The sequence below is a fragment of the Equus asinus genome, chromosome 24, assembly GCF_041296235.1.
Source record: "Equus asinus isolate D_3611 breed Donkey chromosome 24, EquAss-T2T_v2, whole genome shotgun sequence".
Classification (NCBI taxonomy): Eukaryota; Metazoa; Chordata; class Mammalia; order Perissodactyla; family Equidae; genus Equus; species Equus asinus.
The window spans coordinates 7,783,902-7,928,080 of record NC_091813.1 but is presented as its reverse complement, the minus strand read 5'-3'; positions in this window follow the sequence as shown (position 1 = coordinate 7,928,080).

Sequence of the window (144,179 nt, the reverse complement as noted above, 5' to 3'; positions counted from 1 at the left end):
AGGGTTTTAGGGGAAGTGTAACAAGCCCCAGTGAGAAATTCAAATACCATAGAATCTCACTTACAAGGCGAAGAAAAAGCAAGCACTAACCAACAGGTGGCACTGAACATTTGTATGCGGGCTCCCAGAGGCAAAGAGGGGCGGTGACGGAGGGTGAAAGAGAAGATTAGGCACAAGTGTGTGGTGAGGGCCTGTGATTAGTCTTACACTGGTGAAGATGATGTAAGCTACACAGAAGTCTAAAGCAATGAGGATGTGAATCTGGAAGTTATAGTACGTTCTAATGCAGGGTCATGGCTATAAATTCACCTGAAATCAAAAATCCAAAACGGGGTCCAGAATGATGTCATAAAGCTTTGGGGGCGGAAAGAGTTTACGGAAGGTGAACTTCCAAGGATGGAAAATCACCTCCAAATGCTTACAGATGCTACAGAAAGGCAGACCATTCCAAATAGGTGAAGAGGAATACTACGAAGAGAACATGATCAGTCCTAAACCCATGAACGAACGGAAAATGTTACCGTCCATGATGTTATTACTAATCACCTTCACGAATAATCCAAACAGGCCCACGTCTTCCCAAGTTCAGGCAAAAGGTTGGTCCAAAAGTACAATTCAGGGCCGGCCCTGTGGTGGAGCAGGTAAGTGCTCACATTCCGCTTGGGCGGCCCGGGCCTCACTGTTTCACATTACGAGTGCATATCACATTAGTAGTGTTAGGAAATATAGATTTCATGGTATGGTGCGGGCAGAGATCATAAATAAGCAGCAATTGTGAGGATACGTTATCAATACGCACAAGAAAAGGAACCATAAGAATATTACAATCTATGGAAGTATCTGGTACACTTCCCAAAGGCAGAAGGAAGGAAGACTTGTGACCTGCCAAGGTGGAATTGGCAGAGTGCCACGAGATGACACCATCATTGTGCATCAGAACATTCCCTGGGCAACTTCAACTTGTGAGGGAGTCCAGGACTTTTTCTGGGTAAGGTCCACCCATTTTGCCATCTACCCAAGATATAAGAGATAAAACCCAGGATAATCTTACAGGAGTGAAACCAGTGTCTAGAGAGAATGTAGGAGCCCTATCGAAGTTCAAGGAGAATGATAGAAACTGACAACAATTGCAGAAAAAGGAAAACTATCCTACCTAGACAGGGTGAGGAGTCAGACTGGTCTGAGATGGCTGTGAAACTCTGTGTGCACGGAGGTTGTCAGGACAACTTCGAATTTTGAGGTCGCTTATGACATCATGGTGAACATGTCCCCCAGGGTGGCCGCATGGTTACAGTCTGAGGATTGGCCTAGGCTAGGCTATTAAAGGGACAGATACCCAGAAACAGGTTTGGCAAACAGAAAGCAGGCACAGAAACTAGAAGAGATAAAACAGAGTCTGATGCAAGGGATAAGAAAGGAACCCTAGGCCACAAGTGAGAATAGAGGGACAGGCACGGAGAGGAGAACATTGTCATCTATTCAAGTCTATGGGGAGGTCATGCTGATTCAAGCTTGCAACTTCATTGGAAACAAGTGGCCGGACTTGGCGTTCATCACACCTACAGTGCCCTTGTGCCTTAAGCATAATGCAAAGTCAAGAAAGATGTCTTGAGGACATTGAAGAGAAGAATCGATGCCTCCTTTCCAAGGCCCATAGCATTCTTTGCAGGTCAGTCTCTTTTTCCGAAGCTCTGGTGTCACGTGGGCCCACTGGGCACATGGTAATGTGTCCCAAGAGATGTCTTGGAAGCCTTGAAGGAATGGAGCCCTGTCACGCTTGGGGTATGTCTCTTTGTTTGGAAGTGCTCTACAAGGGTGCTGAAAAGCACCCTCTTCCACAGGGCTTCGTTCCTTCGTGAAGGCTGCCCTCCCAGGCTAGTGTGCTCTGTTTGCCTCCATCGAAATTCTCTCCCCCTACCTCTTGCCGTAGAAGGATTATTGATTATGTGTTTTGACACCATATGTAAGGAAGTTGCACGAAAATTAGAACTTTACAGTTGTGTTTCAAGAAAAATAAACAGGCCAGGGTAGAGGATGTAGGGCAAACAAATGGCACACCCTATAAAAATTAAGTAAGCCCGTATCTGGACGGAATCTAGGGGAACGTTCAAGGATCAGGGGTCAAGTTCGAAACTTCCCAAATCCGGAAAAGAGACAGAAAAATATCTTTCCTGGAGAGTGGAATTCATCCGATTTGTCTAAGTTGTCTTGGAAACATTGTGTCCGTGAAGGGGGTTGCCAGGACCACCTCGAATTTGGAGTTTCTGATCTCAGGATGTCAAACCAACCCACATGACCACGTGTTCTCAGTGCTTAGTTTGACCTAGGCTAGGGTAGCCAAGAGTCCTACAAGTGACCGGTGCAAATTCAAGGACAACAACCAAGAGTCACGAAAGCACTCACACCTCACCCTAGAGAACATACAGCGATTAAAGAAATACAAACTAATCCCTCGGAATGAAGGAGAACGGAATGATAAGCATGTCTAAGGGAGATAGCTGAGAAAGACCATGACGAGTATACTATGGAAAAGAAAAAGAGGACCCAGAAAATGGAAGGTGAACAGAAATCACACCTGAATTATCCACAATGAAAGATGATGTCCGTCTTTAGACAGACTCTGCTGGAACGTTTGAAAGTCAGAGAAATTCACAAGCCAAAAAACGGCAGCGAAGGTCAAGCATGGGCTAACTGGGAAGGGTGAGTTATGAGACTGCTCCAAGCAGGCTCTGAAACCTGTATCCAGGAAGCATGCTGGACCTCAGAGACACAATTATGACAAATCCTCTGACATCACAATGGACCCGAAAAACAACCTAGCCTCATCTACACAGTGCTAGAGTTGGGCTCACTAGTATATTTAACTCCCGTTGCACTCAACTGCACGTTGCCACTGAACATGTAAGTGGCCGGCCGGTGGTGCAGTGGTGAGGTCCGCACCTTCTGGGTCTGTGGCCCAGTATGGGCTGGGTGGAATCCTCGGTTTGGGCCTCCTCACCACTGCTTCAGTTGTTCTGGTGCAGGCGTCCGAGGTAGAGTAGAGGCAGATGGGAAGGGACGTTGGACAGGGCCAGACTTCCACAGCAAATACAGGAGCATTGCCAGCAGATGTGAGCACAGCAATGCACTTGTGCCAAAACAAAACCAATTAAAAGTTGCAAAGAATAGAAAAACTGAAGCTAAGGAAAAAAAAAACAAAAAAACAGGAGCTTGCCATTACGAAGAATAGGATCTCTGTGAATAACCTTAGCAAAACAGGTGAATTCTATGTTAATTCAAAAACTAGCAAACCTTTGGGGAAAGAAACTCAAGAAGACACAAGAAAAAAAAAGATACCGAGGGATCTAGGAATGGAAGGATTAACACACTTGAAAGGTTCATACCGCAGTAAGGAATCTCTGGATTCCATGCAATCCCAGTCAAAGTTGCAGCAGTATTTGCCACAGAGAAGAAGAGAGAATCCTAAAGTTTCTAGCCAGCAACACGAGACCCTGACTAGGCAAAGGAATCCTCAGGAAAACGAACAAAGCGGCACGTGTCACAATTTCTGATTTCAACATAGAGGACGAAGCGCTAGGTACCGAAACGGCACAGTCTGGGCCCCAAAACAGGCATGAAGACCCATGCAAAACAATTGAGAGCCCAGAGCCCAACTCAAACTTACATGGACAGCCCATTTTGGACCAGGGAGCCAAGTGGAGACAGCGGAGAAAGGAGAGTCTCTACAATAAACGGTGCTGGGAAGCCTGCACAGCCACATGGAACACAACGAGAGTACACCATGATGTTACACCTGGCACACACACCACCTGAAGTGGATTAAAGCCTTGAATGGCAGACTTGAAACCGTGAACCTTGTAGGAGAAGACCTAGGCAGAGTGCTCTTTGCCATCTGTCTGAGCCGCCTATTTGGAAGAAGCATGTCTGACTGGGCAAGGGCAACAAAGGAAACAAGAAACAAACGGGACCACATCAAATGCACACACTTCTGCCCACTCAAGGAAACCATCAACTGAATACTAAGACACCACAACAATTGGGAGAGGATGTTTGCAAACCACACATCGGACAAGGGGTGAAAAGCCCAAAGATACAATCAACTCGCACGTCTCCACAAAAAAAAAAACAAGCCAATGAAAACCTGGTCAAAAGATGGAAGCAGAGATTTCTCCGAAGAAGACAGAAAGAGGGCCAGTAGGTGCACGAAAACTTGTTCACCATCATTAAGTCTCAGGAAAATGCAAATCCAAACTGCAAGGCCATGGCAGCTCACTGTGGTCAGCATGGCTAGAAGGAAGCAGACAGGAAATAACAAGTGTCAGAGAGGAGGTGGAGAGAAGGGAAGCCTCCTGCACTGCTGGTGGGAGTGTAACCCGGTGCAGCCACGATGCCAAAGGTGTGGAACTGCCTCAGAAGTTTAAGTATCCATGTCCCGTATGACCCAGCTATTAATCTGCCGCTTGTTTATCCAAAAAAGTCAGAAAGACTACCGCATAAAGACATGTGCATGGCTGTGTTCACCACAGTCTTACTCCTGATATCCAAGACTTGGAAAGCACCCTGGTGTCCAGCAAGGGATGATTGGAGAAGGAAGATGGGCTATAGCCACAAAATGGCATACCACTCAGCCGGAACAAATGATGCAAGCCAGCCATTTGTGACCACCAGAATGGCTGTGAGGGTTTTAGGGGAAGTGTAACAAGCCCCAGTGAGAAATTCAAATACCATAGAATCTCACTTACAAGGAGAAGAAAAAGCAAGCACTAACCAACAGGTGGCACTGAACATTTGTATGTGGGCTCCCAGAGGCAAAGAGGGGCGGTGACGGAGGGTGAAAGAGAAGATTAGGCACAAGTGTGTGGTGAGGGCCTGTGATTAGTCTTACACTGGTGAAGATGATGTAAGCTACACAGAAGTCTAAAGCAATGAGGATGTGAATCTGGAAGTTATAGTACGTTCTAATGCAGGGTCATGGCTATAAATTCACCTCAAATCAAAAATCCAAAAAGGGGTCCAGAATGATGTCATAAAGCTTTGGGGGCGGAAAGAGTTTACAGAAGGTGAACTTCCAAGGATGGAAAATCACCTCCAAATGCTTACAGATGCTACAGAAAGGCAGACCATTCCAAATAGGTGAAGAGGAATACTACGAAGAGAACATGATCAGTCCTAAACCCATGAACGAACGGAAAATGTTACCGTCCATGATGTTATTACTAATCACCTTCACGAATAATCCAAACAGGCCCACGTCTTCCCAAGTTCAGGCAAAAGGTTGGTCCAAAAGTACAATTCAGGGCCGGCCCTGTGGTGGAGCAGGTAAGTGCCCACATTCCGCTTGGGCGGCCCGGGCCTCACTGTTTCACATTACGAGTGCATATCACATTAGTAGTGTTAGGAAATATAGATTTCATGGTATGGTGCGGGCAGAGATCATAAATAAGCAGCAATTGTGAGGATACGTTATCAATACGCACAAGAAAAGGAACCATAAGAATATTACAATCTATGGAAGTATCTGGTACACTTCCCAAAGGCAGAAGGAAGGAAAACTTGTGACCTGCCAAGGTGGAATTGGCAGAGTGCCACGAGATGACACCATCATTGTGCATCAGAACATTCCCTGGGCAACTTCAACTTGTGAGGGAGTCCAGGACTTTTTCTGGGTAAGGTCCACCCATTTTGCCATCTACCCAAGATATAAGAGATAAAACCCAGGATAATCTTACAGGAGTGACACCAGTGTCTAGAGAGAATGTAGGAGCCCTTTCGAAGTTCAAGGAGAAAGATAGAAACTGACAACAATTGCAGAAAAAGGAAAACTATCCTACCTAGACAGGGTGAGGAGTCAGACTGGTCTGAGATGGCTGTGAAACTCTGTGTGCACGGAGGTTGTCAGGACAACTTCGAATTTTGAGGTCGCTTATGACATCACGGTGAACATGTCCCCCAGGGTGGCCGCATGGTTACAGTCTGAGGATTGGCCTAGGCTAGGCTATTAAAGGGACAGATACCCAGAAACAGGTTTGGCAAACAGAAAGCAGGCACAGAAACTAGAAGAGATAAAACAGAGTCTGATGCAAGGGATAAGAAAGGAACCCTAGGCCACAAGTGAGAATAGAGGGACAGGCACGGAGAGGAGAACATTGTCATCTATTCAAGTCTATGGGGAGGTCATGCTGATTCAAGCTTGCAACTTCATTGGAAACAAGTGGCCGGACTTGGCGTTCATCACACCTACAGTGCCCTTGTGCCTTAAGCATAATGCAAAGTCAAGAAAGATGTCTTGAGGACATTGAAGAGAAGAATCGATGCCTCCTTTCCAAGGCCCATAGCATTCTTTGCAGGTCAGTCTCTTTTTCCGAAGCTCTGGTGTCACGTGGGCCCACTGGGCACATGGTAATGTGTCCCAAGAGATGTCTTGGAAGCCTTGAAGGAATGGAGCCCTGTCACGCTTGGGGTATGTCTCTTTGTTTGGAAGTGCTCTACAAGGGTGCTGAAAAGCACCCTCTTCCACAGGGCTTCGTTCCTTCGTGAAGGCTGCCCTCCCAGGCTAGTGTGCTCTGTTTGCCTCCATGGAAATTCTCTCCCCCTACCTCTTGCCGTAGAAGGATTATTGATTATGTGTTTTGACACCATATGTAAGGAAGTTGCACGAAAATTAGAACTTTACAGTTGTGTTTCAAGAAAAATAAACAGGCCAGGGTAGAGGATGTAGGGCAAACAAATGGCACACCCTATAAAAATTAAGTAAGCCCGTATCTGGACGGAATCTAGGGGAACGTTCAAGGATCAGGGGTCAAGTTCGAAACTTCCCAAATCCGGAAAAGAGACAGAAAAATATCTTTCCTGGAGAGTGGAATTCATCCGATTTGTCTAAGTTGTCTTGGAAACATTGTGTCCGTGAAGGGGGTTGCCAGGACCACCTCGAATTTGGAGTTTCTGATCTCAGGATGTCAAACCAACCCACATGACCACGTGTTCTCAGTGCTTAGTTTGACCTAGGCTAGGGTAGCCAAGAGTCCTACAAGTGACCGGTGCAAATTCAAGGACAACAACCAAGAGTCACGAAAGCACTCACACCTCACCCTAGAGAACATACAGCGATTAAAGAAATACAAACTAATCCCTCGGAATGAAGGAGAACGGAATGATAAGCATGTCTAAGGGAGATAGCTGAGAAAGACCATGACGAGTATACTATGGAAAAGAAAAAGAGGACCCAGAAAATGGAAGGTGAACAGAAATCACACCTGAATTATCCACAATGAAAGATGATGTCCGTCTTTAGACAGACTCTGCTGGAACGTTTGAAAGTCAGAGAAATTCACAAGCCAAAAAACGGCAGCGAAGGTCAAGCATGGGCTAACTGGGAAGGGTGAGTTATGAGACTGCTCCAAGCAGGCTCTGAAACCTGTATCCAGGAAGCATGCTGGACCTCAGAGACACAATTATGACAAATCCTCTGACATCACAATGGACCCGAAAAACAACCTAGCCTCATCTACACAGTGCTAGAGTTGGGCTCACTAGTATATTTAACTCCCGTTGCACTCAACTGCACGTTGCCACTGAACATGTAAGTGGCCGGCCGGTGGTGCAGTGGTGAGGTCCGCACCTTCTGGGTCTGTGGCCCAGTATGGGCTGGGTGGAATCCTCGGTTTGGGCCTCCTCACCACTGCTTCAGTTGTTCTGGTGCAGGCGTCCGAGGTAGAGTAGAGGCAGATGGGAAGGGACGTTGGACAGGGCCAGACTTCCACAGCAAATACAGGAGCATTGCCAGCAGATGTGAGCACAGCAATGCACTTGTGCCAAAACAAAACCAATTAAAAGTTGCAAAGAATAGAAAAACTGAAGCTAAGGAAAAAAAAAACAAAAAAACAGGAGCTTGCCATTACGAAGAATAGGATCTCTGTGAATAACCTTAGCAAAACAGGTGAATTCTATGTTAATTCAAAAACTAGCAAACCTTTGGGGAAAGAAACTCAAGAAGACACAAGAAAAAAAAAGATACCGAGGGATCTAGGAATGGAAGGATTAACACACTTGAAAGGTTCATACCGCAGTAAGGAATCTCTGGATTCCATGCAATCCCAGTCAAAGTTGCAGCAGTATTTGCCACAGAGAAGAAGAGAGAATCCTAAAGTTTCTAGCCAGCAACACGAGACCCTGACTAGGCAAAGGAATCCTCAGGAAAACGAACAAAGCGGCACGTGTCACAATTTCTGATTTCAACATAGAGGACGAAGCGCTAGGTACCGAAACGGCACAGTCTGGGCCCCAAAACAGGCATGAAGACCCATGCAAAACAATTGAGAGCCCAGAGCCCAACTCAAACTTACATGGACAGCCCATTTTGGACCAGGGAGCCAAGTGGAGACAGCGGAGAAAGGAGAGTCTCTACAATAAACGGTGCTGGGAAGCCTGCACAGCCACATGGAACACAACGAGAGTACACCATGATGTTACACCTGGCACACACACCACCTGAAGTGGATTAAAGCCTTGAATGGCAGACTTGAAACCGTGAACCTTGTAGGAGAAGACCTAGGCAGAGTGCTCTTTGCCATCTGTCTGAGCCGCCTATTTGGAAGAAGCATGTCTGACTGGGCAAGGGCAACAAAGGAAACAAGAAACAAACGGGACCACATCAAATGCACACACTTCTGCCCACTCAAGGAAACCATCAACTGAATACTAAGACACCACAACAATTGGGAGAGGATGTTTGCAAACCACACATCGGACAAGGGGTGAAAAGCCCAAAGATACAATCAACTCGCACGTCTCCACAAAAAAAAAAACAAGCCAATGAAAACCTGGTCAAAAGATGGAAGCAGAGATTTCTCCGAAGAAGACAGAAAGAGGGCCAGTAGGTGCACGAAAACTTGTTCACCATCATTAAGTCTCAGGAAAATGCAAATCCAAACTGCAAGGCCATGGCAGCTCACTGTGGTCAGCATGGCTAGAAGGAAGCAGACAGGAAATAACAAGTGTCAGAGAGGAGGTGGAGAGAAGGGAAGCCTCCTGCACTGCTGGTGGGAGTGTAACCCGGTGCAGCCACGATGCCAAAGGTGTGGAACTGCCTCAGAAGTTTAAGTATCCATGTCCCGTATGACCCAGCTATTAATCTGCCGCTTGTTTATCCAAAAAAGTCAGAAAGACTACCGCATAAAGACATGTGCATGGCTGTGTTCACCACAGTCTTACTCCTGATATCCAAGACTTGGAAAGCACCCTGGTGTCCAGCAAGGGATGATTGGAGAAGGAAGATGGGCTATAGCCACAAAATGGCATACCACTCAGCCGGAACAAATGATGCAAGCCAGCCATTTGTGACCACCAGAATGGCTGTGAGGGTTTTAGGGGAAGTGTAACAAGCCCCAGTGAGAAATTCAAATACCATAGAATCTCACTTACAAGGAGAAGAAAAAGCAAGCACTAACCAACAGGTGGCACTGAACATTTGTATGTGGGCTCCCAGAGGCAAAGAGGGGCGGTGACGGAGGGTGAAAGAGAAGATTAGGCACAAGTGTGTGGTGAGGGCCTGTGATTAGTCTTACACTGGTGAAGATGATGTAAGCTACACAGAAGTCTAAAGCAATGAGGATGTGAATCTGGAAGTTATAGTACGTTCTAATGCAGGGTCATGGCTATAAATTCACCTCAAATCAAAAATCCAAAAAGGGGTCCAGAATGATGTCATAAAGCTTTGGGGGCGGAAAGAGTTTACGGAAGGTGAACTTCCAAGGATGGAAAATCACCTCCAAATGCTTACAGATGCTACAGAAAGGCAGACCATTCCAAATAGGTGAAGAGGAATACTACGAAGAGAACATGATCAGTCCTAAACCCATGAACGAACGGAAAATGTTACCGTCCATGATGTTATTACTAATCACCTTCACGAATAATCCAAACAGGCCCACGTCTTCCCAAGTTCAGGCAAAAGGTTGGTCCAAAAGTACAATTCAGGGCCGGCCCTGTGGTGGAGCAGGTAAGTGCCCACATTCCGCTTGGGCGGCCCGGGCCTCACTGTTTCACATTACGAGTGCATATCACATTAGTAGTGTTAGGAAATATAGATTTCATGGTATGGTGCGGGCAGAGATCATAAATAAGCAGCAATTGTGAGGATACGTTATCAATACGCACAAGAAAAGGAACCATAAGAATATTACAATCTATGGAAGTATCTGGTACACTTCCCAAAGGCAGAAGGAAGGAAAACTTGTGACCTGCCAAGGTGGAATTGGCAGAGTGCCACGAGATGACACCATCATTGTGCATCAGAACATTCCCTGGGCAACTTCAACTTGTGAGGGAGTCCAGGACTTTTTCTGGGTAAGGTCCACCCATTTTGCCATCTACCCAAGATATAAGAGATAAAACCCAGGATAATCTTACAGGAGTGACACCAGTGTCTAGAGAGAATGTAGGAGCCCTTTCGAAGTTCAAGGAGAAAGATAGAAACTGACAACAATTGCAGAAAAAGGAAAACTATCCTACCTAGACAGGGTGAGGAGTCAGACTGGTCTGAGATGGCTGTGAAACTCTGTGTGCACGGAGGTTGTCAGGACAACTTCGAATTTTGAGGTCGCTTATGACATCACGGTGAACATGTCCCCCAGGGTGGCCGCATGGTTACAGTCTGAGGATTGGCCTAGGCTAGGCTATTAAAGGGACAGATACCCAGAAACAGGTTTGGCAAACAGAAAGCAGGCACAGAAACTAGAAGAGATAAAACAGAGTCTGATGCAAGGGATAAGAAAGGAACCCTAGGCCACAAGTGAGAATAGAGGGACAGGCACGGAGAGGAGAACATTGTCATCTATTCAAGTCTATGGGGAGGTCATGCTGATTCAAGCTTGCAACTTCATTGGAAACAAGTGGCCGGACTTGGCGTTCATCACACCTACAGTGCCCTTGTGCCTTAAGCATAATGCAAAGTCAAGAAAGATGTCTTGAGGACATTGAAGAGAAGAATCGATGCCTCCTTTCCAAGGCCCATAGCATTCTTTGAAGGTCAGTCTCTTTTTCCGAAGCTCTGGTGTCACGTGGGCCCACTGGGCACATGGTAATGTGTCCCAAGAGATGTCTTGGAAGCCTTGAAGGAATGGAGCCCTGTCACGCTTGGGGTATGTCTCTTTGTTTGGAAGTGCTCTACAAGGGTGATGAAAAGCACCCTCTTCCACAGGGCTTCGTTCCTTCGTGAAGGCTGCCCTCCCAGGCTAGTGTGCTCTGTTTGCCTCCATCGAAATTCTCTCCCCCTACCTCTTGCCGTAGAAGGATTATTGATTATGTGTTTTGACACCATATGTAAGGAAGTTGCACGAAAATTAGAACTTTACAGTTGTGTTTCAAGAAAAATAAACAGGCCAGGGTAGAGGATGTAGGGCAAACAAATGGCACACCCTATAAAAATTAAGTAAGCCCGTATCTGGACGGAATCTAGGGGAACGTTCAAGGATCAGGGGTCAAGTTCGAAACTTCCCAAATCCGGAAAAGAGACAGAAAAATATCTTTCCTGGAGAGTGGAATTCATCCGATTTGTCTAAGTTGTCTTGGAAACATTGTGTCCGTGAAGGGGGTTGCCAGGACCACCTCGAATTTGGAGTTTCTGATCTCAGGATGTCAAACCAACCCACATGACCACGTGTTCTCAGTGCTTAGTTTGACCTTGGCTAGGATAGCCAAGAGTCCTACAAGTGACCGGTGCAAATTCAAGGACAACAACCAAGAGTCACGAAAGCACTCACACCTCACCCTAGAGAACATACAGCGATTAAAGAAATACAAACTAATCCCTTGGAATGAAGGAGAACGGACTGATAAGCATGTCTAAGGGAGATAGCTGAGAAAGACCATGACGAGTATACTATGGAAAAGAAAAAGAGGACCCAGAAAATGGAAGGTGAACAGAAATCACACCTGAATTATCCACAATGAAAGATGATGTCCGTCTTTAGACAGACTCTGCTGGAACGTTTGAAAGTCAGAGAAATTCAGAAGCCAAAAAACGGCAGCGAAGGTCAAGCATGGGCTAACTGGGAAGGGTGAGTTATGAGACTGCTCCAAGCAGGCTCTGAAACCTGTATCCAGGAAGCATGCTGGACCTCAGAGACACAATTATGACAAATCCTCTGACATCACAATGGACCCGAAAAACAACCTAGCCTCATCTACACAGTGCTAGAGTTGGGCTCACTAGTATATTTAACTCCCATTGCACTCAACTGCACGTTGCCACTGAACATGTAAGTGGCCGGCCGGTGGTGCAGTGGTGAGGTCCGCACCTTCTGGGTCTGTGGCCCAGTATGAGCTGGGTGGAATCCTCGGTTTGGGCCTCCTCACCACTGCTTCAGTTGTTCTGGTGCAGGCGTCCGAGGTAGAGTAGAGGCAGATGGGAAGGGACGTTGGACAGGGCCAGACTTCCACAGCAAATACAGGAGCATTGCCAGCAGATGTGAGCACAGCAATGCACTTGTGCCAAAACAAAACCAATTAAAAGTTGCAAAGAATAGAAAAACTGAAGCTAAGGAAAAAAAAAAACAAAAACAGGAGCTTGCCATTACGAAGAATAGGATCTCTGTGAATAACCTTAGCAAAACAGGTGAATTCTATGTTAATTCAAAAACTAGCAAACCTTTGGGGAAAGAAACTCAAGAAGACACAAGAAAAAAAAAGATACCGAGGGATCTAGGAATGGAAGGATTAACACACTTGAAAGGTTCATACCGCAGTAAGGAATCTCTGGATTCCATGCAATCCCAGTCAAAGTTGCAGCAGTATTTGCCACAGAGAAGAAGAGAGAATCCTAAAGTTTCTAGCCAGCAACACGAGACCCTGACTAGGCAAAGGAATCCTCAGGAAAACGAACAAAGCGGCACGTGTCACAATTTCTGATTTCAACATAGAGGACGAAGCGCTAGGTACCGAAACGGCACAGTCTGGGCCCCAAAACAGGCATGAAGACCCATGCAAAACAATTGAGAGCCCAGAGCCCAACTCAAACTTACATGGACAGCCCATTTTGGACCAGGGAGCCAAGTGGAGACAGCGGAGAAAGGAGAGTCTCTACAATAAACGGTGCTGGGAAGCCTGCACAGCCACATGGAGCACAACGAGAGTACACCATGATGTTACACCTGGCACACACACCACCTGAAGTGGATTAAAGCCTTGAATGGCAGACTTGAAACCGTGAACCTTGTAGGAGAAGACCTAGGCAGAGTGCTCTTTGCCATCTGTCTGAGCCGCCTATTTGGAAGAAGCATGTCTGACTGGGCAAGGGCAACAAAGGAAACAAGAAACAAACGGGACCACATCAAATGCACACACTTCTGCCCACTCAAGGAAACCATCAACTGAATACTAAGACACCACAACAATTGGGAGAGGATGTTTGCAAACCACACATCGGACAAGGGGTGAAAAGCCCAAAGATACAATCAACTCGCACGTCTCCACAAGAAAAAAAACAAGCCAATGAAAACCTGGTCAAAAGATGGAAGCAGAGATTTCTCCGAAGAAGACAGAAAGAGGGCCAGTAGGTGCACGAAAACTTGTTCACCATCATGAAGTCTCAGGAAAATGCAAATCCAAACTGCAAGGCCATGGCAGCTCACTGTGGTCAGCATGGCTAGAAGGAAGCAGACAGGAAATAACAAGTGTCAGAGAGGAGGTGGAGAGAAGGGAAGCCTCCTGCACTGCTGGTGGGAGTGTAACCCGGTGCAGCCACGATGCCAAAGGTGTGGAACTGCCTCAGAAGTTTAAGTATCCATGTCCCGTATGACCCAGCTATTAATCTGCCGCTTGTTTATCCAAAAAAGTCAGAAAGACTACCGCATAAAGACATGTGCATGGCTGTGTTCACCACAGTCTTACTCCTGATATCCAAGACTTGGAAAGCACCCTGGTGTCCAGCAAGGGATGATTGGAGAAGGAAGATGGGCTATAGCCACACAATGGTATACCACTCAGCCGGAACAAATGATGCAATCCAGCCATTTGTGACCACCAGAATGGCTGTGAGGGTTTTAGGGGAAGTGTAACAAGCCCCAGTGAGAAATTCAAATACCATAGAATCTCACTTACAAGGAGAAGAAAAAGCAAGCACTAACCATCAGGTGGCACTGAACATTTGTATGCGGGCTCCCAGAGGCAAAGAGGGGCGGTGACGGAGGGTGAAAGAGAAGATTAGGCACAAGTGTGTGGTGAGGGCCTGTGATTAGTCTTACACTGGTGAAGATGATGTAAGCTACACAGAAGTCTAAAGCAATGAGGATGTGAATCTGGAAGTTATAGTACGTTCTAATGCAGGGTCATGGCTATAAATTCACCTGAAATCAAAAATCCAAAACGGGGTCCAGAATGATGTCATAAAGCTTTGGGGGCGGAAAGAGTTTACGGAAGGTGAACTTCCAAGGATGGAAAATCACCTCCAAATGCTTACAGATGCTACAGAAAGGCAGACCATTCCAAATAGGTGAAGAGGAATACTACGAAGAGAACATGATCAGTCCTAAACCCATGAACGAACGGAAAATGTTACCGTCCATGATGTTATTACTAATCACCTTCACGAATAATCCAAACAGGCCCACGTCTTCCCAAGTTCAGGCAAAAGGTTGGTCCAAAAGTACAATTCAGGGCCGGCCCTGTGGTGGAGCAGGTAAGTGCTCACATTCCGCTTGGGCGGCCCGGGCCTCACTGTTTCACATTACGAGTGCATATCACATTAGTAGTGTTAGGAAATATAGATTTCATGGTATGGTGCGGGCAGAGATCATAAATAAGCAGCAATTGTGAGGATACGTTATCAATACGCACAAGAAAAGGAACCATAAGAATATTACAATCTATGGAAGTATCTGGTACACTTCCCAAAGGCAGAAGGAAGGAAGACTTGTGACCTGCCAAGGTGGAATTGGCAGAGTGCCACGAGATGACACCATCATTGTGCATCAGAACATTCCCTGGGCAACTTCAACTTGTGAGGGAGTCCAGGACTTTTTCTGGGTAAGGTCCACCCATTTTGCCATCTACCCAAGATATAAGAGATAAAACCCAGGATAATCTTACAGGAGTGAAACCAGTGTCTAGAGAGAATGTAGGAGCCCTATCGAAGTTCAAGGAGAATGATAGAAACTGACAACAATTGCAGAAAAAGGAAAACTATCCTACCTAGACAGGGTGAGGAGTCAGACTGGTCTGAGATGGCTGTGAAACTCTGTGTGCACGGAGGTTGTCAGGACAACTTCGAATTTTGAGGTCGCTTATGACATCACGGTGAACATGTCCCCTAGGGTGGCCGCATGGTTACAGTCTGAGGATTGGCCTAGGCTAGGCTATTAAAGGGACAGATACCCAGAAACAGGTTTGGCAAACAGAAAGCAGGCACAGAAACTAGAAGAGATAAAACAGAGTCTGATGCAAGGGATAAGAAAGGAACCCTAGGCCACAAGTGAGAATAGAGGGACAGGCACGGAGAGGAGAACATTGTCATCTATTCAAGTCTATGGGGAGGTCATGCTGATTCAAGCTTGCAACTTCATTGGAAACAAGTGGCCGGACTTGGCGTTCATCACACCTACAGTGCCCTTGTGCCTTAAGCATAATGCAAAGTCAAGAAAGATGTCTTGAGGACATTGAAGAGAAGAATCGATGCCTCCTTTCCAAGGCCCATAGCATTCTTTGAAGGTCAGTCTCTTTTTCCGAAGCTCTGGTGTCACGTGGGCCCACTGGGCACATGGTAATGTGTCCCAAGAGATGTCTTGGAAGCCTTAAAGGAATGGAGCCCTGTCACGCTTGGGGTATGTCTCTTTGTTTGGAAGTGCTCTACAAGGGTGCTGAAAAGCACCCTCTTCCACAGGGCTTCGTTCCTTCGTGAAGGCTGCCCTCCCAGGCTAGTGTGCTCTGTTTGCCTCCATCGAAATTCTCTCCCCCTACCTCTTGCCGTAGAAGGATTATTGATTATGTGTTTTGACACCATATGTAAGGAAGTTGCACGAAAATTAGAACTTTACAGTTGTGTTTCAAGAAAAATAAACAGGCCAGGGTAGAGGATGTAGGGCAAACAAATGGCACACCCTATAAAAATTAAGTAAGCCCGTATCTGGACGGAATCTAGGGGAACGTTCAAGGATCAGGGGTCAAGTTCGAAACTTCCCAAATCCGGAAAAGAGACAGAAAAATATCTTTCCTGGAGAGTGGAATTCATCCGATTTGTCTAAGTTGTCTTGGAAACATTGTGTCCGTGAAGGGGGTTGCCAGGACCACCTCGAATTTGGAGTTTCTGATCTCAGGATGTCAAACCAACCCACATGACCACGTGTTCTCAGTGCTTAGTTTGACCTTGGCTAGGATAGCCAAGAGTCCTACAAGTGACCGGTGCAAATTCAAGGACAACAACCAAGAGTCACGAAAGCACTCACACCTCACCCTAGAGAACATACAGCGATTAAAGAAATACAAACTAATCCCTTGGAATGAAGGAGAACGGACTGATAAGCATGTCTAAGGGAGATAGCTGAGAAAGACCATGACGAGTATACTATGGAAAAGAAAAAGAGGACCCAGAAAATGGAAGGTGAACAGAAATCACACCTGAATTATCCACAATGAAAGATGATGTCCGTCTTTAGACAGACTCTGCTGGAACGTTTGAAAGTCAGAGAAATTCACAAGCCAAAAAACGGCAGCGAAGGTCAAGCATGGGCTAACTGGGAAGGGTGAGTTATGAGACTGCTCCAAGCAGGCTCTGAAACCTGTATCCAGGAAGCATGCTGGACCTCAGAGACACAATTATGACAAATCCTCTGACATCACAATGGACCCGAAAAACAACCTAGCCTCATCTACACAGTGCTAGAGTTGGGCTCACTAGTATATTTAACTCCCATTGCACTCAACTGCACGTTGCCACTGAACATGTAAGTGGCCGGCCGGTGGTGCAGTGGTGAGGTCCGCACCTTCTGGGTCTGTGGCCCAGTATGGGCTGGGTGGAATCCTCGGTTTGGGCCTCCTCACCACTGCTTCAGTTGTTCTGGTGCAGGCGTCCGAGGTAGAGTAGAGGCAGATGGGAAGGGACGTTGGACAGGGCCAGACTTCCACAGCAAATACAGGAGCATTGCCAGCAGATGTGAGCACAGCAATGCACTTGTGCCAAAACAAAACCAATTAAAAGTTGCAAAGAATAGAAAAACTGAAGCTAAGGAAAAAAAAAAAAAAAAAAACAGGAGCTTGCCATTACGAAGAATAGGATCTCTGTGAATAACCTTAGCAAAACAGGTGAATTCTATGTTAATTCAAAAACTAGCAAACCTTTGGGGAAAGAAACTCAAGAAGACACAAGAAAAAAAAAGATACCGAGGGATCTAGGAATGGAAGGATTAACACACTTGAAAGGTTCATACCGCAGTAAGGAATCTCTGGATTCCATGCAATCCCAGTCAAAGTTGCAGCAGTATTTGCCACAGAGAAGAAGAGAGAATCCTAAAGTTTCTAGCCAGCAACACGAGACCCTGACTAGGCAAAGGAATACTCAGGAAAACGAACAAAGCAGCACGTGTCACAATTTCTGATTTCAACATAGAGGACGAAGCGCTAGGTACCGAAACGGCACAGTCTGGGCCCCAAAACAGGCATGAAGACCCATGCAAAACAATTGAGAGCCCAGAGCCCAACTCAAACTTACATGGACAGCCCATTTTGGACCAGGGAGCCAAGTGGAGACAGCGGAGGAAGGAGAGTCTCTACAATAAACGGTGCTGGGAAGCCTGCACAGCCACATGGAACACAACGAGAGTACACCATGATGTTACACCTGGCACACACACCACCTGAAATGGATTAAAGCCTTGAATGGCAGACTTGAAACCGTGAACCTTGTAGGAGAAGACCTAGGCAGAGTGCTCTTTGCCATCTGTCTGAGCCGCCTATTTGGAAGAAGCATGTCTGACTGGGCAAGGGCAACAAAGGAAACAAGAAACAAACGGGACCACATCAAATGCACACACTTCTGCCCACTCAAGGAAACCATCAACTGAATACTAAGACACCACAACAATTGGGAGAGGATGTTTGCAAACCACACATCGGACAAGGGGTGAAAAGCCCAAAGATACAATCAACTCGCACGTCTCCACAAGAAAAAAAACAAGCCAATGAAAACCTGGTCAAAAGATGGAAGCAGAGATTTCTCCGAAGAAGACAGAAAGAGGGCCAGTAGGTGCACGAAAACTTGTTCACCATCATTAAGTCTCAGGAAAATGCAAATCCAAACTGCAAGGCCATGGCAGCTCACTGTGGTCAGCATGGCTAGAAGGAAGCAGACAGGAAATAACAAGTGTCAGAGAGGAGGTGGAGAGAAGGGAAGCCTCCTGCACTGCTGGTGGGAGTGTAACCCGGTGCAGCCACGATGCCAAAGGTGTGGAACTGCCTCAGAAGTTTAAGTATCCATGTCCCGTATGACCCAGCTATTAATCTGCCGCTTGTTTATCCAAAACAGTCAGAAAGACTACCGCATAAAGACATGTGCATGGCTGTGTTCACCACAGTCTTACTCCTGATATCCAAGACTTGGAAAGCACCCTGGTGTCCAGCAAGGGATGATTGGAGAAGGAAGATGGGCTATAGCCACACAATGGTATACCACTCAGCCGGAACAAATGATGCAATCCAGCCATTTGTGACCACCAGAATGGCTGTGAGGGTTTTAGGGGAAGTGTAACAAGCCCCAGTGAGAAATTCAAATACCATAGAATCTCACTTACAAGGAGAAGAAAAAGCAAGCACTAACCAACAGGTGGCACTGAACATTTGTATGCGGGCTCCCAGAGGCAAAGAGGGGCGGTGACGGAGGGTGAAAGAGAAGATTAGGCACAAGTGTGTGGTGAGGGCCTGTGATTAGTCTTACACTGGTGAAGATGATGTAAGCTACACAGAAGTCTAAAGCAATGAGGATGTGAATCTGGAAGTTATAGTACGTTCTAATGCAGGGTCATGGCTATAAATTCACCTCAAATCAAAAATCCAAAAAGGGGTCCAGAATGATGTCATAAAGCTTTGGGGGCGGAAAGAGTTTACAGCAGGTGAACTTCCAAGGATGGAAAATCACCTCCAAATGCTTACAGATGCTACAGAAAGGCAGACCATTCCAAATAGGTGAAGAGGAATACTACGAAGAGAACATGATCAGTCCTAAACCCATGAACGAACGGAAAATGTTACCGTCCATGATGTTATTACTAATCACCTTCACGAATAATCCAAACAGGCCCACGTCTTCCCAAGTTCAGGCAAAAGGTTGGTCCAAAAGTACAATTCAGGGCCGGCCCTGTGGTGGAGCAGGTAAGTGCCCACATTCCGCTTGGGCGGCCCGGGCCTCACTGTTTCACATTACGAGTGCATATCACATTAGTAGTGTTAGGAAATATAGATTTCATGGTATGGTGCGGGCAGAGATCATAAATAAGCAGCAATTGTGAGGATACGTTATCAATACGCACAAGAAAAGGAACCATAAGTATATTACAATCTATGGAAGTATCTGGTACACTTCCCAAAGGCAGAAGGAAGGAAGACTTGTGACCTGCCAAGGTGGAATTGGCAGAGTGCCACGAGATGACACCATCATTGTGCATCAGAACATTCCCTGGGCAACTTCAACTTGTGAGGGAGTCCAGGACTTTTTCTGGGTAAGGTCCACCCATTTTGCCATCTACCCAAGATATAAGAGATAAAACCCAGGATAATCTTACAGGAGTGACACCAGTGTCTAGAGAGAATGTAGGAGCCCTTTCGAAGTTCAAGGAGAAAGATAGAAACTGACAACAATTGCAGAAAAAGGAAAACTATCCTACCTAGACAGGGTGAGGAGTCAGACTGGTCTGAGATGGCTGTGAAACTCTGTGTGCACGGAGGTTGTCAGGACAACTTCGAATTTTGAGGTCGCTTATGACATCACTGTGAACATGTCCCCTAGGGTGGCCGCATGGTTACAGTCTGAGGATTGGCCTAGGCTAGGCTATTAAAGGGACAGATACCCAGAAACAGGTTTGGCAAACAGAAAGCAGGCACAGAAACTAGAAGAGATAAAACAGAGTCTGATGCAAGGGATAAGAAAGGAACCCTAGGCCACAAGTGAGAATAGAGGGACAGGCACGGAGAGGAGAACATTGTCATCTATTCAAGTCTATGGGGAGGTCATGCTGATTCAAGCTTGCAACTTCATTGGAAACAAGTGGCCGGACTTGGCGTTCATCACACCTACAGTGCCCTTGTGCCTTAAGCATAATGCAAAGTCAAGAAAGATGTCTTGAGGACATTGAAGAGAAGAATCGATGCCTCCTTTCCAAGGCCCATAGCATTCTTTGCAGGTCAGTCTCTTTTTCCGAAGCTCTGGTGTCACGTGGGCCCACTGGGCACATGGTAATGTGTCCCAAGAGATGTCTTGGAAGCCTTGAAGGAATGGAGCCCTGTCACGCTTGGGGTATGTCTCTTTGTTTGGAAGTGCTCTACAAGGGTGCTGAAAAGCACCCTCTTCCACAGGGCTTCGTTCCTTCGTGAAGGCTGCCCTCCCAGGCTAGTGTGCTCTGTTTGCCTCCATCGAAATTCTCTCGCCCTACCTCTTGCCGTAGAAGGATTATTGATTATGTGTTTTGACACCATATGTAAGGAAGTTGCACGAAAATTAGAACTTTACAGTTGTGTTTCAAGAAAAATAAACAGGCCAGGGTAGAGGATGTAGGGCAAACAAATGGCACACCCTATAAAAATTAAGTAAGCCCGTATCTGGACGGAATCTAGGGGAACGTTCAAGGATCAGGGGTCAAGTTCGAAACTTCCCAAATCCGGAAAAGAGACAGAAAAATATCTTTCCTGGAGAGTGGAATTCATCCGATTTGTCTAAGTTGTCTTGGAAACATTGTGTCCGTGAAGGGGGTTGCCAGGACCACCTCGAATTTGGAGTTTCTGATCTCAGGATGTCAAACCAACCCACATGACCACGTGTTCTCAGTGCTTAGTTTGACCTAGGCTAGGGTAGCCAAGAGTCCTACGAGTGACCGGTGCAAATTCAAGGACAACAACCAAGAGTCACGAAAGCACTCACACCTCACCCTAGAGAACATACAGCGATTAAAGAAATACAAACTAATCCCTTGGAATGAAGGAGAACGGACTGATAAGCATGTCTAAGGGAGATAGCTGAGAAAGACCATGACGAGTATACTATGGAAAAGAAAAAGAGGACCCAGAAAATGGAAGGTGAACAGAAATCACACCTGAATTATCCACAATGAAAGATGATGTCCGTCTTTAGACAGACTCTGCTGGAACGTTTGAAAGTCAGAGAAATTCACAAGCCAAAAAACGGCAGCGAAGGTCAAGCATGGGCTAACTGGGAAGGGTGAGTTATGAGACTGCTCCAAGCAGGCTCTGAAACCTGTATCCAGGAAGCATGCTGGACCTCAGAGACACAATTATGACAAATCCTCTGACATCACAATGGACCCGAAAAACAACCTAGCCTCATCTACACAGTGCTAGAGTTGGGCTCACTAGTATATTTAACTCCCATTGCACTCAAGTGCACGTTGCCACTGAACATGTAAGTGGCCGGCCGGTGGTGCAGTGGTGAGGTCCGCACCTTCTGGGTCTGTGGCCCAGTATGGGCTGGGTGGAATCCTCGGTTTGGGCCTCCTCACCACTGCTTCAGTTGTTCTGGTGCAGGCGTCCGAGGTAGAGTAGAGGCAGATGGGAAGGGACGTTGGACAGGGCCAGACTTCCACAGCAAATACAGGAGCATTGCCAGCAGATGTGAGCACAGCAATGCACTTGTGCCAAAACAAAACCAATTAAAAGTTGCAAAGAATAGAAAAACTGAAGCTAAGGAAAAAAAAAAAACAAAAAAACAGGAGCTTGCCATTACGAAGAATAGGATCTCTGTGAATAACCTTAGCAAAACAGGTGAATTCTATGTTAATTCAAAAACTAGCAAACCTTTGGGGAAAGAAACTCAAGAAGACACAAGAAAAAAAAAGATACCGAGGGATCTAGGAATGGAAGGATTAACACACTTGAAAGGTTCATACCGCAGTAAGGAATCTCTGGATTCCATGCAATCCCAGTCAAAGTTGCAGCAGTATTTGCCACAGAGAAGAAGAGAGAATCCTAAAGTTTCTAGCCAGCAACACGAGACCCTGACTAGGCAAAGGAATCCTCAGGAAAACGAACAAAGCGGCACGTGTCACAATTTCTGATTTCAACATAGAGGACGAAGCGCTAGGTACCGAAACGGCACAGTCTGGGCCCCAAAACAGGCATGAAGACCCATGCAAAACAATTGAGAGCCCAGAGCCCAACTCAAACTTACATGGACAGCCCATTTTGGACCAGGGAGCCAAGTGGAGACAGCGGAGGAAGGAGAGTCTCTACAATAAACGGTGCTGGGAAGCCTGCACAGCCACATGGAACACAACGAGAGTACACCATGATGTTACACCTGGCACACACACCACCTGAAGTGGATTAAAGCCTTGAATGGCAGACTTGAAACCGTGAACCTTGTAGGAGAAGACCTAGGCAGAGTGCTCTTTGCCATCTGTCTGAGCCGCCTATTTGGAAGAAGCATGTCTGACTGGGCAAGGGCAACAAAGGAAACAAGAAACAAACGGGACCACATCAAATGCACACACTTCTGCCCACTCAAGGAAACCATCAACTGAATACTAAGACACCACAACAATTGGGAGAGGATGTTTGCAAACCACACATCGGACAAGGGGTGAAAAGCCCAAAGATACAATCAACTCGCACGTCTCCACAAGAAAAAAAACAAGCCAATGAAAACCTGGTCAAAAGATGGAAGCAGAGATTTCTCCGAAGAAGACAGAAAGAGGGCCAGTAGGTGCACGAAAACTTGTTCACCATCATTAAGTCTCAGGAAAATGCAAATCCAAACTGCAAGGCCATGGCAGCTCACTGTGGTCAGCATGGCTAGAAGGAAGCAGACAGGAAATAACAAGTGTCAGAGAGGAGGTGGAGAGAAGGGAAGCCTCCTGCACTGCTGGTGGGAGTGTAACCCGGTGCAGCCACGATGCCAAAGGTGTGGAACTGCCTCAGAAATTTAAGTATCCATGTCCCGTATGACCCAGCTATTAATCTGCCGCTTGTTTATCCAAAAAAGTCAGAAAGACTACCGCATAAAGACATGTGCATGGCTGTGTTCACCACAGTCTTACTCCTGATATCCAAGACTTGGAAAGCACCCTGGTGTCCAGCAAGGGATGATTGGAGAAGGAAGATGGGCTATAGCCACAAAATGGCATACCACTCAGCCGGAACAAATGATGCAAGCCAGCCATTTGTGACCACCAGAATGGCTGTGAGGGTTTTAGGGGAAGTGTAACAAGCCCCAGTGAGAAATTCAAATACCATAGAATCTCACTTACAAGGAGAAGAAAAAGCAAGCACTAACCAACAGGTGGCACTGAACATTTGTATGCGGGCTCCCAGAGGCAAAGAGGGGCGGTGACGGAGGGTGAAAGAGAAGATTAGGCACAAGTGTGTGGTGAGGGCCTGTGATTAGTCTTACACTGGTGAAGATGATGTAAGCTACACAGAAGTCTAAAGCAATGAGGATGTGAATCTGGAAGTTATAGTACGTTCTAATGCAGGGTCATGGCTATAAATTCACCTCAAATCAAAAATCCAAAAAGGGGTCCAGAATGATGTCATAAAGCTTTGGGGGCGGAAAGAGTTTACGGAAGGTGAACTTCCAAGGATGGAAAATCACCTCCAAATGCTTACAGATGCTACAGAAAGGCAGACCATTCCAAATAGGTGAAGAGGAATACTACGAAGAGAACATGATCAGTCCTAAACCCATGAACGAACGGAAAATGTTACCGTCCATGATGTTATTACTAATCACCTTCACGAATAATCCAAACAGGCCCACGTCTTCCCAAGTTCAGGCAAAAGGTTGGTCCAAAAGTACAATTCAGGGCCGGCCCTGTGGTGGAGCAGGTAAGTGCCCACATTCCGCTTGGGCGGCCCGGGCCTCACTGTTTCACATTACGAGTGCATATCACATTAGTAGTGTTAGGAAATATAGATTTCATGGTATGGTGCGGGCAGAGATCATAAATAAGCAGCAATTGTGAGGATACGTTATCAATACGCACAAGAAAAGGAACCATAAGAATATTACAATCTATGGAAGTATCTGGTACACTTCCCAAAGGCAGAAGGAAGGAAAACTTGTGACCTGCCAAGGTGGAATTGGCAGAGTGCCACGAGATGACACCATCATTGTGCATCAGAACATTCCCTGGGCAACTTCAACTTGTGAGGGAGTCCAGGACTTTTTCTGGGTAAGGTCCACCCATTTTGCCATCTACCCAAGATATAAGAGATAAAACCCAGGATAATCTTACAGGAGTGACACCAGTGTCTAGAGAGAATGTAGGAGCCCTTTCGAAGTTCAAGGAGAAAGATAGAAACTGACAACAATTGCAGAAAAAGGAAAACTATCCTACCTAGACAGGGTGAGGAGTCAGACTGGTCTGAGATGGCTGTGAAACTCTGTGTGCACGGAGGTTGTCAGGACAACTTCGAATTTTGAGGTCGCTTATGACATCACGGTGAACATGTCCCCCAGGGTGGCCGCATGGTTACAGTCTGAGGATTGGCCTAGGCTAGGCTATTAAAGGGACAGATACCCAGAAACAGGTTTGGCAAACAGAAAGCAGGCACAGAAACTAGAAGAGATAAAACAGAGTCTGATGCAAGGGATAAGAAAGGAACCCTAGGCCACAAGTGAGAATAGAGGGACAGGCACGGAGAGGAGAACATTGTCATCTATTCAAGTCTATGGGGAGGTCATGCTGATTCAAGCTTGCAACTTCATTGGAAACAAGTGGCCGGACTTGGCGTTCATCACACCTACAGTGCCCTTGTGCCTTAAGCATAATGCAAAGTCAAGAAAGATGTCTTGAGGACATTGAAGAGAAGAATCGATGCCTCCTTTCCAAGGCCCATAGCATTCTTTGAAGGTCAGTCTCTTTTTCCGAAGCTCTGGTGTCACGTGGGCCCACTGGGCACATGGTAATGTGTCCCAAGAGATGTCTTGGAAGCCTTGAAGGAATGGAGCCCTGTCACGCTTGGGGTATGTCTCTTTGTTTGGAAGTGCTCTACAAGGGTGATGAAAAGCACCCTCTTCCACAGGGCTTCGTTCCTTCGTGAAGGCTGCCCTCCCAGGCTAGTGTGCTCTGTTTGCCTCCATCGAAATTCTCTCCCCCTACCTCTTGCCGTAGAAGGATTATTGATTATGTGTTTTGACACCATATGTAAGGAAGTTGCACGAAAATTAGAACTTTACAGTTGTGTTTCAAGAAAAATAAACAGGCCAGGGTAGAGGATGTAGGGCAAACAAATGGCACACCCTATAAAAATTAAGTAAGCCCGTATCTGGACGGAATCTAGGGGAACGTTCAAGGATCAGGGGTCAAGTTCGAAACTTCCCAAATCCGGAAAAGAGACAGAAAAATATCTTTCCTGGAGAGTGGAATTCATCCGATTTGTCTAAGTTGTCTTGGAAACATTGTGTCCGTGAAGGGGGTTGCCAGGACCACCTCGAATTTGGAGTTTCTGATCTCAGGATGTCAAACCAACCCACATGACCACGTGTTCTCAGTGCTTAGTTTGACCTAGGCTAGGATAGCCAAGAGTCCTACAAGTGACCGGTGCAAATTCAAGGACAACAACCAAGAGTCACGAAAGCACTCACACCTCACCCTAGAGAACATACAGCGATTAAAGAAATACAAACTAATCCCTTGGAATGAAGGAGAACGGACTGATAAGCATGTCTAAGGGAGATAGCTGAGAAAGACCATGACGAGTATACTATGGAAAAGAAAAAGAGGACCCAGAAAATGGAAGGTGAACAGAAATCACACCTGAATTATCCACAATGAAAGATGATGTCCGTCTTTAGACAGACTCTGCTGGAACGTTTGAAAGTCAGAGAAATTCAGAAGCCAAAAAACGGCAGCGAAGGTCAAGCATGGGCTAACTGGGAAGGGTGAGTTATGAGACTGCTCCAAGCAGGCTCTGAAACCTGTATCCAGGAAGCATGCTGGACCTCAGAGACACAATTATGACAAATCCTCTGACATCACAATGGACCCGAAAAACAACCTAGCCTCATCTACACAGTGCTAGAGTTGGGCTCACTAGTATATTTAACTCCCATTGCACTCAACTGCACGTTGCCACTGAACATGTAAGTGGCCGGCCGGTGGTGCAGTGGTGAGGTCCGCACCTTCTGGGTCTGTGGCCCAGTATGAGCTGGGTGGAATCCTCGGTTTGGGCCTCCTCACCACTGCTTCAGTTGTTCTGGTGCAGGCGTCCGAGGTAGAGTAGAGGCAGATGGGAAGGGACGTTGGACAGGGCCAGACTTCCACAGCAAATACAGGAGCATTGCCAGCAGATGTGAGCACAGCAATGCACTTGTGCCAAAACAAAACCAATTAAAAGTTGCAAAGAATAGAAAAACTGAAGCTAAGGAAAAAAAAAAACAAAAACAGGAGCTTGCCATTACGAAGAATAGGATCTCTGTGAATAACCTTAGCAAAACAGGTGAATTCTATGTTAATTCAAAAACTAGCAAACCTTTGGGGAAAGAAACTCAAGAAGACACAAGAAAAAAAAAGATACCGAGGGATCTAGGAATGGAAGGATTAACACACTTGAAAGGTTCATACCGCAGTAAGGAATCTCTGGATTCCATGCAATCCCAGTCAAAGTTGCAGCAGTATTTGCCACAGAGAAGAAGAGAGAATCCTAAAGTTTCTAGCCAGCAACACGAGACCCTGACTAGGCAAAGGAATCCTCAGGAAAACGAACAAAGCGGCACGTGTCACAATTTCTGATTTCAACATAGAGGACGAAGCGCTAGGTACCGAAACGGCACAGTCTGGGCCCCAAAACAGGCATGAAGACCCATGCAAAACAATTGAGAGCCCAGAGCCCAACTCAAACTTACATGGACAGCCCATTTTGGACCAGGGAGCCAAGTGGAGACAGCGGAGGAAGGAGAGTCTCTACAATAAACGGTGCTGGGAAGCCTGCACAGCCACATGGAACACAACGAGAGTACACCATGATGTTACACCTGGCACACACACCACCTGAAGTGGATTAAAGCCTTGAATGGCAGACTTGAAACCGTGAACCTTGTAGGAGAAGACCTAGGCAGAGTGCTCTTTGCCATCTGTCTGAGCCGCCTATTTGGAAGAAGCATGTCTGACTGGGCAAGGGCAACAAAGGAAACAAGAAACAAACGGGACCACATCAAATGCACACACTTCTGCCCACTCAAGGAAACCATCAACTGAATACTAAGACACCACAACAATTGGGAGAGGATGTTTGCAAACCACACATCGGACAAGGGGTGAAAAGCCCAAAGATACAATCAACTCGCACGTCTCCACAAGAAAAAAAACAAGCCAATGAAAACCTGGTCAAAAGATGGAAGCAGAGATTTCTCCGAAGAAGACAGAAAGAGGGCCAGTAGGTGCACGAAAACTTGTTCACCATCATTAAGTCTCAGGAAAATGCAAATCCAAACTGCAAGGCCATGGCAGCTCACTGTGGTCAGCATGGCTAGAAGGAAGCAGACAGGAAATAACAAGTGTCAGAGAGGAGGTGGAGAGAAGGGAAGCCTCCTGCACTGCTGGTGGGAGTGTAACCCGGTGCAGCCACGATGCCAAAGGTGTGGAACTGCCTCAGAAATTTAAGTATCCATGTCCCGTATGACCCAGCTATTAATCTGCCGCTTGTTTATCCAAAAAAGTCAGAAAGACTACCGCATAAAGACATGTGCATGGCTGTGTTCACCACAGTCTTACTCCTGATATCCAAGACTTGGAAAGCACCCTGGTGTCCAGCAAGGGATGATTGGAGAAGGAAGATGGGCTATAGCCACAAAATGGCATACCACTCAGCCGGAACAAATGATGCAAGCCAGCCATTTGTGACCACCAGAATGGCTGTGAGGGTTTTAGGGGAAGTGTAACAAGCCCCAGTGAGAAATTCAAATACCATAGAATCTCACTTACAAGGAGAAGAAAAAGCAAGCACTAACCAACAGGTGGCACTGAACATTTGTATGCGGGCTCCCAGAGGCAAAGAGGGGCGGTGACGGAGGGTGAAAGAGAAGATTAGGCACAAGTGTGTGGTGAGGGCCTGTGATTAGTCTTACACTGGTGAAGATGATGTAAGCTACACAGAAGTCTAAAGCAATGAGGATGTGAATCTGGAAGTTATAGTACGTTCTAATGCAGGGTCATGGCTATAAATTCACCTCAAATCAAAAATCCAAAAAGGGGTCCAGAATGATGTCATAAAGCTTTGGGGGCGGAAAGAGTTTACGGAAGGTGAACTTCCAAGGATGGAAAATCACCTCCAAATGCTTACAGATGCTACAGAAAGGCAGACCATTCCAAATAGGTGAAGAGGAATACTACGAAGAGAACATGATCAGTCCTAAACCCATGAACGAACGGAAAATGTTACCGTCCATGATGTTATTACTAATCACCTTCACGAATAATCCAAACAGGCCCACGTCTTCCCAAGTTCAGGCAAAAGGTTGGTCCAAAAGTACAATTCAGGGCCGGCCCTGTGGTGGAGCAGGTAAGTGCCCACATTCCGCTTGGGCGGCCCGGGCCTCACTGTTTCACATTACGAGTGCATATCACATTAGTAGTGTTAGGAAATATAGATTTCATGGTATGGTGCGGGCAGAGATCATAAATAAGCAGCAATTGTGAGGATACGTTATCAATACGCACAAGAAAAGGAACCATAAGAATATTACAATCTATGGAAGTATCTGGTACACTTCCCAAAGGCAGAAGGAAGGAAAACTTGTGACCTGCCAAGGTGGAATTGGCAGAGTGCCACGAGATGACACCATCATTGTGCATCAGAACATTCCCTGGGCAACTTCAACTTGTGAGGGAGTCCAGGACTTTTTCTGGGTAAGGTCCACCCATTTTGCCATCTACCCAAGATATAAGAGATAAAACCCAGGATAATCTTACAGGAGTGACACCAGTGTCTAGAGAGAATGTAGGAGCCCTTTCGAAGTTCAAGGAGAAAGATAGAAACTGACAACAATTGCAGAAAAAGGAAAACTATCCTACCTAGACAGGGTGAGGAGTCAGACTGGTCTGAGATGGCTGTGAAACTCTGTGTGCACGGAGGTTGTCAGGACAACTTCGAATTTTGAGGTCGCTTATGACATCACGGTGAACATGTCCCCCAGGGTGGCCGCATGGTTACAGTCTGAGGATTGGCCTAGGCTAGGCTATTAAAGGGACAGATACCCAGAAACAGGTTTGGCAAACAGAAAGCAGGCACAGAAACTAGAAGAGATAAAACAGAGTCTGATGCAAGGGATAAGAAAGGAACCCTAGGCCACAAGTGAGAATAGAGGGACAGGCACGGAGAGGAGAACATTGTCATCTATTCAAGTCTATGGGGAGGTCATGCTGATTCAAGCTTGCAACTTCATTGGAAACAAGTGGCCGGACTTGGCGTTCATCACACCTACAGTGCCCTTGTGCCTTAAGCATAATGCAAAGTCAAGAAAGATGTCTTGAGGACATTGAAGAGAAGAATCGATGCCTCCTTTCCAAGGCCCATAGCATTCTTTGAAGGTCAGTCTCTTTTTCCGAAGCTCTGGTGTCACGTGGGCCCACTGGGCACATGGTAATGTGTCCCAAGAGATGTCTTGGAAGCCTTGAAGGAATGGAGCCCTGTCACGCTTGGGGTATGTCTCTTTGTTTGGAAGTGCTCTACAAGGGTGATGAAAAGCACCCTCTTCCACAGGGCTTCGTTCCTTCGTGAAGGCTGCCCTCCCAGGCTAGTGTGCTCTGTTTGCCTCCATCGAAATTCTCTCCCCCTACCTCTTGCCGTAGAAGGATTATTGATTATGTGTTTTGACACCATATGTAAGGAAGTTGCACGAAAATTAGAACTTTACAGTTGTGTTTCAAGAAAAATAAACAGGCCAGGGTAGAGGATGTAGGGCAAACAAATGGCACACCCTATAAAAATTAAGTAAGCCCGTATCTGGACGGAATCTAGGGGAACGTTCAAGGATCAGGGGTCAAGTTCGAAACTTCCCAAATCCGGAAAAGAGACAGAAAAATATCTTTCCTGGAGAGTGGAATTCATCCGATTTGTCTAAGTTGTCTTGGAAACATTGTGTCCGTGAAGGGGGTTGCCAGGACCACCTCGAATTTGGAGTTTCTGATCTCAGGATGTCAAACCAACCCACATGACCACGTGTTCTCAGTGCTTAGTTTGACCTAGGCTAGGATAGCCAAGAGTCCTACAAGTGACCGGTGCAAATTCAAGGACAACAACCAAGAGTCACGAAAGCACTCACACCTCACCCTAGAGAACATACAGCGATTAAAGAAATACAAACTAATCCCTTGGAATGAAGGAGAACGGACTGATAAGCATGTCTAAGGGAGATAGCTGAGAAAGACCATGACGAGTATACTATGGAAAAGAAAAAGAGGACCCAGAAAATGGAAGGTGAACAGAAATCACACCTGAATTATCCACAATGAAAGATGATGTCCGTCTTTAGACAGACTCTGCTGGAACGTTTGAAAGTCAGAGAAATTCAGAAGCCAAAAAACGGCAGCGAAGGTCAAGCATGGGCTAACTGGGAAGGGTGAGTTATGAGACTGCTCCAAGCAGGCTCTGAAACCTGTATCCAGGAAGCATGCTGGACCTCAGAGACACAATTATGACAAATCCTCTGACATCACAATGGACCCGAAAAACAACCTAGCCTCATCTACACAGTGCTAGAGTTGGGCTCACTAGTATATTTAACTCCCATTGCACTCAACTGCACGTTGCCACTGAACATGTAAGTGGCCGGCCGGTGGTGCAGTGGTGAGGTCCGCACCTTCTGGGTCTGTGGCCCAGTATGAGCTGGGTGGAATCCTCGGTTTGGGCCTCCTCACCACTGCTTCAGTTGTTCTGGTGCAGGCGTCCGAGGTAGAGTAGAGGCAGATGGGAAGGGACGTTGGACAGGGCCAGACTTCCACAGCAAATACAGGAGCATTGCCAGCAGATGTGAGCACAGCAATGCACTTGTGCCAAAACAAAACCAATTAAAAGTTGCAAAGAATAGAAAAACTGAAGCTAAGGAAAAAAAAAAACAAAAACAGGAGCTTGCCATTACGAAGAATAGGATCTCTGTGAATAACCTTAGCAAAACAGGTGAATTCTATGTTAATTCAAAAACTAGCAAACCTTTGGGGAAAGAAACTCAAGAAGACACAAGAAAAAAAAAGATATCGAGGGATCTAGGAATGGAAGGATTAACACACTTGAAAGGTTCATACCGCAGTAAGGAATCTCTGGATTCCATGCAATCCCAGTCAAAGTTGCAGCAGTATTTGCCACAGAGAAGAAGAGAGAATCCTAAAGTTTCTAGCCAGCAACACGAGACCCTGACTAGGCAAAGGAATCCTCAGGAAAACGAACAAAGCGGCACGTGTCACAATTTCTGATTTCAACATAGAGGACGAAGCGCTAGGTACCGAAACGGCACAGTCTGGGCCCCAAAACAGGCATGAAGACCCATGCAAAACAATTGAGAGCCCAGAGCCCAACTCAAACTTACATGGACAGCCCATTTTGGACCAGGGAGCCAAGTCTAGACAGCGGAGAAAGGAGAGTCTCTACAATAAACGGTGCTGGGAAGCCTGCACAGCCACATGGAACACAACGAGAGTACACCATGATGTTACACCTGGCACACACACCACCTGAAATGGATTAAAGCCTTGAATGGCAGACTTGAAACCGTGAACCTTGTAGGAGAAGACCTAGGCAGAGTGCTCTTTGCCATCTGTCTGAGCCGCCTATTTGGAAGAAGCATGTCTGACTGGGCAAGGGCAACAAAGGAAACAAGAAACAAACGGGACCACATCAAATGCACACACTTCTGCCCACTCAAGGAAACCATCAACTGAATACTAAGACACCACAACAATTGGGAGAGGATGTTTGCAAACCACACATCGGACAAGGGGTGAAAAGCCCAAAGATACAATCAACTCGCACGTCTCCACAAGAAAAAAAACAAGCCAATGAAAACCTGGTCAAAAGATGGAAGCAGAGATTTCTCCGAAGAAGACAGAAAGAGGGCCAGTAGGTGCACGAAAACTTGTTCACCATCATGAAGTCTCAGGAAAATGCAAATCCAAACTGCAAGGCCATGGCAGCTCACTGTGGTCAGCATGGCTAGAAGGAAGCAGACAGGAAATAACAAGTGTCAGAGAGGAGGTGGAGAGAAGGGAAGCCTCCTGCACTGCTGGTGGGAGTGTAACCCGGTGCAGCCACGATGCCAAAGGTGTGGAACTGCCTCAGAAGTTTAAGTATCCATGTCCCGTATGACCCAGCTATTAATCTGCCGCTTGTTTATCCAAAAAAGTCAGAAAGACTACCGCATAAAGACATGTGCATGGCTGTGTTCACCACAGTCTTACTCCTGATATCCAAGACTTGGAAAGCACCCTGGTGTCCAGCAAGGGATGATTGGAGAAGGAAGATGGGCTATAGCCACACAATGGTATACCACTCAGCCGGAACAAATGATGCAATCCAGCCATTTGTGACCACCAGAATGGCTGTGAGGGTTTTAGGGGAAGTGTAACAAGCCCCAGTGAGAAATTCAAATACCATAGAATCTCACTTACAAGGCGAAGAAAAAGCAAGCACTAACCAACAGGTGGCACTGAACATTTGTATGCGGGCTCCCAGAGGCAAAGAGGGGCGGTGACGGAGGGTGAAAGAGAAGATTAGGCACAAGTGTGTGGTGAGGGCCTGTGATTAGTCTTACACTGGTGAAGATGATGTAAGCTACACAGAAGTCTAAAGCAATGAGGATGTGAATCTGGAAGTTATAGTACGTTCTAATGCAGGGTCATGGCTATAAATTCACCTGAAATCAAAAATCCAAAACGGGGTCCAGAATGATGTCATAAAGCTTTGGGGGCGGAAAGAGTTTACGGAAGGTGAACTTCCAAGGATGGAAAATCACCTCCAAATGCTTACAGATGCTACAGAAAGGCAGACCATTCCAAATAGGTGAAGAGGAATACTACGAAGAGAACATGATCAGTCCTAAACCCATGAACGAACGGAAAATGTTACCGTCCATGATGTTATTACTAATCACCTTCACGAATAATCCAAACAGGCCCACGTCTTCCCAAGTTCAGGCAAAAGGTTGGTCCAAAAGTACAATTCAGGGCCGGCCCTGTGGTGGAGCAGGTAAGTGCTCACATTCCGCTTGGGCGGCCCGGGCCTCACTGTTTCACATTACGAGTGCATATCACATTAGTAGTGTTAGGAAATATAGATTTCATGGTATGGTGCGGGCAGAGATCATAAATAAGCAGCAATTGTGAGGATACGTTATCAATACGCACAAGAAAAGGAACCATAAGAATATTACAATCTATGGAAGTATCTGGTACACTTCCCAAAGGCAGAAGGAAGGAAGACTTGTGACCTGCCAAGGTGGAATTGGCAGAGTGCCACGAGATGACACCATCATTGTGCATCAGAACATTCCCTGGGCAACTTCAACTTGTGAGGGAGTCCAGGACTTTTTCTGGGTAAGGTCCACCCATTTTGCCATCTACCCAAGATATAAGAGATAAAACCCAGGATAATCTTACAGGAGTGAAACCAGTGTCTAGAGAGAATGTAGGAGCCCTATCGAAGTTCAAGGAGAATGATAGAAACTGACAACAATTGCAGAAAAAGGAAAACTATCCTACCTAGACAGGGTGAGGAGTCAGACTGGTCTGAGATGGCTGTGAAACTCTGTGTGCACGGAGGTTGTCAGGACAACTTCGAATTTTGAGGTCGCTTATGACATCATGGTGAACATGTCCCCCAGGGTGGCCGCATGGTTACAGTCTGAGGATTGGCCTAGGCTAGGCTATTAAAGGGACAGATACCCAGAAACAGGTTTGGCAAACAGAAAGCAGGCACAGAAACTAGAAGAGATAAAACAGAGTCTGATGCAAGGGATAAGAAAGGAACCCTAGGCCACAAGTGAGAATAGAGGGACAGGCACGGAGAGGAGAACATTGTCATCTATTCAAGTCTATGGGGAGGTCATGCTGATTCAAGCTTGCAACTTCATTGGAAACAAGTGGCCGGACTTGGCGTTCATCACACCTACAGTGCCCTTGTGCCTTAAGCATAATGCAAAGTCAAGAAAGATGTCTTGAGGACATTGAAGAGAAGAATCGATGCCTCCTTTCCAAGGCCCATAGCATTCTTTGCAGGTCAGTCTCTTTTTCCGAAGCTCTGGTGTCACGTGGGCCCACTGGGCACATGGTAATGTGTCCCAAGAGATGTCTTGGAAGCCTTGAAGGAATGGAGCCCTGTCACGCTTGGGGTATGTCTCTTTGTTTGGAAGTGCTCTACAAGGGTGCTGAAAAGCACCCTCTTCCACAGGGCTTCGTTCCTTCGTGAAGGCTGCCCTCCCAGGCTAGTGTGCTCTGTTTGCCTCCATGGAAATTCTCTCCCCCTACCTCTTGCCGTAGAAGGATTATTGATTATGTGTTTTGACACCATATGTAAGGAAGTTGCACGAAAATTAGAACTTTACAGTTGTGTTTCAAGAAAAATAAACAGGCCAGGGTAGAGGATGTAGGGCAAACAAATGGCACACCCTATAAAAATTAAGTAAGCCCGTATCTGGACGGAATCTAGGGGAACGTTCAAGGATCAGGGGTCAAGTTCGAAACTTCCCAAATCCGGAAAAGAGACAGAAAAATATCTTTCCTGGAGAGTGGAATTCATCCGATTTGTCTAAGTTGTCTTGGAAACATTGTGTCCGTGAAGGGGGTTGCCAGGACCACCTCGAATTTGGAGTTTCTGATCTCAGGATGTCAAACCAACCCACATGACCACGTGTTCTCAGTGCTTAGTTTGACCTAGGCTAGGGTAGCCAAGAGTCCTACAAGTGACCGGTGCAAATTCAAGGACAACAACCAAGAGTCACGAAAGCACTCACACCTCACCCTAGAGAACATACAGCGATTAAAGAAATACAAACTAATCCCTCGGAATGAAGGAGAACGGAATGATAAGCATGTCTAAGGGAGATAGCTGAGAAAGACCATGACGAGTATACTATGGAAAAGAAAAAGAGGACCCAGAAAATGGAAGGTGAACAGAAATCACACCTGAATTATCCACAATGAAAGATGATGTCCGTCTTTAGACAGACTCTGCTGGAACGTTTGAAAGTCAGAGAAATTCACAAGCCAAAAAACGGCAGCGAAGGTCAAGCATGGGCTAACTGGGAAGGGTGAGTTATGAGACTGCTCCAAGCAGGCTCTGAAACCTGTATCCAGGAAGCATGCTGGACCTCAGAGACACAATTATGACAAATCCTCTGACATCACAATGGACCCGAAAAACAACCTAGCCTCATCTACACAGTGCTAGAGTTGGGCTCACTAGTATATTTAACTCCCGTTGCACTCAACTGCACGTTGCCACTGAACATGTAAGTGGCCGGCCGGTGGTGCAGTGGTGAGGTCCGCACCTTCTGGGTCTGTGGCCCAGTATGGGCTGGGTGGAATCCTCGGTTTGGGCCTCCTCACCACTGCTTCAGTTGTTCTGGTGCAGGCGTCCGAGGTAGAGTAGAGGCAGATGGGAAGGGACGTTGGACAGGGCCAGACTTCCACAGCAAATACAGGAGCATTGCCAGCAGATGTGAGCACAGCAATGCACTTGTGCCAAAACAAAACCAATTAAAAGTTGCAAAGAATAGAAAAACTGAAGCTAAGGAAAAAAAAAACAAAAAAACAGGAGCTTGCCATTACGAAGAATAGGATCTCTGTGAATAACCTTAGCAAAACAGGTGAATTCTATGTTAATTCAAAAACTAGCAAACCTTTGGGGAAAGAAACTCAAGAAGACACAAGAAAAAAAAAGATACCGAGGGATCTAGGAATGGAAGGATTAACACACTTGAAAGGTTCATACCGCAGTAAGGAATCTCTGGATTCCATGCAATCCCAGTCAAAGTTGCAGCAGTATTTGCCACAGAGAAGAAGAGAGAATCCTAAAGTTTCTAGCCAGCAACACGAGACCCTGACTAGGCAAAGGAATCCTCAGGAAAACGAACAAAGCGGCACGTGTCACAATTTCTGATTTCAACATAGAGGACGAAGCGCTAGGTACCGAAACGGCACAGTCTGGGCCCCAAAACAGGCATGAAGACCCATGCAAAACAATTGAGAGCCCAGAGCCCAACTCAAACTTACATGGACAGCCCATTTTGGACCAGGGAGCCAAGTGGAGACAGCGGAGAAAGGAGAGTCTCTACAATAAACGGTGCTGGGAAGCCTGCACAGCCACATGGAACACAACGAGAGTACACCATGATGTTACACCTGGCACACACACCACCTGAAGTGGATTAAAGCCTTGAATGGCAGACTTGAAACCGTGAACCTTGTAGGAGAAGACCTAGGCAGAGTGCTCTTTGCCATCTGTCTGAGCCGCCTATTTGGAAGAAGCATGTCTGACTGGGCAAGGGCAACAAAGGAAACAAGAAACAAACGGGACCACATCAAATGCACACACTTCTGCCCACTCAAGGAAACCATCAACTGAATACTAAGACACCACAACAATTGGGAGAGGATGTTTGCAAACCACACATCGGACAAGGGGTGAAAAGCCCAAAGATACAATCAACTCGCACGTCTCCACAAAAAAAAAAACAAGCCAATGAAAACCTGGTCAAAAGATGGAAGCAGAGATTTCTCCGAAGAAGACAGAAAGAGGGCCAGTAGGTGCACGAAAACTTGTTCACCATCATTAAGTCTCAGGAAAATGCAAATCCAAACTGCAAGGCCATGGCAGCTCACTGTGGTCAGCATGGCTAGAAGGAAGCAGACAGGAAATAACAAGTGTCAGAGAGGAGGTGGAGAGAAGGGAAGCCTCCTGCACTGCTGGTGGGAGTGTAACCCGGTGCAGCCACGATGCCAAAGGTGTGGAACTGCCTCAGAAATTTAAGTATCCATGTCCCGTATGACCCAGCTATTAATCTGCCGCTTGTTTATCCAAAAAAGTCAGAAAGACTACCGCATAAAGACATGTGCATGGCTGTGTTCACCACAGTCTTACTCCTGATATCCAAGACTTGGAAAGCACCCTGGTGTCCAGCAAGGGATGATTGGAGAAGGAAGATGGGCTATAGCCACAAAATGGCATACCACTCAGCCGGAACAAATGATGCAAGCCAGCCATTTGTGACCACCAGAATGGCTGTGAGGGTTTTAGGGGAAGTGTAACAAGCCCCAGTGAGAAATTCAAATACCATAGAATCTCACTTACAAGGCGAAGAAAAAGCAAGCACTAACCAACAGGTGGCACTGAACATTTGTATGCGGGCTCCCAGAGGCAAAGAGGGGCGGTGACGGAGGGTGAAAGAGAAGATTAGGCACAAGTGTGTGGTGAGGGCCTGTGATTAGTCTTACACTGGTGAAGATGATGTAAGCTACACAGAAGTCTAAAGCAATGAGGATGTGAATCTGGAAGTTATAGTACGTTCTAATGCAGGGTCATGGCTATAAATTCACCTCAAATCAAAAATCCAAAAAGGGGTCCAGAATGATGTCATAAAGCTTTGGGGGCGGAAAGAGTTTACGGAAGGTGAACTTCCAAGGATGGAAAATCACCTCCAAATGCTTACAGATGCTACAGAAAGGCAGACCATTCCAAATAGGTGAAGAGGAATACTACGAAGAGAACATGATCAGTCCTAAACCCATGAACGAACGGAAAATGTTACCGTCCATGATGTTATTACTAATCACCTTCACGAATAATCCAAACAGGCCCACGTCTTCCCAAGTTCAGGCAAAAGGTTGGTCCAAAAGTACAATTCAGGGCCGGCCCTGTGGTGGAGCAGGTAAGTGCCCACATTCCGCTTGGGCGGCCCGGGCCTCACTGTTTCACATTACGAGTGCATATCACATTAGTAGTGTTAGGAAATATAGATTTCATGGTATGGTGCGGGCAGAGATCATAAATAAGCAGCAATTGTGAGGATACGTTATCAATACGCACAAGAAAAGGAACCATAAGAATATTACAATCTATGGAAGTATCTGGTACACTTCCCAAAGGCAGAAGGAAGGAAAACTTGTGACCTGCCAAGGTGGAATTGGCAGAGTGCCACGAGATGACACCATCATTGTGCATCAGAACATTCCCTGGGCAACTTCAACTTGTGAGGGAGTCCAGGACTTTTTCTGGGTAAGGTCCACCCATTTTGCCATCTACCCAAGATATAAGAGATAAAACCCAGGATAATCTTACAGGAGTGACACCAGTGTCTAGAGAGAATGTAGGAGCCCTTTCGAAGTTCAAGGAGAAAGATAGAAACTGACAACAATTGCAGAAAAAGGAAAACTATCCTACCTAGACAGGGTGAGGAGTCAGACTGGTCTGAGATGGCTGTGAAACTCTGTGTGCACGGAGGTTGTCAGGACAACTTCGAATTTTGAGGTCGCTTATGACATCACGGTGAACATGTCCCCCAGGGTGGCCGCATGGTTACAGTCTGAGGATTGGCCTAGGCTAGGCTATTAAAGGGACAGATACCCAGAAACAGGTTTGGCAAACAGAAAGCAGGCACAGAAACTAGAAGAGATAAAACAGAGTCTGATGCAAGGGATAAGAAAGGAACCCTAGGCCACAAGTGAGAATAGAGGGACAGGCACGGAGAGGAGAACATTGTCATCTATTCAAGTCTATGGGGAGGTCATGCTGATTCAAGCTTGCAACTTCATTGGAAACAAGTGGCCGGACTTGGCGTTCATCACACCTACAGTGCCCTTGTGCCTTAAGCATAATGCAAAGTCAAGAAAGATGTCTTGAGGACATTGAAGAGAAGAATCGATGCCTCCTTTCCAAGGCCCATAGCATTCTTTGAAGGTCAGTCTCTTTTTCCGAAGCTCTGGTGTCACGTGGGCCCACTGGGCACATGGTAATGTGTCCCAAGAGATGTCTTGGAAGCCTTGAAGGAATGGAGCCCTGTCACGCTTGGGGTATGTCTCTTTGTTTGGAAGTGCTCTACAAGGGTGATGAAAAGCACCCTCTTCCACAGGGCTTCGTTCCTTCGTGAAGGCTGCCCTCCCAGGCTAGTGTGCTCTGTTTGCCTCCATCGAAATTCTCTCCCCCTACCTCTTGCCGTAGAAGGATTATTGATTATGTGTTTTGACACCATATGTAAGGAAGTTGCACGAAAATTAGAACTTTACAGTTGTGTTTCAAGAAAAATAAACAGGCCAGGGTAGAGGATGTAGGGCAAACAAATGGCACACCCTATAAAAATTAAGTAAGCCCGTATCTGGACGGAATCTAGGGGAACGTTCAAGGATCAGGGGTCAAGTTCGAAACTTCCCAAATCCGGAAAAGAGACAGAAAAATATCTTTCCTGGAGAGTGGAATTCATCCGATTTGTCTAAGTTGTCTTGGAAACATTGTGTCCGTGAAGGGGGTTGCCAGGACCACCTCGAATTTGGAGTTTCTGATCTCAGGATGTCAAACCAACCCACATGACCACGTGTTCTCAGTGCTTAGTTTGACCTAGGCTAGGGTAGCCAAGAGTCCTACAAGTGACCGGTGCAAATTCAAGGACAACAACCAAGAGTCACGAAAGCACTCACACCTCACCCTAGAGAACATACAGCGATTAAAGAAATACAAACTAATCCCTTGGAATGAAGGAGAACGGACTGATAAGCATGTCTAAGGGAGATAGCTGAGAAAGACCATGACGAGTATACTATGGAAAAGAAAAAGAGGACCCAGAAAATGGAAGGTGAACAGAAATCACACCTGAATTATCCACAATGAAAGATGATGTCCGTCTTTAGACAGACTCTGCTGGAACGTTTGAAAGTCAGAGAAATTCACAAGCCAAAAAACGGCAGCGAAGGTCAAGCATGGGCTAACTGGGAAGGGTGAGTTATGAGACTGCTCCAAGCAGGCTCTGAAACCTGTATCCAGGAAGCATGCTGGACCTCAGAGACACAATTATGACAAATCCTCTGACATCACAATGGACCCGAAAAACAACCTAGCCTCATCTACACAGTGCTAGAGTTGGGCTCACTAGTATATTTAACTCCCATTGCACTCAACTGCACGTTGCCACTGAACATGTAAGTGGCCGGCCGGTGGTGCAGTGGTGAGGTCCGCACCTTCTGGGTCTGTGGCCCAGTATGAGCTGGGTGGAATCCTCGGTTTGGGCCTCCTCACCACTGCTTCAGTTGTTCTGGTGCAGGCGTCCGAGGTAGAGTAGAGGCAGATGGGAAGGGACGTTGGACAGGGCCAGACTTCCACAGCAAATACAGGAGCATTGCCAGCAGATGTGAGCACAGCAATGCACTTGTGCCAAAACAAAACCAATTAAAAGTTGCAAAGAATAGAAAAACTGAAGCTAAGGAAAAAAAAAAACAAAAACAGGAGCTTGCCATTACGAAGAATAGGATCTCTGTGAATAACCTTAGCAAAACAGGTGAATTCTATGTTAATTCAAAAACTAGCAAACCTTTGGGGAAAGAAACTCAAGAAGACACAAGAAAAAAAAAGATATCGAGGGATCTAGGAATGGAAGGATTAACACACTTGAAAGGTTCATACCGCAGTAAGGAATCTCTGGATTCCATGCAATCCCAGTCAAAGTTGCAGCAGTATTTGCCACAGAGAAGAAGAGAGAATCCTAAAGTTTCTAGCCAGCAACACGAGACCCTGACTAGGCAAAGGAATCCTCAGGAAAACGAACAAAGCGGCACGTGTCACAATTTCTGATTTCAACATAGAGGACGAAGCGCTAGGTACCGAAACGGCACAGTCTGGGCCCCAAAACAGGCATGAAGACCCATGCAAAACAATTGAGAGCCCAGAGCCCAACTCAAACTTACATGGACAGCCCATTTTGGACCAGGGAGCCAAGTCTAGACAGCGGAGAAAGGAGAGTCTCTACAATAAACGGTGCTGGGAAGCCTGCACAGCCACATGGAACACAACGAGAGTACACCATGATGTTACACCTGGCACACACACCACCTGAAATGGATTAAAGACTTGAATGGCAGACTTGAAACCGTGAACCTTGTAGGAGAAGACCTAGGCAGAGTGCTCTTTGCCATCTGTCTGAGCCGCCTATTTGGAAGAAGCATGTCTGACTGGGCAAGGGCAACAAAGGAAACAAGAAACAAACGGGACCACATCAAATGCACACACTTCTGCCCACTCAAGGAAACCATCAACTGAATACTAAGACACCACAACAATTGGGAGAGGATGTTTGCAAACCACACATCGGACAAGGGGTGAAAAGCCCAAAGATACAATCAACTCGCACGTCTCCACAAGAAAAAAAACAAGCCAATGAAAACCTGGTCAAAAGATGGAAGCAGAGATTTCTCCGAAGAAGACAGAAAGAGGGCCAGTAGGTGCACGAAAACTTGTTCACCATCATGAAGTCTCAGGAAAATGCAAATCCAAACTGCAAGGCCATGGCAGCTCACTGTGGTCAGCATGGCTAGAAGGAAGCAGACAGGAAATAACAAGTGTCAGAGAGGAGGTGGAGAGAAGGGAAGCCTCCTGCACTGCTGGTGGGAGTGTAACCCGGTGCAGCCACGATGCCAAAGGTGTGGAACTGCCTCAGAAGTTTAAGTATCCATGTCCCGTATGACCCAGCTATTAATCTGCCGCTTGTTTATCCAAAAAAGTCAGAAAGACTACCGCATAAAGACATGTGCATGGCTGTGTTCACCACAGTCTTACTCCTGATATCCAAGACTTGGAAAGCACCCTGGTGTCCAGCAAGGGATGATTGGAGAAGGAAGATGGGCTATAGCCACACAATGGTATACCACTCAGCCGGAACAAATGATGCAATCCAGCCATTTGTGACCACCAGAATGGCTGTGAGGGTTTTAGGGGAAGTGTAACAAGCCCCAGTGAGAAATTCAAATACCATAGAATCTCACTTACAAGGAGAAGAAAAAGCAAGCACTAACCATCAGGTGGCACTGAACATTTGTATGCGGGCTCCCAGAGGCAAAGAGGGGCGGTGACGGAGGGTGAAAGAGAAGATTAGGCACAAGTGTGTGGTGAGGGCCTGTGATTAGTCTTACACTGGTGAAGATGATGTAAGCTACACAGAAGTCTAAAGCAATGAGGATGTGAATCTGGAAGTTATAGTACGTTCTAATGCAGGGTCATGGCTATAAATTCACCTGAAATCAAAAATCCAAAACGGGGTCCAGAATGATGTCATAAAGCTTTGGGGGCGGAAAGAGTTTACGGAAGGTGAACTTCCAAGGATGGAAAATCACCTCCAAATGCTTACAGATGCTACAGAAAGGCAGACCATTCCAAATAGGTGAAGAGGAATACTACGAAGAGAACATGATCAGTCCTAAACCCATGAACGAACGGAAAATGTTACCGTCCATGATGTTATTACTAATCACCTTCACGAATAATCCAAACAGGCCCACGTCTTCCCAAGTTCAGGCAAAAGGTTGGTCCAAAAGTACAATTCAGGGCCGGCCCTGTGGTGGAGCAGGTAAGTGCTCACATTCCGCTTGGGCGGCCCGGGCCTCACTGTTTCACATTACGAGTGCATATCACATTAGTAGTGTTAGGAAATATAGATTTCATGGTATGGTGCGGGCAGAGATCATAAATAAGCAGCAATTGTGAGGATACGTTATCAATACGCACAAGAAAAGGAACCATAAGAATATTACAATCTATGGAAGTATCTGGTACACTTCCCAAAGGCAGAAGGAAGGAAGACTTGTGACCTGCCAAGGTGGAATTGGCAGAGTGCCACGAGATGACACCATCATTGTGCATCAGAACATTCCCTGGGCAACTTCAACTTGTGAGGGAGTCCAGGACTTTTTCTGGGTAAGGTCCACCCATTTTGCCATCTACCCAAGATATAAGAGATAAAACCCAGGATAATCTTACAGGAGTGAAACCAGTGTCTAGAGAGAATGTAGGAGCCCTATCGAAGTTCAAGGAGAATGATAGAAACTGACAACAATTGCAGAAAAAGGAAAACTATCCTACCTAGACAGGGTGAGGAGTCAGACTGGTCTGAGATGGCTGTGAAACTCTGTGTGCACGGAGGTTGTCAGGACAACTTCGAATTTTGAGGTCGCTTATGACATCATGGTGAACATGTCCCCCAGGGTGGCCGCATGGTTACAGTCTGAGGATTGGCCTAGGCTAGGCTATTAAAGGGACAGATACCCAGAAACAGGTTTGGCAAACAGAAAGCAGGCACAGAAACTAGAAGAGATAAAACAGAGTCTGATGCAAGGGATAAGAAAGGAACCCTAGGCCACAAGTGAGAATAGAGGGACAGGCACGGAGAGGAGAACATTGTCATCTATTCAAGTCTATGGGGAGGTCATGCTGATTCAAGCTTGCAACTTCATTGGAAACAAGTGGCCGGACTTGGCGTTCATCACACCTACAGTGCCCTTGTGCCTTAAGCATAATGCAAAGTCAAGAAAGATGTCTTGAGGACATTGAAGAGAAGAATCGATGCCTCCTTTCCAAGGCCCATAGCATTCTTTGAAGGTCAGTCTCTTTTTCCGAAGCTCTGGTGTCACGTGGGCCCACTGGGCACATGGTAATGTGTCCCAAGAGATGTCTTGGAAGCCTTGAAGGAATGGAGCCCTGTCACGCTTGGGGTATGTCTCTTTGTTTGGAAGTGCTCTACAAGGGTGATGAAAAGCACCCTCTTCCACAGGGCTTCGTTCCTTCGTGAAGGCTGCCCTCCCAGGCTAGTGTGCTCTGTTTGCCTCCATCGAAATTCTCTCCCCCTACCTCTTGCCGTAGAAGGATTATTGATTATGTGTTTTGACACCATATGTAAGGAAGTTGCACGAAAATTAGAACTTTACAGTTGTGTTTCAAGAAAAATAAACAGGCCAGGGTAGAGGATGTAGGGCAAACAAATGGCACACCCTATAAAAATTAAGTAAGCCCGTATCTGGACGGAATCTAGGGGAACGTTCAAGGATCAGGGGTCAAGTTCGAAACTTCCCAAATCCGGAAAAGAGACAGAAAAATATCTTTCCTGGAGAGTGGAATTCATCCGATTTGTCTAAGTTGTCTTGGAAACATTGTGTCCGTGAAGGGGGTTGCCAGGACCACCTCGAATTTGGAGTTTCTGATCTCAGGATGTCAAACCAACCCACATGACCACGTGTTCTCAGTGCTTAGTTTGACCTAGGCTAGGGTAGCCAAGAGTCCTACAAGTGACCGGTGCAAATTCAAGGACAACAACCAAGAGTCACGAAAGCACTCACACCTCACCCTAGAGAACATACAGCGATTAAAGAAATACAAACTAATCCCTTGGAATGAAGGAGAACGGACTGATAAGCATGTCTAAGGGAGATAGCTGAGAAAGACCATGACGAGTATACTATGGAAAAGAAAAAGAGGACCCAGAAAATGGAAGGTGAACAGAAATCACACCTGAATTATCCACAATGAAAGATGATGTCCGTCTTTAGACAGACTCTGCTGGAACGTTTGAAAGTCAGAGAAATTCACAAGCCAAAAAACGGCAGCGAAGGTCAAGCATGGGCTAACTGGGAAGGGTGAGTTATGAGACTGCTCCAAGCAGGCTCTGAAACCTGTATCCAGGAAGCATGCTGGACCTCAGAGACACAATTATGACAAATCCTCTGACATCACAATGGACCCGAAAAACAACCTAGCCTCATCTACACAGTGCTAGAGTTGGGCTCACTAGTATATTTAACTCCCGTTGCACTCAACTGCACGTTGCCACTGAACATGTAAGTGGCCGGCCGGTGGTGCAGTGGTGAGGTCCGCACCTTCTGGGTCTGTGGCCCAGTATGGGCTGGGTGGAATCCTCGGTTTGGGCCTCCTCACCACTGCTTCAGTTGTTCTGGTGCAGGCGTCCGAGGTAGAGTAGAGGCAGATGGGAAGGGACGTTGGACAGGGCCAGACTTCCACAGCAAATACAGGAGCATTGCCAGCAGATGTGAGCACAGCAATGCACTTGTGCCAAAACAAAACCAATTAAAAGTTGCAAAGAATAGAAAAACTGAAGCTAAGGAAAAAAAAAACAAAAAAACAGGAGCTTGCCATTACGAAGAATAGGATCTCTGTGAATAACCTTAGCAAAACAGGTGAATTCTATGTTAATTCAAAAACTAGCAAACCTTTGGGGAAAGAAACTCAAGAAGACACAAGAAAAAAAAAGATACCGAGGGATCTAGGAATGGAAGGATTAACACACTTGAAAGGTTCATACCGCAGTAAGGAATCTCTGGATTCCATGCAATCCCAGTCAAAGTTGCAGCAGTATTTGCCACAGAGAAGAAGAGAGAATCCTAAAGTTTCTAGCCAGCAACACGAGACCCTGACTAGGCAAAGGAATCCTCAGGAAAACGAACAAAGCGGCACGTGTCACAATTTCTGATTTCAACATAGAGGACGAAGCGCTAGGTACCGAAACGGCACAGTCTGGGCCCCAAAACAGGCATGAAGACCCATGCAAAACAATTGAGAGCCCAGAGCCCAACTCAAACTTACATGGACAGCCCATTTTGGACCAGGGAGCCAAGTGGAGACAGCGGAGAAAGGAGAGTCTCTACAATAAACGGTGCTGGGAAGCCTGCACAGCCACATGGAACACAACGAGAGTACACCATGATGTTACACCTGGCACACACACCACCTGAAGTGGATTAAAGCCTTGAATGGCAGACTTGAAACCGTGAACCTTGTAGGAGAAGACCTAGGCAGAGTGCTCTTTGCCATCTGTCTGAGCCGCCTATTTGGAAGAAGCATGTCTGACTGGGCAAGGGCAACAAAGGAAACAAGAAACAAACGGGACCACATCAAATGCACACACTTCTGCCCACTCAAGGAAACCATCAACTGAATACTAAGACACCACAACAATTGGGAGAGGATGTTTGCAAACCACACATCGGACAAGGGGTGAAAAGCCCAAAGATACAATCAACTCGCACGTCTCCACAAGAAAAAAAACAAGCCAATGAAAACCTGGTCAAAAGATGGAAGCAGAGATTTCTCCGAAGAAGACAGAAAGAGGGCCAGTAGGTGCACGAAAACTTGTTCACCATCATGAAGTCTCAGGAAAATGCAAATCCAAACTGCAAGGCCATGGCAGCTCACTGTGGTCAGCATGGCTAGAAGGAAGCAGACAGGAAATAACAAGTGTCAGAGAGGAGGTGGAGAGAAGGGAAGCCTCCTGCACTGCTGGTGGGAGTGTAACCCGGTGCAGCCACGATGCCAAAGGTGTGGAACTGCCTCAGAAGTTTAAGTATCCATGTCCCGTATGACCCAGCTATTAATCTGCCGCTTGTTTATCCAAAACAGTCAGAAAGACTACCGCATAAAGACATGTGCATGGCTGTGTTCACCACAGTCTTACTCCTGATATCCAAGACTTGGAAAGCACCCTGGTGTCCAGCAAGGGATGATTGGAGAAGGAAGATGGGCTATAGCCACACAATGGTATACCACTCAGCCGGAACAAATGATGCAATCCAGCCATTTGTGACCACCAGAATGGCTGTGAGGGTTTTAGGGGAAGTGTAACAAGCCCCAGTGAGAAATTCAAATACCATAGAATCTCACTTACAAGGAGAAGAAAAAGCAAGCACTAACCAACAGGTGGCACTGAACATTTGTATGCGGGCTCCCAGAGGCAAAGAGGGGCGGTGACGGAGGGTGAAAGAGAAGATTAGGCACAAGTGTGTGGTGAGGGCCTGTGATTAGTCTTACACTGGTGAAGATGATGTAAGCTACACAGAAGTCTAAAGCAATGAGGATGTGAATCTGGAAGTTATAGTACGTTCTAATGCAGGGTCATGGCTATAAATTCACCTGAAATCAAAAATCCAAAACGGGGTCCAGAATGATGTCATAAAGCTTTGGGGGCGGAAAGAGTTTGCGGAAGGTGAACTTCCAAGGATGGAAAATCACCTCCAAATGCTTACAGATGCTACAGAAAGGCAGACCATTCCAAATAGGTGAAGAGGAATACTACGAAGAGAACATGATCAGTCCTAAACCCATGAACGAACGGAAAATGTTACCGTCCATGATGTTATTACTAATCACCTTCACGAATAATCCAAACAGGCCCACGTCTTCCCAAGTTCAGGCAAAAGGTTGGTCCAAAAGTACAATTCAGGGCCGGCCCTGTGGTGGAGCAGGTAAGTGCTCACATTCCGCTTGGGCGGCCCGGGCCTCACTGTTTCACATTACGAGTGCATATCACATTAGTAGTGTTAGGAAATATAGATTTCATGGTATGGTGCGGGCAGAGATCATAAATAAGCAGCAATTGTGAGGATACGTTATCAATACGCACAAGAAAAGGAACCATAAGAATATTACAATCTATGGAAGTATCTGGTACACTTCCCAAAGGCAGAAGGAAGGAAGACTTGTGACCTGCCAAGGTGGAATTGGCAGAGTGCCACGAGATGACACCATCATTGTGCATCAGAACATTCCCTGGGCAACTTCAACTTGTGAGGGAGTCCAGGACTTTTTCTGGGTAAGGTCCACCCATTTTGCCATCTACCCAAGATATAAGAGATAAAACCCAGGATAATCTTACAGGAGTGAAACCAGTGTCTAGAGAGAATGTAGGAGCCCTATCGAAGTTCAAGGAGAATGATAGAAACTGACAACAATTGCAGAAAAAGGAAAACTATCCTACCTAGACAGGGTGAGGAGTCAGACTGGTCTGAGATTTCTGTGAAACTCTGTGTGCACGGAGGTTGTCAGGACAACTTCGAATTTTGAGGTCGCTTATGACATCATGGTGAACATGTCCCCCAGGGTGGCCGCATGGTTACAGTCTGAGGATTGGCCTAGGCTAGGCTATTAAAGGGACAGATACCCAGAAACAGGTTTGGCAAACAGAAAGCAGGCACAGAAACTAGAAGAGATAAAACAGAGTCTGATGCAAGGGATAAGAAAGGAACCCTAGGCCACAAGTGAGAATAGAGGGACAGGCACGGAGAGGAGAACATTGTCATCTATTCAAGTCTATGGGGAGGTCATGCTGATTCAAGCTTGCAACTTCATTGGAAACAAGTGGCCGGACTTGGCGTTCATCACACCTACAGTGCCCTTGTGCCTTAAGCATAATGCAAAGTCAAGAAAGATGTCTTGAGGACATTGAAGAGAAGAATCGATGCCTCCTTTCCAAGGCCCATAGCATTCTTTGCAGGTCAGTCTCTTTTTCCGAAGCTCTGGTGTCACGTGGGCCCACTGGGCACATGGTAATGTGTCCCAAGAGATGTCTTGGAAGCCTTGAAGGAATGGAGCCCTGTCACGCTTGGGGTATGTCTCTTTGTTTGGAAGTGCTCTACAAGGGTGCTGAAAAGCACCCTCTTCCACAGGGCTTCGTTCCTTCGTGAAGGCTGCCCTCCCAGGCTAGTGTGCTCTGTTTGCCTCCATGGAAATTCTCTCCCCCTACCTCTTGCCGTAGAAGGATTATTGATTATGTGTTTTGACACCATATGTAAGGAAGTAGCACGAAAATTAGAACTTTACAGTTGTGTTTCAAGAAAAATAAACAGGCCAGGGTAGAGGATGTAGGGCAAACAAATGGCACACCCTATAAAAATTAAGTAAGCCCGTATCTGGACGGAATCTAGGGGAACGTTCAAGGATCAGGGGTCAAGTTCGAAACTTCCCAAATCCGGAAAAGAGACAGAAAAATATCTTTCCTGGAGAGTGGAATTCATCCGATTTGTCTAAGTTGTCTTGGAAACATTGTGTCCGTGAAGGGGGTTGCCAGGACCACCTCGAATTTGGAGTTTCTGATCTCAGGATGTCAAACCAACCCACATGACCACGTGTTCTCAGTGCTTAGTTTGACCTAGGCTAGGGTAGCCAAGAGTCCTACAAGTGACCGGTGCAAATTCAAGGACAACAACCAAGAGTCACGAAAGCACTCACACCTCACCCTAGAGAACATACAGCGATTAAAGAAATACAAACTAATCCCTCGGAATGAAGGAGAACGGACTGATAAGCATGTCTAAGGGAGATAGCTGAGAAAGACCATGACGAGTATACTATGGAAAAGAAAAAGAGGACCCAGAAAATGGAAGGTGAACAGAAATCACACCTGAATTATCCACAATGAAAGATGATGTCCGTCTTTAGACAGACTCTGCTGGAACGTTTGAAAGTCAGAGAAATTCACAAGCCAAAAAACGGCAGCGAAGGTCAAGCATGGGCTAACTGGGAAGGGTGAGTTATGAGACTGCTCCAAGCAGGCTCTGAAACCTGTATCCAGGAAGCATGCTGGACCTCAGAGACACAATTATGACAAATCCTCTGACATCACAATGGACCCGAAAAACAACCTAGCCTCATCTACACAGTGCTAGAGTTGGGCTCACTAGTATATTTAACTCCCGTTGCACTCAACTGCACGTTGCCACTGAACATGTAAGTGGCCGGCCGGTGGTGCAGTGGTGAGGTCCGCACCTTCTGGGTCTGTGGCCCAGTATGGGCTGGGTGGAATCCTCGGTTTGGGCCTCCTCACCACTGCTTCAGTTGTTCTGGTGCAGGCGTCCGAGGTAGAGTAGAGGCAGATGGGAAGGGACGTTGGACAGGGCCAGACTTCCACAGCAAATACAGGAGCATTGCCAGCAGATGTGAGCACAGCAATGCACTTGTGCCAAAACAAAACCAATTAAAAGTTGCAAAGAATAGAAAAACTGAAGCTAAGGAAAAAAAAAAAAAAAAAAACAGGAGCTTGCCATTACGAAGAATAGGATCTCTGTGAATAACCTTAGCAAAACAGGTGAATTCTATGTTAATTCAAAAACTAGCAAACCTTTGGGGAAAGAAACTCAAGAAGACACAAGAAAAAAAAAGATACCGAGGGATCTAGGAATGGAAGGATTAACACACTTGAAAGGTTCATACCGCAGTAAGGAATCTCTGGATTCCATGCAATCCCAGTCAAAGTTGCAGCAGTATTTGCCACAGAGAAGAAGAGAGAATCCTAAAGTTTCTAGCCAGCAACACGAGACCCTGACTAGGCAAAGGAATCCTCAGGAAAACGAACAAAGCGGCACGTGTCACAATTTCTGATTTCAACATAGAGGACGAAGCGCTAGGTACCGAAACGGCACAGTCTGGGCCCCAAAACAGGCATGAAGACCCATGCAAAACAATTGAGAGCCCAGAGCCCAACTCAAACTTACATGGACAGCCCATTTTGGACCAGGGAGCCAAGTGGAGACAGCGGAGAAAGGAGAGTCTCTACAATAAACGGTGCTGGGAAGCCTGCACAGCCACATGGAACACAACGAGAGTACACCATGATGTTACACCTGGCACACACACCACCTGAAGTGGATTAAAGCCTTGAATGGCAGACTTGAAACCGTGAACCTTGTAGGAGAAGACCTAGGCAGAGTGCTCTTTGCCATCTGTCTGAGCCGCCTATTTGGAAGAAGCATGTCTGACTGGGCAAGGGCAACAAAGGAAACAAGAAACAAACGGGACCACATCAAATGCACACACTTCTGCCCACTCAAGGAAACCATCAACTGAATACTAAGACACCACAACAATTGGGAGAGGATGTTTGCAAACCACACATCGGACAAGGGGTGAAAAGCCCAAAGATACAATCAACTCGCACGTCTCCACAAGAAAAAAAACAAGCCAATGAAAACCTGGTCAAAAGATGGAAGCAGAGATTTCTCCGAAGAAGACAGAAAGAGGGCCAGTAGGTGCATGAAAACTTGTTCACCATCATTAAGTCTCAGGAAAATGCAAATCCAAACTGCAAGGCCATGGCAGCTCACTGTGGTCAGCATGGCTAGAAGGAAGCAGACAGGAAATAACAAGTGTCAGAGAGGAGGTGGAGAGAAGGGAAGCCTCCTGCACTGCTGGTGGGAGTGTAACCCGGTGCAGCCACGATGCCAAAGGTGTGGAACTGCCTCAGAAGTTTAAGTATCCATGTCCCGTATGACCCAGCTATTAATCTGCCGCTTGTTTATCCAAAAAAGTCAGAAAGACTACCGCATAAAGACATGTGCATGGCTGTGTTCACCACAGTCTTACTCCTGATATCCAAGACTTGGAAAGCACCCTGGTGTCCAGCAAGGGATGATTGGAGAAGGAAGATGGGCTATAGCCACACAATGGTATACCACTCAGCCGGAACAAATGATGCAATCCAGCCATTTGTGACCACCAGAATGGCTGTGAGGGTTTTAGGGGAAGTGTAACAAGCCCCAGTGAGAAATTCAAATACCATAGAATCTCACTTACAAGGCGAAGAAAAAGCAAGCACTAACCAACAGGTGGCACTGAACATTTGTATGCGGGCTCCCAGAGGCAAAGAGGGGCGGTGACGGAGGGTGAAAGAGAAGATTAGGCACAAGTGTGTGGTGAGGGCCTGTGATTAGTCTTACACTGGTGAAGATGATGTAAGCTACACAGAAGTCTAAAGCAATGAGGATGTGAATCTGGAAGTTATAGTACGTTCTAATGCAGGGTCATGGCTATAAATTCACCTCAAATCAAAAATCCAAAAAGGGGTCCAGAATGATGTCATAAAGCTTTGGGGGCGGAAAGAGTTTGCGGAAGGTGAACTTCCAAGGATGGAAAATCACCTCCAAATGCTTACAGATGCTACAGAAAGGCAGACCATTCCAAATAGGTGAAGAGGAATACTACGAAGAGAACATGATCAGTCCTAAACCCATGAACGAACGGAAAATGTTACCGTCCATGATGTTATTACTAATCACCTTCACGAATAATCCAAACAGGCCCACGTCTTCCCAAGTTCAGGCAAAAGGTTGGTCCAAAAGTACAATTCAGGGCCGGCCCTGTGGTGGAGCAGGTAAGTGCCCACATTCCGCTTGGGCGGCCCGGGCCTCACTGTTTCACATTACGAGTGCATATCACATTAGTAGTGTTAGGAAATATAGATTTCATGGTATGGTGCGGGCAGAGATCATAAATAAGCAGCAATTGTGAGGATACGTTATCAATACGCACAAGAAAAGGAACCATAAGAATATTACAATCTATGGAAGTATCTGGTACACTTCCCAAAGGCAGAAGGAAGGAAAACTTGTGACCTGCCAAGGTGGAATTGGCAGAGTGCCACGAGATGACACCATCATTGTGCATCAGAACATTCCCTGGGCAACTTCAACTTGTGAGGGAGTCCAGGACTTTTTCTGGGTAAGGTCCACCCATTTTGCCATCTACCCAAGATATAAGAGATAAAACCCAGGATAATCTTACAGGAGTGACACCAGTGTCTAGAGAGAATGTAGGAGCCCTTTCGAAGTTCAAGGAGAAAGATAGAAACTGACAACAATTGCAGAAAAAGGAAAACTATCCTACCTAGACAGGGTGAGGAGTCAGACTGGTCTGAGATGGCTGTGAAACTCTGTGTGCACGGAGGTTGTCAGGACAACTTCGAATTTTGAGGTCGCTTATGACATCACGGTGAACATGTCCCCCAGGGTGGCCGCATGGTTACAGTCTGAGGATTGGCCTAGGCTAGGCTATTAAAGGGACAGATACCCAGAAACAGGTTTGGCAAACAGAAAGCAGGCACAGAAACTAGAAGAGATAAAACAGAGTCTGATGCAAGGGATAAGAAAGGAACCCTAGGCCACAAGTGAGAATAGAGGGACAGGCACGGAGAGGAGAACATTGTCATCTATTCAAGTCTATGGGGAGGTCATGCTGATTCAAGCTTGCAACTTCATTGGAAACAAGTGGCCGGACTTGGCGTTCATCACACCTACAGTGCCCTTGTGCCTTAAGCATAATGCAAAGTCAAGAAAGATGTCTTGAGGACATTGAAGAGAAGAATCGATGCCTCCTTTCCAAGGCCCATAGCATTCTTTGAAGGTCAGTCTCTTTTTCCGAAGCTCTGGTGTCACGTGGGCCCACTGGGCACATGGTAATGTGTCCCAAGAGATGTCTTGGAAGCCTTGAAGGAATGGAGCCCTGTCACGCTTGGGGTATGTCTCTTTGTTTGGAAGTGCTCTACAAGGGTGCTGAAAAGCACCCTCTTCCACAGGGCTTCGTTCCTTCGTGAAGGCTGCCCTCCCAGGCTAGTGTGCTCTGTTTGCCTCCATGGAAATTCTCTCCCCCTACCTCTTGCCGTAGAAGGATTATTGATTATGTGTTTTGACACCATATGTAAGGAAGTAGCACGAAAATTAGAACTTTACAGTTGTGTTTCAAGAAAAATAAACAGGCCAGGGTAGAGGATGTAGGGCAAACAAATGGCACACCCTATAAAAATTAACTAAGCCCGTATCTGGACGGAATCTAGGGGAACGTTCAAGGATCAGGGGTCAAGTTCGAAACTTCCCAAATCCGGAAAAGAGACAGAAAAATATCTTTCCTGGAGAGTGGAATTCATCCGATTTGTCTAAGTTGTCTTGGAAACATTGTGTCCGTGAAGGGGGTTGCCAGGACCACCTCGAATTTGGAGTTTCTGATCTCAGGATGTCAAACCAACCCACATGACCACGTGTTCTCAGTGCTTAGTTTGACCTAGGCTAGGGTAGCCAAGAGTCCTACAAGTGACCGGTGCAAATTCAAGGACAACAACCAAGAGTCACGAAAGCACTCACACCTCACCCTAGAGAACATACAGCGATTAAAGAAATACAAACTAATCCCTCGGAATGAAGGAGAACGGACTGATAAGCATGTCTAAGGGAGATAGCTGAGAAAGACCATGACGAGTATACTATGGAAAAGAAAAAGAGGACCCAGAAAATGGAAGGTGAACAGAAATCACACCTGAATTATCCACAATGAAAGATGATGTCCGTCTTTAGACAGACTCTGCTGGAACGTTTGAAAGTCAGAGAAATTCACAAGCCAAAAAACGGCAGCGAAGGTCAAGCATGGGCTAACTGGGAAGGGTGAGTTATGAGACTGCTCCAAGCAGGCTCTGAAACCTGTATCCAGGAAGCATGCTGGACCTCAGAGACACAATTATGACAAATCCTCTGACATCACAATGGACCCGAAAAACAACCTAGCCTCATCTACACAGTGCTAGAGTTGGGCTCACTAGTATATTTAACTCCCGTTGCACTCAACTGCACGTTGCCACTGAACATGTAAGTGGCCGGCCGGTGGTGCAGTGGTGAGGTCCGCACCTTCTGGGTCTGTGGCCCAGTATGGGCTGGGTGGAATCCTCGGTTTGGGCCTCCTCACCACTGCTTCAGTTGTTCTGGTGCAGGCGTCCGAGGTAGAGTAGAGGCAGATGGGAAGGGACGTTGGACAGGGCCAGACTTCCACAGCAAATACAGGAGCATTGCCAGCAGATGTGAGCACAGCAATGCACTTGTGCCAAAACAAAACCAATTAAAAGTTGCAAAGAATAGAAAAACTGAAGCTAAGGAAAAAAAAAAAAAAAAAACAGGAGCTTGCCATTACGAAGAATAGGATCTCTGTGAATAACCTTAGCAAAACAGGTGAATTCTATGTTAATTCAAAAACTAGCAAACCTTTGGGGAAAGAAACTCAAGAAGACACAAGAAAAAAAAAGATACCGAGGGATCTAGGAATGGAAGGATTAACACACTTGAAAGGTTCATACCGCAGTAAGGAATCTCTGGATTCCATGCAATCCCAGTCAAAGTTGCAGCAGTATTTGCCACAGAGAAGAAGAGAGAATCCTAAAGTTTCTAGCCAGCAACACGAGACCCTGACTAGGCAAAGGAATCCTCAGGAAAACGAACAAAGCGGCACGTGTCACAATTTCTGATTTCAACATAGAGGACGAAGCGCTAGGTACCGAAACGGCACAGTCTGGGCCCCAAAACAGGCATGAAGACCCATGCAAAACAATTGAGAGCCCAGAGCCCAACTCAAACTTACATGGACAGCCCATTTTGGACCAGGGAGCCAAGTGGAGACAGCGGAGAAAGGAGAGTCTCTACAATAAACGGTGCTGGGAAGCCTGCACAGCCACATGGAACACAACGAGAGTACACCATGATGTTACACCTGGCACACACACCACCTGAAGTGGATTAAAGCCTTGAATGGCAGACTTGAAACCGTGAACCTTGTAGGAGAAGACCTAGGCAGAGTGCTCTTTGCCATCTGTCTGAGCCGCCTATTTGGAAGAAGCATGTCTGACTGGGCAAGGGCAACAAAGGAAACAAGAAACAAACGGGACCACATCAAATGCACACACTTCTGCCCACTCAAGGAAACCATCAACTGAATACTAAGACACCACAACAATTGGGAGAGGATGTTTGCAAACCACACATCGGACAAGGGGTGAAAAGCCCAAAGATACAATCAACTCGCACGTCTCCACAAGAAAAAAAACAAGCCAATGAAAACCTGGTCAAAAGATGGAAGCAGAGATTTCTCCGAAGAAGACAGAAAGAGGGCCAGTAGGTGCATGAAAACTTGTTCACCATCATTAAGTCTCAGGAAAATGCAAATCCAAACTGCAAGGCCATGGCAGCTCACTGTGGTCAGCATGGCTAGAAGGAAGCAGACAGGAAATAACAAGTGTCAGAGAGGAGGTGGAGAGAAGGGAAGCCTCCTGCACTGCTGGTGGGAGTGTAACCCGGTGCAGCCACGATGCCAAAGGTGTGGAACTGCCTCAGAAGTTTAAGTATCCATGTCCCGTATGACCCAGCTATTAATCTGCCGCTTGTTTATCCAAAAAAGTCAGAAAGACTACCGCATAAAGACATGTGCATGGCTGTGTTCACCACAGTCTTACTCCTGATATCCAAGACTTGGAAAGCACCCTGGTGTCCAGCAAGGGATGATTGGAGAAGGAAGATGGGCTATAGCCACACAATGGCATACCACTCAGCCGGAACAAATGATGCAAGCCAGCCATTTGTGACCACCAGAATGGCTGTGAGGGTTTTAGGGGAAGTGTAACAAGCCCCAGTGAGAAATTCAAATACCATAGAATCTCACTTACAAGGAGAAGAAAAAGCAAGCACTAACCAACAGGTGGCACTGAACATTTGTATGCGGGCTCCCAGAGGCAAAGAGGGGCGGTGACGGAGGGTGAAAGAGAAGATTAGGCACAAGTGTGTGGTGAGGGCCTGTGATTAGTCTTACACTGGTGAAGATGATGTAAGCTACACAGAAGTCTAAAGCAATGAGGATGTGAATCTGGAAGTTATAGTACGTTCTAATGCAGGGTCATGGCTATAAATTCACCTCAAATCAAAAATCCAAAAAGGGGTCCAGAATGATGTCATAAAGCTTTGGGGGCGGAAAGAGTTTGCAGAAGGTGAACTTCCAAGGATGGAAAATCACCTCCAAATGCTTACAGATGCTACAGAAAGGCAGACCATTCCAAATAGGTGAAGAGGAATACTACGAAGAGAACATGATCAGTCCTAAACCCATGAACGAACGGAAAATGTTACCGTCCATGATGTTATTACTAATCACCTTCACGAATAATCCAAACAGGCCCACGTCTTCCCAAGTTCAGGCAAAAGGTTGGTCCAAAAGTACAATTCAGGGCCGGCCCTGTGGTGGAGCAGGTAAGTGCCCACATTCCGCTTGGGCGGCCCGGGCCTCACTGTTTCACATTACGAGTGCATATCACATTAGTAGTGTTAGGAAATATAGATTTCATGGTATGGTGCGGGCAGAGATCATAAATAAGCAGCAATTGTGAGGATACGTTATCAATACGCACAAGAAAAGGAACCATAAGAATATTACAATCTATGGAAGTATCTGGTACACTTCCCAAAGGCAGAAGGAAGGAAAACTTGTGACCTGCCAAGGTGGAATTGGCAGAGTGCCACGAGATGACACCATCATTGTGCATCAGAACATTCCCTGGGCAACTTCAACTTGTGAGGGAGTCCAGGACTTTTTCTGGGTAAGGTCCACCCATTTTGCCATCTACCCAAGATATAAGAGATAAAACCCAGGATAATCTTACAGGAGTGACACCAGTGTCTAGAGAGAATGTAGGAGCCCTTTCGAAGTTCAAGGAGAAAGATAGAAACTGACAACAATTGCAGAAAAAGGAAAACTATCCTACCTAGACAGGGTGAGGAGTCAGACTGGTCTGAGATGGCTGTGAAACTCTGTGTGCACGGAGGTTGTCAGGACAACTTCGAATTTTGAGGTCGCTTATGACATCACGGTGAACATGTCCCCCAGGGTGGCCGCATGGTTACAGTCTGAGGATTGGCCTAGGCTAGGCTATTAAAGGGACAGATACCCAGAAACAGGTTTGGCAAACAGAAAGCAGGCACAGAAACTAGAAGAGATAAAACAGAGTCTGATGCAAGGGATAAGAAAGGAACCCTAGGCCACAAGTGAGAATAGAGGGACAGGCACGGAGAGGAGAACATTGTCATCTATTCAAGTCTATGGGGAGGTCATGCTGATTCAAGCTTGCAACTTCATTGGAAACAAGTGGCCGGACTTGGCGTTCATCACACCTACAGTGCCCTTGTGCCTTAAGCATAATGCAAAGTCAAGAAAGATGTCTTGAGGACATTGAAGAGAAGAATCGATGCCTCCTTTCCAAGGCCCATAGCATTCTTTGAAGGTCAGTCTCTTTTTCCGAAGCTCTGGTGTCACGTGGGCCCACTGGGCACATGGTAATGTGTCCCAAGAGATGTCTTGGAAGCCTTGAAGGAATGGAGCCCTGTCACGCTTGGGGTATGTCTCTTTGTTTGGAAGTGCTCTACAAGGGTGCTGAAAAGCACCCTCTTCCACAGGGCTTCGTTCCTTCGTGAAGGCTGCCCTCCCAGGCTAGTGTGCTCTGTTTGCCTCCATCGAAATTCTCTCCCCCTACCTCTTGCCGTAGAAGGATTATTGATTATGTGTTTTGACACCATATGTAAGGAAGTTGCACGAAAATTAGAACTTTACAGTTGTGTTTCAAGAAAAATAAACAGGCCAGGGTAGAGGATGTAGGGCAAACAAATGGCACACCCTATAAAAATTAAGTAAGCCCGTATCTGGACGGAATCTAGGGGAACGTTCAAGGATCAGGGGTCAAGTTCGAAACTTCCCAAATCCGGAAAAGAGACAGAAAAATATCTTTCCTGGAGAGTGGAATTCATCCGATTTGTCTAAGTTGTCTTGGAAACATTGTGTCCGTGAAGAGAGTTGCCAGGACCACCTCGAATTTGGAGTTTCTGATCTCAGGATGTCAAACCAACCCACATGACCACGTGTTCTCAGTGCTTAGTTTGACCTAGGCTAGGATAGCCAAGAGTCCTACAAGTGACCGGTGCAAATTCAAGGACAACAACCAAGAGTCACGAAAGCACTCACACCTCACCCTAGAGAACATACAGCGATTAAAGAAATACAAACTAATCCCTTGGAATGAAGGAGAACGGAATGATAAGCATGTCTAAGGGAGATAGCTGAGAAAGACCATGACGAGTATACTATGGAAAAGAAAAAGAGGACCCAGAAAATGGAAGGTGAACAGAAATCACACCTGAATTATCCACAATGAAAGATGATGTCCGTCTTTAGACAGACTCTGCTGGAACGTTTGAAAGTCAGAGAAATTCAGAAGCCAAAAAACGGCAGCGAAGGTCAAGCATGGGCTAACTGGGAAGGGTGAGTTATGAGACTGCTCCAAGCAGGCTCTGAAACCTGTATCCAGGAAGCATGCTGGACCTCAGAGACACAATTATGACAAATCCTCTGACATCACAATGGACCCGAAAAACAACCTAGCCTCATCTACACAGTGCTAGAGTTGGGCTCACTAGTATATTTAACTCCCATTGCACTCAACTGCACGTTGCCACTGAACATGTAAGTGGCCGGCCGGTGGTGCAGTGGTGAGGTCCGCACCTTCTGGGTCTGTGGCCCAGTATGGGCTGGGTGGAATCCTCGGTTTGGGCCTCCTCACCACTGCTTCAGTTGTTCTGGTGCAGGCGTCCGAGGTAGAGTAGAGGCAGATGGGAAGGGACGTTGGACAGGGCCAGACTTCCACAGCAAATACAGGAGCATTGCCAGCAGATGTGAGCACAGCAATGCACTTGTGCCAAAACAAAACCAATTAAAAGTTGCAAAGAATAGAAAAACTGAAGCTAAGGAAAAAAAAAAAAAAAAAACAGGAGCTTGCCATTACGAAGAATAGGATCTCTGTGAATAACCTTAGCAAAACAGGTGAATTCTATGTTAATTCAAAAACTAGCAAACCTTTGGGGAAAGAAACTCAAGAAGACACAAGAAAAAAAAAGATATCGAGGGATCTAGGAATGGAAGGATTAACACACTTGAAAGGTTCATACCGCAGTAAGGAATCTCTGGATTCCATGCAATCCCAGTCAAAGTTGCAGCAGTATTTGCCACAGAGAAGAAGAGAGAATCCTAAAGTTTCTAGCCAGCAACACGAGACCCTGACTAGGCAAAGGAATCCTCAGGAAAACGAACAAAGCGGCACGTGTCACAATTTCTGATTTCAACATAGAGGACGAAGCGCTAGGTACCGAAACGGCACAGTCTGGGCCCCAAAACAGGCATGAAGACCCATGCAAAACAATTGAGAGCCCAGAGCCCAACTCAAACTTACATGGACAGCCCATTTTGGACCAGGGAGCCAAGTCTAGACAGCGGAGAAAGGAGAGTCTCTACAATAAACGGTGCTGGGAAGCCTGCACAGCCACATGGAACACAACGAGAGTACACCATGATGTTACACCTGGCACACACACCACCTGAAATGGATTAAAGCCTTGAATGGCAGACTTGAAACCGTGAACCTTGTAGGAGAAGACCTAGGCAGAGTGCTCTTTGCCATCTGTCTGAGCCGCCTATTTGGAAGAAGCATGTCTGACTGGGCAAGGGCAACAAAGGAAACAAGAAACAAACGGGACCACATCAAATGCACACACTTCTGCCCACTCAAGGAAACCATCAACTGAATACTAAGACACCACAACAATTGGGAGAGGATGTTTGCAAACCACACATCGGACAAGGGGTGAAAAGCCCAAAGATACAATCAACTCGCACGTCTCCACAAGAAAAAAAACAAGCCAATGAAAACCTGGTCAAAAGATGGAAGCAGAGATTTCTCCGAAGAAGACAGAAAGAGGGCCAGTAGGTGCATGAAAACTTGTTCACCATCATTAAGTCTCAGGAAAATGCAAATCCAAACTGCAAGGCCATGGCAGCTCACTGTGGTCAGCATGGCTAGAAGGAAGCAGACAGGAAATAACAAGTGTCAGAGAGGAGGTGGAGAGAAGGGAAGCCTCCTGCACTGCTGGTGGGAGTGTAACCCGGTGCAGCCACGATGCCAAAGGTGTGGAACTGCCTCAGAAGTTTAAGTATCCATGTCCCGTATGACCCAGCTATTAATCTGCCGCTTGTTTATCCAAAAAAGTCAGAAAGACTACCGCATAAAGACATGTGCATGGCTGTGTTCACCACAGTCTTACTCCTGATATCCAAGACTTGGAAAGCACCCTGGTGTCCAGCAAGGGATGATTGGAGAAGGAAGATGGGCTATAGCCACACAATGGTATACCACTCAGCCGGAACAAATGATGCAATCCAGCCATTTGTGACCACCAGAATGGCTGTGAGGGTTTTAGGGGAAGTGTAACAAGCCCCAGTGAGAAATTCAAATACCATAGAATCTCACTTACAAGGAGAAGAAAAAGCAAGCACTAACCAACAGGTGGCACTGAACATTTGTATGCGGGCTCCCAGAGGCAAAGAGGGGCGGTGACGGAGGGTGAAAGAGAAGATTAGGCACAAGTGTGTGGTGAGGGCCTGTGATTAGTCTTACACTGGTGAAGATGATGTAAGCTACACAGAAGTCTAAAGCAATGAGGATGTGAATCTGGAAGTTATAGTACGTTCTAATGCAGGGTCATGGCTATAAATTCACCTCAAATCAAAAATCCAAAACGGGGTCCAGAATGATGTCATAAAGCTTTGGGGGCGGAAAGAGTTTACGGAAGGTGAACTTCCAAGGATGGAAAATCACCTCCAAATGCTTACAGATGCTACAGAAAGGCAGACCATTCCAAATAGGTGAAGAGGAATACTACGAAGAGAACATGATCAGTCCTAAACCCATGAACGAACGGAAAATGTTACCGTCCATGATGTTATTACTAATCACCTTCACGAATAATCCAAACAGGCCCACGTCTTCCCAAGTTCAGGCAAAAGGTTGGTCCAAAAGTACAATTCAGGGCCGGCCCTGTGGTGGAGCAGGTAAGTGCCCACATTCCGCTTGGGCGGCCCGGGCCTCACTGTTTCACATTACGAGTGCATATCACATTAGTAGTGTTAGGAAATATAGATTTCATGGTATGGTGCGGGCAGAGATCATAAATAAGCAGCAATTGTGAGGATACGTTATCAATACGCACAAGAAAAGGAACCATAAGAATATTACAATCTATGGAAGTATCTGGTACACTTCCCAAAGGCAGAAGGAAGGAAATCTTGTGACCTGCCAAGGTGGAATTGGCAGAGTGCCACGAGATGACACCATCATTGTGCATCAGAACATTCCCTGGGCAACTTCAACTTGTGAGGGAGTCCAGGACTTTTTCTGGGTAAGGTCCACCCATTTTGCCATCTACCCAAGATATAAGAGATAAAACCCAGGATAATCTTACAGGAGTGACACCAGTGTCTAGAGAGAATGTAGGAGCCCTTTCGAAGTTCAAGGAGAAAGATAGAAACTGACAACAATTGCAGAAAAAGGAAAACTATCCTACCTAGACAGGGTGAGGAGTCAGACTGGTCTGAGATGGCTGTGAAACTCTGTGTGCACGGAGGTTGTCAGGACAACTTCGAATTTTGAGGTCGCTTATGACATCACTGTGAACATGTCCCCTAGGGTGGCCGCATGGTTACAGTCTGAGGATTGGCCTAGGCTAGGCTATTAAAGGGACAGATACCCAGAAACAGGTTTGGCAAACAGAAAGCAGGCACAGAAACTAGAAGAGATAAAACAGAGTCTGATGCAAGGGATAAGAAAGGAACCCTAGGCCACAAGTGAGAATAGAGGGACAGGCACGGAGAGGAGAACATTGTCATCTATTCAAGTCTATGGGGAGGTCATGCTGATTCAAGCTTGCAACTTCATTGGAAACAAGTGGCCGGACTTGGCGTTCATCACACCTACAGTGCCCTTGTGCCTTAAGCATAATGCAAAGTCAAGAAAGATGTCTTGAGGACATTGAAGAGAAGAATCGATGCCTCCTTTCCAAGGCCCATAGCATTCTTTGCAGGTCAGTCTCTTTTTCCGAAGCTCTGGTGTCACGTGGGCCCACTGGGCACATGGTAATGTGTCCCAAGAGATGTCTTGGAAGCCTTGAAGGAATGGAGCCCTGTCACGCTTGGGGTATGTCTCTTTGTTTGGAAGTGCTCTACAAGGGTGCTGAAAAGCACCCTCTTCCACAGGGCTTCGTTCCTTCGTGAAGGCTGCCCTCCCAGGCTAGTGTGCTCTGTTTGCCTCCATCGAAATTCTCTCCCCCTACCTCTTGCCGTAGAAGGATTATTGATTATGTGTTTTGACACCATATCTAAGGAAGTTGCACGAAAATTAGAACTTTACAGTTGTGTTTCAAGAAAAATAAACAGGCCAGGGTAGAGGATGTAGGGCAAACAAATGGCACACCCTATAAAAATTAAGTAAGCCCGTATCTGGACGGAATCTAGGGGAACGTTCAAGGATCAGGGGTCAAGTTCGAAACTTCCCAAATCCGGAAAAGAGACAGAAAAATATCTTTCCTGGAGAGTGGAATTCATCCGATTTGTCTAAGTTGTCTTGGAAACATTGTGTCCGTGAAGAGAGTTGCCAGGACCACCTCGAATTTGGAGTTTCTGATCTCAGGATGTCAAACCAACCCACATGACCACGTGTTCTCAGTGCTTAGTTTGACCTAGGCTAGGATAGCCAAGAGTCCTACAAGTGACCGGTGCAAATTCAAGGACAACAACCAAGAGTCACGAAAGCACTCACACCTCACCCTAGAGAACATACAGCGATTAAAGAAATACAAACTAATCCCTTGGAATGAAGGAGAACGGAATGATAAGCATGTCTAAGGGAGATAGCTGAGAAAGACCATGACGAGTATACTATGGAAAAGAAAAAGAGGACCCAGAAAATGGAAGGTGAACAGAAATCACACCTGAATTATCCACAATGAAAGATGATGTCCGTCTTTAGACAGACTCTGCTGGAACGTTTGAAAGTCAGAGAAATTCACAAGCCAAAAAACGGCAGCGAAGGTCAAGCATGGGCTAACTGGGAAGGGTGAGTTATGAGACTGCTCCAAGCAGGCTCTGAAACCTGTATCCAGGAAGCATGCTGGACCTCAGAGACACAATTATGACAAATCCTCTGACATCACAATGGACCCGAAAAACAACCTAGCCTCATCTACACAGTGCTAGAGTTGGGCTCACTAGTATATTTAACTCCCATTGCACTCAACTGCACGTTGCCACTGAACATGTAAGTGGCCGGCCGGTGGTGCAGTGGTGAGGTCCGCACCTTCTGGGTCTGTGGCCCAGTATGGGCTGGGTGGAATCCTCGGTTTGGGCCTCCTCACCACTGCTTCAGTTGTTCTGGTGCAGGCGTCCGAGGTAGAGTAGAGGCAGATGGGAAGGGACGTTGGACAGGGCCAGACTTCCACAGCAAATACAGGAGCATTGCCAGCAGATGTGAGCACAGCAATGCACTTGTGCCAAAACAAAACCAATTAAAAGTTGCAAAGAATAGAAAAACTGAAGCTAAGGAAAAAAAAAAAAAAAAAACAGGAGCTTGCCATTACGAAGAATAGGATCTCTGTGAATAACCTTAGCAAAACAGGTGAATTCTATGTTAATTCAAAAACTAGCAAACCTTTGGGGAAAGAAACTCAAGAAGACACAAGAAAAAAAAAGATATCGAGGGATCTAGGAATGGAAGGATTAACACACTTGAAAGGTTCATACCGCAGTAAGGAATCTCTGGATTCCATGCAATCCCAGTCAAAGTTGCAGCAGTATTTGCCACAGAGAAGAAGAGAGAATCCTAAAGTTTCTAGCCAGCAACACGAGACCCTGACTAGGCAAAGGAATCCTCAGGAAAACGAACAAAGCGGCACGTGTCACAATTTCTGATTTCAACATAGAGGACGAAGCGCTAGGTACCGAAACGGCACAGTCTGGGCCCCAAAACAGGCATGAAGACCCATGCAAAACAATTGAGAGCCCAGAGCCCAACTCAAACTTACATGGACAGCCCATTTTGGACCAGGGAGCCAAGTCTAGACAGCGGAGAAAGGAGAGTCTCTACAATAAACGGTGCTGGGAAGCCTGCACAGCCACATGGAACACAACGAGAGTACACCATGATGTTACACCTGGCACACACACCACCTGAAATGGATTAAAGCCTTGAATGGCAGACTTGAAACCGTGAACCTTGTAGGAGAAGACCTAGGCAGAGTGCTCTTTGCCATCAGTCTGAGCCGCCTATTTGGAAGAAGCATGTCTGACTGGGCAAGGGCAACAAAGGAAACAAGAAACAAACGGGACCACATCAAATGCACACACTTCTGCCCACTCAAGGAAACCATCAACTGAATACTAAGACACCACAACAATTGGGAGAGGATGTTTGCAAACCACACATCGGACAAGGGGTGAAAAGCCCAAAGATACAATCAACTCGCACGTCTCCACAAGAAAAAAAACAAGCCAATGAAAACCTGGTCAAAAGATGGAAGCAGAGATTTCTCCGAAGAAGACAGAAAGAGGGCCAGTAGGTGCATGAAAACTTGTTCACCATCATTAAGTCTCAGGAAAATGCAAATCCAAACTGCAAGGCCATGGCAGCTCACTGTGGTCAGCATGGCTAGAAGGAAGCAGACAGGAAATAACAAGTGTCAGAGAGGAGGTGGAGAGAAGGGAAGCCTCCTGCACTGCTGGTGGGAGTGTAACCCGGTGCAGCCACGATGCCAAAGGTGTGGAACTGCCTCAGAAGTTTAAGTATCCATGTCCCGTATGACCCAGCTATTAATCTGCCGCTTGCTTATCCAAAAAAGTCAGAAAGACTACCGCATAAAGACATGTGCATGGCTGTGTTCACCACAGTCTTACTCCTGATATCCAAGACTTGGAAAGCACCCTGGTGTCCAGCAAGGGATGATTGGAGAAGGAAGATGGGCTATAGCCACACAATGGTATACCACTCAGCCGGAACAAATGATGCAATCCAGCCATTTGTGACCACCAGAATGGCTGTGAGGGTTTTAGGGGAAGTGTAACAAGCCCCAGTGAGAAATTCAAATACCATAGAATCTCACTTACAAGGCGAAGAAAAAGCAAGCACTAACCAACAGGTGGCACTGAACATTTGTATGCGGGCTCCCAGAGGCAAAGAGGGGCGGTGACGGAGGGTGAAAGAGAAGATTAGGCACAAGTGTGTGGTGAGGGCCTGTGATTAGTCTTACACTGGTGAAGATGATGTAAGCTACACAGAAGTCTAAAGCAATGAGGATGTGAATCTGGAAGTTATAGTACGTTCTAATGCAGGGTCATGGCTATAAATTCACCTCAAATCAAAAATCCAAAACGGGGTCCAGAATGATGTCATAAAGCTTTGGGGGCGGAAAGAGTTTACGGAAGGTGAACTTCCAAGGATGGAAAATCACCTCCAAATGCTTACAGATGCTACAGAAAGGCAGACCATTCCAAATAGGTGAAGAGGAATACTACGAAGAGAACATGATCAGTCCTAAACCCATGAACGAACGGAAAATGTTACCGTCCATGATGTTATTACTAATCACCTTCACGAATAATCCAAACAGGCCCACGTCTTCCCAAGTTCAGGCAAAAGGTTGGTCCAAAAGTACAATTCAGGGCCGGCCCTGTGGTGGAGCAGGTAAGTGCCCACATTCCGCTTGGGCGGCCCGGGCCTCACTGTTTCACATTACGAGTGCATATCACATTAGTAGTGTTAGGAAATATAGATTTCATGGTATGGTGCGGGCAGAGATCATAAATAAGCAGCAATTGTGAGGATACGTTATCAATACGCACAAGAAAAGGAACCATAAGAATATTACAATTTATGGAAGTATCTGGTACACTTCCCAAAGGCAGAAGGAAGGAAATCTTGTGACCTGCCAAGGTGGAATTGGCAGAGTGCCACGAGATGACACCATCATTGTGCATCAGAACATTCCCTGGGCAACTTCAACTTGTGAGGGAGTCCAGGACTTTTTCTGGGTAAGGTCCACCCATTTTGCCATCTACCCAAGATATAAGAGATAAAACCCAGGATAATCTTACAGGAGTGACACCAGTGTCTAGAGAGAATGTAGGAGCCCTTTCGAAGTTCAAGGAGAAAGATAGAAACTGACAACAATTGCAGAAAAAGGAAAACTATCCTACCTAGACAGGGTGAGGAGTCAGACTGGTCTGAGATGGCTGTGAAACTCTGTGTGCACGGAGGTTGTCAGGACAACTTCGAATTTTGAGGTCGCTTATGACATCACTGTGAACATGTCCCCTAGGGTGGCCGCATGGTTACAGTCTGAGGATTGGCCTAGGCTAGGCTATTAAAGGGACAGATACCCAGAAACAGGTTTGGCAAACAGAAAGCAGGCACAGAAACTAGAAGAGATAAAACAGAGTCTGATGCAAGGGATAAGAAAGGAACCCTAGGCCACAAGTGAGAATAGAGGGACAGGCACGGAGAGGAGAACATTGTCATCTATTCAAGTCTATGGGGAGGTCATGCTGATTCAAGCTTGCAACTTCATTGGAAACAAGTGGCCGGACTTGGCGTTCATCACACCTACAGTGCCCTTGTGCCTTAAGCATAATGCAAAGTCAAGAAAGATGTCTTGAGGACATTGAAGAGAAGAATCGATGCCTCCTTTCCAAGGCCCATAGCATTCTTTGAAGGTCAGTCTCTTTTTCCGAAGCTCTGGTGTCACGTGGGCCCACTGGGCACATGGTAATGTGTCCCAAGAGATGTCTTGGAAGCCTTGAAGGAATGGAGCCCTGTCACGCTTGGGGTATGTCTCTTTGTTTGGAAGTGCTCTACAAGGGTGATGAAAAGCACCCTCTTCCACAGGGCTTCGTTCCTTCGTGAAGGCTGCCCTCCCAGGCTAGTGTGCTCTGTTTGCCTCCATCGAAATTCTCTCCCCCTACCTCTTGCCGTAGAAGGATTATTGATTATGTGTTTTGACACCATATGTAAGGAAGTTGCACGAAAATTAGAACTTTACAGTTGTGTTTCAAGAAAAATAAACAGGCCAGGGTAGAGGATGTAGGGCAAACAAATGGCACACCCTATAAAAATTAAGTAAGCCCGTATCTGGACGGAATCTAGGGGAACGTTCAAGGATCAGGGGTCAAGTTCGAAACTTCCCAAATCCGGAAAAGAGACAGAAAAATATCTTTCCTGGAGAGTGGAATTCATCCGATTTGTCTAAGTTGTCTTGGAAACATTGTGTCCGTGAAGAGAGTTGCCAGGACCACCTCGAATTTGGAGTTTCTGATCTCAGGATGTCAATCCAACCCACATGACCACGTGTTCTCAGTGCTTAGTTTGACCTAGGCTAGGATAGCCAAGAGTCCTACAAGTGACCGGTGCAAATTCAAGGACAACAACCAAGAGTCACGAAAGCACTCACACCTCACCCTAGAGAACATACAGCGATTAAAGAAATACAAACTAATCCCTTGGAATGAAGGAGAACGGAATGATAAGCATGTCTAAGGGAGATAGCTGAGAAAGACCATGACGAGTATACTATGGAAAAGAAAAAGAGGACCCAGAAAATGGAAGGTGAACAGAAATCACACCTGAATTATCCACAATGAAAGATGATGTCCGTCTTTAGACAGACTCTGCTGGAACGTTTGAAAGTCAGAGAAATTCAGAAGCCAAAAAACGGCAGCGAAGGTCAAGCATGGGCTAACTGGGAAGGGTGAGTTATGAGACTGCTCCAAGCAGGCTCTGAAACCTGTATCCAGGAAGCATGCTGGACCTCAGAGACACAATTATGACAAATCCTCTGACATCACAATGGACCCGAAAAACAACCTAGCCTCATCTACACAGTGCTAGAGTTGGGCTCACTAGTATATTTAACTCCCATTGCACTCAACTGCACGTTGCCACTGAACATGTAAGTGGCCGGCCGGTGGTGCAGTGGTGAGGTCCGCACCTTCTGGGTCTGTGGCCCAGTATGGGCTGGGTGGAATCCTCGGTTTGGGCCTCCTCACCACTGCTTCAGTTGTTCTGGTGCAGGCGTCCGAGGTAGAGTAGAGGCAGATGGGAAGGGACGTTGGACAGGGCCAGACTTCCACAGCAAATACAGGAGCATTGCCAGCAGATGTGAGCACAGCAATGCACTTGTGCCAAAACAAAACCAATTAAAAGTTGCAAAGAATAGAAAAACTGAAGCTAAGGAAAAAAAAAAAAAAAAAACAGGAGCTTGCCATTACGAAGAATAGGATCTCTGTGAATAACCTTAGCAAAACAGGTGAATTCTATGTTAATTCAAAAACTAGCAAACCTTTGGGGAAAGAAACTCAAGAAGACACAAGAAAAAAAAAGATATCGAGGGATCTAGGAATGGAAGGATTAACACACTTGAAAGGTTCATACCGCAGTAAGGAATCTCTGGATTCCATGCAATCCCAGTCAAAGTTGCAGCAGTATTTGCCACAGAGAAGAAGAGAGAATCCTAAAGTTTCTAGCCAGCAACACGAGACCCTGACTAGGCAAAGGAATCCTCAGGAAAACGAACAAAGCGGCACGTGTCACAATTTCTGATTTCAACATAGAGGACGAAGCGCTAGGTACCGAAACGGCACAGTCTGGGCCCCAAAACAGGCATGAAGACCCATGCAAAACAATTGAGAGCCCAGAGCCCAACTCAAACTTACATGGACAGCCCATTTTGGACCAGGGAGCCAAGTCTAGACAGCGGAGAAAGGAGAGTCTCTACAATAAACGGTGCTGGGAAGCCTGCACAGCCACATGGAACACAACGAGAGTACACCATGATGTTACACCTGGCACACACACCACCTGAAGTGGATTAAAGCCTTGAATGGCAGACTTGAAACCGTGAACCTTGTAGGAGAAGACCTAGGCAGAGTGCTCTTTGCCATCTGTCTGAGCCGCCTATTTGGAAGAAGCATGTCTGACTGGGCAAGGGCAACAAAGGAAACAAGAAACAAACGGGACCACATCAAATGCACACACTTCTGCCCACTCAAGGAAACCATCAACTGAATACTAAGACACCACAACAATTGGGAGAGGATGTTTGCAAACCACACATCGGACAAGGGGTGAAAAGCCCAAAGATACAATCAACTCGCACGTCTCCACAAGAAAAAAAACAAGCCAATGAAAACCTGGTCAAAAGATGGAAGCAGAGATTTCTCCGAAGAAGACAGAAAGAGGGCCAGTAGGTGCATGAAAACTTGTTCACCATCATGAAGTCTCAGGAAAATGCAAATCCAAACTGCAAGGCCATGGCAGCTCACTGTGGTCAGCATGGCTAGAAGGAAGCAGACAGGAAATAACAAGTGTCAGAGAGGAGGTGGAGAGAAGGGAAGCCTCCTGCACTGCTGGTGGGAGTGTAACCCGGTGCAGCCACGATGCCAAAGGTGTGGAACTGCCTCAGAAGTTTAAGTATCCATGTCCCGTATGACCCAGCTATTAATCTGCCGCTTGCTTATCCAAAAAAGTCAGAAAGACTACCGCATAAAGACATGTGCATGGCTGTGTTCACCACAGTCTTACTCCTGATATCCAAGACTTGGAAAGCACCCTGGTGTCCAGCAAGGGATGATTGGAGAAGGAAGATGGGCTATAGCCACACAATGGTATACCACTCAGCCGGAACAAATGATGCAATCCAGCCATTTGTGACCACCAGAATGGCTGTGAGGGTTTTAGGGGAAGTGTAACAAGCCCCAGTGAGAAATTCAAATACCATAGAATCTCACTTACAAGGCGAAGAAAAAGCAAGCACTAACCAACAGGTGGCACTGAACATTTGTATGCGGGCTCCCAGAGGCAAAGAGGGGCGGTGACGGAGGGTGAAAGAGAAGATTAGGCACAAGTGTGTGGTGAGGGCCTGTGATTAGTCTTACACTGGTGAAGATGATGTAAGCTACACAGAAGTCTAAAGCAATGAGGATGTGAATCTGGAAGTTATAGTACGTTCTAATGCAGGGTCATGGCTATAAATTCACCTCAAATCAAAAATCCAAAACGGGGTCCAGAATGATGTCATAAAGCTTTGGGGGCGGAAAGAGTTTACGGAAGGTGAACTTCCAAGGATGGAAAATCACCTCCAAATGCTTACAGATGCTACAGAAAGGCAGACCATTCCAAATAGGTGAAGAGGAATACTACGAAGAGAACATGATCAGTCCTAAACCCATGAACGAACGGAAAATGTTACCGTCCATGATGTTATTACTAATCACCTTCACGAATAATCCAAACAGGCCCACGTCTTCCCAAGTTCAGGCAAAAGGTTGGTCCAAAAGTACAATTCAGGGCCGGCCCTGTGGTGGAGCAGGTAAGTGCCCACATTCCGCTTGGGCCTCCCGGGCCTCACTGTTTCACATTACGAGTGCATATCACATTAGTAGTGTTAGGAAATATAGATTTCATGGTATGGTGCGGGCAGAGATCATAAATAAGCAGCAATTGTGAGGATACGTTATCAATACGCACAAGAAAAGGAACCATAAGAATATTACAATCTATGGAAGTATCTGGTACACTTCCCAAAGGCAGAAGGAAGGAAATCTTGTGACCTGCCAAGGTGGAATTGGCAGAGTGCCACGAGATGACACCATCATTGTGCATCAGAACATTCCCTGGGCAACTTCAACTTGTGAGGGAGTCCAGGACTTTTTCTGGGTAAGGTCCACCCATTTTGCCATCTACCCAAGATATAAGAGATAAAACCCAGGATAATCTTACAGGAGTGACACCAGTGTCTAGAGAGAATGTAGGAGCCCTTTCGAAGTTCAAGGAGAAAGATAGAAACTGACAACAATTGCAGAAAAAGGAAAACTATCCTACCTAGACAGGGTGAGGAGTCAGACTGGTCTGAGATGGCTGTGAAACTCTGTGTGCACGGAGGTTGTCAGGACAACTTCGAATTTTGAGGTCGCTTATGACATCACTGTGAACATGTCCCCTAGGGTGGCCGCATGGTTACAGTCTGAGGATTGGCCTAGGCTAGGCTATTAAAGGGACAGATACCCAGAAACAGGTTTGGCAAACAGAAAGCAGGCACAGAAACTAGAAGAGATAAAACAGAGTCTGATGCAAGGGATAAGAAAGGAACCCTAGGCCACAAGTGAGAATAGAGGGACAGGCACGGAGAGGAGAACATTGTCATCTATTCAAGTCTATGGGGAGGTCATGCTGATTCAAGCTTGCAACTTCATTGGAAACAAGTGGCCGGACTTGGCGTTCATCACACCTACAGTGCCCTTGTGCCTTAAGCATAATGCAAAGTCAAGAAAGATGTCTTGAGGACATTGAAGAGAAGAATCGATGCCTCCTTTCCAAGGCCCATAGCATTCTTTGAAGGTCAGTCTCTTTTTCCGAAGCTCTGGTGTCACGTGGGCCCACTGGGCACATGGTAATGTGTCCCAAGAGATGTCTTGGAAGCCTTGAAGGAATGGAGCCCTGTCACGCTTGGGGTATGTCTCTTTGTTTGGAAGTGCTCTACAAGGGTGATGAAAAGCACCCTCTTCCACAGGGCTTCGTTCCTTCGTGAAGGCTGCCCTCCCAGGCTAGTGTGCTCTGTTTGCCTCCATCGAAATTCTCTCCCCCTACCTCTTGCCGTAGAAGGATTATTGATTATGTGTTTTGACACCATATCTAAGGAAGTTGCACGAAAATTAGAACTTTACAGTTGTGTTTCAAGAAAAATAAACAGGCCAGGGTAGAGGATGTAGGGCAAACAAATGGCACACCCTATAAAAATTAAGTAAGCCCGTATCTGGACGGAATCTAGGGGAACGTTCAAGGATCAGGGGTCAAGTTCGAAACTTCCCAAATCCGGAAAAGAGACAGAAAAATATCTTTCCTGGAGAGTGGAATTCATCCGATTTGTCTAAGTTGTCTTGGAAACATTGTGTCCGTGAAGAGAGTTGCCAGGACCACCTCGAATTTGGAGTTTCTGATCTCAGGATGTCAAACCAACCCACATGACCACGTGTTCTCAGTGCTTAGTTTGACCTAGGCTAGGATAGCCAAGAGTCCTACAAGTGACCGGTGCAAATTCAAGGACAACAACCAAGAGTCACGAAAGCACTCACACCTCACCCTAGAGAACATACAGCGATTAAAGAAATACAAACTAATCCCTTGGAATGAAGGAGAACGGAATGATAAGCATGTCTAAGGGAGATAGCTGAGAAAGACCATGACGAGTATACTATGGAAAAGAAAAAGAGGACCCAGAAAATGGAAGGTGAACAGAAATCACACCTGAATTATCCACAATGAAAGATGATGTCCGTCTTTAGACAGACTCTGCTGGAACGTTTGAAAGTCAGAGAAATTCAGAAGCCAAAAAACGGCAGCGAAGGTCAAGCATGGGCTAACTGGGAAGGGTGAGTTATGAGACTGCTCCAAGCAGGCTCTGAAACCTGTATCCAGGAAGCATGCTGGACCTCAGAGACACAATTATGACAAATCCTCTGACATCACAATGGACCCGAAAAACAACCTAGCCTCATCTACACAGTGCTAGAGTTGGGCTCACTAGTATATTTAACTCCCATTGCACTCAACTGCACGTTGCCACTGAACATGTAAGTGGCCGGCCGGTGGTGCAGTGGTGAGGTCCGCACCTTCTGGGTCTGTGGCCCAGTATGGGCTGGGTGGAATCCTCGGTTTGGGCCTCCTCACCACTGCTTCAGTTGTTCTGGTGCAGGCGTCCGAGGTAGAGTAGAGGCAGATGGGAAGGGACGTTGGACAGGGCCAGACTTCCACAGCAAATACAGGAGCATTGCCAGCAGATGTGAGCACAGCAATGCACTTGTGCCAAAACAAAACCAATTAAAAGTTGCAAAGAATAGAAAAACTGAAGCTAAGGAAAAAAAAAAAAAAAAAAACAGGAGCTTGCCATTACGAAGAATAGGATCTCTGTGAATAACCTTAGCAAAACAGGTGAATTCTATGTTAATTCAAAAACTAGCAAACCTTTGGGGAAAGAAACTCAAGAAGACACAAGAAAAAAAAAGATATCGAGGGATCTAGGAATGGAAGGATTAACACACTTGAAAGGTTCATACCGCAGTAAGGAATCTCTGGATTCCATGCAATCCCAGTCAAAGTTGCAGCAGTATTTGCCACAGAGAAGAAGAGAGAATCCTAAAGTTTCTAGCCAGCAACACGAGACCCTGACTAGGCAAAGGAATCCTCAGGAAAACGAACAAAGCGGCACGTGTCACAATTTCTGATTTCAACATAGAGGACGAAGCGCGAGGTACCGAAACGGCACAGTCTGGGCCCCAAAACAGGCATGAAGACCCATGCAAAACAATTGAGAGCCCAGAGCCCAACTCAAACTTACATGGACAGCCCATTTTGGACCAGGGAGCCAAGTCTAGACAGCGGAGAAAGGAGAGTCTCTACAATAAACGGTGCTGGGAAGCCTGCACAGCCACATGGAACACAACGAGAGTACACCATGATGTTACACCTGGCACACACACCACCTGAAGTGGATTAAAGCCTTGAATGGCAGACTTGAAACCGTGAACCTTGTAGGAGAAGACCTAGGCAGAGTGCTCTTTGCCATCTGTCTGAGCCGCCTATTTGGAAGAAGCATGTCTGACTGGGCAAGGGCAACAAAGGAAACAGGAAACAAACGGGACCACATCAAATGCACACACTTCTGCCCACTCAAGGAAACCATCAACTGAATACTAAGACACCACAACAATTGGGAGAGGATGTTTGCAAACCACACATCGGACAAGGGGTGAAAAGCCCAAAGATACAATCAACTCGCACGTCTCCACAAGAAAAAAAACAAGCCAATGAAAACCTGGTCAAAAGATGGAAGCAGAGATTTCTCCGAAGAAGACAGAAAGAGGGCCAGTAGGTGCATGAAAACTTGTTCACCATCATTAAGTCTCAGGAAAATGCAAATCCAAACTGCAAGGCCATGGCAGCTCACTGTGGTCAGCATGGCTAGAAGGAAGCAGACAGGAAATAACAAGTGTCAGAGAGGAGGTGGAGAGAAGGGAAGCCTCCTGCACTGCTGGTGGGAGTGTAACCCGGTGCAGCCACGATGCCAAAGGTGTGGAACTGCCTCAGAAGTTTAAGTATCCATGTCCCGTATGACCCAGCTATTAATCTGCCGCTTGTTTATCCAAAAAAGTCAGAAAGACTACCGCATAAAGACATGTGCATGGCTGTGTTCACCACAGTCTTACTCCTGATATCCAAGACTTGGAAAGCACCCTGGTGTCCAGCAAGGGATGATTGGAGAAGGAAGATGGGCTATAGCCACACAATGGTATACCACTCAGCCGGAACAAATGATGCAATCCAGCCATTTGTGACCACCAGAATGGCTGTGAGGGTTTTAGGGGAAGTGTAACAAGCCCCAGTGAGAAATTCAAATACCATAGAATCTCACTTACAAGGCGAAGAAAAAGCAAGCACTAACCAACAGTTGGCACTGAACATTTGTATGCGGGCTCCCAGAGGCAAAGAGGGGCGGTGACGGAGGGTGAAAGAGAAGATTAGGCACAAGTGTGTGGTGAGGGCCTGTGATTAGTCTTACACTGGTGAAGATGATGTAAGCTACACAGAAGTCTAAAGCAATGAGGATGTGAATCTGGAAGTTATAGTACGTTCTAATGCAGGGTCATGGCTATAAATTCACCTCAAATCAAAAATCCAAAACGGGGTCCAGAATGATGTCATAAAGCTTTGGGGGCGGAAAGAGTTTACAGAAGGTGAACTTCCAAGGATGGAAAATCACCTCCAAATGCTTACAGATGCTACAGAAAGGCAGACCATTCCAAATAGGTGAAGAGGAATACTACGAAGAGAACATGATCAGTCCTAAACCCATGAACGAACGGAAAATGTTACCGTCCATGATGTTATTACTAATCACCTTCACGAATAATCCAAACAGGCCCACGTCTTCCCAAGTTCAGGCAAAAGGTTGGTCCAAAAGTACAATTCAGGGCCGGCCCTGTGGTGGAGCAGGTAAGTGCCCACATTCCGCTTGGGCGGCCCGGGCCTCACTGTTTCACATTACGAGTGCATATCACATTAGTAGTGTTAGGAAATATAGATTTCATGGTATGGTGCGGGCAGAGATCATAAATAAGCAGCAATTGTGAGGATACGTTATCAATACGCACAAGAAAAGGAACCATAAGAATATTACAATCTATGGAAGTATCTGGTACACTTCCCAAAGGCAGAAGGAAGGAAATCTTGTGACCTGCCAAGGTGGAATTGGCAGAGTGCCACGAGATGACACCATCATTGTGCATCAGAACATTCCCTGGGCAACTTCAACTTGTGAGGGAGTCCAGGACTTTTTCTGGGTAAGGTCCACCCATTTTGCCATCTACCCAAGATATAAGAGATAAAACCCAGGATAATCTTACAGGAGTGACACCAGTGTCTAGAGAGAATGTAGGAGCCCTTTCGAAGTTCAAGGAGAAAGATAGAAACTGACAACAATTGCAGAAAAAGGAAAACTATCCTACCTAGACAGGGTGAGGAGTCAGACTGGTCTGAGATGGCTGTGAAACTCTGTGTGCACGGAGGTTGTCAGGACAACTTCGAATTTTGAGGTCGCTTATGACATCACTGTGAACATGTCCCCTAGGGTGGCCGCATGGTTACAGTCTGAGGATTGGCCTAGGCTAGGCTATTAAAGGGACAGATACCCAGAAACAGGTTTGGCAAACAGAAAGCAGGCACAGAAACTAGAAGAGATAAAACAGAGTCTGATGCAAGGGATAAGAAAGGAACCCTAGGCCACAAGTGAGAATAGAGGGACAGGCACGGAGAGGAGAACATTGTCATCTATTCAAGTCTATGGGGAGGTCATGCTGATTCAAGCTTGCAACTTCATTGGAAACAAGTGGCCGGACTTGGCGTTCATCACACCTACAGTGCCCTTGTGCCTTAAGCATAATGCAAAGTCAAGAAAGATGTCTTGAGGACATTGAAGAGAAGAATCGATGCCTCCTTTCCAAGGCCCATAGCATTCTTTGAAGGTCAGTCTCTTTTTCCGAAGCTCTGGTGTCACGTGGGCCCACTGGGCACATGGTAATGTGTCCCAAGAGATGTCTTGGAAGCCTTGAAGGAATGGAGCCCTGTCACGCTTGGGGTATGTCTCTTTGTTTGGAAGTGCTCTACAAGGGTGATGAAAAGCACCCTCTTCCACAGGGCTTCGTTCCTTCGTGAAGGCTGCCCTCCCAGGCTAGTGTGCTCTGTTTGCCTCCATCGAAATTCTCTCCCCCTACCTCTTGCCGTAGAAGGATTATTGATTATGTGTTTTGACACCATATCTAAGGAAGTTGCACGAAAATTAGAACTTTACAGTTGTGTTTCAAGAAAAATAAACAGGCCAGGGTAGAGGATGTAGGGCAAACAAATGGCACACCCTATAAAAATTAAGTAAGCCCGTATCTGGACGGAATCTAGGGGAACGTTCAAGGATCAGGGGTCAAGTTCGAAACTTCCCAAATCCGGAAAAGAGACAGAAAAATATCTTTCCTGGAGAGTGGAATTCATCCGATTTGTCTAAGTTGTCTTGGAAACATTGTGTCCGTGAAGAGAGTTGCCAGGACCACCTCGAATTTGGAGTTTCTGATCTCAGGATGTCAAACCAACCCACATGACCACGTGTTCTCAGTGCTTAGTTTGACCTAGGCTAGGATAGCCAAGAGTCCTACAAGTGACCGGTGCAAATTCAAGGACAACAACCAAGAGTCACGAAAGCACTCACACCTCACCCTAGAGAACATACAGCGATTAAAGAAATACAAACTAATCCCTTGGAATGAAGGAGAACGGAATGATAAGCATGTCTAAGGGAGATAGCTGAGAAAGACCATGACGAGTATACTATGGAAAAGAAAAAGAGGACCCAGAAAATGGAAGGTGAACAGAAATCACACCTGAATTATCCACAATGAAAGATGATGTCCGTCTTTAGACAGACTCTGCTGGAACGTTTGAAAGTCAGAGAAATTCACAAGCCAAAAAACGGCAGCGAAGGTCAAGCATGGGCTAACTGGGAAGGGTGAGTTATGAGACTGCTCCAAGCAGGCTCTGAAACCTGTATCCAGGAAGCATGCTGGACCTCAGAGACACAATTATGACAAATCCTCTGACATCACAATGGACCCGAAAAACAACCTAGCCTCATCTACACAGTGCTAGAGTTGGGCTCACTAGTATATTTAACTCCCATTGCACTCAACTGCACGTTGCCACTGAACATGTAAGTGGCCGGCCGGTGGTGCAGTGGTGAGGTCCGCACCTTCTGGGTCTGTGGCCCAGTATGGGCTGGGTGGAATCCTCGGTTTGGGCCTCCTCACCACTGCTTCAGTTGTTCTGGTGCAGGCGTCCGAGGTAGAGTAGAGGCAGATGGGAAGGGACGTTGGACAGGGCCAGACTTCCACAGCAAATACAGGAGCATTGCCAGCAGATGTGAGCACAGCAATGCACTTGTGCCAAAACAAAACCAATTAAAAGTTGCAAAGAATAGAAAAACTGAAGCTAAGGAAAAAAAAAAAAAAAAAACAGGAGCTTGCCATTACGAAGAATAGGATCTCTGTGAATAACCTTAGCAAAACAGGTGAATTCTATGTTAATTCAAAAACTAGCAAACCTTTGGGGAAAGAAACTCAAGAAGACACAAGAAAAAAAAAGATATCGAGGGATCTAGGAATGGAAGGATTAACACACTTGAAAGGTTCATACCGCAGTAAGGAATCTCTGGATTCCATGCAATCCCAGTCAAAGTTGCAGCAGTATTTGCCACAGAGAAGAAGAGAGAATCCTAAAGTTTCTAGCCAGCAACACGAGACCCTGACTAGGCAAAGGAATCCTCAGGAAAACGAACAAAGCGGCACGTGTCACAATTTCTGATTTCAACATAGAGGACGAAGCGCTAGGTACCGAAACGGCACAGTCTGGGCCCCAAAACAGGCATGAAGACCCATGCAAAACAATTGAGAGCCCAGAGCCCAACTCAAACTTACATGGACAGCCCATTTTGGACCAGGGAGCCAAGTCTAGACAGCGGAGAAAGGAGAGTCTCTACAATAAACGGTGCTGGGAAGCCTGCACAGCCACATGGAACACAACGAGAGTACACCATGATGTTACACCTGGCACACACACCACCTGAAGTGGATTAAAGCCTTGAATGGCAGACTTGAAACCGTGAACCTTGTAGGAGAAGACCTAGGCAGAGTGCTCTTTGCCATCTGTCTGAGCCGCCTATTTGGAAGAAGCATGTCTGACTGGGCAAGGGCAACAAAGGAAACAAGAAACAAACGGGACCACATCAAATGCACACACTTCTGCCCACTCAAGGAAACCATCAACTGAATACTAAGACACCACAACAATTGGGAGAGGATGTTTGCAAACCACACATCGGACAAGGGGTGAAAAGCCCAAAGATACAATCAACTCGCACGTCTCCACAAGAAAAAAAACAAGCCAATGAAAACCTGGTCAAAAGATGGAAGCAGAGATTTCTCCGAAGAAGACAGAAAGAGGGCCAGTAGGTGCATGAAAACTTGTTCACCATCATTAAGTCTCAGGAAAATGCAAATCCAAACTGCAAGGCCATGGCAGCTCACTGTGGTCAGCATGGCTAGAAGGAAGCAGACAGGAAATAACAAGTGTCAGAGAGGAGGTGGAGAGAAGGGAAGCCTCCTGCACTGCTGGTGGGAGTGTAACCCGGTGCAGCCACGATGCCAAAGGTGTGGAACTGCCTCAGAAGTTTAAGTATCCATGTCCCGTATGACCCAGCTATTAATCTGCCGCTTGTTTATCCAAAAAAGTCAGAAAGACTACCGCATAAAGACATGTGCATGGCTGTGTTCACCACAGTCTTACTCCTGATATCCAAGACTTGGAAAGCACCCTGGTGTCCAGCAAGGGATGATTGGAGAAGGAAGATGGGCTATAGCCACACAATGGTATACCACTCAGCCGGAACAAATGATGCAATCCAGCCATTTGTGACCACCAGAATGGCTGTGAGGGTTTTAGGGGAAGTGTAACAAGCCCCAGTGAGAAATTCAAATACCATAGAATCTCACTTACAAGGAGAAGAAAAAGCAAGCACTAACCAACAGGTGGCACTGAACATTTGTATGCGGGCTCCCAGAGGCAAAGAGGGGCGGTGACGGAGGGTGAAAGAGAAGATTAGGCACAAGTGTGTGGTGAGGGCCTGTGATTAGTCTTACACTGGTGAAGATGATGTAAGCTACACAGAAGTCTAAAGCAATGAGGATGTGAATCTGGAAGTTATAGTACGTTCTAATGCAGGGTCATGGCTATAAATTCACCTCAAATCAAAAATCCAAAACGGGGTCCAGAATGATGTCATAAAGCTTTGGGGGCGGAAAGAGTTTACGGAAGGTGAACTTCCAAGGATGGAAAATCACCTCCAAATGCTTACAGATGCTACAGAAAGGCAGACCATTCCAAATAGGTGAAGAGGAATACTACGAAGAGAACATGATCAGTCCTAAACCCATGAACGAACGGAAAATGTTACCGTCCATGATGTTATTACTAATCACCTTCACGAATAATCCAAACAGGCCCACGTCTTCCCAAGTTCAGGCAAAAGGTTGGTCCAAAAGTACAATTCAGGGCCGGCCCTGTGGTGGAGCAGGTAAGTGCCCACATTCCGCTTGGGCGGCCCGGGCCTCACTGTTTCACATTACGAGTGCATATCACATTAGTAGTGTTAGGAAATATAGATTTCATGGTATGGTGCGGGCAGAGATCATAAATAAGCAGCAATTGTGAGGATACGTTATCAATACGCACAAGAAAAGGAACCATAAGAATATTACAATCTATGGAAGTATCTGGTACACTTCCCAAAGGCAGAAGGAAGGAAATCTTGTGACCTGCCAAGGTGGAATTGGCAGAGTGCCACGAGATGACACCCTCATTGTGCATCAGAACATTCCCTGGGCAACTTCAACTTGTGAGGGAGTCCAGGACTTTTTCTGGGTAAGGTCCACCCATTTTGCCATCTACCCAAGATATAAGAGATAAAACCCAGGATAATCTTACAGGAGTGACACCAGTGTCTAGAGAGAATGTAGGAGCCCTTTCGAAGTTCAAGGAGAAAGATAGAAACTGACAACAATTGCAGAAAAAGGAAAACTATCCTACCTAGACAGGGTGAGGAGTCAGACTGGTCTGAGATTTCTGTGAAACTCTGTGTGCACGGAGGTTGTCAGGACAACTTCGAATTTTGAGGTCGCTTATGACATCACTGTGAACATGTCCCCTAGGGTGGCCGCATGGTTACAGTCTGAGGATTGGCCTAGGCTAGGCTATTAAAGGGACAGATACCCAGAAACAGGTTTGGCAAACAGAAAGCAGGCACAGAAACTAGAAGAGATAAAACAGAGTCTGATGCAAGGGATAAGAAAGGAACCCTAGGCCACAAGTGAGAATAGAGGGACAGGCACGGAGAGGAGAACATTGTCATCTATTCAAGTCTATGGGGAGGTCATGCTGATTCAAGCTTGCAACTTCATTGGAAACAAGTGGCCGGACTTGGCGTTCATCACACCTACAGTGCCCTTGTGCCTTAAGCATAATGCAAAGTCAAGAAAGATGTCTTGAGGACATTGAAGAGAAGAATCGATGCCTCCTTTCCAAGGCCCATAGCATTCTTTGCAGGTCAGTCTCTTTTTCCGAAGCTCTGGTGTCACGTGGGCCCACTGGGCACATGGTAATGTGTCCCAAGAGATGTCTTGGAAGCCTTGAAGGAATGGAGCCCTGTCACGCTTGGGGTATGTCTCTTTGTTTGGAAGTGCTCTACAAGGGTGCTGAAAAGCACCCTCTTCCACAGGGCTTCGTTCCTTCGTGAAGGCTGCCCTCCCAGGCTAGTGTGCTCTGTTTGCCTCCATCGAAATTCTCTCCCCCTACCTCTTGCCGTAGAAGGATTATTGATTATGTGTTTTGACACCATATGTAAGGAAGTTGCACGAAAATTAGAACTTTACAGTTGTGTTTCAAGAAAAATAAACAGGCCAGGGTAGAGGATGTAGGGCAAACAAATGGCACACCCTATAAAAATTAAGTAAGCCCGTATCTGGACGGAATCTAGGGGAACGTTCAAGGATCAGGGGTCAAGTTCGAAACTTCCCAAATCCGGAAAAGAGACAGAAAAATATCTTTCCTGGAGAGTGGAATTCATCCGATTTGTCTAAGTTGTCTTGGAAACATTGTGTCCGTGAAGGGGGTTGCCAGGACCACCTCGAATTTGGAGTTTCTGATCTCAGGATGTCAAACCAACCCACATGACCACGTGTTCTCAGTGCTTAGTTTGACCTTGGCTAGGGTAGCCAAGAGTCCTACAAGTGACCGGTGCAAATTCAAGGACAACAACCAAGAGTCACGAAAGCACTCACACCTCACCCTAGAGAACATACAGCGATTAAAGAAATACAAACTAATCCCTTGGAATGAAGGAGAACGGACTGATAAGCATGTCTAAGGGAGATAGCTGAGAAAGACCATGACGAGTATACTATGGAAAAGAAAAAGAGGACCCAGAAAATGGAAGGTGAACAGAAATCACACCTGAATTATCCACAATGAAAGATGATGTCCGTCTTTAGACAGACTCTGCTGGAACGTTTGAAAGTCAGAGAAATTCACAAGGCAAAAAACGGCAGCGAAGGTCAAGCATGGGCTAACTGGGAAGGGTGAGTTATGAGACTGCTCCAAGCAGGCTCTGAAACCTGTATCCAGGAAGCATGCTGGACCTCAGAGACACAATTATGACAAATCCTCTGACATCACAATGGACCCGAAAAACAACCTAGCCTCATCTACACAGTGCTAGAGTTGGGCTCACTAGTATATTTAACTCCCATTGCACTCAACTGCACGTTGCCACTGAACATGTAAGTGGCCGGCCGGTGGTGCAGTGGTGAGGTCCGCACCTTCTGGGTCTGTGGCCCAGTATGGGCTGGGTGGAATCCTCGGTTTGGGCCTCCTCACCACTGCTTCAGTTGTTCTGGTGCAGGCGTCCGAGGTAGAGTAGAGGCAGATGGGAAGGGACGTTGGACAGGGCCAGACTTCCACAGCAAATACAGGAGCATTGCCAGCAGATGTGAGCACAGCAATGCACTTGTGCCAAAACAAAACCAATTAAAAGTGGCAAAGAACAGAAAAACTGAAGCTAAGGAAAAAAAAAACAAAAAAACAGGAGCTTGCCATTACGAAGAATAGGATCTCTGTGAATAACCTTAGCAAAACAGGTGAATTCTATGTTAATTCAAAAACTAGCAAACCTTTGGGGAAAGAAACTCAAGAAGACACAAGAAAAAAAAAGATATCGACGGATCTAGGAATGGAAGGATTAACACACTTGAAAGGTTCATACCGCAGTAAGGAATCTCTGGATTCCATGCAATCCCAGTCAAAGTTGCAGCAGTATTTGCCACAGAGAAGAAGAGAGAATCCTAAAGTTTCTGGCCAGCAACACGAGACCCTGACTAGGCAAAGGAATCCTCAGGAAAACGAACAAAGCAGCACGTGTCACAATTTCTGATTTCAACATAGAGGACGAAGCGCGAGGTACCGAAACGGCACAGTCTGGGCCCCAAAACAGGCATGAAGACCCATGCAAAACAATTGAGAGCCCAGAGCCCAACTCAAACTTACATGGACAGCCCATTTTGGACCAGGGAGCCAAGTGGAGACAGCGGAGAAAGGAGAGTCTCTACAATAAACGGTGCTGGGAAGCCTGCACAGCCACATGGAACACAACGAGAGTACACCATGATGTTACACCTGGCACACACACCACCTGAAGTGGATTAAAGCCTTGAATGGCAGACTTGAAACCGTGAACCTTGTAGGAGAAGACCTAGGCAGAGTGCTCTTTGCCATCTGTCTGAGCCGCCTATTTGGAAGAAGCATGTCTGACTGGGCAAGGGCAACAAAGGAAACAAGAAACAAACGGGACCACATCAAATGCACACACTTCTGCCCACTCAAGGAAACCATCAACTGAATACTAAGACACCACAACAATTGGGAGAGGATGTTTGCAAACCACACATCGGACAAGGGGTGAAAAGCCCAAAGATACAATCAACTCGCACGTCTCCACAAGAAAAAAAACAAGCCAATGAAAACCTGGTCAAAAGATGGAAGCAGAGATTTCTCCGAAGAAGACAGAAAGAGGGCCAGTAGGTGCATGAAAACTTGTTCACCATCATGAAGTCTCAGGAAAATGCAAATCCAAACTGCAAGGCCATGGCAGCTCACTGTGGTCAGCATGGCTAGAAGGAAGCAGACAGGAAATAACAAGTGTCAGAGAGGAGGTGGAGAGAAGGGAAGCCTCCTGCACTGCTGGTGGGAGTGTAACCCGGTGCAGCCACGATGCCAAAGGTGTGGAACTGCCTCAGAAATTTAAGTATCCATGTCCCGTATGACCCAGCTATTAATCTGCCGCTTGCTTATCCAAAAAAGTCAGAAAGACTACCACATAAAGACATGTGCATGGCTGTGTTCACCACAGTCTTACTCCTGATATCCAAGACTTGGAAAGCACCCTGGTGTCCAGCAAGGGATGATTGGAGAAGGAAGATGGGCTATAGCCACACAATGGTATACCACTCAGCCGGAACAAATGATGCAATCCAGCCATTTGTGACCACCAGAATGGCTGTGAGGGTTTTAGGGGAAGTGTAACAAGCCCCAGTGAGAAATTCAAATACCATAGAATCTCACTTACAAGGCGAAGAAAAAGCAAGCACTAACCAACAGGTGGCACTGAACATTTGTATGCGGGCTCCCAGAGGCAAAGAGGGGCGGTGACGGAGGGTGAAAGAGAAGATTAGGCACAAGTGTGTGGTGAGGGCCTGTGATTAGTCTTACACTGGTGAAGATGATGTAAGCTACACAGAAGTCTAAAGCAATGAGGATGTGAATCTGGAAGTTATAGTACGTTCTAATGCAGGGTCATGGCTATAAATTCACCTCAAATCAAAAATCCAAAAAGGGGTCCAGAATGATGTCATAAAGCTTTGGGGGCGGAAAGAGTTTACAGAAGGTGAACTTCCAAGGATGGAAAATCACCTCCAAATGCTTACAGATGCTACAGAAAGGCAGACCATTCCAAATAGGTGAAGAGGAATACTACGAAGAGAACATGATCAGTCCTAAACCCATGAACGAACGGAAAATGTTACCGTCCATGATGTTATTACTAATCACCTTCACGAATAATCCAAACAGGCCCACGTCTTCCCAAGTTCAGGCAAAAGGTTGGTCCAAAAGTACAATTCAGGGCCGGCCCTGTGGTGGAGCAGGTAAGTGCCCACATTCCGCTTGGGCGGCCCGGGCCTCACTGTTTCACATTACGAGTGCATATCACATTAGTAGTGTTAGGAAATATAGATTTCATGGTATGGTGCGGGCAGAGATCACAAATAAGCAGCAATTGTGAGGATACGTTATCAATACGCACAAGAAAAGGAACCATAAGAATATTACAATCTATGGAAGTATCTGGTACACTTCCCAAAGGCAGAAGGAAGGAAAACTTGTGACCTGCCAAGGTGGAATTGGCAGAGTGCCACGAGATGACACCATCATTGTGCATCAGAACATTCCCTGGGCAACTTCAACTTGTGAGGGAGTCCAGGACTTTTTCTGGGTAAGGTCCACCCATTTTGCCATCTACCCAAGATATAAGAGATAAAACCCAGGATAATCTTACAGGAGTGACACCAGTGTCTAGAGAGAATGTAGGAGCCCTTTCGAAGTTCAAGGAGAAAGATAGAAACTGACAACAATTGCAGAAAAAGGAAAACTATCCTACCTAGACAGGGTGAGGAGTCAGACTGGTCTGAGATGGCTGTGAAACTCTGTGTGCACGGAGGTTGTCAGGACAACTTCGAATTTTGAGGTCGCTTATGACATCACGGTGAACATGTCCCCCAGGGTGGCCGCATGGTTACAGTCTGAGGATTGGCCTAGGCTAGGCTATTAAAGGGACAGATACCCAGAAACAGGTTTGGCAAACAGAAAGCAGGCACAGAAACTAGAAGAGATAAAACAGAGTCTGATGCAAGGGATAAGAAAGGAACCCTAGGCCACAAGTGAGAATAGAGGGACAGGCACGGAGAGGAGAACATTGTCATCTATTCAAGTCTATGGGGAGGTCATGCTGATTCAAGCTTGCAACTTCATTGGAAACAAGTGGCCGGACTTGGCGTTCATCACACCTACAGTGCCCTTGTGCCTTAAGCATAATGCAAAGTCAAGAAAGATGTCTTGAGGACATTGAAGAGAAGAATCGATGCCTCCTTTCCAAGGCCCATAGCATTCTTTGCAGGTCAGTCTCTTTTTCCGAAGCTCTGGTGTCACGTGGGCCCACTGGGCACATGGTAATGTGTCCCAAGAGATGTCTTGGAAGCCTTGAAGGAATGGAGCCCTGTCACGCTTGGGGTATGTCTCTTTGTTTGGAAGTGCTCTACAAGGGTGCTGAAAAGCACCCTCTTCCACAGGGCTTCGTTCCTTCGTGAAGGCTGCCCTCCCAGGCTAGTGTGCTCTGTTTGCCTCCATCGAAATTCTCTCCCCCTACCTCTTGCCGTAGAAGGATTATTGATTATGTGTTTTGACACCATATGTAAGGAAGTTGCACGAAAATTAGAACTTTACAGTTGTGTTTCAAGAAAAATAAACAGGCCAGGGTAGAGGATGTAGGGCAAACAAATGGCACACCCTATAAAAATTAAGTAAGCCCGTATCTGGACGGAATCTAGGGGAACGTTCAAGGATCAGGGGTCAAGTTCGAAACTTCCCAAATCCGGAAAAGAGACAGAAAAATATCTTTCCTGGAGAGTGGAATTCATCCGATTTGTCTAAGTTGTCTTGGAAACATTGTGTCCGTGAAGGGGGTTGCCAGGACCACCTCGAATTTGGAGTTTCTGATCTCAGGATGTCAAACCAACCCACATGACCACGTGTTCTCAGTGCTTAGTTTGACCTTGGCTAGGGTAGCCAAGAGTCCTACAAGTGACCGGTGCAAATTCAAGGACAACAACCAAGAGTCACGAAAGCACTCACACCTCACCCTAGAGAACATACAGCGATTAAAGAAATACAAACTAATCCCTTGGAATGAAGGAGAACGGACTGATAAGCATGTCTAAGGGAGATAGCTGAGAAAGACCATGACGAGTATACTATGGAAAAGAAAAAGAGGACCCAGAAAATGGAAGGTGAACAGAAATCACACCTGAATTATCCACAATGAAAGATGATGTCCGTCTTTAGACAGACTCTGCTGGAACGTTTGAAAGTCAGAGAAATTCACAAGGCAAAAAACGGCAGCGAAGGTCAAGCATGGGCTAACTGGGAAGGGTGAGTTATGAGACTGCTCCAAGCAGGCTCTGAAACCTGTATCCAGGAAGCATGCTGGACCTCAGAGACACAATTATGACAAATCCTCTGACATCACAATGGACCCGAAAAACAACCTAGCCTCATCTACACAGTGCTAGAGTTGGGCTCACTAGTATATTTAACTCCCATTGCACTCAACTGCACGTTGCCACTGAACATGTAAGTGGCCGGCCGGTGGTGCAGTGGTGAGGTCCGCACCTTCTGGGTCTGTGGCCCAGTATGGGCTGGGTGGAATCCTCGGTTTGGGCCTCCTCACCACTGCTTCAGTTGTTCTGGTGCAGGCGTCCGAGGTAGAGTAGAGGCAGATGGGAAGGGACGTTGGACAGGGCCAGACTTCCACAGCAAATACAGGAGCATTGCCAGCAGATGTGAGCACAGCAATGCACTTGTGCCAAAACAAAACCAATTAAAAGTGGCAAAGAACAGAAAAACTGAAGCTAAGGAAAAAAAAAACAAAAAAACAGGAGCTTGCCATTACGAAGAATAGGATCTCTGTGAATAACCTTAGCAAAACAGGTGAATTCTATGTTAATTCAAAAACTAGCAAACCTTTGGGGAAAGAAACTCAAGAAGACACAAGAAAAAAAAAGAAATCGAGGGATCTAGGAATGGAAGGATTAACACACTTGAAAGGTTCATACCGCAGTAAGGAATCTCTGGATTCCATGCAATCCCAGTCAAAGTTGCAGCAGTATTTGCCACAGAGAAGAAGAGAGAATCCTAAAGTTTCTGGCCAGCAACACGAGACCCTGACTAGGCAAAGGAATCCTCAGGAAAACGAACAAAGCAGCACGTGTCACAATTTCTGATTTCAACATAGAGGACGAAGCGCGAGGTACCGAAACGGCACAGTCTGGGCCCCAAAACAGGCATGAAGACCCATGCAAAACAATTGAGAGCCCAGAGCCCAACTCAAACTTACATGGACAGCCCATTTTGGACCAGGGAGCCAAGTGGAGACAGCGGAGGAAGGAGAGTCTCTACAATAAACGGTGCTGGGAAGCCTGCACAGCCACATGGAACACAACGAGAGTACACCATGATGTTACACCTGGCACACACACCACCTGAAGTGGATTAAAGCCTTGAATGGCAGACTTGAAACCGTGAACCTTGTAGGAGAAGACCTAGGCAGAGTGCTCTTTGCCATCTGTCTGAGCCGCCTATTTGGAAGAAGCATGTCTGACTGGGCAAGGGCAACAAAGGAAACAAGAAACAAACGGGACCACATCAAATGCACACACTTCTGCCCACTCAAGGAAACCATCAACTGAATACTAAGACACCACAACAATTGGGAGAGGATGTTTGCAAACCACACATCGGACAAGGGGTGAAAAGCCCAAAGATACAATCAACTCGCACGTCTCCACAAGAAAAAAAACAAGCCAATGAAAACCTGGTCAAAAGATGGAAGCAGAGATTTCTCCGAAGAAGACAGAAAGAGGGCCAGTAGGTGCATGAAAACTTGTTCACCATCATGAAGTCTCAGGAAAATGCAAATCCAAACTGCAAGGCCATGGCAGCTCACTGTGGTCAGCATGGCTAGAAGGAAGCAGACAGGAAATAACAAGTGTCAGAGAGGAGGTGGAGAGAAGGGAAGCCTCCTGCACTGCTGGTGGGAGTGTAACCCGGTGCAGCCACGATGCCAAAGGTGTGGAACTGCCTCAGAAATTTAAGTATCCATGTCCCGTATGACCCAGCTATTAATCTGCCGCTTGCTTATCCAAAAAAGTCAGAAAGACTACCGCATAAAGACATGTGCATGGCTGTGTTCACCACAGTCTTACTCCTGATATCCAAGACTTGGAAAGCACCCTGGTGTCCAGCAAGGGATGATTGGAGAAGGAAGATGGGCTATAGCCACACAATGGTATACCACTCAGCCGGAACAAATGATGCAATCCAGCCATTTGTGACCACCAGAATGGCTGTGAGGGTTTTAGGGGAAGTGTAACAAGCCCCAGTGAGAAATTCAAATACCATAGAATCTCACTTACAAGGCGAAGAAAAAGCAAGCACTAACCAACAGGTGGCACTGAACATTTGTATGCGGGCTCCCAGAGGCAAAGAGGGGCGGTGACGGAGGGTGAAAGAGAAGATTAGGCACAAGTGTGTGGTGAGGGCCTGTGATTAGTCTTACACTGGTGAAGATGATGTAAGCTACACAGAAGTCTAAAGCAATGAGGATGTGAATCTGGAAGTTATAGTACGTTCTAATGCAGGGTCATGGCTATAAATTCACCTCAAATCAAAAATCCAAAAAGGGGTCCAGAATGATGTCATAAAGCTTTGGGGGCGGAAAGAGTTTACAGAAGGTGAACTTCCAAGGATGGAAAATCACCTCCAAATGCTTACAGATGCTACAGAAAGGCAGACCATTCCAAATAGGTGAAGAGGAATACTACGAAGAGAACATGATCAGTCCTAAACCCATGAACGAACGGAAAATGTTACCGTCCATGATGTTATTACTAATCACCTTCACGAATAATCCAAACAGGCCCACGTCTTCCCAAGTTCAGGCAAAAGGTTGGTCCAAAAGTACAATTCAGGGCCGGCCCTGTGGTGGAGCAGGTAAGTGCCCACATTCCGCTTGGGCGGCCCGGGCCTCACTGTTTCACATTACGAGTGCATATCACATTAGTAGTGTTAGGAAATATAGATTTCATGGTATGGTGCGGGCAGAGATCACAAATAAGCAGCAATTGTGAGGATACGTTATCAATACGCACAAGAAAAGGAACCATAAGAATATTACAATCTATGGAAGTATCTGGTACACTTCCCAAAGGCAGAAGGAAGGAAAACTTGTGACCTGCCAAGGTGGAATTGGCAGAGTGCCACGAGATGACACCATCATTGTGCATCAGAACATTCCCTGGGCAACTTCAACTTGTGAGGGAGTCCAGGACTTTTTCTGGGTAAGGTCCACCCATTTTGCCATCTACCCAAGATATAAGAGATAAAACCCAGGATAATCTTACAGGAGTGACACCAGTGTCTAGAGAGAATGTAGGAGCCCTTTCGAAGTTCAAGGAGAAAGATAGAAACTGACAACAATTGCAGAAAAAGGAAAACTATCCTACCTAGACAGGGTGAGGAGTCAGACTGGTCTGAGATGGCTGTGAAACTCTGTGTGCACGGAGGTTGTCAGGACAACTTCGAATTTTGAGGTCGCTTATGACATCACGGTGAACATGTCCCCCAGGGTGGCCGCATGGTTACAGTCTGAGGATTGGCCTAGGCTAGGCTATTAAAGGGACAGATACCCAGAAACAGGTTTGGCAAACAGAAAGCAGGCACAGAAACTAGAAGAGATAAAACAGAGTCTGATGCAAGGGATAAGAAAGGAACCCTAGGCCACAAGTGAGAATAGAGGGACAGGCACGGAGAGGAGAACATTGTCATCTATTCAAGTCTATGGGGAGGTCATGCTGATTCAAGCTTGCAACTTCATTGGAAACAAGTGGCCGGACTTGGCGTTCATCACACCTACAGTGCCCTTGTGCCTTAAGCATAATGCAAAGTCAAGAAAGATGTCTTGAGGACATTGAAGAGAAGAATCGATGCCTCCTTTCCAAGGCCCATAGCATTCTTTGCAGGTCAGTCTCTTTTTCCGAAGCTCTGGTGTCACGTGGGCCCACTGGGCACATGGTAATGTGTCCCAAGAGATGTCTTGGAAGCCTTGAAGGAATGGAGCCCTGTCACGCTTGGGGTATGTCTCTTTGTTTGGAAGTGCTCTACAAGGGTGCTGAAAAGCACCCTCTTCCACAGGGCTTCGTTCCTTCGTGAAGGCTGCCCTCCCAGGCTAGTGTGCTCTGTTTGCCTCCATCGAAATTCTCTCCCCCTACCTCTTGCCGTAGAAGGATTATTGATTATGTGTTTTGACACCATATGTAAGGAAGTTGCACGAAAATTAGAACTTTACAGTTGTGTTTCAAGAAAAATAAACAGGCCAGGGTAGAGGATGTAGGGCAAACAAATGGCACACCCTATAAAAATTAAGTAAGCCCGTATCTGGACGGAATCTAGGGGAACGTTCAAGGATCAGGGGTCAAGTTCGAAACTTCCCAAATCCGGAAAAGAGACAGAAAAATATCTTTCCTGGAGAGTGGAATTCATCCGATTTGTCTAAGTTGTCTTGGAAACATTGTGTCCGTGAAGGGGGTTGCCAGGACCACCTCGAATTTGGAGTTTCTGATCTCAGGATGTCAAACCAACCCACATGACCACGTGTTCTCAGTGCTTAGTTTGACCTTGGCTAGGGTAGCCAAGAGTCCTACAAGTGACCGGTGCAAATTCAAGGACAACAACCAAGAGTCACGAAAGCACTCACACCTCACCCTAGAGAACATACAGCGATTAAAGAAATACAAACTAATCCCTTGGAATGAAGGAGAACGGACTGATAAGCATGTCTAAGGGAGATAGCTGAGAAAGACCATGACGAGTATACTATGGAAAAGAAAAAGAGGACCCAGAAAATGGAAGGTGAACAGAAATCACACCTGAATTATCCACAATGAAAGATGATGTCCGTCTTTAGACAGACTCTGCTGGAACGTTTGAAAGTCAGAGAAATTCACAAGGCAAAAAACGGCAGCGAAGGTCAAGCATGGGCTAACTGGGAAGGGTGAGTTATGAGACTGCTCCAAGCAGGCTCTGAAACCTGTATCCAGGAAGCATGCTGGACCTCAGAGACACAATTATGACAAATCCTCTGACATCACAATGGACCCGAAAAACAACCTAGCCTCATCTACACAGTGCTAGAGTTGGGCTCACTAGTATATTTAACTCCCATTGCACTCAACTGCACGTTGCCACTGAACATGTAAGTGGCCGGCCGGTGGTGCAGTGGTGAGGTCCGCACCTTCTGGGTCTGTGGCCCAGTATGGGCTGGGTGGAATCCTCGGTTTGGGCCTCCTCACCACTGCTTCAGTTGTTCTGGTGCAGGCGTCCGAGGTAGAGTAGAGGCAGATGGGAAGGGACGTTGGACAGGGCCAGACTTCCACAGCAAATACAGGAGCATTGCCAGCAGATGTGAGCACAGCAATGCACTTGTGCCAAAACAAAACCAATTAAAAGTGGCAAAGAACAGAAAAACTGAAGCTAAGGAAAAAAAAAACAAAAAAACAGGAGCTTGCCATTACGAAGAATAGGATCTCTGTGAATAACCTTAGCAAAACAGGTGAATTCTATGTTAATTCAAAAACTAGCAAACCTTTGGGGAAAGAAACTCAAGAAGACACAAGAAAAAAAAAGATATCGAGGGATCTAGGAATGGAAGGATTAACACACTTGAAAGGTTCATACCGCAGTAAGGAATCTCTGGATTCCATGCAATCCCAGTCAAAGTTGCAGCAGTATTTGCCACAGAGAAGAAGAGAGAATCCTAAAGTTTCTAGCCAGCAACACGAGACCCTGACTAGGCAAAGGAATCCTCAGGAAAACGAACAAAGCAGCACGTGTCACAATTTCTGATTTCAACATAGAGGACGAAGCGCGAGGTACCGAAACGGCACAGTCTGGGCCCCAAAACAGGCATGAAGACCCATGCAAAACAATTGAGAGCCCAGAGCCCAACTCAAACTTACATGGACAGCCCATTTTGGACCAGGGAGCCAAGTGGAGACAGCGGAGAAAGGAGAGTCTCTACAATAAACGGTGCTGGGAAGCCTGCACAGCCACATGGAACACAACGAGAGTACACCATGATGTTACACCTGGCACACACACCACCTGAAGTGGATTAAAGCCTTGAATGGCAGACTTGAAACCGTGAACCTTGTAGGAGAAGACCTAGGCAGAGTGCTCTTTGCCATCTGTCTGAGCCGCCTATTTGGAAGAAGCATGTCTGACTGGGCAAGGGCAACAAAGGAAACAAGAAACAAACGGGACCACATCAAATGCACACACTTCTGCCCACTCAAGGAAACCATCAACTGAATACTAAGACACCACAACAATTGGGAGAGGATGTTTGCAAACCACACATCGGACAAGGGGTGAAAAGCCCAAAGATACAATCAACTCGCACGTCTCCACAAGAAAAAAAACAAGCCAATGAAAACCTGGTCAAAAGATGGAAGCAGAGATTTCTCCGAAGAAGACAGAAAGAGGGCCAGTAGGTGCATGAAAACTTGTTCACCATCATGAAGTCTCAGGAAAATGCAAATCCAAACTGCAAGGCCATGGCAGCTCACTGTGGTCAGCATGGCTAGAAGGAAGCAGACAGGAAATAACAAGTGTCAGAGAGGAGGTGGAGAGAAGGGAAGCCTCCTGCACTGCTGGTGGGAGTGTAACCCGGTGCAGCCACGATGCCAAAGGTGTGGAACTGCCTCAGAAATTTAAGTATCCATGTCCCGTATGACCCAGCTATTAATCTGCCGCTTGCTTATCCAAAAAAGTCAGAAAGACTACCGCATAAAGACATGTGCATGGCTGTGTTCACCACAGTCTTACTCCTGATATCCAAGACTTGGAAAGCACCCTGGTGTCCAGCAAGGGATGATTGGAGAAGGAAGATGGGCTATAGCCACACAATGGTATACCACTCAGCCGGAACAAATGATGCAATCCAGCCATTTGTGACCACCAGAATGGCTGTGAGGGTTTTAGGGGAAGTGTAACAAGCCCCAGTGAGAAATTCAAATACCATAGAATCTCACTTACAAGGCGAAGAAAAAGCAAGCACTAACCAACAGGTGGCACTGAACATTTGTATGCGGGCTCCCAGAGGCAAAGAGGGGCGGTGACGGAGGGTGAAAGAGAAGATTAGGCACAAGTGTGTGGTGAGGGCCTGTGATTAGTCTTACACTGGTGAAGATGATGTAAGCTACACAGAAGTCTAAAGCAATGAGGATGTGAATCTGGAAGTTATAGTACGTTCTAATGCAGGGTCATGGCTATAAATTCACCTCAAATCAAAAATCCAAAAAGGGGTCCAGAATGATGTCATAAAGCTTTGGGGGCGGAAAGAGTTTACAGAAGGTGAACTTCCAAGGATGGAAAATCACCTCCAAATGCTTACAGATGCTACAGAAAGGCAGACCATTCCAAATAGGTGAAGAGGAATACTACGAAGAGAACATGATCAGTCCTAAACCCATGAACAAACGGAAAATGTTACCGTCCATGATGTTATTACTAATCACCTTCACGAATAATCCAAACAGGCCCACGTCTTCCCAAGTTCAGGCAAAAGGTTGGTCCAAAAGTACAATTCAGGGCCGGCCCTGTGGTGGAGCAGGTAAGTGCCCACATTCCGCTTGGGCGGCCCGGGCCTCACTGTTTCACATTACGAGTGCATATCACATTAGTAGTGTTAGGAAATATAGATTTCATGGTATGGTGCGGGCAGAGATCACAAATAAGCAGCAATTGTGAGGATACGTTATCAATACGCACAAGAAAAGGAACCATAAGAATATTACAATCTATGGAAGTATCTGGTACACTTCCCAAAGGCAGAAGGAAGGAAAACTTGTGACCTGCCAAGGTGGAATTGGCAGAGTGCCACGAGATGACACCATCATTGTGCATCAGAACATTCCCTGGGCAACTTCAACTTGTGAGGGAGTCCAGGACTTTTTCTGGGTAAGGTCCACCCATTTTGCCATCTACCCAAGATATAAGAGATAAAACCCAGGATAATCTTACAGGAGTGACACCAGTGTCTAGAGAGAATGTAGGAGCCCTTTCGAAGTTCAAGGAGAAAGATAGAAACTGACAACAATTGCAGAAAAAGGAAAACTATCCTACCTAGACAGGGTGAGGAGTCAGACTGGTCTGAGATGGCTGTGAAACTCTGTGTGCACGGAGGTTGTCAGGACAACTTCGAATTTTGAGGTCGCTTATGACATCACGGTGAACATGTCCCCCAGGGTGGCCGCATGGTTACAGTCTGAGGATTGGCCTAGGCTAGGCTATTAAAGGGACAGATACCCAGAAACAGGTTTGGCAAACAGAAAGCAGGCACAGAAACTAGAAGAGATAAAACAGAGTCTGATGCAAGGGATAAGAAAGGAACCCTAGGCCACAAGTGAGAATAGAGGGACAGGCACGGAGAGGAGAACATTGTCATCTATTCAAGTCTATGGGGAGGTCATGCTGATTCAAGCTTGCAACTTCATTGGAAACAAGTGGCCGGACTTGGCGTTCATCACACCTACAGTGCCCTTGTGCCTTAAGCATAATGCAAAGTCAAGAAAGATGTCTTGAGGACATTGAAGAGAAGAATCGATGCCTCCTTTCCAAGGCCCATAGCATTCTTTGCAGGTCAGTCTCTTTTTCCGAAGCTCTGGTGTCACGTGGGCCCACTGGGCACATGGTAATGTGTCCCAAGAGATGTCTTGGAAGCCTTGAAGGAATGGAGCCCTGTCACGCTTGGGGTATGTCTCTTTGTTTGGAAGTGCTCTACAAGGGTGCTGAAAAGCACCCTCTTCCACAGGGCTTCGTTCCTTCGTGAAGGCTGCCCTCCCAGGCTAGTGTGCTCTGTTTGCCTCCATCGAAATTCTCTCCCCCTACCTCTTGCCGTAGAAGGATTATTGATTATGTGTTTTGACACCATATGTAAGGAAGTTGCACGAAAATTAGAACTTTACAGTTGTGTTTCAAGAAAAATAAACAGGCCAGGGTAGAGGATGTAGGGCAAACAAATGGCACACCCTATAAAAATTAAGTAAGCCCGTATCTGGACGGAATCTAGGGGAACGTTCAAGGATCAGGGGTCAAGTTCGAAACTTCCCAAATCCGGAAAAGAGACAGAAAAATATCTTTCCTGGAGAGTGGAATTCATCCGATTTGTCTAAGTTGTCTTGGAAACATTGTGTCCGTGAAGGGGGTTGCCAGGACCACCTCGAATTTGGAGTTTCTGATCTCAGGATGTCAAACCAACCCACATGACCACGTGTTCTCAGTGCTTAGTTTGACCTTGGCTAGGGTAGCCAAGAGTCCTACAAGTGACCGGTGCAAATTCAAGGACAACAACCAAGAGTCACGAAAGCACTCACACCTCACCCTAGAGAACATACAGCGATTAAAGAAATACAAACTAATCCCTTGGAATGAAGGAGAACGGACTGATAAGCATGTCTAAGGGAGATAGCTGAGAAAGACCATGACGAGTATACTATGGAAAAGAAAAAGAGGACCCAGAAAATGGAAGGTGAACAGAAATCACACCTGAATTATCCACAATGAAAGATGATGTCCGTCTTTAGACAGACTCTGCTGGAACGTTTGAAAGTCAGAGAAATTCACAAGGCAAAAAACGGCAGCGAAGGTCAAGCATGGGCTAACTGGGAAGGGTGAGTTATGAGACTGCTCCAAGCAGGCTCTGAAACCTGTATCCAGGAAGCATGCTGGACCTCAGAGACACAATTATGACAAATCCTCTGACATCACAATGGACCCGAAAAACAACCTAGCCTCATCTACACAGTGCTAGAGTTGGGCTCACTAGTATATTTAACTCCCGTTGCACTCAACTGCACGTTGCCACTGAACATGTAAGTGGCCGGCCGGTGGTGCAGTGGTGAGGTCCGCACCTTCTGGGTCTGTGGCCCAGTATGGGCTGGGTGGAATCCTCGGTTTGGGCCTCCTCACCACTGCTTCAGTTGTTCTGGTGCAGGCGTCCGAGGTAGAGTAGAGGCAGATGGGAAGGGACGTTGGACAGGGCCAGACTTCCACAGCAAATACAGGAGCATTGCCAGCAGATGTGAGCACAGCAATGCACTTGTGCCAAAACAAAACCAATTAAAAGTTGCAAAGAACAGAAAAACTGAAGCTAAGGGAAAAAAAAAAAAAAAAAAAAAACAGGAGCTTGCCATTACGAAGAATAGGATCTCTGTGAATAACCTTAGCAAAACAGGTGAATTCTATGTTAATTCAAAAACTAGCAAACCTTTGGGGAAAGAAACTCAAGAAGACACAAGAAAAAAAAAGATATCGACGGATCTAGGAATGGAAGGATTAACACACTTGAAAGGTTCATACCGCAGTAAGGAATCTCTGGATTCCATGCAATCCCAGTCAAAGTTGCAGCAGTATTTGCCACAGAGAAGAAGAGAGAATCCTAAAGTTTCTGGCCAGCAACACGAGACCCTGACTAGGCAAAGGAATCCTCAGGAAAACGAACAAAGCAGCACGTGTCACAATTTCTGATTTCAACATAGAGGACGAAGCGCGAGGTACCGAAACGGCACAGTCTGGGCCCCAAAACAGGCATGAAGACCCATGCAAAACAATTGAGAGCCCAGAGCCCAACTCAAACTTACATGGACAGCCCATTTTGGACCAGGGAGCCAAGTGGAGACAGCGGAGAAAGGAGAGTCTCTACAATAAACGGTGCTGGGAAGCCTGCACAGCCACATGGAACACAACGAGAGTACACCATGATGTTACACCTGGCACACACACCACCTGAAGTGGATTAAAGCCTTGAATGGCAGACTTGAAACCGTGAACCTTGTAGGAGAAGACCTAGGCAGAGTGCTCTTTGCCATCTGTCTGAGCCGCCTATTTGGAAGAAGCATGTCTGACTGGGCAAGGGCAACAAAGGAAACAAGAAACAAACGGGACCACATCAAATGCACACACTTCTGCCCACTCAAGGAAACCATCAACTGAATACTAAGACACCACAACAATTGGGAGAGGATGTTTGCAAACCACACATCGGACAAGGGGTGAAAAGCCCAAAGATACAATCAACTCGCACGTCTCCACAAGAAAAAAAACAAGCCAATGAAAACCTGGTCAAAAGATGGAAGCAGAGATTTCTCCGAAGAAGACAGAAAGAGGGCCAGTAGGTGCATGAAAACTTGTTCACCATCATGAAGTCTCAGGAAAATGCAAATCCAAACTGCAAGGCCATGGCAGCTCACTGTGGTCAGCATGGCTAGAAGGAAGCAGACAGGAAATAACAAGTGTCAGAGAGGAGGTGCAGAGAAGGGAAGCCTCCTGCACTGCTGGTGGGAGTGTAACCCGGTGCAGCCACGATGCCAAAGGTGTGGAACTGCCTCAGAAATTTAAGTATCCATGTCCCGTATGACCCAGCTATTAATCTGCCGCTTGCTTATCCAAAAAAGTCAGAAAGACTACCGCATAAAGACATGTGCATGGCTGTGTTCACCACAGTCTTACTCCTGATATCCAAGACTTGGAAAGCACCCTGGTGTCCAGCAAGGGATGATTGGAGAAGGAAGATGGGCTATAGCCACACAATGGTATACCACTCAGCCGGAACAAATGATGCAATCCAGCCATTTGTGACCACCAGAATGGCTGTGAGGGTTTTAGGGGAAGTGTAACAAGCCCCAGTGAGAAATTCAAATACCATAGAATCTCACTTACAAGGCGAAGAAAAAGCAAGCACTAACCAACAGGTGGCACTGAACATTTGTATGCGGGCTCCCAGAGGCAAAGAGGGGCGGTGACGGAGGGTGAAAGAGAAGATTAGGCACAAGTGTGTGGTGAGGGCCTGTGATTAGTCTTACACTGGTGAAGATGATGTAAGCTACACAGAAGTCTAAAGCAATGAGGATGTGAATCTGGAAGTTATAGTACGTTCTAATGCAGGGTCATGGCTATAAATTCACCTCAAATCAAAAATCCAAAAAGGGGTCCAGAATGATGTCATAAAGCTTTGGGGGCGGAAAGAGTTTACAGAAGGTGAACTTCCAAGGATGGAAAATCACCTCCAAATGCTTACAGATGCTACAGAAAGGCAGACCATTCCAAATAGGTGAAGAGGAATACTACGAAGAGAACATGATCAGTCCTAAACCCATGAACGAACGGAAAATGTTACCGTCCATGATGTTATTACTAATCACCTTCACGAATAATCCAAACAGGCCCACGTCTTCCCAAGTTCAGGCAAAAGGTTGGTCCAAAAGTACAATTCAGGGCCGGCCCTGTGGTGGAGCAGGTAAGTGCCCACATTCCGCTTGGGCGGCCCGGGCCTCACTGTTTCACATTACGAGTGCATATCACATTAGTAGTGTTAGGAAATATAGATTTCATGGTATGGTGCGGGCAGAGATCACAAATAAGCAGCAATTGTGAGGATACGTTATCAATACGCACAAGAAAAGGAACCATAAGAATATTACAATCTATGGAAGTATCTGGTACACTTCCCAAAGGCAGAAGGAAGGAAAACTTGTGACCTGCCAAGGTGGAATTGGCAGAGTGCCACGAGATGACACCATCATTGTGCATCAGAACATTCCCTGGGCAACTTCAACTTGTGAGGGAGTCCAGGACTTTTTCTGGGTAAGGTCCACCCATTTTGCCATCTACCCAAGATATAAGAGATAAAACCCAGGATAATCTTACAGGAGTGACACCAGTGTCTAGAGAGAATGTAGGAGCCCTTTCGAAGTTCAAGGAGAAAGATAGAAACTGACAACAATTGCAGAAAAAGGAAAACTATCCTACCTAGACAGGGTGAGGAGTCAGACTGGTCTGAGATGGCTGTGAAACTCTGTGTGCACGGAGGTTGTCAGGACAACTTCGAATTTTGAGGTCGCTTATGACATCACGGTGAACATGTCCCCCAGGGTGGCCGCATGGTTACAGTCTGAGGATTGGCCTAGGCTAGGCTATTAAAGGGACAGATACCCAGAAACAGGTTTGGCAAACAGAAAGCAGGCACAGAAACTAGAAGAGATAAAACAGAGTCTGATGCAAGGGATAAGAAAGGAACCCTAGGCCACAAGTGAGAATAGAGGGACAGGCACGGAGAGGAGAACATTGTCATCTATTCAAGTCTATGGGGAGGTCATGCTGATTCAAGCTTGCAACTTCATTGGAAACAAGTGGCCGGACTTGGCGTTCATCACACCTACAGTGCCCTTGTGCCTTAAGCATAATGCAAAGTCAAGAAAGATGTCTTGAGGACATTGAAGAGAAGAATCGATGCCTCCTTTCCAAGGCCCATAGCATTCTTTGCAGGTCAGTCTCTTTTTCCGAAGCTCTGGTGTCACGTGGGCCCACTGGGCACATGGTAATGTGTCCCAAGAGATGTCTTGGAAGCCTTGAAGGAATGGAGCCCTGTCACGCTTGGGGTATGTCTCTTTGTTTGGAAGTGCTCTACAAGGGTGCTGAAAAGCACCCTCTTCCACAGGGCTTCGTTCCTTCGTGAAGGCTGCCCTCCCAGGCTAGTGTGCTCTGTTTGCCTCCATCGAAATTCTCTCCCCCTACCTCTTGCCGTAGAAGGATTATTGATTATGTGTTTTGACACCATATGTAAGGAAGTTGCACGAAAATTAGAACTTTACAGTTGTGTTTCAAGAAAAATAAACAGGCCAGGGTAGAGGATGTAGGGCAAACAAATGGCACACCCTATAAAAATTAAGTAAGCCCGTATCTGGACGGAATCTAGGGGAACGTTCAAGGATCAGGGGTCAAGTTCGAAACTTCCCAAATCCGGAAAAGAGACAGAAAAATATCTTTCCTGGAGAGTGGAATTCATCCGATTTGTCTAAGTTGTCTTGGAAACATTGTGTCCGTGAAGGGGGTTGCCAGGACCACCTCGAATTTGGAGTTTCTGATCTCAGGATGTCAAACCAACCCACATGACCACGTGTTCTCAGTGCTTAGTTTGACCTTGGCTAGGGTAGCCAAGAGTCCTACAAGTGACCGGTGCAAATTCAAGGACAACAACCAAGAGTCACGAAAGCACTCACACCTCACCCTAGAGAACATACAGCGATTAAAGAAATACAAACTAATCCCTTGGAATGAAGGAGAACGGACTGATAAGCATGTCTAAGGGAGATAGCTGAGAAAGACCATGACGAGTATACTATGGAAAAGAAAAAGAGGACCCAGAAAATGGAAGGTGAACAGAAATCACACCTGAATTATCCACAATGAAAGATGATGTCCGTCTTTAGACAGACTCTGCTGGAACGTTTGAAAGTCAGAGAAATTCACAAGCCAAAAAACGGCAGCGAAGGTCAAGCATGGGCTAACTGGGAAGGGTGAGTTATGAGACTGCTCCAAGCAGGCTCTGAAACCTGTATCCAGGAAGCATGCTGGACCTCAGAGACACAATTATGACAAATCCTCTGACATCACAATGGACCCGAAAAACAACCTAGCCTCATCTACACAGTGCTAGAGTTGGGCTCACTAGTATATTTAACTCCCGTTGCACTCAACTGCACGTTGCCACTGAACATGTAAGTGGCCGGCCGGTGGTGCAGTGGTGAGGTCCGCACCTTCTGGGTCTGTGGCCCAGTATGGGCTGGGTGGAATCCTCGGTTTGGGCCTCCTCACCACTGCTTCAGTTGTTCTGGTGCAGGCGTCCGAGGTAGAGTAGAGGCAGATGGGAAGGGACGTTGGACAGGGCCAGACTTCCACAGCAAATACAGGAGCATTGCCAGCAGATGTGAGCACAGCAATGCACTTGTGCCAAAACAAAACCAATTAAAAGTTGCAAAGAATAGAAAAACTGAAGCTAAGGAAAAAAAAAACAAAAAAACAGGAGCTTGCCATTACGAAGAATAGGATCTCTGTGAATAACCTTAGCAAAACAGGTGAATTCTATGTTAATTCAAAAACTAGCAAACCTTTGGGGAAAGAAACTCAAGACGACACAAGAAAAAAAAAGATATCGACGGATCTAGGAATGGAAGGATTAACACACTTGAAAGGTTCATACCGCAGTAAGGAATCTCTGGATTCCATGCAATCCCAGTCAAAGTTGCAGCAGTATTTGCCACAGAGAAGAAGAGAGAATCCTAAAGTTTCTGGCCAGCAACACGAGACCCTGACTAGGCAAAGGAATCCTCAGGAAAACGAACAAAGCAGCACGTGTCACAATTTCTGATTTCAACATAGAGGACGAAGCGCGAGGTACCGAAACGGCACAGTCTGGGCCCCAAAACAGGCATGAAGACCCATGCAAAACAATTGAGAGCCCAGAGCCCAACTCAAACTTACATGGACAGCCCATTTTGGACCAGGGAGCCAAGTGGAGACAGCGGAGAAAGGAGAGTCTCTACAATAAACGGTGCTGGGAAGCCTGCACAGCCACATGGAACACAACGAGAGTACACCATGATGTTACACCTGGCACACACACCACCTGAAGTGGATTAAAGCCTTGAATGGCAGACTTGAAACCGTGAACCTTGTAGGAGAAGACCTAGGCAGAGTGCTCTTTGCCATCTGTCTGAGCCGCCTATTTGGAAGAAGCATGTCTGACTGGGCAAGGGCAACAAAGGAAACAAGAAACAAACGGGACCACATCAAATGCACACACTTCTGCCCACTCAAGGAAACCATCAACTGAATACTAAGACACCACAACAATTGGGAGAGGATGTTTGCAAACCACACATCGGACAAGGGGTGAAAAGCCCAAAGATACAATCAACTCGCACGTCTCCACAAGAAAAAAAACAAGCCAATGAAAACCTGGTCAAAAGATGGAAGCAGAGATTTCTCCGAAGAAGACAGAAAGAGGGCCAGTAGGTGCATGAAAACTTGTTCACCATCATGAAGTCTCAGGAAAATGCAAATCCAAACTGCAAGGCCATGGCAGCTCACTGTGGTCAGCATGGCTAGAAGGAAGCAGACAGGAAATAACAAGTGTCAGAGAGGAGGTGGAGAGAAGGGAAGCCTCCTGCACTGCTGGTGGGAGTGTAACCCGGTGCAGCCACGATGCCAAAGGTGTGGAACTGCCTCAGAAATTTAAGTATCCATGTCCCGTATGACCCAGCTATTAATCTGCCGCTTGCTTATCCAAAAAAGTCAGAAAGACTACCGCATAAAGACATGTGCATGGCTGTGTTCACCACAGTCTTACTCCTGATATCCAAGACTTGGAAAGCACCCTGGTGTCCAGCAAGGGATGATTGGAGAAGGAAGATGGGCTATAGCCACACAATGGTATACCACTCAGCCGGAACAAATGATGCAATCCAGCCATTTGTGACCACCAGAATGGCTGTGAGCGTTTTAGGGGAAGTGTAACAAGCCCCAGTGAGAAATTCAAATACCATAGAATCTCACTTACAAGGCGAAGAAAAAGCAAGCACTAACCAACAGGTGGCACTGAACATTTGTATGCGGGCTCCCAGAGGCAAAGAGGGGCGGTGACGGAGGGTGAAAGAGAAGATTAGGCACAAGTGTGTGGTGAGGGCCTGTGATTAGTCTTACACTGGTGAAGATGATGTAAGCTACACAGAAGTCTAAAGCAATGAGGATGTGAATCTGGAAGTTATAGTACGTTCTAATGCAGGGTCATGGCTATAAATTCACCTCAAATCAAAAATCCAAAAAGGGGTCCAGAATGATGTCATAAAGCTTTGGGGGCGGAAAGAGTTTACAGAAGGTGAACTTCCAAGGATGGAAAATCACCTCCAAATGCTTACAGATGCTACAGAAAGGCAGACCATTCCAAATAGGTGAAGAGGAATACTACGAAGAGAACATGATCAGTCCTAAACCCATGAACGAACGGAAAATGTTACCGTCCATGATGTTATTACTAATCACCTTCACGAATAATCCAAACAGGCCCACGTCTTCCCAAGTTCAGGCAAAAGGTTGGTCCAAAAGTACAATTCAGGGCCGGCCCTGTGGTGGAGCAGGTAAGTGCCCACATTCCGCTTGGGCGGCCCGGGCCTCACTGTTTCACATTACGAGTGCATATCACATTAGTAGTGTTAGGAAATATAGATTTCATGGTATGGTGCGGGCAGAGATCACAAATAAGCAGCAATTGTGAGGATACGTTATCAATACGCACAAGAAAAGGAACCATAAGAATATTACAATCTATGGAAGTATCTGGTACACTTCCCAAAGGCAGAAGGAAGGAAAACTTGTGACCTGCCAAGGTGGAATTGGCAGAGTGCCACGAGATGACACCATCATTGTGCATCAGAACATTCCCTGGGCAACTTCAACTTGTGAGGGAGTCCAGGACTTTTTCTGGGTAAGGTCCACCCATTTTGCCATCTACCCAAGATATAAGAGATAAAACCCAGGATAATCTTACAGGAGTGACACCAGTGTCTAGAGAGAATGTAGGAGCCCTTTCGAAGTTCAAGGAGAAAGATAGAAACTGACAACAATTGCAGAAAAAGGAAAACTATCCTACCTAGACAGGGTGAGGAGTCAGACTGGTCTGAGATGGCTGTGAAACTCTGTGTGCACGGAGGTTGTCAGGACAACTTCGAATTTTGAGGTCGCTTATGACATCACGGTGAACATGTCCCCCAGGGTGGCCGCATGGTTACAGTCTGAGGATTGGCCTAGGCTAGGCTATTAAAGGGACAGATACCCAGAAACAGGTTTGGCAAACAGAAAGCAGGCACAGAAACTAGAAGAGATAAAACAGAGTCTGATGCAAGGGATAAGAAAGGAACCCTAGGCCACAAGTGAGAATAGAGGGACAGGCACGGAGAGGAGAACATTGTCATCTATTCAAGTCTATGGGGAGGTCATGCTGATTCAAGCTTGCAACTTCATTGGAAACAAGTGGCCGGACTTGGCGTTCATCACACCTACAGTGCCCTTGTGCCTTAAGCATAATGCAAAGTCAAGAAAGATGTCTTGAGGACATTGAAGAGAAGAATCGATGCCTCCTTTCCAAGGCCCATAGCATTCTTTGCAGGTCAGTCTCTTTTTCCGAAGCTCTGGTGTCACGTGGGCCCACTGGGCACATGGTAATGTGTCCCAAGAGATGTCTTGGAAGCCTTGAAGGAATGGAGCCCTGTCACGCTTGGGGTATGTCTCTTTGTTTGGAAGTGCTCTACAAGGGTGCTGAAAAGCACCCTCTTCCACAGGGCTTCGTTCCTTCGTGAAGGCTGCCCTCCCAGGCTAGTGTGCTCTGTTTGCCTCCATCGAAATTCTCTCCCCCTACCTCTTGCCGTAGAAGGATTATTGATTATGTGTTTTGACACCATATGTAAGGAAGTTGCACGAAAATTAGAACTTTACAGTTGTGTTTCAAGAAAAATAAACAGGCCAGGGTAGAGGATGTAGGGCAAACAAATGGCACACCCTATAAAAATTAAGTAAGCCCGTATCTGGACGGAATCTAGGGGAACGTTCAAGGATCAGGGGTCAAGTTCGAAACTTCCCAAATCCGGAAAAGAGACAGAAAAATATCTTTCCTGGAGAGTGGAATTCATCCGATTTGTCTAAGTTGTCTTGGAAACATTGTGTCCGTGAAGGGGGTTGCCAGGACCACCTCGAATTTGGAGTTTCTGATCTCAGGATGTCAAACCAACCCACATGACCACGTGTTCTCAGTGCTTAGTTTGACCTTGGCTAGGGTAGCCAAGAGTCCTACAAGTGACCGGTGCAAATTCAAGGACAACAACCAAGAGTCACGAAAGCACTCACACCTCACCCTAGAGAACATACAGCGATTAAAGAAATACAAACTAATCCCTTGGAATGAAGGAGAACGGACTGATAAGCATGTCTAAGGGAGATAGCTGAGAAAGACCATGACGAGTATACTATGGAAAAGAAAAAGAGGACCCAGAAAATGGAAGGTGAACAGAAATCACACCTGAATTATCCACAATGAAAGATGATGTCCGTCTTTAGACAGACTCTGCTGGAACGTTTGAAAGTCAGAGAAATTCACAAGCCAAAAAACGGCAGCGAAGGTCAAGCATGGGCTAACTGGGAAGGGTGAGTTATGAGACTGCTCCAAGCAGGCTCTGAAACCTGTATCCAGGAAGCATGCTGGACCTCAGAGACACAATTATGACAAATCCTCTGACATCACAATGGACCCGAAAAACAACCTAGCCTCATCTACACAGTGCTAGAGTTGGGCTCACTAGTATATTTAACTCCCGTTGCACTCAACTGCACGTTGCCACTGAACATGTAAGTGGCCGGCCGGTGGTGCAGTGGTGAGGTCCGCACCTTCTGGGTCTGTGGCCCAGTATGGGCTGGGTGGAATCCTCGGTTTGGGCCTCCTCACCACTGCTTCAGTTGTTCTGGTGCAGGCGTCCGAGGTAGAGTAGAGGCAGATGGGAAGGGACGTTGGACAGGGCCAGACTTCCACAGCAAATACAGGAGCATTGCCAGCAGATGTGAGCACAGCAATGCACTTGTGCCAAAACAAAACCAATTAAAAGTTGCAAAGAATAGAAAAACTGAAGCTAAGGAAAAAAAAAACAAAAAAACAGGAGCTTGCCATTACGAAGAATAGGATCTCTGTGAATAACCTTAGCAAAACAGGTGAATTCTATGTTAATTCAAAAACTAGCAAACCTTTGGGGAAAGAAACTCAAGACGACACAAGAAAAAAAAAGATATCGACGGATCTAGGAATGGAAGGATTAACACACTTGAAAGGTTCATACCGCAGTAAGGAATCTCTGGATTCCATGCAATCCCAGTCAAAGTTGCAGCAGTATTTGCCACAGAGAAGAAGAGAGAATCCTAAAGTTTCTGGCCAGCAACACGAGACCCTGACTAGGCAAAGGAATCCTCAGGAAAACGAACAAAGCAGCACGTGTCACAATTTCTGATTTCAACATAGAGGACGAAGCGCGAGGTACCGAAACGGCACAGTCTGGGCCCCAAAACAGGCATGAAGACCCATGCAAAACAATTGAGAGCCCAGAGCCCAACTCAAACTTACATGGACAGCCCATTTTGGACCAGGGAGCCAAGTGGAGACAGCGGAGAAAGGAGAGTCTCTACAATAAACGGTGCTGGGAAGCCTGCACAGCCACATGGAACACAACGAGAGTACACCATGATGTTACACCTGGCACACACACCACCTGAAGTGGATTAAAGCCTTGAATGGCAGACTTGAAACCGTGAACCTTGTAGGAGAAGACCTAGGCAGAGTGCTCTTTGCCATCTGTCTGAGCCGCCTATTTGGAAGAAGCATGTCTGACTGGGCAAGGGCAACAAAGGAAACAAGAAACAAACGGGACCACATCAAATGCACACACTTCTGCCCACTCAAGGAAACCATCAACTGAATACTAAGACACCACAACAATTGGGAGAGGATGTTTGCAAACCACACATCGGACAAGGGGTGAAAAGCCCAAAGATACAATCAACTCGCACGTCTCCACAAGAAAAAAAACAAGCCAATGAAAACCTGGTCAAAAGATGGAAGCAGAGATTTCTCCGAAGAAGACAGAAAGAGGGCCAGTAGGTGCATGAAAACTTGTTCACCATCATGAAGTCTCAGGAAAATGCAAATCCAAACTGCAAGGCCATGGCAGCTCACTGTGGTCAGCATGGCTAGAAGGAAGCAGACAGGAAATAACAAGTGTCAGAGAGGAGGTGGAGAGAAGGGAAGCCTCCTGCACTGCTGGTGGGAGTGTAACCCGGTGCAGCCACGATGCCAAAGGTGTGGAACTGCCTCAGAAATTTAAGTATCCATGTCCCGTATGACCCAGCTATTAATCTGCCGCTTGCTTATCCAAAAAAGTCAGAAAGACTACCGCATAAAGACATGTGCATGGCTGTGTTCACCACAGTCTTACTCCGGATATCCAAGACTTGGAAAGCACCCTGGTGTCCAGCAAGGGATGATTGGAGAAGGAAGATGGGCTATAGCCACACAATGGTATACCACTCAGCCGGAACAAATGATGCAATCCAGCCATTTGTGACCACCAGAATGGCTGTGAGGGTTTTAGGGGAAGTGTAACAAGCCCCAGTGAGAAATTCAAATACCATAGAATCTCACTTACAAGGCGAAGAAAAAGCAAGCACTAACCAACAGGTGGCACTGAACATTTGTATGCGGGCTCCCAGAGGCAAAGAGGGGCGGTGACGGAGGGTGAAAGAGAAGATTAGGCACAAGTGTGTGGTGAGGGCCTGTGATTAGTCTTACACTGGTGAAGATGATGTAAGCTACACAGAAGTCTAAAGCAATGAGGATGTGAATCTGGAAGTTATAGTACGTTCTAATGCAGGGTCATGGCTATAAATTCACCTCAAATCAAAAATCCAAAAAGGGGTCCAGAATGATGTCATAAAGCTTTGGGGGCGGAAAGAGTTTACAGAAGGTGAACTTCCAAGGATGGAAAATCACCTCCAAATGCTTACAGATGCTACAGAAAGGCAGACCATTCCAAATAGGTGAAGAGGAATACTACGAAGAGAACATGATCAGTCCTAAACCCATGAACGAACGGAAAATGTTACCGTCCATGATGTTATTACTAATCACCTTCACGAATAATCCAAACAGGCCCACGTCTTCCCAAGTTCAGGCAAAAGGTTGGTCCAAAAGTACAATTCAGGGCCGGCCCTGTGGTGGAGCAGGTAAGTGCCCACATTCCGCTTGGGCGGCCCGGGCCTCACTGTTTCACATTACGAGTGCATATCACATTAGTAGTGTTAGGAAATATAGATTTCATGGTATGGTGCGGGCAGAGATCACAAATAAGCAGCAATTGTGAGGATACGTTATCAATACGCACAAGAAAAGGAACCATAAGAATATTACAATCTATGGAAGTATCTGGTACACTTCCCAAAGGCAGAAGGAAGGAAAACTTGTGACCTGCCAAGGTGGAATTGGCAGAGTGCCACGAGATGACACCATCATTGTGCATCAGAACATTCCCTGGGCAACTTCAACTTGTGAGGGAGTCCAGGACTTTTTCTGGGTAAGGTCCACCCATTTTGCCATCTACCCAAGATATAAGAGATAAAACCCAGGATAATCTTACAGGAGTGACACCAGTGTCTAGAGAGAATGTAGGAGCCCTTTCGAAGTTCAAGGAGAAAGATAGAAACTGACAACAATTGCAGAAAAAGGAAAACTATCCTACCTAGACAGGGTGAGGAGTCAGACTGGTCTGAGATGGCTGTGAAACTCTGTGTGCACGGAGGTTGTCAGGACAACTTCGAATTTTGAGGTCGCTTATGACATCACGGTGAACATGTCCCCCAGGGTGGCCGCATGGTTACAGTCTGAGGATTGGCCTAGGCTAGGCTATTAAAGGGACAGATACCCAGAAACAGGTTTGGCAAACAGAAAGCAGGCACAGAAACTAGAAGAGATAAAACAGAGTCTGATGCAAGGGATAAGAAAGGAACCCTAGGCCACAAGTGAGAATAGAGGGACAGGCACGGAGAGGAGAACATTGTCATCTATTCAAGTCTATGGGGAGGTCATGCTGATTCAAGCTTGCAACTTCATTGGAAACAAGTGGCCGGACTTGGCGTTCATCACACCTACAGTGCCCTTGTGCCTTAAGCATAATGCAAAGTCAAGAAAGATGTCTTGAGGACATTGAAGAGAAGAATCGATGCCTCCTTTCCAAGGCCCATAGCATTCTTTGCAGGTCAGTCTCTTTTTCCGAAGCTCTGGTGTCACGTGGGCCCACTGGGCACATGGTAATGTGTCCCAAGAGATGTCTTGGAAGCCTTGAAGGAATGGAGCCCTGTCACGCTTGGGGTATGTCTCTTTGTTTGGAAGTGCTCTACAAGGGTGCTGAAAAGCACCCTCTTCCACAGGGCTTCGTTCCTTCGTGAAGGCTGCCCTCCCAGGCTAGTGTGCTCTGTTTGCCTCCATCGAAATTCTCTCCCCCTACCTCTTGCCGTAGAAGGATTATTGATTATGTGTTTTGACACCATATGTAAGGAAGTTGCACGAAAATTAGAACTTTACAGTTGTGTTTCAAGAAAAATAAACAGGCCAGGGTAGAGGATGTAGGGCAAACAAATGGCACACCCTATAAAAATTAAGTAAGCCCGTATCTGGACGGAATCTAGGGGAACGTTCAAGGATCAGGGGTCAAGTTCGAAACTTCCCAAATCCGGAAAAGAGACAGAAAAATATCTTTCCTGGAGAGTGGAATTCATCCGATTTGTCTAAGTTGTCTTGGAAACATTGTGTCCGTGAAGGGGGTTGCCAGGACCACCTCGAATTTGGAGTTTCTGATCTCAGGATGTCAAACCAACCCACATGACCACGTGTTCTCAGTGCTTAGTTTGACCTTGGCTAGGGTAGCCAAGAGTCCTACAAGTGACCGGTGCAAATTCAAGGACAACAACCAAGAGTCACGAAAGCACTCACACCTCACCCTAGAGAACATACAGCGATTAAAGAAATACAAACTAATCCCTTGGAATGAAGGAGAACGGACTGATAAGCATGTCTAAGGGAGATAGCTGAGAAAGACCATGACGAGTATACTATGGAAAAGAAAAAGAGGACCCAGAAAATGGAAGGTGAACAGAAATCACACCTGAATTATCCACAATGAAAGATGATGTCCGTCTTTAGACAGACTCTGCTGGAACGTTTGAAAGTCAGAGAAATTCACAAGCCAAAAAACGGCAGCGAAGGTCAAGCATGGGCTAACTGGGAAGGGTGAGTTATGAGACTGCTCCAAGCAGGCTCTGAAACCTGTATCCAGGAAGCATGCTGGACCTCAGAGACACAATTATGACAAATCCTCTGACATCACAATGGACCCGAAAAACAACCTAGCCTCATCTACACAGTGCTAGAGTTGGGCTCACTAGTATATTTAACTCCCGTTGCACTCAACTGCACGTTGCCACTGAACATGTAAGTGGCCGGCCGGTGGTGCAGTGGTGAGGTCCGCACCTTCTGGGTCTGTGGCCCAGTATGGGCTGGGTGGAATCCTCGGTTTGGGCCTCCTCACCACTGCTTCAGTTGTTCTGGTGCAGGCGTCCGAGGTAGAGTAGAGGCAGATGGGAAGGGACGTTGGACAGGGCCAGACTTCCACAGCAAATACAGGAGCATTGCCAGCAGATGTGAGCACAGCAATGCACTTGTGCCAAAACAAAACCAATTAAAAGTTGCAAAGAACAGAAAAACTGAAGCTAAGGGAAAAAAAAAAAAAAAAAAAAACAGGAGCTTGCCATTACGAAGAATAGGATCTCTGTGAATAACCTTAGCAAAACAGGTGAATTCTATGTTAATTCAAAAACTAGCAAACCTTTGGGGAAAGAAACTCAAGAAGACACAAGAAAAAAAAAGATATCGACGGATCTAGGAATGGAAGGATTAACACACTTGAAAGGTTCATACCGCAGTAAGGAATCTCTGGATTCCATGCAATCCCAGTCAAAGTTGCAGCAGTATTTGCCACAGAGAAGAAGAGAGAATCCTAAAGTTTCTAGCCAGCAACGCGAGACCCTGACTAGGCAAAGGAATCCTCAGGAAAACGAACAAAGCAGCACGTGTCACAATTTCTGATTTCAACATAGAGGACGAAGCGCGAGGTACCGAAACGGCACAGTCTGGGCCCCAAAACAGGCATGAAGACCCATGCAAAACAATTGAGAGCCCAGAGCCCAACTCAAACTTACATGGACAGCCCATTTTGGACCAGGGAGCCAAGTGGAGACAGCGGAGAAAGGAGAGTCTCTACAATAAACGGTGCTGGGAAGCCTGCACAGCCACATGGAACACAACGAGAGTACACCATGATGTTACACCTGGCACACACACCACCTGAAATGGATTAAAGCCTTGAATGGCAGACTTGAAACCGTGAACCTTGTAGGAGAAGACCTAGGCAGAGTGCTCTTTGCCATCTGTCTGAGCCGCCTATTTGGAAGAAGCATGTCTGACTGGGCAAGGGCAACAAAGGAAACAAGAAACAAACGGGACCACATCAAATGCACACACTTCTGCCCACTCAAGGAAACCATCAACTGAATACTAAGACACCACAACAATTGGGAGAGGATGTTTGCAAACCACACATCGGACAAGGGGTGAAAAGCCCAAAGATACAATCAACTCGCACGTCTCCACAAGAAAAAAAACAAGCCAATGAAAACCTGGTCAAAAGATGGAAGCAGAGATTTCTCCGAAGAAGACAGAAAGAGGGCCAGTAGGTGCATGAAAACTTGTTCACCATCATGAAGTCTCAGGAAAATGCAAATCCAAACTGCAAGGCCATGGCAGCTCACTGTGGTCAGCATGGCTAGAAGGAAGCAGACAGGAAATAACAAGTGTCAGAGAGGAGGTGGAGAGAAGGGAAGCCTCCTGCACTGCTGGTGGGAGTGTAACCCGGTGCAGCCACGATGCCAAAGGTGTGGAACTGCCTCAGAAATTTAAGTATCCATGTCCCGTATGACCCAGCTATTAATCTGCCGCTTGTTTATCCAAAAAAGTCAGAAAGACTACCGCATAAAGACATGTGCATGGCTGTGTTCACCACAGTCTTACTCCTGATATCCAAGACTTGGAAAGCACCCTGGTGTCCAGCAAGGGATGATTGGAGAAGGAAGATGGGCTATAGCCACACAATGGTATACCACTCAGCCGGAACAAATGATGCAATCCAGCCATTTGTGACCACCAGAATGGCTGTGAGCGTTTTAGGGGAAGTGTAACAAGCCCCAGTGAGAAATTCAAATACCATAGAATCTCACTTACAAGGCGAAGAAAAAGCAAGCACTAACCAACAGGTGGCACTGAACATTTGTATGCGGGCTCCCAGAGGCAAAGAGGGGCGGTGACGGAGGGTGAAAGAGAAGATTAGGCACAAGTGTGTGGTGAGGGCCTGTGATTAGTCTTACACTGGTGAAGATGATGTAAGCTACACAGAAGTCTAAAGCAATGAGGATGTGAATCTGGAAGTTATAGTACGTTCTAATGCAGGGTCATGGCTATAAATTCACCTCAAATCAAAAATCCAAAAAGGGGTCCAGAATGATGTCATAAAGCTTTGGGGGCGGAAAGAGTTTACAGAAGGTGAACTTCCAAGGATGGAAAATCACCTCCAAATGCTTACAGATGCTACAGAAAGGCAGACCATTCCAAATAGGTGAAGAGGAATACTACGAAGAGAACATGATCAGTCCTAAACCCATGAACGAACGGAAAATGTTACCGTCCATGATGTTATTACTAATCACCTTCACGAATAATCCAAACAGGCCCACGTCTTCCCAAGTTCAGGCAAAAGGTTGGTCCAAAAGTACAATTCAGGGCCGGCCCTGTGGTGGAGCAGGTAAGTGCCCACATTCCGCTTGGGCGGCCCGGGCCTCACTGTTTCACATTACGAGTGCATATCACATTAGTAGTGTTAGGAAATATAGATTTCATGGTATGGTGCGGGCAGAGATCACAAATAAGCAGCAATTGTGAGGATACGTTATCAATACGCACAAGAAAAGGAACCATAAGAATATTACAATCTATGGAAGTATCTGGTACACTTCCCAAAGGCAGAAGGAAGGAAAACTTGTGACCTGCCAAGGTGGAATTGGCAGAGTGCCACGAGATGACACCATCATTGTGCATCAGAACATTCCCTGGGCAACTTCAACTTGTGAGGGAGTCCAGGACTTTTTCTGGGTAAGGTCCACCCATTTTGCCATCTACCCAAGATATAAGAGATAAAACCCAGGATAATCTTACAGGAGTGACACCAGTGTCTAGAGAGAATGTAGGAGCCCTTTCGAAGTTCAAGGAGAAAGATAGAAACTGACAACAATTGCAGAAAAAGGAAAACTATCCTACCTAGACAGGGTGAGGAGTCAGACTGGTCTGAGATGGCTGTGAAACTCTGTGTGCACGGAGGTTGTCAGGACAACTTCGAATTTTGAGGTCGCTTATGACATCACGGTGAACATGTCCCCCAGGGTGGCCGCATGGTTACAGTCTGAGGATTGGCCTAGGCTAGGCTATTAAAGGGACAGATACCCAGAAACAGGTTTGGCAAACAGAAAGCAGGCACAGAAACTAGAAGAGATAAAACAGAGTCTGATGCAAGGGATAAGAAAGGAACCCTAGGCCACAAGTGAGAATAGAGGGACAGGCACGGAGAGGAGAACATTGTCATCTATTCAAGTCTATGGGGAGGTCATGCTGATTCAAGCTTGCAACTTCATTGGAAACAAGTGGCCGGACTTGGCGTTCATCACACCTACAGTGCCCTTGTGCCTTAAGCATAATGCAAAGTCAAGAAAGATGTCTTGAGGACATTGAAGAGAAGAATCGATGCCTCCTTTCCAAGGCCCATAGCATTCTTTGCAGGTCAGTCTCTTTTTCCGAAGCTCTGGTGTCACGTGGGCCCACTGGGCACATGGTAATGTGTCCCAAGAGATGTCTTGGAAGCCTTGAAGGAATGGAGCCCTGTCACGCTTGGGGTATGTCTCTTTGTTTGGAAGTGCTCTACAAGGGTGCTGAAAAGCACCCTCTTCCACAGGGCTTCGTTCCTTCGTGAAGGCTGCCCTCCCAGGCTAGTGTGCTCTGTTTGCCTCCATCGAAATTCTCTCCCCCTACCTCTTGCCGTAGAAGGATTATTGATTATGTGTTTTGACACCATATGTAAGGAAGTTGCACGAAAATTAGAACTTTACAGTTGTGTTTCAAGAAAAATAAACAGGCCAGGGTAGAGGATGTAGGGCAAACAAATGGCACACCCTATAAAAATTAAGTAAGCCCGTATCTGGACGGAATCTAGGGGAACGTTCAAGGATCAGGGGTCAAGTTCGAAACTTCCCAAATCCGGAAAAGAGACAGAAAAATATCTTTCCTGGAGAGTGGAATTCATCCGATTTGTCTAAGTTGTCTTGGAAACATTGTGTCCGTGAAGGGGGTTGCCAGGACCACCTCGAATTTGGAGTTTCTGATCTCAGGATGTCAAACCAACCCACATGACCACGTGTTCTCAGTGCTTAGTTTGACCTTGGCTAGGGTAGCCAAGAGTCCTACAAGTGACCGGTGCAAATTCAAGGACAACAACCAAGAGTCACGAAAGCACTCACACCTCACCCTAGAGAACATACAGCGATTAAAGAAATACAAACTAATCCCTTGGAATGAAGGAGAACGGACTGATAAGCATGTCTAAGGGAGATAGCTGAGAAAGACCATGACGAGTATACTATGGAAAAGAAAAAGAGGACCCAGAAAATGGAAGGTGAACAGAAATCACACCTGAATTATCCACAATGAAAGATGATGTCCGTCTTTAGACAGACTCTGCTGGAACGTTTGAAAGTCAGAGAAATTCACAAGGCAAAAAACGGCAGCGAAGGTCAAGCATGGGCTAACTGGGAAGGGTGAGTTATGAGACTGCTCCAAGCAGGCTCTGAAACCTGTATCCAGGAAGCATGCTGGACCTCAGAGACACAATTATGACAAATCCTCTGACATCACAATGGACCCGAAAAACAACCTAGCCTCATCTACACAGTGCTAGAGTTGGGCTCACTAGTATATTTAACTCCCGTTGCACTCAACTGCACGTTGCCACTGAACATGTAAGTGGCCGGCCGGTGGTGCAGTGGTGAGGTCCGCACCTTCTGGGTCTGTGGCCCAGTATGGGCTGGGTGGAATCCTCGGTTTGGGCCTCCTCACCACTGCTTCAGTTGTTCTGGTGCAGGCGTCCGAGGTAGAGTAGAGGCAGATGGGAAGGGACGTTGGACAGGGCCAGACTTCCACAGCAAATACAGGAGCATTGCCAGCAGATGTGAGCACAGCAATGCACTTGTGCCAAAACAAAACCAATTAAAAGTTGCAAAGAACAGAAAAACTGAAGCTAAGGGAAAAAAAAAAAAAAAAAAAAACAGGAGCTTGCCATTACGAAGAATAGGATCTCTGTGAATAACCTTAGCAAAACAGGTGAATTCTATGTTAATTCAAAAACTAGCAAACCTTTGGGGAAAGAAACTCAAGAAGACACAAGAAAAAAAAAGATATCGACGGATCTAGGAATGGAAGGATTAACACACTTGAAAGGTTCATACCGCAGTAAGGAATCTCTGGATTCCATGCAATCCCAGTCAAAGTTGCAGCAGTATTTGCCACAGAGAAGAAGAGAGAATCCTAAAGTTTCTAGCCAGCAACGCGAGACCCTGACTAGGCAAAGGAATCCTCAGGAAAACGAACAAAGCAGCACGTGTCACAATTTCTGATTTCAACATAGAGGACGAAGCGCGAGGTACCGAAACGGCACAGTCTGGGCCCCAAAACAGGCATGAAGACCCATGCAAAACAATTGAGAGCCCAGAGCCCAACTCAAACTTACATGGACAGCCCATTTTGGACCAGGGAGCCAAGTGGAGACAGCGGAGAAAGGAGAGTCTCTACAATAAACGGTGCTGGGAAGCCTGCACAGCCACATGGAACACAACGAGAGTACACCATGATGTTACACCTGGCACACACACCACCTGAAGTGGATTAAAGCCTTGAATGGCAGACTTGAAACCGTGAACCTTGTAGGAGAAGACCTAGGCAGAGTGCTCTTTGCCATCTGTCTGAGCCGCCTATTTGGAAGAAGCATGTCTGACTGGGCAAGGGCAACAAAGGAAACAAGAAACAAACGGGACCACATCAAATGCACACACTTCTGCCCACTCAAGGAAACCATCAACTGAATACTAAGACACCACAACAATTGGGAGAGGATGTTTGCAAACCACACATCGGACAAGGGGTGAAAAGCCCAAAGATACAATCAACTCGCACGTCTCCACAAGAAAAAAAACAAGCCAATGAAAACCTGGTCAAAAGATGGAAGCAGAGATTTCTCCGAAGAAGACAGAAAGAGGGCCAGTAGGTGCATGAAAACTTGTTCACCATCATTAAGTCTCAGGAAAATGCAAATCCAAACTGCAAGGCCATGGCAGCTCACTGTGGTCAGCATGGCTAGAAGGAAGCAGACAGGAAATAACAAGTGTCAGAGAGGAGGTGGAGAGAAGGGAAGCCTCCTGCACTGCTGGTGGGAGTGTAACCCGGTGCAGCCACGATGCCAAAGGTGTGGAACTGCCTCAGAAATTTAAGTATCCATGTCCCGTATGACCCAGCTATTAATCTGCCGCTTGCTTATCCAAAAAAGTCAGAAAGACTACCGCATAAAGACATGTGCATGGCTGTGTTCACCACAGTCTTACTCCTGATATCCAAGACTTGGAAAGCACCCTGGTGTCCAGCAAGGGATGATTGGAGAAGGAAGATGGGCTATAGCCACACAATGGTATACCACTCAGCCGGAACAAATGATGCAATCCAGCCATTTGTGACCACCAGAATGGCTGTGAGCGTTTTAGGGGAAGTGTAACAAGCCCCAGTGAGAAATTCAAATACCATAGAATCTCACTTACAAGGCGAAGAAAAAGCAAGCACTAACCAACAGGTGGCACTGAACATTTGTATGCGGGCTCCCAGAGGCAAAGAGGGGCGGTGACGGAGGGTGAAAGAGAAGATTAGGCACAAGTGTGTGGTGAGGGCCTGTGATTAGTCTTACACTGGTGAAGATGATGTAAGCTACACAGAAGTCTAAAGCAATGAGGATGTGAATCTGGAAGTTATAGTACGTTCTAATGCAGGGTCATGGCTATAAATTCACCTCAAATCAAAAATCCAAAAAGGGGTCCAGAATGATGTCATAAAGCTTTGGGGGCGGAAAGAGTTTACAGAAGGTGAACTTCCAAGGATGGAAAATCACCTCCAAATGCTTACAGATGCTACAGAAAGGCAGACCATTCCAAATAGGTGAAGAGGAATACTACGAAGAGAACATGATCAGTCCTAAACCCATGAACGAACGGAAAATGTTACCGTCCATGATGTTATTACTAATCACCTTCACGAATAATCCAAACAGGCCCACGTCTTCCCAAGTTCAGGCAAAAGGTTGGTCCAAAAGTACAATTCAGGGCCGGCCCTGTGGTGGAGCAGGTAAGTGCCCACATTCCGCTTGGGCGGCCCGGGCCTCACTGTTTCACATTACGAGTGCATATCACATTAGTAGTGTTAGGAAATATAGATTTCATGGTATGGTGCGGGCAGAGATCATAAATAAGCAGCAATTGTGAGGATACGTTATCAATACGCACAAGAAAAGGAACCATAAGAATATTACAATCTATGGAAGTATCTGGTACACTTCCCAAAGGCAGAAGGAAGGAAAACTTGTGACCTGCCAAGGTGGAATTGGCAGAGTGCCACGAGATGACACCATCATTGTGCATCAGAACATTCCCTGGGCAACTTCAACTTGTGAGGGAGTCCAGGACTTTTTCTGGGTAAGGTCCACCCATTTTGCCATCTACCCAAGATATAAGAGATAAAACCCAGGATAATCTTACAGGAGTGACACCAGTGTCTAGAGAGAATGTAGGAGCCCTTTCGAAGTTCAAGGAGAAAGATAGAAACTGACAACAATTGCAGAAAAAGGAAAACTATCCTACCTAGACAGGGTGAGGAGTCAGACTGGTCTGAGATGGCTGTGAAACTCTGTGTGCACGGAGGTTGTCAGGACAACTTCGAATTTTGAGGTCGCTTATGACATCACGGTGAACATGTCCCCCAGGGTGGCCGCATGGTTACAGTCTGAGGATTGGCCTAGGCTAGGCTATTAAAGGGACAGATACCCAGAAACAGGTTTGGCAAACAGAAAGCAGGCACAGAAACTAGAAGAGATAAAACAGAGTCTGATGCAAGGGATAAGAAAGGAACCCTAGGCCACAAGTGAGAATAGAGGGACAGGCACGGAGAGGAGAACATTGTCATCTATTCAAGTCTATGGGGAGGTCATGCTGATTCAAGCTTGCAACTTCATTGGAAACAAGTGGCCGGACTTGGCGTTCATCACACCTACAGTGCCCTTGTGCCTTAAGCATAATGCAAAGTCAAGAAAGATGTCTTGAGGACATTGAAGAGAAGAATCGATGCCTCCTTTCCAAGGCCCATAGCATTCTTTGCAGGTCAGTCTCTTTTTCCGAAGCTCTGGTGTCACGTGGGCCCACTGGGCACATGGTAATGTGTCCCAAGAGATGTCTTGGAAGCCTTGAAGGAATGGAGCCCTGTCACGCTTGGGGTATGTCTCTTTGTTTGGAAGTGCTCTACAAGGGTGCTGAAAAGCACCCTCTTCCACAGGGCTTCGTTCCTTCATGAAGGCTGCCCTCCCAGGCTAGTGTGCTCTGTTTGCCTCCATCGAAATTCTCTCCCCCTACCTCTTGCCGTAGAAGGATTATTGATTATGTGTTTTGACACCATATGTAAGGAAGTTGCACGAAAATTAGAACTTTACAGTTGTGTTTCAAGAAAAATAAACAGGCCAGGGTAGAGGATGTAGGGCAAACAAATGGCACACCCTATAAAAATTAAGTAAGCCCGTATCTGGACGGAATCTAGGGGAACGTTCAAGGATCAGGGGTCAAGTTCGAAACTTCCCAAATCCGGAAAAGAGACAGAAAAATATCTTTCCTGGAGAGTGGAATTCATCCGATTTGTCTAAGTTGTCTTGGAAACATTGTGTCCGTGAAGGGGGTTGCCAGGACCACCTCGAATTTGGAGTTTCTGATCTCAGGATGTCAAACCAACCCACATGACCACGTGTTCTCAGTGCTTAGTTTGACCTTGGCTAGGGTAGCCAAGAGTCCTACAAGTGACCAGTGCAAATTCAAGGACAACAACCAAGAGTCACGAAAGCACTCACACCTCACCCTAGAGAACATACAGCGATTAAAGAAATACAAACTAATCCCTTGGAATGAAGGAGAACGGACTGATAAGCATGTCTAAGGGAGATAGCTGAGAAAGACCATGACGAGTATACTATGGAAAAGAAAAAGAGGACCCAGAAAATGGAAGGTGAACAGAAATCACACCTGAATTATCCACAATGAAAGATGATGTCCGTCTTTAGACAGACTCTGCTGGAACGTTTGAAAGTCAGAGAAATTCACAAGGCAAAAAACGGCAGCGAAGGTCAAGCATGGGCTAACTGGGAAGGGTGAGTTATGAGACTGCTCCAAGCAGGCTCTGAAACCTGTATCCAGGAAGCATGCTGGACCTCAGAGACACAATTATGACAAATCCTCTGACATCACAATGGACCCGAAAAACAACCTAGCCTCATCTACACAGTGCTAGAGTTGGGCTCACTAGTATATTTAACTCCCGTTGCACTCAACTGCACGTTGCCACTGAACATGTAAGTGGCCGGCCGGTGGTGCAGTGGTGAGGTCCGCACCTTCTGGGTCTGTGGCCCAGTATGAGCTGGGTGGAATCCTCGGTTTGGGCCTCCTCACCACTGCTTCAGTTGTTCTGGTGCAGGCGTCCGAGGTAGAGTAGAGGCAGATGGGAAGGGACGTTGGACAGGGCCAGACTTCCACAGCAAATACAGGAGCATTGCCAGCAGATGTGAGCACAGCAATGCACTTGTGCCAAAACAAAACCAATTAAAAGTTGCAAAGAACAGAAAAACTGAAGCTAAGGGAAAAAAAAAAAAACAAAAAAACAGGAGCTTGCCATTACGAAGAATAGGATCTCTGTGAATAACCTTAGCAAAACAGGTGAATTCTATGTTAATTCAAAAACTAGCAAACCTTTGGGGAAAGAAACTCAAGAAGACACAAGAAAAAAAAAGATATCGACGGATCTAGGAATGGAAGGATTAACACACTTGAAAGGTTCATACCGCAGTAAGGAATCTCTGGATTCCATGCAATCCCAGTCAAAGTTGCAGCAGTATTTGCCACAGAGAAGAAGAGAGAATCCTAAAGTTTCTAGCCAGCAACGCGAGACCCTGACTAGGCAAAGGAATCCTCAGGAAAACGAACAAAGCAGCACGTGTCACAATTTCTGATTTCAACATAGAGGACGAAGCGCGAGGTACCGAAACGGCACAGTCTGGGCCCCAAAACAGGCATGAAGACCCATGCAAAACAATTGAGAGCCCAGAGCCCAACTCAAACTTACATGGACAGCCCATTTTGGACCAGGGAGCCAAGTGGAGACAGCGGAGAAAGGAGAGTCTCTACAATAAACGGTGCTGGGAAGCCTGCACAGCCACATGGAACACAACGAGAGTACACCATGATGTTACACCTGGCACACACACCACCTGAAGTGGATTAAAGCCTTGAATGGCAGACTTGAAACCGTGAACCTTGTAGGAGAAGACCTAGGCAGAGTGCTCTTTGCCATCTGTCTGAGCCGCCTATTTGGAAGAAGCATGTCTGACTGGGCAAGGGCAACAAAGGAAACAAGAAACAAACGGGACCACATCAAATGCACACACTTCTGCCCACTCAAGGAAACCATCAACTGAATACTAAGACACCACAACAATTGGGAGAGGATGTTTGCAAACCACACATCGGACAAGGGGTGAAAAGCCCAAAGATACAATCAACTCGCACGTCTCCACAAGAAAAAAAACAAGCCAATGAAAACCTGGTCAAAAGATGGAAGCAGAGATTTCTCCGAAGAAGACAGAAAGAGGGCCAGTAGGTGCATGAAAACTTGTTCACCATCATGAAGTCTCAGGAAAATGCAAATCCAAACTGCAAGGCCATGGCAGCTCACTGTGGTCAGCATGGCTAGAAGGAAGCAGACAGGAAATAACAAGTGTCAGAGAGGAGGTGGAGAGAAGGGAAGCCTCCTGCACTGCTGGTGGGAGTGTAACCCGGTGCAGCCACGATGCCAAAGGTGTGGAACTGCCTCAGAAATTTAAGTATCCATGTCCCGTATGACCCAGCTATTAATCTGCCGCTTGCTTATCCAAAAAAGTCAGAAAGACTACCGCATAAAGACATGTGCATGGCTGTGTTCACCACAGTCTTACTCCTGATATCCAAGACTTGGAAAGCACCCTGGTGTCCAGCAAGGGATGATTGGAGAAGGAAGATGGGCTATAGCCACACAATGGTATACCACTCAGCCGGAACAAATGATGCAATCCAGCCATTTGTGACCACCAGAATGGCTGTGAGCGTTTTAGGGGAAGTGTAACAAGCCCCAGTGAGAAATTCAAATACCATAGAATCTCACTTACAAGGCGAAGAAAAAGCAAGCACTAACCAACAGGTGGCACTGAACATTTGTATGCGGGCTCCCAGAGGCAAAGAGGGGCGGTGACGGAGGGTGAAAGAGAAGATTAGGCACAAGTGTGTGGTGAGGGCCTGTGATTAGTCTTACACTGGTGAAGATGATGTAAGCTACACAGAAGTCTAAAGCAATGAGGATGTGAATCTGGAAGTTATAGTACGTTCTAATGCAGGGTCATGGCTATAAATTCACCTCAAATCAAAAATCCAAAACGGGGTCCAGAATGATGTCATAAAGCTTTGGGGGCGGAAAGAGTTTACGGAAGGTGAACTTCCAAGGATGGAAAATCACCTCCAAATGCTTACAGATGCTACAGAAAGGCAGACCATTCCAAATAGGTGAAGAGGAATACTACGAAGAGAACATGATCAGTCCTAAACCCATGAACGAACGGAAAATGTTACCGTCCATGATGTTATTACTAATCACCTTCACGAATAATCCAAACAGGCCCACGTCTTCCCAAGTTCAGGCAAAAGGTTGGTCCAAAAGTACAATTCAGGGCCGGCCCTGTGGTGGAGCAGGTAAGTGCCCACATTCCGCTTGGGCGGCCCGGGCCTCACTGTTTCACATTACGAGTGCATATCACATTAGTAGTGTTAGGAAATATAGATTTCATGGTATGGTGCGGGCAGAGATCATAAATAAGCAGCAATTGTGAGGATACGTTATCAATACGCACAAGAAAAGGAACCATAAGAATATTACAATCTATGGAAGTATCTGGTACACTTCCCAAAGGCAGAAGGAAGGAAAACTTGTGACCTGCCAAGGTGGAATTGGCAGAGTGCCACGAGATGACACCATCATTGTGCATCAGAACATTCCCTGGGCAACTTCAACTTGTGAGGGAGTCCAGGACTTTTTCTGGGTAAGGTCCACCCATTTTGCCATCTACCCAAGATATAAGAGATAAAACCCAGGATAATCTTACAGGAGTGACACCAGTGTCTAGAGAGAATGTAGGAGCCCTTTCGAAGTTCAAGGAGAAAGATAGAAACTGACAACAATTGCAGAAAAAGGAAAACTATCCTACCTAGACAGGGTGAGGAGTCAGACTGGTCTGAGATGGCTGTGAAACTCTGTGTGCACGGAGGTTGTCAGGACAACTTCGAATTTTGAGGTCGCTTATGACATCACGGTGAACATGTCCCCCAGGGTGGCCGCATGGTTACAGTCTGAGGATTGGCCTAGGCTAGGCTATTAAAGGGACAGATACCCAGAAACAGGTTTGGCAAACAGAAAGCAGGCACAGAAACTAGAAGAGATAAAACAGAGTCTGATGCAAGGGATAAGAAAGGAACCCTAGGCCACAAGTGAGAATAGAGGGACAGGCACGGAGAGGAGAACATTGTCATCTATTCAAGTCTATGGGGAGGTCATGCTGATTCAAGCTTGCAACTTCATTGGAAACAAGTGGCCGGACTTGGCGTTCATCACACCTACAGTGCCCTTGTGCCTTAAGCATAATGCAAAGTCAAGAAAGATGTCTTGAGGACATTGAAGAGAAGAATCGATGCCTCCTTTCCAAGGCCCATAGCATTCTTTGCAGGTCAGTCTCTTTTTCCGAAGCTCTGGTGTCACGTGGGCCCACTGGGCACATGGTAATGTGTCCCAAGAGATGTCTTGGAAGCCTTGAAGGAATGGAGCCCTGTCACGCTTGGGGTATGTCTCTTTGTTTGGAAGTGCTCTACAAGGGTGCTGAAAAGCACCCTCTTCCACAGGGCTTCGTTCCTTCATGAAGGCTGCCCTCCCAGGCTAGTGTGCTCTGTTTGCCTCCATCGAAATTCTCTCCCCCTACCTCTTGCCGTAGAAGGATTATTGATTATGTGTTTTGACACCATATGTAAGGAAGTTGCACGAAAATTAGAACTTTACAGTTGTGTTTCAAGAAAAATAAACAGGCCAGGGTAGAGGATGTAGGGCAAACAAATGGCACACCCTATAAAAATTAAGTAAGCCCGTATCTGGACGGAATCTAGGGGAACGTTCAAGGATCAGGGGTCAAGTTCGAAACTTCCCAAATCCGGAAAAGAGACAGAAAAATATCTTTCCTGGAGAGTGGAATTCATCCGATTTGTCTAAGTTGTCTTGGAAACATTGTGTCCGTGAAGGGGGTTGCCAGGACCACCTCGAATTTGGAGTTTCTGATCTCAGGATGTCAAACCAACCCACATGACCACGTGTTCTCAGTGCTTAGTTTGACCTTGGCTAGGGTAGCCAAGAGTCCTACAAGTGACCGGTGCAAATTCAAGGACAACAACCAAGAGTCACGAAAGCACTCACACCTCACCCTAGAGAACATACAGCGATTAAAGAAATACAAACTAATCCCTTGGAATGAAGGAGAACGGACTGATAAGCATGTCTAAGGGAGATAGCTGAGAAAGACCATGACGAGTATACTATGGAAAAGAAAAAGAGGACCCAGAAAATGGAAGGTGAACAGAAATCACACCTGAATTATCCACAATGAAAGATGATGTCCGTCTTTAGACAGACTCTGCTGGAACGTTTGAAAGTCAGAGAAATTCACAAGCCAAAAAACGGCAGCGAAGGTCAAGCATGGGCTAACTGGGAAGGGTGAGTTATGAGACTGCTCCAAGCAGGCTCTGAAACCTGTATCCAGGAAGCATGCTGGACCTCAGAGACACAATTATGACAAATCCTCTGACATCACAATGGACCCGAAAAACAACCTAGCCTCATCTACACAGTGCTAGAGTTGGGCTCACTAGTATATTTAACTCCCGTTGCACTCAACTGCACGTTGCCACTGAACATGTAAGTGGCCGGCCGGTGGTGCAGTGGTGAGGTCCGCACCTTCTGGGTCTGTGGCCCAGTATGGGCTGGGTGGAATCCTCGGTTTGGGCCTCCTCACCACTGCTTCAGTTGTTCTGGTGCAGGCGTCCGAGGTAGAGTAGAGGCAGATGGGAAGGGACGTTGGACAGGGCCAGACTTCCACAGCAAATACAGGAGCATTGCCAGCAGATGTGAGCACAGCAATGCACTTGTGCCAAAACAAAACCAATTAAAAGTTGCAAAGAACAGAAAAACTGAAGCTAAGGGAAAAAAAAAAAAAAAAAAAAACAGGAGCTTGCCATTACGAAGAATAGGATCTCTGTGAATAACCTTAGCAAAACAGGTGAATTCTATGTTAATTCAAAAACTAGCAAACCTTTGGGGAAAGAAACTCAAGAAGACACAAGAAAAAAAAAGATATCGACGGATCTAGGAATGGAAGGATTAACACACTTGAAAGGTTCATACCGCAGTAAGGAATCTCTGGATTCCATGCAATCCCAGTCAAAGTTGCAGCAGTATTTGCCACAGAGAAGAAGAGAGAATCCTAAAGTTTCTAGCCAGCAACGCGAGACCCTGACTAGGCAAAGGAATCCTCAGGAAAACGAACAAAGCAGCACGTGTCACAATTTCTGATTTCAACATAGAGGACGAAGCGCGAGGTACCGAAACGGCACAGTCTGGGCCCCAAAACAGGCATGAAGACCCATGCAAAACAATTGAGAGCCCAGAGCCCAACTCAAACTTACATGGACAGCCCATTTTGGACCAGGGAGCCAAGTGGAGACAGCGGAGAAAGGAGAGTCTCTACAATAAACGGTGCTGGGAAGCCTGCACAGCCACATGGAACACAACGAGAGTACACCATGATGTTACACCTGGCACACACACCACCTGAAGTGGATTAAAGCCTTGAATGGCAGACTTGAAACCGTGAACCTTGTAGGAGAAGACCTAGGCAGAGTGCTCTTTGCCATCTGTCTGAGCCGCCTATTTGGAAGAAGCATGTCTGACTGGGCAAGGGCAACAAAGGAAACAAGAAACAAACGGGACCACATCAAATGCACACACTTCTGCCCACTCAAGGAAACCATCAACTGAATACTAAGACACCACAACAATTGGGAGAGGATGTTTGCAAACCACACATCGGACAAGGGGTGAAAAGCCCAAAGATACAATCAACTCGCACGTCTCCACAAGAAAAAAAACAAGCCAATGAAAACCTGGTCAAAAGATGGAAGCAGAGATTTCTCCGAAGAAGACAGAAAGAGGGCCAGTAGGTGCATGAAAACTTGTTCACCATCATGAAGTCTCAGGAAAATGCAAATCCAAACTGCAAGGCCATGGCAGCTCACTGTGGTCAGCATGGCTAGAAGGAAGCAGACAGGAAATAACAAGTGTCAGAGAGGAGGTGCAGAGAAGGGAAGCCTCCTGCACTGCTGGTGGGAGTGTAACCCGGTGCAGCCACGATGCCAAAGGTGTGGAACTGCCTCAGAAATTTAAGTATCCATGTCCCGTATGACCCAGCTATTAATCTGCCGCTTGCTTATCCAAAAAAGTCAGAAAGACTACCGCATAAAGACATGTGCATGGCTGTGTTCACCACAGTCTTACTCCTGATATCCAAGACTTGGAAAGCACCCTGGTGTCCAGCAAGGGATGATTGGAGAAGGAAGATGGGCTATAGCCACACAATGGTATACCACTCAGCCGGAACAAATGATGCAATCCAGCCATTTGTGACCACCAGAATGGCTGTGAGCGTTTTAGGGGAAGTGTAACAAGCCCCAGTGAGAAATTCAAATACCATAGAATCTCACTTACAAGGCGAAGAAAAAGCAAGCACTAACCAACAGGTGGCACTGAACATTTGTATGCGGGCTCCCAGAGGCAAAGAGGGGCGGTGACGGAGGGTGAAAGAGAAGATTAGGCACAAGTGTGTGGTGAGGGCCTGTGATTAGTCTTACACTGGTGAAGATGATGTAAGCTACACAGAAGTCTAAAGCAATGAGGATGTGAATCTGGAAGTTATAGTACGTTCTAATGCAGGGTCATGGCTATAAATTCACCTCAAATCAAAAATCCAAAAAGGGGTCCAGAATGATGTCATAAAGCTTTGGGGGCGGAAAGAGTTTACAGAAGGTGAACTTCCAAGGATGGAAAATCACCTCCAAATGCTTACAGATGCTACAGAAAGGCAGACCATTCCAAATAGGTGAAGAGGAATACTACGAAGAGAACATGATCAGTCCTAAACCCATGAACGAACGGAAAATGTTACCGTCCATGATGTTATTACTAATCACCTTCACGAATAATCCAAACAGGCCCACGTCTTCCCAAGTTCAGGCAAAAGGTTGGTCCAAAAGTACAATTCAGGGCCGGCCCTGTGGTGGAGCAGGTAAGTGCCCACATTCCGCTTGGGCGGCCCGGGCCTCACTGTTTCACATTACGAGTGCATATCACATTAGTAGTGTTAGGAAATATAGATTTCATGGTATGGTGCGGGCAGAGATCATAAATAAGCAGCAATTGTGAGGATACGTTATCAATACGCACAAGAAAAGGAACCATAAGAATATTACAATCTATGGAAGTATCTGGTACACTTCCCAAAGGCAGAAGGAAGGAAAACTTGTGACCTGCCAAGGTGGAATTGGCAGAGTGCCACGAGATGACACCATCATTGTGCATCAGAACATTCCCTGGGCAACTTCAACTTGTGAGGGAGTCCAGGACTTTTTCTGGGTAAGGTCCACCCATTTTGCCATCTACCCAAGATATAAGAGATAAAACCCAGGATAATCTTACAGGAGTGACACCAGTGTCTAGAGAGAATGTAGGAGCCCTTTCGAAGTTCAAGGAGAAAGATAGAAACTGACAACAATTGCAGAAAAAGGAAAACTATCCTACCTAGACAGGGTGAGGAGTCAGACTGGTCTGAGATGGCTGTGAAACTCTGTGTGCACGGAGGTTGTCAGGACAACTTCGAATTTTGAGGTCGCTTATGACATCACGGTGAACATGTCCCCCAGGGTGGCCGCATGGTTACAGTCTGAGGATTGGCCTAGGCTAGGCTATTAAAGGGACAGATACCCAGAAACAGGTTTGGCAAACAGAAAGCAGGCACAGAAACTAGAAGAGATAAAACAGAGTCTGATGCAAGGGATAAGAAAGGAACCCTAGGCCACAAGTGAGAATAGAGGGACAGGCACGGAGAGGAGAACATTGTCATCTATTCAAGTCTATGGGGAGGTCATGCTGATTCAAGCTTGCAACTTCATTGGAAACAAGTGGCCGGACTTGGCGTTCATCACACCTACAGTGCCCTTGTGCCTTAAGCATAATGCAAAGTCAAGAAAGATGTCTTGAGGACATTGAAGAGAAGAATCGATGCCTCCTTTCCAAGGCCCATAGCATTCTTTGCAGGTCAGTCTCTTTTTCCGAAGCTCTGGTGTCACGTGGGCCCACTGGGCACATGGTAATGTGTCCCAAGAGATGTCTTGGAAGCCTTGAAGGAATGGAGCCCTGTCACGCTTGGGGTATGTCTCTTTGTTTGGAAGTGCTCTACAAGGGTGCTGAAAAGCACCCTCTTCCACAGGGCTTCGTTCCTTCGTGAAGGCTGCCCTCCCAGGCTAGTGTGCTCTGTTTGCCTCCATCGAAATTCTCTCCCCCTACCTCTTGCCGTAGAAGGATTATTGATTATGTGTTTTGACACCATATGTAAGGAAGTTGCACGAAAATTAGAACTTTACAGTTGTGTTTCAAGAAAAATAAACAGGCCAGGGTAGAGGATGTAGGGCAAACAAATGGCACACCCTATAAAAATTAAGTAAGCCCGTATCTGGACGGAATCTAGGGGAACGTTCAAGGATCAGGGGTCAAGTTCGAAACTTCCCAAATCCGGAAAAGAGACAGAAAAATATCTTTCCTGGAGAGTGGAATTCATCCGATTTGTCTAAGTTGTCTTGGAAACATTGTGTCCGTGAAGGGGGTTGCCAGGACCACCTCGAATTTGGAGTTTCTGATCTCAGGATGTCAAACCAACCCACATGACCACGTGTTCTCAGTGCTTAGTTTGACCTTGGCTAGGGTAGCCAAGAGTCCTACAAGTGACCGGTGCAAATTCAAGGACAACAACCAAGAGTCACGAAAGCACTCACACCTCACCCTAGAGAACATACAGCGATTAAAGAAATACAAACTAATCCCTTGGAATGAAGGAGAACGGACTGATAAGCATGTCTAAGGGAGATAGCTGAGAAAGACCATGACGAGTATACTATGGAAAAGAAAAAGAGGACCCAGAAAATGGAAGGTGAACAGAAATCACACCTGAATTATCCACAATGAAAGATGATGTCCGTCTTTAGACAGACTCTGCTGGAACGTTTGAAAGTCAGAGAAATTCACAAGCCAAAAAACGGCAGCGAAGGTCAAGCATGGGCTAACTGGGAAGGGTGAGTTATGAGACTGCTCCAAGCAGGCTCTGAAACCTGTATCCAGGAAGCATGCTGGACCTCAGAGACACAATTATGACAAATCCTCTGACATCACAATGGACCCGAAAAACAACCTAGCCTCATCTACACAGTGCTAGAGTTGGGCTCACTAGTATATTTAACTCCCGTTGCACTCAACTGCACGTTGCCACTGAACATGTAAGTGGCCGGCCGGTGGTGCAGTGGTGAGGTCCGCACCTTCTGGGTCTGTGGCCCAGTATGGGCTGGGTGGAATCCTCGGTTTGGGCCTCCTCACCACTGCTTCAGTTGTTCTGGTGCAGGCGTCCGAGGTAGAGTAGAGGCAGATGGGAAGGGACGTTGGACAGGGCCAGACTTCCACAGCAAATACAGGAGCATTGCCAGCAGATGTGAGCACAGCAATGCACTTGTGCCAAAACAAAACCAATTAAAAGTTGCAAAGAACAGAAAAACTGAAGCTAAGGGAAAAAAAAAAAAACAAAAAAACAGGAGCTTGCCATTACGAAGAATAGGATCTCTGTGAATAACCTTAGCAAAACAGGTGAATTCTATGTTAATTCAAAAACTAGCAAACCTTTGGGGAAAGAAACTCAAGAAGACACAAGAAAAAAAAAGATATCGACGGATCTAGGAATGGAAGGATTAACACACTTGAAAGGTTCATACCGCAGTAAGGAATCTCTGGATTCCATGCAATCCCAGTCAAAGTTGCAGCAGTATTTGCCACAGAGAAGAAGAGAGAATCCTAAAGTTTCTAGCCAGCAACGCGAGACCCTGACTAGGCAAAGGAATCCTCAGGAAAACGAACAAAGCAGCACGTGTCACAATTTCTGATTTCAACATAGAGGACGAAGCGCGAGGTACCGAAACGGCACAGTCTGGGCCCCAAAACAGGCATGAAGACCCATGCAAAACAATTGAGAGCCCAGAGCCCAACTCAAACTTACATGGACAGCCCATTTTGGACCAGGGAGCCAAGTGGAGACAGCGGAGAAAGGAGAGTCTCTACAATAAACGGTGCTGGGAAGCCTGCACAGCCACATGGAACACAACGAGAGTACACCATGATGTTACACCTGGCACACACACCACCTGAAGTGGATTAAAGCCTTGAATGGCAGACTTGAAACCGTGAACCTTGTAGGAGAAGACCTAGGCAGAGTGCTCTTTGCCATCTGTCTGAGCCGCCTATTTGGAAGAAGCATGTCTGACTGGGCAAGGGCAACAAAGGAAACAAGAAACAAACGGGACCACATCAAATGCACACACTTCTGCCCACTCAAGGAAACCATCAACTGAATACTAAGACACCACAACAATTGGGAGAGGATGTTTGCAAACCACACATCGGACAAGGGGTGAAAAGCCCAAAGATACAATCAACTCGCACGTCTCCACAAGAAAAAAAACAAGCCAATGAAAACCTGGTCAAAAGATGGAAGCAGAGATTTCTCCGAAGAAGACAGAAAGAGGGCCAGTAGGTGCATGAAAACTTGTTCACCATCATGAAGTCTCAGGAAAATGCAAATCCAAACTGCAAGGCCATGGCAGCTCACTGTGGTCAGCATGGCTAGAAGGAAGCAGACAGGAAATAACAAGTGTCAGAGAGGAGGTGCAGAGAAGGGAAGCCTCCTGCACTGCTGGTGGGAGTGTAACCCGGTGCAGCCACGATGCCAAAGGTGTGGAACTGCCTCAGAAATTTAAGTATCCATGTCCCGTATGACCCAGCTATTAATCTGCCGCTTGCTTATCCAAAAAAGTCAGAAAGACTACCGCATAAAGACATGTGCATGGCTGTGTTCACCACAGTCTTACTCCTGATATCCAAGACTTGGAAAGCACCCTGGTGTCCAGCAAGGGATGATTGGAGAAGGAAGATGGGCTATAGCCACACAATGGTATACCACTCAGCCGGAACAAATGATGCAATCCAGCCATTTGTGACCACCAGAATGGCTGTGAGCGTTTTAGGGGAAGTGTAACAAGCCCCAGTGAGAAATTCAAATACCATAGAATCTCACTTACAAGGCGAAGAAAAAGCAAGCACTAACCAACAGGTGGCACTGAACATTTGTATGCGGGCTCCCAGAGGCAAAGAGGGGCGGTGACGGAGGGTGAAAGAGAAGATTAGGCACAAGTGTGTGGTGAGGGCCTGTGATTAGTCTTACACTGGTGAAGATGATGTAAGCTACACAGAAGTCTAAAGCAATGAGGATGTGAATCTGGAAGTTATAGTACGTTCTAATGCAGGGTCATGGCTATAAATTCACCTCAAATCAAAAATCCAAAAAGGGGTCCAGAATGATGTCATAAAGCTTTGGGGGCGGAAAGAGTTTACAGAAGGTGAACTTCCAAGGATGGAAAATCACCTCCAAATGCTTACAGATGCTACAGAAAGGCAGACCATTCCAAATAGGTGAAGAGGAATACTACGAAGAGAACATGATCAGTCCTAAACCCATGAACGAACGGAAAATGTTACCGTCCATGATGTTATTACTAATCACCTTCACGAATAATCCAAACAGGCCCACGTCTTCCCAAGTTCAGGCAAAAGGTTGGTCCAAAAGTACAATTCAGGGCCGGCCCTGTGGTGGAGCAGGTAAGTGCCCACATTCCGCTTGGGCGGCCCGGGCCTCACTGTTTCACATTACGAGTGCATATCACATTAGTAGTGTTAGGAAATATAGATTTCATGGTATGGTGCGGGCAGAGATCATAAATAAGCAGCAATTGTGAGGATACGTTATCAATACGCACAAGAAAAGGAACCATAAGAATATTACAATCTATGGAAGTATCTGGTACACTTCCCAAAGGCAGAAGGAAGGAAAACTTGTGACCTGCCAAGGTGGAATTGGCAGAGTGCCACGAGATGACACCATCATTGTGCATCAGAACATTCCCTGGGCAACTTCAACTTGTGAGGGAGTCCAGGACTTTTTCTGGGTAAGGTCCACCCATTTTGCCATCTACCCAAGATATAAGAGATAAAACCCAGGATAATCTTACAGGAGTGACACCAGTGTCTAGAGAGAATGTAGGAGCCCTTTCGAAGTTCAAGGAGAAAGATAGAAACTGACAACAATTGCAGAAAAAGGAAAACTATCCTACCTAGACAGGGTGAGGAGTCAGACTGGTCTGAGATGGCTGTGAAACTCTGTGTGCACGGAGGTTGTCAGGACAACTTCGAATTTTGAGGTCGCTTATGACATCACGGTGAACATGTCCCCCAGGGTGGCCGCATGGTTACAGTCTGAGGATTGGCCTAGGCTAGGCTATTAAAGGGACAGATACCCAGAAACAGGTTTGGCAAACAGAAAGCAGGCACAGAAACTAGAAGAGATAAAACAGAGTCTGATGCAAGGGATAAGAAAGGAACCCTAGGCCACAAGTGAGAATAGAGGGACAGGCACGGAGAGGAGAACATTGTCATCTATTCAAGTCTATGGGGAGGTCATGCTGATTCAAGCTTGCAACTTCATTGGAAACAAGTGGCCGGACTTGGCGTTCATCACACCTACAGTGCCCTTGTGCCTTAAGCATAATGCAAAGTCAAGAAAGATGTCTTGAGGACATTGAAGAGAAGAATCGATGCCTCCTTTCCAAGGCCCATAGCATTCTTTGCAGGTCAGTCTCTTTTTCCGAAGCTCTGGTGTCACGTGGGCCCACTGGGCACATGGTAATGTGTCCCAAGAGATGTCTTGGAAGCCTTGAAGGAATGGAGCCCTGTCACGCTTGGGGTATGTCTCTTTGTTTGGAAGTGCTCTACAAGGGTGCTGAAAAGCACCCTCTTCCACAGGGCTTCGTTCCTTCGTGAAGGCTGCCCTCCCAGGCTAGTGTGCTCTGTTTGCCTCCATCGAAATTCTCTCCCCCTACCTCTTGCCGTAGAAGGATTATTGATTATGTGTTTTGACACCATATGTAAGGAAGTTGCACGAAAATTAGAACTTTACAGTTGTGTTTCAAGAAAAATAAACAGGCCAGGGTAGAGGATGTAGGGCAAACAAATGGCACACCCTATAAAAATTAAGTAAGCCCGTATCTGGACGGAATCTAGGGGAACGTTCAAGGATCAGGGGTCAAGTTCGAAACTTCCCAAATCCGGAAAAGAGACAGAAAAATATCTTTCCTGGAGAGTGGAATTCATCCGATTTGTCTAAGTTGTCTTGGAAACATTGTGTCCGTGAAGGGGGTTGCCAGGACCACCTCGAATTTGGAGTTTCTGATCTCAGGATGTCAAACCAACCCACATGACCACGTGTTCTCAGTGCTTAGTTTGACCTTGGCTAGGGTAGCCAAGAGTCCTACAAGTGACCGGTGCAAATTCAAGGACAACAACCAAGAGTCACGAAAGCACTCACACCTCACCCTAGAGAACATACAGCGATTAAAGAAATACAAACTAATCCCTTGGAATGAAGGAGAACGGACTGATAAGCATGTCTAAGGGAGATAGCTGAGAAAGACCATGACGAGTATACTATGGAAAAGAAAAAGAGGACCCAGAAAATGGAAGGTGAACAGAAATCACACCTGAATTATCCACAATGAAAGATGATGTCCGTCTTTAGACAGACTCTGCTGGAACGTTTGAAAGTCAGAGAAATTCACAAGCCAAAAAACGGCAGCGAAGGTCAAGCATGGGCTAACTGGGAAGGGTGAGTTATGAGACTGCTCCAAGCAGGCTCTGAAACCTGTATCCAGGAAGCATGCTGGACCTCAGAGACACAATTATGACAAATCCTCTGACATCACAATGGACCCGAAAAACAACCTAGCCTCATCTACACAGTGCTAGAGTTGGGCTCACTAGTATATTTAACTCCCGTTGCACTCAACTGCACGTTGCCACTGAACATGTAAGTGGCCGGCCGGTGGTGCAGTGGTGAGGTCCGCACCTTCTGGGTCTGTGGCCCAGTATGGGCTGGGTGGAATCCTCGGTTTGGGCCTCCTCACCACTGCTTCAGTTGTTCTGGTGCAGGCGTCCGAGGTAGAGTAGAGGCAGATGGGAAGGGACGTTGGACAGGGCCAGACTTCCACAGCAAATACAGGAGCATTGCCAGCAGATGTGAGCACAGCAATGCACTTGTGCCAAAACAAAACCAATTAAAAGTTGCAAAGAATAGAAAAACTGAAGCTAAGGGAAAAAAAAAAAAAAAAAAAACAGGAGCTTGCCATTACGAAGAATAGGATCTCTGTGAATAACCTTAGCAAAACAGGTGAATTCTATGTTAATTCAAAAACTAGCAAACCTTTGGGGAAAGAAACTCAAGAAGACACAAGAAAAAAAAAGATATCGAGGGATCTAGGAATGGAAGGATTAACACACTTGAAAGGTTCATACCGCAGTAAGGAATCTCTGGATTCCATGCAATCCCAGTCAAAGTTGCAGCAGTATTTGCCACAGAGAAGAAGAGAGAATCCTAAAGTTTCTAGCCAGCAACGCGAGACCCTGACTAGGCAAAGGAATCCTCAGGAAAACGAACAAAGCAGCACGTGTCACAATTTCTGATTTCAACATAGAGGACGAAGCGCGAGGTACCGAAACGGCACAGTCTGGGCCCCAAAACAGGCATGAAGACCCATGCAAAACAATTGAGAGCCCAGAGCCCAACTCAAACTTACATGGACAGCCCATTTTGGACCAGGGAGCCAAGTGGAGACAGCGGAGAAAGGAGAGTCTCTACAATAAACGGTGCTGGGAAGCCTGCACAGCCACATGGAACACAACGAGAGTACACCATGATGTTACACCTGGCACACACACCACCTGAAGTGGATTAAAGCCTTGAATGGCAGACTTGAAACCGTGAACCTTGTAGGAGAAGACCTAGGCAGAGTGCTCTTTGCCATCTGTCTGAGCCGCCTATTTGGAAGAAGCATGTCTGACTGGGCAAGGGCAACAAAGGAAACAAGAAACAAACGGGACCACATCAAATGCACACACTTCTGCCCACTCAAGGAAACCATCAACTGAATACTAAGACACCACAACAATTGGGAGAGGATGTTTGCAAACCACACATCGGACAAGGGGTGAAAAGCCCAAAGATACAATCAACTCGCACGTCTCCACAAGAAAAAAAACAAGCCAATGAAAACCTGGTCAAAAGATGGAAGCAGAGATTTCTCCGAAGAAGACAGAAAGAGGGCCAGTAGGTGCACGAAAACTTGTTCACCATCATGAAGTCTCAGGAAAATGCAAATCCAAACTGCAAGGCCATGGCAGCTCACTGTGGTCAGCATGGCTAGAAGGAAGCAGACAGGAAATAACAAGTGTCAGAGAGGAGGTGGAGAGAAGGGAAGCCTCCTGCACTGCTGGTGGGAGTGTAACCCGGTGCAGCCACGATGCCAAAGGTGTGGAACTGCCTCAGAAATTTAAGTATCCATGTCCCGTATGACCCAGCTATTAATCTGCCGCTTGCTTATCCAAAAAAGTCAGAAAGACTACCGCATAAAGACATGTGCATGGCTGTGTTCACCACAGTCTTACTCCTGATATCCAAGACTTGGAAAGCACCCTGGTGTCCAGCAAGGGATGATTGGAGAAGGAAGATGGGCTATAGCCACACAATGGTATACCACTCAGCCGGAACAAATGATGCAATCCAGCCATTTGTGACCACCAGAATGGCTGTGAGCGTTTTAGGGGAAGTGTAACAAGCCCCAGTGAGAAATTCAAATACCATAGAATCTCACTTACAAGGCGAAGAAAAAGCAAGCACTAACCAACAGGTGGCACTGAACATTTGTATGCGGGCTCCCAGAGGCAAAGAGGGGCGGTGACGGAGGGTGAAAGAGAAGATTAGGCACAAGTGTGTGGTGAGGGCCTGTGATTAGTCTTACACTGGTGAAGATGATGTAAGCTACACAGAAGTCTAAAGCAATGAGGATGTGAATCTGGAAGTTATAGTACGTTCTAATGCAGGGTCATGGCTATAAATTCACCTCAAATCAAAAATCCAAAAAGGGGTCCAGAATGATGTCATAAAGCTTTGGGGGCGGAAAGAGTTTACAGAAGGTGAACTTCCAAGGATGGAAAATCACCTCCAAATGCTTACAGATGCTACAGAAAGGCAGACCATTCCAAATAGGTGAAGAGGAATACTACGAAGAGAACATGATCAGTCCTAAACCCATGAACGAACGGAAAATGTTACCGTCCATGATGTTATTACTAATCACCTTCACGAATAATCCAAACAGGCCCACGTCTTCCCAAGTTCAGGCAAAAGGTTGGTCCAAAAGTACAATTCAGGGCCGGCCCTGTGGTGGAGCAGGTAAGTGCCCACATTCCGCTTGGGCGGCCCGGGCCTCACTGTTTCACATTACGAGTGCATATCACATTAGTAGTGTTAGGAAATATAGATTTCATGGTATGGTGCGGGCAGAGATCACAAATAAGCAGCAATTGTGAGGATACGTTATCAATACGCACAAGAAAAGGAACCATAAGAATATTACAATCTATGGAAGTATCTGGTACACTTCCCAAAGGCAGAAGGAAGGAAAACTTGTGACCTGCCAAGGTGGAATTGGCAGAGTGCCACGAGATGACACCATCATTGTGCATCAGAACATTCCCTGGGCAACTTCAACTTGTGAGGGAGTCCAGGACTTTTTCTGGGTAAGGTCCACCCATTTTGCCATCTACCCAAGATATAAGAGATAAAACCCAGGATAATCTTACAGGAGTGACACCAGTGTCTAGAGAGAATGTAGGAGCCCTTTCGAAGTTCAAGGAGAAAGATAGAAACTGACAACAATTGCAGAAAAAGGAAAACTATCCTACCTAGACAGGGTGAGGAGTCAGACTGGTCTGAGATGGCTGTGAAACTCTGTGTGCACGGAGGTTGTCAGGACAACTTCGAATTTTGAGGTCGCTTATGACATCACGGTGAACATGTCCCCCAGGGTGGCCGCATGGTTACAGTCTGAGGATTGGCCTAGGCTAGGCTATTAAAGGGACAGATACCCAGAAACAGGTTTGGCAAACAGAAAGCAGGCACAGAAACTAGAAGAGATAAAACAGAGTCTGATGCAAGGGATAAGAAAGGAACCCTAGGCCACAAGTGAGAATAGAGGGACAGGCACGGAGAGGAGAACATTGTCATCTATTCAAGTCTATGGGGAGGTCATGCTGATTCAAGCTTGCAACTTCATTGGAAACAAGTGGCCGGACTTGGCGTTCATCACACCTACAGTGCCCTTGTGCCTTAAGCATAATGCAAAGTCAAGAAAGATGTCTTGAGGACATTGAAGAGAAGAATCGATGCCTCCTTTCCAAGGCCCATAGCATTCTTTGCAGGTCAGTCTCTTTTTCCGAAGCTCTGGTGTCACGTGGGCCCACTGGGCACATGGTAATGTGTCCCAAGAGATGTCTTGGAAGCCTTGAAGGAATGGAGCCCTGTCACGCTTGGGGTATGTCTCTTTGTTTGGAAGTGCTCTACAAGGGTGCTGAAAAGCACCCTCTTCCACAGGGCTTCGTTCCTTCGTGAAGGCTGCCCTCCCAGGCTAGTGTGCTCTGTTTGCCTCCATCGAAATTCTCTCCCCCTACCTCTTGCCGTAGAAGGATTATTGATTATGTGTTTTGACACCATATGTAAGGAAGTTGCACGAAAATTAGAACTTTACAGTTGTGTTTCAAGAAAAATAAACAGGCCAGGGTAGAGGATGTAGGGCAAACAAATGGCACACCCTATAAAAATTAAGTAAGCCCGTATCTGGACGGAATCTAGGGGAACGTTCAAGGATCAGGGGTCAAGTTCGAAACTTCCCAAATCCGGAAAAGAGACAGAAAAATATCTTTCCTGGAGAGTGGAATTCATCCGATTTGTCTAAGTTGTCTTGGAAACATTGTGTCCGTGAAGGGGGTTGCCAGGACCACCTCGAATTTGGAGTTTCTGATCTCAGGATGTCAAACCAACCCACATGACCACGTGTTCTCAGTGCTTAGTTTGACCTTGGCTAGGGTAGCCAAGAGTCCTACAAGTGACCGGTGCAAATTCAAGGACAACAACCAAGAGTCACGAAAGCACTCACACCTCACCCTAGAGAACATACAGCGATTAAAGAAATACAAACTAATCCCTTGGAATGAAGGAGAACGGACTGATAAGCATGTCTAAGGGAGATAGCTGAGAAAGACCATGACGAGTATACTATGGAAAAGAAAAAGAGGACCCAGAAAATGGAAGGTGAACAGAAATCACACCTGAATTATCCACAATGAAAGATGATGTCCGTCTTTAGACAGACTCTGCTGGAACGTTTGAAAGTCAGAGAAATTCACAAGCCAAAAAACGGCAGCGAAGGTCAAGCATGGGCTAACTGGGAAGGGTGAGTTATGAGACTGCTCCAAGCAGGCTCTGAAACCTGTATCCAGGAAGCATGCTGGACCTCAGAGACACAATTATGACAAATCCTCTGACATCACAATGGACCCGAAAAACAACCTAGCCTCATCTACACAGTGCTAGAGTTGGGCTCACTAGTATATTTAACTCCCATTGCACTCAACTGCACGTTGCCACTGAACATGTAAGTGGCCGGCCGGTGGTGCAGTGGTGAGGTCCGCACCTTCTGGGTCTGTGGCCCAGTATGGGCTGGGTGGAATCCTCGGTTTGGGCCTCCTCACCACTGCTTCAGTTGTTCTGGTGCAGGCGTCCGAGGTAGAGTAGAGGCAGATGGGAAGGGACGTTGGACAGGGCCAGACTTCCACAGCAAATACAGGAGCATTGCCAGCAGATGTGAGCACAGCAATGCACTTGTGCCAAAACAAAACCAATTAAAAGTTGCAAAGAATAGAAAAACTGAAGCTAAGGAAAAAAAAAAAAAAAAAAACAGGAGCTTGCCATTACGAAGAATAGGATCTCTGTGAATAACCTTAGCAAAACAGGTGAATTCTATGTTAATTCAAAAACTAGCAAACCTTTGGGGAAAGAAACTCAAGAAGACACAAGAAAAAAAAAGATATCGAGGGATCTAGGAATGGAAGGATTAACACACTTGAAAGGTTCATACCGCAGTAAGGAATCTCTGGATTCCATGCAATCCCAGTCAAAGTTGCAGCAGTATTGGCCACAGAGAAGAAGAGAGAATCCTAAAGTTTCTAGCCAGCAACGCGAGACCCTGACTAGGCAAAGGAATCCTCAGGAAAACGAACAAAGCAGCACGTGTCACAATTTCTGATTTCAACATAGAGGACGAAGCGCGAGGTACCGAAACGGCACAGTCTGGGCCCCAAAACAGGCATGAAGACCCATGCAAAACAATTGAGAGCCCAGAGCCCAACTCAAACTTACATGGACAGCCCATTTTGGACCAGGGAGCCAAGTGGAGACAGCGGAGAAAGGAGAGTCTCTACAATAAACGGTGCTGGGAAGCCTGCACAGCCACATGGAACACAACGAGAGTACACCATGATGTTACACCTGGCACACACACCACCTGAAGTGGATTAAAGCCTTGAATGGCAGACTTGAAACCGTGAACCTTGTAGGAGAAGACCTAGGCAGAGTGCTCTTTGCCATCTGTCTGAGCCGCCTATTTGGAAGAAGCATGTCTGACTGGGCAAGGGCAACAAAGGAAACAAGAAACAAACGGGACCACATCAAATGCACACACTTCTGCCCACTCAAGGAAACCATCAACTGAATACTAAGACACCACAACAATTGGGAGAGGATGTTTGCAAACCACACATCGGACAAGGGGTGAAAAGCCCAAAGATACAATCAACTCGCACGTCTCCACAAGAAAAAAAACAAGCCAATGAAAACCTGGTCAAAAGATGGAAGCAGAGATTTCTCCGAAGAAGACAGAAAGAGGGCCAGTAGGTGCATGAAAACTTGTTCACCATCATGAAGTCTCAGGAAAATGCAAATCCAAACTGCAAGGCCATGGCAGCTCACTGTGGTCAGCATGGCTAGAAGGAAGCAGACAGGAAATAACAAGTGTCAGAGAGGAGGTGCAGAGAAGGGAAGCCTCCTGCACTGCTGGTGGGAGTGTAACCCGGTGCAGCCACGATGCCAAAGGTGTGGAACTGCCTCAGAAATTTAAGTATCCATGTCCCGTATGACCCAGCTATTAATCTGCCGCTTGCTTATCCAAAAAAGTCAGAAAGACTACCGCATAAAGACATGTGCATGGCTGTGTTCACCACAGTCTTACTCCTGATATCCAAGACTTGGAAAGCACCCTGGTGTCCAGCAAGGGATGATTGGAGAAGGAAGATGGGCTATAGCCACACAATGGTATACCACTCAGCCGGAACAAATGATGCAATCCAGCCATTTGTGACCACCAGAATGGCTGTGAGGGTTTTAGGGGAAGTGTAACAAGCCCCAGTGAGAAATTCAAATACCATAGAATCTCACTTACAAGGCGAAGAAAAAGCAAGCACTAACCAACAGGTGGCACTGAACATTTGTATGCGGGCTCCCAGAGGCAAAGAGGGGCGGTGACGGAGGGTGAAAGAGAAGATTAGGCACAAGTGTGTGGTGAGGGCCTGTGATTAGTCTTACACTGGTGAAGATGATGTAAGCTACACAGAAGTCTAAAGCAATGAGGATGTGAATCTGGAAGTTATAGTACGTTCTAATGCAGGGTCATGGCTATAAATTCACCTCAAATCAAAAATCCAAAAAGGGGTCCAGAATGATGTCATAAAGCTTTGGGGGCGGAAAGAGTTTACAGAAGGTGAACTTCCAAGGATGGAAAATCACCTCCAAATGCTTACAGATGCTACAGAAAGGCAGACCATTCCAAATAGGTGAAGAGGAATACTACGAAGAGAACATGATCAGTCCTAAACCCATGAACGAACGGAAAATGTTACCGTCCATGATGTTATTACTAATCACCTTCACGAATAATCCAAACAGGCCCACGTCTTCCCAAGTTCAGGCAAAAGGTTGGTCCAAAAGTACAATTCAGGGCCGGCCCTGTGGTGGAGCAGGTAAGTGCCCACATTCCGCTTGGGCGGCCCGGGCCTCACTGTTTCACATTACGAGTGCATATCACATTAGTAGTGTTAGGAAATATAGATTTCATGGTATGGTGCGGGCAGAGATCATAAATAAGCAGCAATTGTGAGGATACGTTATCAATACGCACAAGAAAAGGAACCATAAGAATATTACAATCTATGGAAGTATCTGGTACACTTCCCAAAGGCAGAAGGAAGGAAAACTTGTGACCTGCCAAGGTGGAATTGGCAGAGTGCCACGAGATGACACCATCATTGTGCATCAGAACATTCCCTGGGCAACTTCAACTTGTGAGGGAGTCCAGGACTTTTTCTGGGTAAGGTCCACCCATTTTGCCATCTACCCAAGATATAAGAGATAAAACCCAGGATAATCTTACAGGAGTGACACCAGTGTCTAGAGAGAATGTAGGAGCCCTTTCGAAGTTCAAGGAGAAAGATAGAAACTGACAACAATTGCAGAAAAAGGAAAACTATCCTACCTAGACAGGGTGAGGAGTCAGACTGGTCTGAGATGGCTGTGAAACTCTGTGTGCACGGAGGTTGTCAGGACAACTTCGAATTTTGAGGTCGCTTATGACATCACGGTGAACATGTCCCCCAGGGTGGCCGCATGGTTACAGTCTGAGGATTGGCCTAGGCTAGGCTATTAAAGGGACAGATACCCAGAAACAGGTTTGGCAAACAGAAAGCAGGCACAGAAACTAGAAGAGATAAAACAGAGTCTGATGCAAGGGATAAGAAAGGAACCCTAGGCCACAAGTGAGAATAGAGGGACAGGCACGGAGAGGAGAACATTGTCATCTATTCAAGTCTATGGGGAGGTCATGCTGATTCAAGCTTGCAACTTCATTGGAAACAAGTGGCCGGACTTGGCGTTCATCACACCTACAGTGCCCTTGTGCCTTAAGCATAATGCAAAGTCAAGAAAGATGTCTTGAGGACATTGAAGAGAAGAATCGATGCCTCCTTTCCAAGGCCCATAGCATTCTTTGAAGGTCAGTCTCTTTTTCCGAAGCTCTGGTGTCACGTGGGCCCACTGGGCACATGGTAATGTGTCCCAAGAGATGTCTTGGAAGCCTTGAAGGAATGGAGCCCTGTCACGCTTGGGGTATGTCTCTTTGTTTGGAAGTGCTCTACAAGGGTGCTGAAAAGCACCCTCTTCCACAGGGCTTCGTTCCTTCGTGAAGGCTGCCCTCCCAGGCTAGTGTGCTCTGTTTGCCTCCATCGAAATTCTCTCCCCCTACCTCTTGCCGTAGAAGGATTATTGATTATGTGTTTTGACACCATATCTAAGGAAGTTGCACGAAAATTAGAACTTTACAGTTGTGTTTCAAGAAAAATAAACAGGCCAGGGTAGAGGATGTAGGGCAAACAAATGGCACACCCTATAAAAATTAAGTAAGCCCGTATCTGGACGGAATCTAGGGGAACGTTCAAGGATCAGGGGTCAAGTTCGAAACTTCCCAAATCCGGAAAAGAGACAGAAAAATATCTTTCCTGGAGAGTGGAATTCATCCGATTTGTCTAAGTTGTCTTGGAAACATTGTGTCCGTGAAGGGGGTTGCCAGGACCACCTCGAATTTGGAGTTTCTGATCTCAGGATGTCAAACCAACCCACATGACCACGTGTTCTCAGTGCTTAGTTTGACCTTGGCTAGGGTAGCCAAGAGTCCTACAAGTGACCGGTGCAAATTCAAGGACAACAACCAAGAGTCACGAAAGCACTCACACCTCACCCTAGAGAACATACAGCGATTAAAGAAATACAAACTAATCCCTTGGAATGAAGGAGAACGGACTGATAAGCATGTCTAAGGGAGATAGCTGAGAAAGACCATGACGAGTATACTATGGAAAAGAAAAAGAGGACCCAGAAAATGGAAGGTGAACAGAAATCACACCTGAATTATCCACAATGAAAGATGATGTCCGTCTTTAGACAGACTCTGCTGGAACGTTTGAAAGTCAGAGAAATTCACAAGCCAAAAAACGGCAGCGAAGGTCAAGCATGGGCTAACTGGGAAGGGTGAGTTATGAGACTGCTCCAAGCAGGCTCTGAAACCTGTATCCAGGAAGCATGCTGGACCTCAGAGACACAATTATGACAAATCCTCTGACATCACAATGGACCCGAAAAACAACCTAGCCTCATCTACACAGTGCTAGAGTTGGGCTCACTAGTATATTTAACTCCCATTGCACTCAACTGCACGTTGCCACTGAACATGTAAGTGGCCGGCCGGTGGTGCAGTGGTGAGGTCCGCACCTTCTGGGTCTGTGGCCCAGTATGGGCTGGGTGGAATCCTCGGTTTGGGCCTCCTCACCACTGCTTCAGTTGTTCTGGTGCAGGCGTCCGAGGTAGAGTAGAGGCAGATGGGAAGGGACGTTGGACAGGGCCAGACTTCCACAGCAAATACAGGAGCATTGCCAGCAGATGTGAGCACAGCAATGCACTTGTGCCAAAACAAAACCAATTAAAAGTTGCAAAGAATAGAAAAACTGAAGCTAAGGAAAAAAAAAAAAAAAAAAAACAGGAGCTTGCCATTACGAAGAATAGGATCTCTGTGAATAACCTTAGCAAAACAGGTGAATTCTATGTTAATTCAAAAACTAGCAAACCTTTGGGGAAAGAAACTCAAGAAGACACAAGAAAAAAAAAGATATCGAGGGATCTAGGAATGGAAGGATTAACACACTTGAAAGGTTCATACCGCAGTAAGGAATCTCTGGATTCCATGCAATCCCAGTCAAAGTTGCAGCAGTATTGGCCACAGAGAAGAAGAGAGAATCCTAAAGTTTCTAGCCAGCAACGCGAGACCCTGACTAGGCAAAGGAATCCTCAGGAAAACGAACAAAGCAGCACGTGTCACAATTTCTGATTTCAACATAGAGGACGAAGCGCGAGGTACCGAAACGGCACAGTCTGGGCCCCAAAACAGGCATGAAGACCCATGCAAAACAATTGAGAGCCCAGAGCCCAACTCAAACTTACATGGACAGCCCATTTTGGACCAGGGAGCCAAGTGGAGACAGCGGAGAAAGGAGAGTCTCTACAATAAACGGTGCTGGGAAGCCTGCACAGCCACATGGAACACAACGAGAGTACACCATGATGTTACACCTGGCACACACACC